This window comes from Suillus subalutaceus, assembly GCF_016647625.1.
Source record: "Suillus subalutaceus strain FC151 chromosome Unknown DFJ58scaffold_113, whole genome shotgun sequence".
Classification (NCBI taxonomy): domain Eukaryota; kingdom Fungi; phylum Basidiomycota; class Agaricomycetes; order Boletales; family Suillaceae; genus Suillus; species Suillus subalutaceus.
In genome coordinates, this window is record NW_024540362.1 from 1 (window position 1) to 130702 (window position 130702).

General features: G+C 47.7%; 33 protein-coding genes and 1 non-coding gene across 34 annotated transcripts; 16 read left to right on the forward strand and 18 right to left on the reverse strand.

Moving 5' to 3' along the window:
* Nucleotides 1-742: 742 nt before the first annotated feature.
* On the forward strand, nt 743-2569 carry DFJ58DRAFT_731839 (kinase-like domain-containing protein; the record flags this gene model as incomplete). Its single annotated transcript, XM_041386096.1, has 10 exons — nt 743-813; nt 888-1140; nt 1206-1290; nt 1358-1401; nt 1457-1487; nt 1536-1573; nt 1622-1781; nt 2106-2119; nt 2175-2444; nt 2498-2569. 10 exons carry the CDS (start codon nt 743-745, stop codon nt 2567-2569), a joined length of 1038 nt encoding a protein of 345 aa, XP_041240059.1.
* Nucleotides 2570-3104: 535 nt separating this feature from the next.
* Nucleotides 3105-3781, reverse strand: DFJ58DRAFT_844514 (uncharacterized protein; the record flags this gene model as incomplete). The annotated part of the gene is made up of 3 exons (XM_041393088.1): nt 3105-3328; nt 3358-3383; nt 3495-3781. 3 exons carry the CDS (start codon nt 3779-3781, stop codon nt 3105-3107), a joined length of 537 nt encoding a protein of 178 aa, XP_041240060.1.
* Nucleotides 3782-5213: 1432 nt separating this feature from the next.
* On the forward strand, nt 5214-6063 carry DFJ58DRAFT_665630 (kinase-like domain-containing protein; the record flags this gene model as incomplete). The annotated part of the gene is made up of 5 exons (XM_041382514.1): nt 5214-5321; nt 5378-5408; nt 5466-5503; nt 5552-5773; nt 5824-6063. 5 exons carry the CDS (start codon nt 5214-5216, stop codon nt 6061-6063), a joined length of 639 nt encoding a protein of 212 aa, XP_041240061.1.
* A 1721-nt stretch (nt 6064-7784) lies between these two features.
* DFJ58DRAFT_665658 (uncharacterized protein) lies at nt 7785-8288 on the forward strand (the record flags this gene model as incomplete). The annotated part of the gene is made up of 2 exons (XM_041382516.1): nt 7785-8051; nt 8100-8288. Coding segments are annotated over 2 exons (456 nt in total), but the record flags the coding sequence as incomplete, so codon positions are not given.
* A 3879-nt stretch (nt 8289-12167) lies between these two features.
* On the reverse strand, nt 12168-14298 carry DFJ58DRAFT_805386 (uncharacterized protein). Its single transcript, XM_041391103.1, is given in 5 exon segments — nt 12168-12572; nt 12592-12800; nt 12851-13600; nt 13661-14118; nt 14174-14298. 4 exon segments carry the CDS (start codon nt 13863-13865, stop codon nt 12324-12326), a joined length of 1413 nt encoding a protein of 470 aa, XP_041240063.1. The 5' UTR covers nt 13866-14118; nt 14174-14298; the 3' UTR covers nt 12168-12323.
* Nucleotides 14299-14814: 516 nt separating this feature from the next.
* On the reverse strand, nt 14815-15895 carry DFJ58DRAFT_854838 (UbiA prenyltransferase family). Its single transcript, XM_041393877.1, has 4 exons — nt 15821-15895; nt 15390-15774; nt 15006-15334; nt 14815-14954 (listed from the first exon to the last, which is right to left on the reverse strand). Exons 1-4 carry the CDS (start codon nt 15884-15886, stop codon nt 14880-14882), a joined length of 855 nt encoding a protein of 284 aa, XP_041240064.1. The 5' UTR covers nt 15887-15895; the 3' UTR covers nt 14815-14879.
* A 2652-nt stretch (nt 15896-18547) lies between these two features.
* On the reverse strand, nt 18548-20995 carry DFJ58DRAFT_665657 (putative copper radical oxidase; the record flags this gene model as incomplete). The annotated part of the gene is made up of 4 exons (XM_041382515.1): nt 18548-20070; nt 20121-20677; nt 20733-20827; nt 20879-20995. The coding sequence occupies 4 exons, from the start codon at nt 20993-20995 to the stop codon at nt 18548-18550; spliced, it is 2292 nt and encodes a 763-aa protein (XP_041240065.1).
* Nucleotides 20996-22587: 1592 nt separating this feature from the next.
* On the reverse strand, nt 22588-24486 carry DFJ58DRAFT_805403 (uncharacterized protein). The gene is made up of 5 exons (XM_041391104.1): nt 23353-24486; nt 23196-23294; nt 23069-23140; nt 22932-23016; nt 22588-22870 (listed from the first exon to the last, which is right to left on the reverse strand). Exons 1-5 carry the CDS (start codon nt 24013-24015, stop codon nt 22692-22694), a joined length of 1098 nt encoding a protein of 365 aa, XP_041240066.1. The 5' UTR covers nt 24016-24486; the 3' UTR covers nt 22588-22691.
* An 8491-nt stretch (nt 24487-32977) lies between these two features.
* On the reverse strand, nt 32978-35035 carry DFJ58DRAFT_717887 (BING4CT-domain-containing protein; the record flags this gene model as incomplete). The annotated part of the gene is given in 9 exon segments (XM_041384415.1): nt 32978-33070; nt 33165-33207; nt 33263-33395; nt 33466-33541; nt 33601-33864; nt 33915-34313; nt 34364-34514; nt 34577-34743; nt 34763-35035. The coding sequence occupies 9 exon segments, from the start codon at nt 35033-35035 to the stop codon at nt 32978-32980; spliced, it is 1599 nt and encodes a 532-aa protein (XP_041240067.1).
* Nucleotides 35036-35973: 938 nt separating this feature from the next.
* DFJ58DRAFT_805439 (uncharacterized protein) lies at nt 35974-38350 on the forward strand. The gene is made up of 19 exons (XM_041391105.1): nt 35974-36034; nt 36103-36556; nt 36606-36619; nt 36679-36777; nt 36824-36833; nt 36889-36906; nt 36958-36983; nt 37028-37053; nt 37104-37135; nt 37190-37214; nt 37263-37290; nt 37342-37384; nt 37437-37537; nt 37590-37649; nt 37706-37733; nt 37784-37841; nt 37891-37915; nt 37966-38068; nt 38122-38350. The coding sequence occupies exons 2-19, from the start codon at nt 36410-36412 to the stop codon at nt 38218-38220; spliced, it is 942 nt and encodes a 313-aa protein (XP_041240068.1). The 5' UTR covers nt 35974-36034; nt 36103-36409; the 3' UTR covers nt 38221-38350.
* A 1346-nt stretch (nt 38351-39696) lies between these two features.
* DFJ58DRAFT_805453 (uncharacterized protein) lies at nt 39697-40727 on the reverse strand. The gene is made up of 6 exons (XM_041391106.1): nt 40645-40727; nt 40466-40594; nt 40269-40405; nt 40134-40218; nt 39800-40075; nt 39697-39728 (listed from the first exon to the last, which is right to left on the reverse strand). Exons 1-5 carry the CDS (start codon nt 40712-40714, stop codon nt 39846-39848), a joined length of 651 nt encoding a protein of 216 aa, XP_041240069.1. The 5' UTR covers nt 40715-40727; the 3' UTR covers nt 39697-39728; nt 39800-39845.
* An 882-nt stretch (nt 40728-41609) lies between these two features.
* Nucleotides 41610-42744, forward strand: DFJ58DRAFT_50390 (uncharacterized protein). The gene is made up of 4 exons (XM_041380722.1): nt 41610-41961; nt 42025-42161; nt 42222-42312; nt 42364-42744. The coding sequence occupies exons 1-4, from the start codon at nt 41862-41864 to the stop codon at nt 42615-42617; spliced, it is 582 nt and encodes a 193-aa protein (XP_041240070.1). The 5' UTR covers nt 41610-41861; the 3' UTR covers nt 42618-42744.
* A 1630-nt stretch (nt 42745-44374) lies between these two features.
* On the forward strand, nt 44375-44762 carry DFJ58DRAFT_805467 (uncharacterized protein). Its single transcript, XM_041391107.1, has 2 exons — nt 44375-44478; nt 44535-44762. The coding sequence occupies exons 1-2, from the start codon at nt 44382-44384 to the stop codon at nt 44696-44698; spliced, it is 261 nt and encodes an 86-aa protein (XP_041240071.1). The 5' UTR covers nt 44375-44381; the 3' UTR covers nt 44699-44762.
* Nucleotides 44763-46115: 1353 nt separating this feature from the next.
* On the reverse strand, nt 46116-47137 carry DFJ58DRAFT_748035 (uncharacterized protein; the record flags this gene model as incomplete). The annotated part of the gene is made up of 4 exons (XM_041387570.1): nt 46116-46631; nt 46692-46786; nt 46846-46999; nt 47055-47137. 4 exons carry the CDS (start codon nt 47135-47137, stop codon nt 46454-46456), a joined length of 510 nt encoding a protein of 169 aa, XP_041240072.1. The 3' UTR covers nt 46116-46453.
* Nucleotides 47138-60014: 12877 nt separating this feature from the next.
* On the reverse strand, nt 60015-62933 carry DFJ58DRAFT_717888 (uncharacterized protein; the record flags this gene model as incomplete). The annotated part of the gene is made up of 9 exons (XM_041384416.1): nt 60015-60364; nt 60405-60545; nt 60597-60931; nt 60952-61259; nt 61340-61608; nt 61659-62166; nt 62250-62480; nt 62594-62684; nt 62725-62933. The coding sequence occupies 9 exons, from the start codon at nt 62931-62933 to the stop codon at nt 60015-60017; spliced, it is 2442 nt and encodes an 813-aa protein (XP_041240073.1).
* Nucleotides 62934-64374: 1441 nt separating this feature from the next.
* DFJ58DRAFT_844525 (uncharacterized protein) lies at nt 64375-64930 on the reverse strand (the record flags this gene model as incomplete). The annotated part of the gene is made up of 3 exons (XM_041393089.1): nt 64375-64765; nt 64813-64869; nt 64920-64930. 3 exons carry the CDS (start codon nt 64928-64930, stop codon nt 64375-64377), a joined length of 459 nt encoding a protein of 152 aa, XP_041240074.1.
* Nucleotides 64931-66372: 1442 nt separating this feature from the next.
* On the forward strand, nt 66373-67174 carry DFJ58DRAFT_805499 (uncharacterized protein). The gene is made up of 4 exons (XM_041391108.1): nt 66373-66449; nt 66500-66652; nt 66703-66878; nt 66931-67174. The coding sequence occupies exons 1-4, from the start codon at nt 66381-66383 to the stop codon at nt 67094-67096; spliced, it is 564 nt and encodes a 187-aa protein (XP_041240075.1). The 5' UTR covers nt 66373-66380; the 3' UTR covers nt 67097-67174.
* A 3132-nt stretch (nt 67175-70306) lies between these two features.
* DFJ58DRAFT_805506 (YL1 nuclear protein C-terminal domain-containing protein) lies at nt 70307-71333 on the forward strand. The gene is made up of 6 exons (XM_041391109.1): nt 70307-70385; nt 70434-70494; nt 70544-70772; nt 70820-70887; nt 70945-71016; nt 71066-71333. Coding segments are annotated over exons 1-6 (492 nt in total). The 5' UTR covers nt 70307-70383; the 3' UTR covers nt 71126-71333.
* Nucleotides 71334-71471: 138 nt separating this feature from the next.
* On the forward strand, nt 71472-71551 carry DFJ58DRAFT_t126. The gene has a single exon. It is a non-coding gene; the product is annotated as a tRNA-Leu (tRNA).
* A 1515-nt stretch (nt 71552-73066) lies between these two features.
* DFJ58DRAFT_50583 (uncharacterized protein) lies at nt 73067-74374 on the reverse strand. The gene is made up of 5 exons (XM_041380730.1): nt 74075-74374; nt 73820-73942; nt 73631-73767; nt 73494-73584; nt 73067-73438 (listed from the first exon to the last, which is right to left on the reverse strand). The coding sequence occupies exons 1-5, from the start codon at nt 74211-74213 to the stop codon at nt 73209-73211; spliced, it is 720 nt and encodes a 239-aa protein (XP_041240077.1). The 5' UTR covers nt 74214-74374; the 3' UTR covers nt 73067-73208.
* A 1744-nt stretch (nt 74375-76118) lies between these two features.
* Nucleotides 76119-76360, forward strand: DFJ58DRAFT_731864 (uncharacterized protein; the record flags this gene model as incomplete). Its single annotated transcript, XM_041386097.1, has 2 exons — nt 76119-76173; nt 76236-76360. The coding sequence occupies 2 exons, from the start codon at nt 76119-76121 to the stop codon at nt 76358-76360; spliced, it is 180 nt and encodes a 59-aa protein (XP_041240078.1).
* A 1359-nt stretch (nt 76361-77719) lies between these two features.
* DFJ58DRAFT_805520 (urea transporter) lies at nt 77720-80838 on the forward strand. The gene is made up of 15 exons (XM_041391110.1): nt 77720-77964; nt 78021-78026; nt 78075-78244; nt 78309-78670; nt 78723-79031; nt 79092-79153; nt 79182-79390; nt 79440-79496; nt 79551-79628; nt 79677-79854; nt 79970-80046; nt 80097-80153; nt 80188-80322; nt 80381-80569; nt 80615-80838. The coding sequence occupies exons 1-15, from the start codon at nt 77874-77876 to the stop codon at nt 80678-80680; spliced, it is 2046 nt and encodes a 681-aa protein (XP_041240079.1). The 5' UTR covers nt 77720-77873; the 3' UTR covers nt 80681-80838.
* A 686-nt stretch (nt 80839-81524) lies between these two features.
* Nucleotides 81525-85136, forward strand: DFJ58DRAFT_907475 (Spc98 family-domain-containing protein; the record flags this gene model as incomplete). The annotated part of the gene is made up of 16 exons (XM_041395063.1): nt 81525-81624; nt 81710-81811; nt 81859-81890; nt 83116-83216; nt 83239-83243; nt 83391-83576; nt 83597-83727; nt 83804-83876; nt 83918-83982; nt 84180-84261; nt 84308-84362; nt 84390-84426; nt 84450-84497; nt 84538-84964; nt 85011-85069; nt 85101-85136. 16 exons carry the CDS (start codon nt 81525-81527, stop codon nt 85134-85136), a joined length of 1539 nt encoding a protein of 512 aa, XP_041240080.1.
* A 1511-nt stretch (nt 85137-86647) lies between these two features.
* Nucleotides 86648-87734, reverse strand: DFJ58DRAFT_805530 (uncharacterized protein). The gene is made up of 7 exons (XM_041391111.1): nt 87652-87734; nt 87478-87600; nt 87281-87417; nt 87140-87230; nt 87008-87096; nt 86898-86967; nt 86648-86875 (listed from the first exon to the last, which is right to left on the reverse strand). Exons 1-7 carry the CDS (start codon nt 87707-87709, stop codon nt 86856-86858), a joined length of 588 nt encoding a protein of 195 aa, XP_041240081.1. The 5' UTR covers nt 87710-87734; the 3' UTR covers nt 86648-86855.
* A 1042-nt stretch (nt 87735-88776) lies between these two features.
* DFJ58DRAFT_805536 (uncharacterized protein) lies at nt 88777-89780 on the reverse strand (the record flags this gene model as incomplete). Its single annotated transcript, XM_041391112.1, has 5 exons — nt 88777-89105; nt 89157-89247; nt 89299-89435; nt 89499-89624; nt 89681-89780. 5 exons carry the CDS (start codon nt 89778-89780, stop codon nt 88855-88857), a joined length of 705 nt encoding a protein of 234 aa, XP_041240082.1. The 3' UTR covers nt 88777-88854.
* Nucleotides 89781-90897: 1117 nt separating this feature from the next.
* DFJ58DRAFT_916105 (uncharacterized protein) lies at nt 90898-92445 on the forward strand (the record flags this gene model as incomplete). Its single annotated transcript, XM_041395466.1, has 7 exons — nt 90898-90981; nt 91186-91239; nt 91293-91419; nt 91487-91577; nt 91690-91739; nt 91844-91945; nt 92139-92445. The coding sequence occupies 7 exons, from the start codon at nt 90898-90900 to the stop codon at nt 92267-92269; spliced, it is 639 nt and encodes a 212-aa protein (XP_041240083.1). The 3' UTR covers nt 92270-92445.
* A 1340-nt stretch (nt 92446-93785) lies between these two features.
* DFJ58DRAFT_50779 (uncharacterized protein) lies at nt 93786-95899 on the forward strand. The gene is made up of 16 exons (XM_041380741.1): nt 93786-93964; nt 94022-94031; nt 94080-94099; nt 94150-94182; nt 94251-94347; nt 94405-94433; nt 94485-94515; nt 94577-94609; nt 94662-94738; nt 94791-94845; nt 94899-94997; nt 95061-95171; nt 95231-95274; nt 95328-95353; nt 95409-95742; nt 95795-95899. The coding sequence occupies exons 1-15, from the start codon at nt 93911-93913 to the stop codon at nt 95584-95586; spliced, it is 897 nt and encodes a 298-aa protein (XP_041240084.1). The 5' UTR covers nt 93786-93910; the 3' UTR covers nt 95587-95742; nt 95795-95899.
* An 801-nt stretch (nt 95900-96700) lies between these two features.
* DFJ58DRAFT_50807 (uncharacterized protein) lies at nt 96701-97639 on the reverse strand. The gene is made up of 2 exons (XM_041380744.1): nt 97429-97639; nt 96701-97377 (listed from the first exon to the last, which is right to left on the reverse strand). The coding sequence occupies exons 1-2, from the start codon at nt 97449-97451 to the stop codon at nt 96843-96845; spliced, it is 558 nt and encodes a 185-aa protein (XP_041240085.1). The 5' UTR covers nt 97452-97639; the 3' UTR covers nt 96701-96842.
* DFJ58DRAFT_50809 (uncharacterized protein) lies at nt 97640-100049 on the reverse strand. Its single transcript, XM_041380745.1, has 3 exons — nt 99711-100049; nt 98576-99626; nt 97640-98525 (listed from the first exon to the last, which is right to left on the reverse strand). Exons 1-3 carry the CDS (start codon nt 99808-99810, stop codon nt 97829-97831), a joined length of 1848 nt encoding a protein of 615 aa, XP_041240086.1. The 5' UTR covers nt 99811-100049; the 3' UTR covers nt 97640-97828.
* Nucleotides 100050-100124: 75 nt separating this feature from the next.
* DFJ58DRAFT_805545 (uncharacterized protein) lies at nt 100125-101702 on the reverse strand. The gene is made up of 4 exons (XM_041391113.1): nt 101374-101702; nt 101221-101315; nt 100894-101161; nt 100125-100838 (listed from the first exon to the last, which is right to left on the reverse strand). The coding sequence occupies exons 1-4, from the start codon at nt 101395-101397 to the stop codon at nt 100500-100502; spliced, it is 726 nt and encodes a 241-aa protein (XP_041240087.1). The 5' UTR covers nt 101398-101702; the 3' UTR covers nt 100125-100499.
* Nucleotides 101703-102069: 367 nt separating this feature from the next.
* On the reverse strand, nt 102070-104457 carry DFJ58DRAFT_707152 (uncharacterized protein). The gene is made up of 3 exons (XM_041383752.1): nt 103902-104457; nt 103559-103845; nt 102070-103500 (listed from the first exon to the last, which is right to left on the reverse strand). Exons 1-3 carry the CDS (start codon nt 104366-104368, stop codon nt 102305-102307), a joined length of 1950 nt encoding a protein of 649 aa, XP_041240088.1. The 5' UTR covers nt 104369-104457; the 3' UTR covers nt 102070-102304.
* A 1611-nt stretch (nt 104458-106068) lies between these two features.
* Nucleotides 106069-107352, forward strand: DFJ58DRAFT_748048 (uncharacterized protein; the record flags this gene model as incomplete). Its single annotated transcript, XM_041387571.1, has 2 exons — nt 106069-106255; nt 107151-107352. 2 exons carry the CDS (start codon nt 106069-106071, stop codon nt 107318-107320), a joined length of 357 nt encoding a protein of 118 aa, XP_041240089.1. The 3' UTR covers nt 107321-107352.
* A 190-nt stretch (nt 107353-107542) lies between these two features.
* DFJ58DRAFT_844539 (uncharacterized protein) lies at nt 107543-112227 on the reverse strand (the record flags this gene model as incomplete). Its single annotated transcript, XM_041393090.1, has 13 exons — nt 107543-107629; nt 107682-107855; nt 107891-108301; nt 108354-108400; nt 109041-109528; nt 109780-110003; nt 110061-110135; nt 110207-110275; nt 110428-110843; nt 110929-111263; nt 111312-111545; nt 111584-111853; nt 112169-112227. The coding sequence occupies 13 exons, from the start codon at nt 112225-112227 to the stop codon at nt 107543-107545; spliced, it is 2889 nt and encodes a 962-aa protein (XP_041240090.1).
* A 9254-nt stretch (nt 112228-121481) lies between these two features.
* On the forward strand, nt 121482-122401 carry DFJ58DRAFT_844540 (uncharacterized protein; the record flags this gene model as incomplete). Its single annotated transcript, XM_041393091.1, has 3 exons — nt 121482-121615; nt 121802-122189; nt 122210-122401. 3 exons carry the CDS (start codon nt 121482-121484, stop codon nt 122399-122401), a joined length of 714 nt encoding a protein of 237 aa, XP_041240091.1.
* Between the last annotated feature and the right edge of the window lie 8301 nt (nt 122402-130702).

Below are 130702 nucleotides of genomic sequence, written 5' to 3' on the forward strand. Positions count from 1 at the left end.
CTGATATCATCCTGCTGTATTGCAGGTGGAAGGACGTGATCATTTGATAGACCTATATAATGTTATGATGATGACAAGTTTATTTACAATAAATAATGGACATACCTCCAAGTTCGTCGAGATGTACATACTCCGAGTCGTCAAACGTAGGTTCACAAGCAGCAGGAGCGGCATGAAAGCCTACAAATTGTTAAATAAACACGAATCTATGGAAAAAATGAATCAAACCTTGGGACACGCCTGGTTGTTGTGATCGATGCAGGATTGGATGAGATTGAGGGTTCAACAGCTCAGTGTGTGCTCGAGAAGCTGTCAAGAGGAATTATACTCATTGTTTTTGGAACAAAGTATAGAAGACTCACCTGCTCGAGCATTCTGTCTCTCAAGATCTTCCTGCATCCGTATAGCATCCCTCCTGCAGGCCTTTTGATGGGCAGCAAGACCACGACTTTTGAATTTCTGGCTGCATGTTTCACAGATCGAGGTCCGTTCGGGTGGCATGAAGGTGTACAAAACTCAAAAGTAAGTGTGAATACAAGAATGAAGGGAATATGGACATCAATGTTATCGATGGAGATGTTACAGTGGCGCTCGAGTCGCAATTCCAATGCATTCAAACGGCGCGCACGATCGTGGGAATGATATGTCAACATCAACAAGATAATTGTCACGATTATCAGTTATTCTTATCGATTAGAAATACCACGTGATATCGTGGAGTGACATCTCAATGACAATTGCAATGTCACTCATTGCAATGCTTCTAGGAAATTTCCGACATCATCGAGAAAGCATGAAGAATGACAATGTGAGGTATGATCATATTCAAGTTGTGCCCGGCGTCGTCATATGTGCTTTACTGAACTTCTTGTGCAACCATGCTGCAGGACAAAAGACTTGCCAGACGATTTGACGCCCTTTATCACTCAAACAACTCTTTACCCCGAAGGCAGAGGTGGATTTGGCGATGTCTGGAAATGCGATTATAATCATGATGCAAATGGTATCTCTGCCCTCGTCAGTCCATGTGTTGGATTCCATTTACAATGCAACTGGCTGACCATCGGACCATTGATCGATAAGGTTGCGGTCAAGGTCTTCACACTTCCAGAGCGTTATGATCTAGAGAAGATCAACAGGGTAAGCTCCGTATGAGAACCGCATATTGGCCCATGCTAACTTGTGCTTACTTTGGTCGCACCCAGAAAATCAGCCGAGAAATTGGCATATTGAAGTTTCTACGCCATGAAAACATTGTACCCTTGTGGGGTATAGCGACAGGATTTGGACGTATGCAAGAGTTGCGCTGCTTGGTCATCTCCGTGGATGCCAAACGGCACATTGAATGAATACCTAGCATCTAACCACAACGATCTAACAGCCCCGGACCGTTCACGTATGGTGAGTAATTCTCATCACGTCCCTTCACTTTTCAAGACTCAATTAAATTTGGAAGCTGGAGGATGTCAGCGCTGGACTTCATTACCGTAAGGTTCCATCTATCTTCTCAAGTTGTAACTTACCTTTGATGCAAGTGCACTCGGTTCGTGTCATGCATGGAGATATAACGGGGGTAAATCCGGAGCTGCTGGGACATTCTTGAAAACTAATGAATATGCAGGCAAATATCCTGATCGACAAGGGGGGGCATGCGAGGCTAATTGATTTTGGTCTTTCCACCATTACCCAGCCCCTTCTCGGCCAGTCACATTTGGCCGCGACATCTATACGTCCAGGTGCAGTTCGCTATGCCGCACCAGAACTCGTTTTATTGGACGATTGTACGTGAACTGGACTCGGTGGAAAAAGCGGATATCTACTCTTTTGGTTGTGTAATGCTTCAAGTGAGTTGATGATTGGTCACAAAATGTTCCCCTGAGGACTGTTTGAACAGATTCTATCGGGTCGGCTTCCTTGGTCTGAGGTCAAATCTGAAAGGCTGGAATTTCGCATTGTTGTCATGATATCCGAAGGTCATAGACCGCAGTGTCCAGATGGTCATCCTGAAATGATGGACTCTGATTGGAACTTCATCCAAAAATGTCTGCAATCCGACCCGAACTTCGACCTTCAGCAGATAAAGTACTTGACTTTGTCATGCATAGGTTTCATTCTCCAGGTAATCCTGCATAATTCATGGTACTTGCCAACCATCCACTTATACGAGCTCCAAGACTCCTGTAGTAGACCGCCTGACGATCCTTCTGATGATGCACCGGATGATTTCCCCAGAGCTTCCCCGCACAGTGGTTCCAATGACTCAGATACGGCCTGAACAACCACCCGACAGTCCGCCACTCCACCCTGATCATGAACTGAAGGCTTTGACCACAGTCGCGGACAATTTGTCTGCCTCTACCTCGAGTACTCCTGCATTTTCCTTACCTGACTTTGCTGTTTTCCCAAGTATTGGATTTGCTGGGTCCTCCACTGCAGCAGCGCATGTGAGCTATCATTCTTCTGACCGCGCATCACTACGATTAATGGGCCCTCGCAGGGGCGCATTCTCTCGATGAAATGTTTCAGTGCTGTTGGGATGCTGGTCACGGGCTACATTGCGACGCCTTGATTCGTGGCTACGATCTCTCCTCTCACCTGCGTGAAGTTCATGGACTTCATGGCCTACGACAAGTCTCGCTTCCACTGCCTCTGGGCTAGTTGTAACAGGGAGTTCAACAAAGAATCCCTCTCGAGGCATGTGGAAGAGGTTCATTTGGGAGTTGTGCACTCTTGCGAATGCGGGAAGACGTTCGCGCGTAGAGATACCCTCTCCCGACACGAGAAGACGTGCCCCTCAGCAGTAGTTTATGATATGGGGAGACGCCGACGCTAGTTTGAAGGTTCTTACCTGACTCATTACTGAGTCTCATTTGTAAGGATATGATATCACAAGGGTTCCGTGTGTCTCGTCGGTGCGAGGAGATCCCATTCTTCACATGCACATCCGAGATATGTGGATACACCTCCCATGTCTGACGTCACGCTTTCAAGTTGACATTGCTTTTTCTATGACGTTTCACATTTTTGTACATTCACATTTTACACATTCACATATGTTACGCCTCGTTGCACGCGTCATCTTGACGTCAACGATATTCAAATATTCATGCACATGCCTGGCCCGGATCCGAGATGTGAGCGCATTGATTGTGCTCGCCCGCCTCGGCGTCGCAGTATCTAGTATCTGCTTTACCGAACGTGCATGTAGGGTAGAGGACAAGCTGGTGTCGGACCAATTTAGTATTAGTATCAGTGAACCACATTAGCGGGCTGACTATTTTGACGCGTCGACGATTTGTGCCAGTGGCACTAAAGCTTAGTGTACATTCTGGAAATGCATCCTCAGACGTGACTGACGTAGTATAATAGTCAAGATTCCAGATCTGCAGTTCAACATCATAAAGTGAGTATTATGCGTGTACATGCAACGAAGTAGATGGATTATCAAAGACGGATCGGAAGCACAGTATTCACCTAGCATAGCATACACCCACCTCGTATCTTCTCCGGCGTAACAAAACAGATACGGCCACCATATCAATTCATACTGCCGCATGGCTGTCCCCAGGGCATCTGCATCCACATCAAAAGACACATCAAACGACAAAGCCGCCCTCGCCACACTGAGTTTATCCTCCTCACCACTATCATCGTTGCTATCGTCCTTGTCCAGCTCGGGCATTGAAGTTGACGGGCTTTTAGGAGTCTGGATTTGCTTTGCTGCGGGAACGAGTTTCGGGTTGGGTTTCTTGAGCAGCGGAGGCTCGAAGGGCGGAAGCATCGCTGGCTTTTGTCCCCTCGCTTGTGATCCTTCAAAATACGTATATCAGTCTGAGTCTAACATCATCTGGATGTCCGTGTATGAGCTACCTTCTCTAAAAAGCTTTAACGGCTCAACGGTTTACTGATTGCACTTCAGATTCCATAGCGGAGGTGCAGAAGAAGAGGCAGACGAGATACTAAGCACCTTCGTCAGAGGTCTTGCAGTCGACGCGGCGGGTGCGAGCCTTGACCCAGAACGCATAGAAGGCATCCCGCTGGTGGCAATATGCTTTGGCATGGCATTCTTTTGTGTCTTCAACCTATTTGCTTTAACCTGAAGTTTTTGTCCACATTGTAAGACATCGCATAGTATATGAAGTGATTGTGCAAATATTCTGGATTGGGAGGGACATCATCCTTCACAGGTGCGCTGGCTGAATACGCACAGGACGGGGCCACCTTAGTGGACGGGTTTTATCCTCAGAGGTGACTTCCTTGATGAAGCAGAAAAAATGCATATGAAAGCTTGGGAGCGGTGCGGAAAAAGCAAGAGAGACGCGCCGTGTGGGCTGTGAATACTCGAGTCGTGACGGACGTGCATGTGCTCGATGCCATGCAGGCTCGGAATTGCATGGGCTGCAAGTAGAACGAAAACAAGTCAAAAACACCTCGAACGCCTCATGTGAGAGCACGCACGTTTCTGTTCTGGTATTTGCAATCTGCTATGAATTCTTGGGGGCAGGATTGGATGTTGCGTCTAATGCTAAGGAAAATGTATACCAACTCGGAGGACAAGAATGGCTAACACTACTATAAACACGAGGCATATAGACGCCTATATATCCAGTGTGGGTTCGCAAACTACAGCTTCAATGAGCCTTGGCTTACGACCTTTAATTGGACCTGATCTACATTCTCATTGACCTCTCATCACTTACAAAGCTGATTGAGAAAGCATGGAGAAGGACTTGGATGACGTGAGGTATGATCACATTATCATGGCGCTCGGTGTCGCCATATCTTCTTTACTGAACTTCTGGTGTGACCCTGCTGCAGGACAGAAGACTTGCCAGACGATCTGACGCCCTTTATCACTCGAACAACTCTGGACCCTGTTAACGGAGGTGCATTTGGCGATGTCTGGAAATGCAATTACAACCATGATGCAAATGGTATCTCTGCCCCCGTCAGTCCATGTATTGGATTCAATTTACCATGCAACTGGCTGATAATCGGACCATTGATTGATAAGGTTGCGGTCAAGGCATTCAAACTTCCAGAGCGTTATGGTTTAGAGACAATCAACAGGGTAAGCTCCGTACGAGAACCGCATGTTAGCCCATGCTTACTTTGGACGCACCCAGAAAATCAGCCGAGAAATTGGCATATTGAGGATTCTACGCCACAACAACATTGTACCCTTGTGGGGTATAGCGACAGGATTTGGACGGATGCCAGAGTTGCGCTGCTTAGTATCTCCGTGGATGCCAAATGGCACATTGAGTGTATACCTAGCATCTAACCACAGCATTCTGACAGTCCTGGATCGTTCACGTGTGGTGAGTAATTATTATCACATCCCTTTCACTTTTCAAGACTCATTCGAAGTTGGAAGCTGGAGGATGTCAGCGCTGGACTTCGTTACCGTGAGTTTCCATCTATTTTCTTAAGATGTTCAAGTTGTGACTCACCTTTGATGCAAGTGCACTCGGTCCCTGTCATGCACGGAGATATAACAGGGGTAAATCCAGAGCTGCTGGGGCATTCCTGAAAACTAATGAATTTGCAGGCAAATATACTGATCGGCAAGAGAGGTCATGCGAGGCTAATTGATTTTGGTCTTTCCACCATTACCAAGCCCCTTCGCGACCACTCGCACTTGGCTGTGACATCTATATGTCCGGGTGCAATGCGCTATGCTGCACCAGAACTCGTTTTGTCGGACGATACGGATAACCTGGACTCGGTGGAAAGAGCTGATATCTACTCTTTTGGTTGTGTAATGCTTCAAGTGAGCTGATGTTTGGTCACACAACGTTTACCTCAGGACTGATTGAACAGATTCTCTCGGGTCGGCCCCCTTGGTCTGAGATCAAATCCGAGATGCTGGAAGCTCGCATTAGTATCATGCTTCACGAAGGTCGTGGACCGCGACGTCCAGATGGTTATCCTGCAATAACAGACTCTGATTGGAACTTCATCCAAAAATGTTTGCAATTCGAACCCGAACTTCGACCTTCAGCAGATAAAGTACTTGACTTTGTCATGCATAGGTTTCACTCTCCAGGTAATCCTGCATAGTTCGTAGTGCTTGCCAGCCATCCACTTATACGAGTTTCAAGACTCCTGTAGTAGACCGCCCGACGATCCTTCCGATGATGCACCGGATGATTTCCCCGGAGCTTTCCCGCACGGTGGTTCCAATGACTCAGATACGGCTGAACAACCACCCGACAGTCCACCACTCCACCCTGATCATGAACTGAAGGCTTTGACCACGGCCATGGAGAAGTTGTCTGCCTCCACCCCGAGTACTCCTGCATTTTCCTTACCGGTTTTTGCTGCTTACCCAAGTATTGGATTTGCTGGGTCCTCGTATGTCCACTCGCAGCATTCACATGCATGTGTTTACATTTATAATTTTCGCCAGCCATGATCCACCTAACACACACCCCCAAGTGGCGCTCAACAATCAGCTTCGAATGAGGTATGGAGAGAGCGCATCGGATCATGTAATGTGGGAACTTTACTCCACAGGACCTCCACACGCTCTTACTTGGCACGCTACAGTATACAGTAAGTTGTCAGCATAGTGATTCTTGGTGCTTCTCATTAAAATCATATAGTCGATGACTTGAATTACGGCCATGGCAAAGCACGCACTCGGGACGAAGCCCGAGACATGGCAGCGATGCAGGCTGTGGAATGCTTGAAAGAGGAAGATCGTGCAGTTAGGTGGACGGCGCAGATAGAGCGGACAGATGTATCCGGGTCACGGTGATCTGATGAAGATCAAGAAGGTGCGGACTCCCCAAACTAATCTCATATAGAGATATGCATAAAGCTAGTTTGCGAGTTCTCAGTTGTAATATGATGTAGCATATGAAGGTGAACGTAGGTATGCGCTAACGCGTGTGAATGAAGAAGTTGTCTGCCCCCACCATAATTGCAATTTGCTCCTGCATCGTCTTTCTCTTTCAACTTCTCAAGTGGTGGACTTTCTGGGTCCTCCACTGCACCAGCGCCTGTAAGTTATCACTCCTCATTCGCATTACTACGACTAATTGGCCCTCGCAGGTGAACCGTTCTCTCGAAGGGATGTTTCAGTGCAGGTGGGGTGGGCTATATTGCAACGCCTTGATTCGTGGCCACGATTTCTCTTCTCACCTACGTGAAGCTCACGGGGTCGTGACGAAAACGAATCGTGCATCGAGTGCAAATGGGATCGTTGCGATAATGAGTTTAAACTGCACAACCTCTGGAGGCATGTGACAAAAGTTCATTTGGGAATTGTGTACGGAGTCCTGCGAATGTGGGTTCTTGCGTCAATATTCAAATATTCACTCCGCCAACACCGGAGGAAGACGCCGACGTGCGCACAGGCTCCTGGCTAGTTTGAAGGTTTTCACCTGACTCATTGCTGAGTCCCGCTTGTAAGGATAAAATATCCTCTGCACGCCGAGCACGACTTACGATCAAAGGTGCAAGCCGTTCCGTGTGTCTCTTCGGTGCGAGGAAATCTCATTATTCGTATCTGAGATATGTGCCCATATTTTTAGACTTTGATAGTGCACTTGATGAGAAGGACGTGAGCACATTGATTGTGCTCGGCGTCGCAGTATCTAGTATCTGCTTTGCCATACTGAAACGTGCTGCAGGGTAGAAGACAACTTTAGAGCCTGGACAGCTGCGTTTATTTCTCAGTTTATTTCTCAGTTTATTTCTATTGTGGCGTGGCAACGAGTGACAAGCTGTGACTCGCGTGTGACTCTATCAGCGTCCAGACTCCATACTGCCAAGTCATGGCGAAACGGAAGAGTACATCTGCGAACACTGGTACTACTAGTGCAGGCCCAGCTACCACTCACTGGACTGATGAAGAGACCTCCCGCCTCATTCAGTATCTCACACTTCATTGCGCTGAAGGTGGAGATGGTACTAACTTCAAACAGTCAACCTTTACCGCTGCAGCGGCTTATTTATTGAAGCCCCTGGACGGCATTCCAAAGGAGGACCATGTAGCTGGAATCAAAAGGGATGGGCTGTCATGCAAGAACAAATGGATCACGGTACGTTTATTATTATTTTTCAAATCGATTCAATTCTGACTACCGCAGTGCAAGAAAAAGCATACCGCTATCATCGATATCAAATCGCAATCAGGCTTTTCGTGGGACGACGAACTCGGTGCAAATATCGGCCCAGCCGACGCTGCGCGTTGGACTGCATTTGCAAATGCGCGTCCCAATACAAGGCCATTCCGCAACAAAGGTTGGAAACACTTCGACGAGATGGACAACCTTTTGTGCACGCAGATCCCACATGTCACCAATGCTTTTCACGCAGGCCAGGAAATGTTCCAATCACAATACGACGTCAGCAACGAAGGCCCGGGTGTTGATGCTGTGGAGAATGAGCCTGTAGCACCTGACTTGGGAGACTTGGGAGACTTTGGAGACTTTGGAGACTTTGGAGACTTGGGAGACTTGGGAGGCTTGGGAGGCTCGGGAGGCTTAGCGGTTGAGGGAGACATTGAGAGGATTGTGGAGAGAGACTCAACTGGGCTGGATGACGATGAAGACGATATCATTCCTTGGGAAGCGACTCCTCCTCCTCCTCCTCTCTCAAAACGAAAATTCGCTGCCATGTCTTCAACTCCATCGCTTACCCCTTCAACTAGATCTTGTTCTTCTGGTCCGCAATCGAAACGTCAGCGTGCCAGCGGATCAGCCACTGCACTCTATGCAATTAATGATCGATTTTCAGAGTTCACTGATGTCTTTCGTGTAGCTACACAATCGGAAAAATCGGCTATCGCCTTATCGCCTCAGCGCAAGCAGGCAGCAATGTGGCGTGCTCAACTACTAGAAACACATCTCGACAACGACAACATGGCTGCACTTATCGAAGCTTTTCAGGTGGACATCAGCGCCGCTGATGCATATATGGTCATGTCCGACTGAAGGGCCAAGGAGGTCTTTTGTTGACCGCAAGATCAAATCTATCAACAAGTAGATCTACTAGGTAGTATAGGTGTTATGTACTCATCCTGTCACGTCCTGACGAGCGTGACACACTCTATGATAGTCCCTCCACATAGCATCTGCAATACCATCTCTCTCCTCTGTCGCCTTTTGCCTTTCAGTACGGCCCGCCGGTCCTTCAGCAAGAACGCCCCTTGACTCGCCTGGATCAGGGTCAATGAGATCCTCGACGGCGAATTCTTCTATTTCCTTCGGATCGAAAATTCGGATGAAGTTGTGAATGGCACAAAGTGCTGGGGGAATTCGGGCTTGAGTCGACATGCTATATTCCGGTGGATGTACGAGTATCGTGAACCGCCTCTTGAGAACGCCGAATATTCGCTCGATCACGTTTCGAGCCTGAGCATGCCAAAGGTTGTATATTTCTTTTGAATTTTTTGGCCTGCCGTCGATGAGAAAATCAATAGTTCAAGTGAGATATCACTCACCGAACTGCAGCTCGACCCCACTCAGCCAAGTGGTACCGAACACTTCGGTACGGAACGAGAAGCAAGTAGCATATTCCGAACCCAGCATCCGCTGTCTTAATAACCGAGGGTCTTATATAAATACGTGTAAGAATGTAATGACACCACAATTACACTGGATAAGACTTCTTGCCAGTCCTCAATTAACACGGTCTACGACTTTTCTTCTTTCAGTGGTAGATAACAGTGTGAGTTCTTGGGAGGCTCGCTAAACCAATCAGTCAGATTAACTTAGCCGGAGCTTTATTATCTCTGATTGAAACTATGGGATTGTCTAGGATATACCGTCTAGACACTTGAACTGGTTTCCTGAATATACGGTTAACTGTTGAGAAGCTGGTCTCAAATGTGACTACGTGGACCAAAGCTCGTGTTGGTCAATATACAAATACCTGGTGAGAACAGCTGGTCTCACAAATAACAACAAATGACAAATATAAAAACAATGACAAATAACAACAATGACCAAAGCTCGTGTTGGTCAGTATACAAATACCTGGTGAGAATGCTGGTCTCACAAATAACAACGGTGACCAAAGCTCGTGTTGGTCAGTAAACACTACGTGGTGAGAACACTGGTCTCACAAAACTGGGTTTCTATCGCGAGAAACTTACGTAATCTCAAGGGAAACACTTTCCCTGCACTTGCCTGGACAGTTCTTACAAAGGAAATGGGCTTTGTAAGCAGCAATTTGTTCAGACTGAAGCTTCTTAGGTGAGAGTTCAATTTGCTCAAGTGGGAGTTCTTGAATGCAACAAGTGGGAGATCTATTTTTTTGGGGGAGAATGGGCTCTCCTTATATACATTTTGTGTGGGAATATTATGTAAGTAAAAAGGTGATGTAATGACTTCAGAATGTGAGAAGAATATTCCAAAAACTGGAGCAGAATGTTCTAGCAGGTGCAAAAGAACATTCCAGAATATTCATGGTGGGATAATGACATCATTCTGAGTCACTATGAGTCACTATGAGTCATTATGAGTCATTGGAATGTTCTAGCAAATTCCATGGAACATGACATCATTATGACATCACTATGATATCATATCTTTCAACCAAAATACCTGCAGGAGTGTAGGTGAAGTCCTATGACATCATTATGACATCATACCCTGTAGGTACAATTTTATGAAGCATCTGATTAGTCAGAGCATCCTAATAGAAAAGTAAAGTAAAGAAACACTAGAGAAAACAACTCAGAAATAATGGAACAAATAATAGTACACAATATGCGGGCTTTTTAGATAGGTTTTTGTTAGGCTTTGAACTTTTCTCTATGGGTTTCTCTAGCCAAAGTGAATAAGCCAAATGAAAGGCAATACATTAACCTTCATTTTGCTTCTCATATCAACTAGGTCATTATGTGATTCCCATCTCACATATGACTTTTCTTCAAAACATGGTGGATTCATGAATCACTGAGGGAAAACTGAAACTATTGGACCAAGGTTTGATACCAAGGTATGGGTTGACTAGTCTGAGGACTAAGCTAACAGACTTTGTCTTTTAGGGGGATACCTAGTAGTCATGTCCATGCATGATTCCCAAATCATGCAGGACACCGCAAGGAAGTACCTTCCTTGTGGAATGTATAGGTCGGTGAGATGGGCGTTATTGTATAGAGTTGAGTCCGAGGTCGATCCATCCCAACCGCTGAGCACATACTGGAACCGAAGATCAAATGAGCAGCATGCAAGACAGTTTTGGCTGACGAAACCTTTTCGGTTTCGAGACAGCTGCCTTTCTGCCGCGGACGGACAACACGCGATGTGTGTACCATCCATGGCTCCAAGTGCCCCTTGAAAGTGCGGAAAGAATTTCAGGGTTCCCAGATATTTCTGGTGGAATAGGTGCATCCTCTTGTGGTAGATAGACGAATTTGTTGTAGAAGGGAGCCGAAGACAGAGCGAGCAGGACTTTCTTGAAATATCTGATGTGGCATGTGAGGCAATGAATATATTGCAATAGTATGGACGTACTTCTGTGTGGTTGTGTGCGAGTGCTGAAAACGTTCTGCGACATGACGGCTTGAAAGCCCTGTCACACATGTATAGAGAAAGATAGCGACTTGCTCATCAAGCAGAATATATTTTGAGTGACATAGCCCAGAGGTCTGAAGCTCATGTACGAGCGCATGGAAGACGTGTTTCCTCATTCCGAGCTCAGTTTTGATCCGGTCAGGGTGTCCGTTGATGAGTTCTTGCACCCATGCATGTCCAGTGAGCACTGATGTATGGTAGGGCTGTCTTTCAAGAAAAGGAGTCATATATGCGATTATAAGGCCCATAATAAGTTGAGCGATCATTGCGGCTGCCATCCGCAACATATGGAACCGTTGGATTTCATTAGCTGGAGGCATTTCAGCCTTGGTGTGATGTCATACAGTGCGTGATATGCCGACCTTGTCACGGTTGTTTGTACATATTGTTACGAACAAAATAAACTGAGAAATAAACTGAGAAATAAACGCAGCTGTCCAGGCCCTTAGTAAATTATCAGTGAACAACATTAGCGGACTCTAGGTACTATTTTGACGCTACACTGGACGCAAGCGCCGCTACCAGCTGGCTCACATTTGGCGATATTTGGAAATGCATCCTAATACCTAGCAACTGGTATACCGGTATGTAGTAGTATACGTACTAGTAGCAGTCAAAATTCCAGATCTGCAGTTCAAAGTCATAAAGTGAGTATTATATGTGAACGTGTGTACATGCAACTAAGTAGATGGATTATCAAAGACGGATCGGAAGCATAGTATTCACCTAGCATAGCATACACCCACCTCGTATCTTCTCCGGCGTAAAAAAACGCACATGTCTACCACATTAATCATACTGCCGCATGGTCGCCTCCAGGGCATCCACATCCACATCAAAAGATACATCAAACGACGAATCCGCACCCGCCGCACCGAGTGTATCTTCCTCACCACCATCATCATTGCTATCGTCCTTGTCCAGCTCGGGCGTTGAAGTCGGCGGGCTTTCAGGAGTCTGGATGACCTGCTTTGGTGTGGGAACTGTTTTTGGGTTGGGTTTCTTGAGCAGCGGGGGCTTGAAGGGCGGAAGCGTCACCTGGCTTTTGTCCCTTCACTTGTGAAGCCGCATAGGGCGATTGTGTGGTGGCATAACGTGTTTGTGACGAAGGGAACCCCGAATTTGGGAGGTTGTGTTGCCGGCGCATCCCCAGTGGTGGGGGACCTCGTTGAGTTGTCGAGGGTGCTATAACAGGGTGCATATGTCTCGACTGGGGTATCTTCTCTGGAGCTGCTGTAGATGTGGAGGTGGATGCAGTTGTGAGAGCTTTAGGAAGAATGTATAAACTCAGAGTTTGAGGAAGAAGCCGCAGGGACGACTAGTAGAGGGGACCATAACGATACTGGGGGTCCTTCCCACCGCGCGCTTGGGGGGTAGTAGGATGTCATCCATATGCATCGAAAAAGACTTGTCTGGAGCCAAGTCATCTGCGGAATCGGTGAAAGTTCCCTCGCGATCCGTATCTCGGTCTGAGTCCAACGTCATCTGGATGTCCCCGTAGGTGACACTGTCTCTAGAAAGTTTAACTGTAGGCTTGATAGTCGCAGAACTCGATGATCTACTGATTGTACTTCCTCGCGGAGGTGCAGATGAAGAAGCAGACGAAATACTAGCCGTCTTCTTTAAAGGCCTCGCAGTCAACGCGGTAGATGTGGATCTCGACCCAGACGAAGACGTATGGGTATTCCTCCGGGTCGCGATATCCCCCGGCGTGCCACTCGCCGCCTCTTTTTTTGCCTTCGCCCTCGCAGCTTGCTTTCGCCTGGAATTCTTGTCTATCTCTGCAGTGCCATTACGTATTATATGCAGGTACCCCGCGGCCAACTCTGGATCGGGAGGGACATCATCCTTCACAGGTGGGGTCGCTGAATACGCACGCGACGGGGGTACTTTCTTTGAGATGAGTTTCATTGGATGTAGTTTTCTCGATGAATTAGACGCAAATGTAGGTGGGAGTGTGCTTGTAGACGGTGCGGTAAAACCGGGGAAGGATGCCGTGCGTTGAGGGACAGACGTGCTGGTGCTTGATGCCCATGTGGACGTGTGTGCAGACGCATCCAAACGGGCTGCAAGCAGAACAAAAACAAGTCAAAAACACCTCGAATGTCTCAGATGGGAGCACGCACGTTTCGGTTCCCGCTTTCCCTCCTTTTTGCTCTCTGCATTGTGCATGAGCTCCCGGATGACAGGGTCGGGTTGGGATTGCTTCCATGTAACGTAGCCGACATCCTCGTCGATGCTCATGTCAGCGGATACAGGCCGAGTAATGGCGCGCGCCCATTGGGATGAAGAAGAGAATTGGGAAGGGGATGGCCCTAAGTCCCAGTCCATTGCAGAGTGTTAGTTTGGTGTAAACGAATGTGGTGAGAGAAAAGACCGTCAGAAACTCGTTTTATACGTTGGATCAGGATGCTAGTTGAAAAGGATGCGATGACGAATGAATTGTTACTGAGATAAAAGAGATAAACAATGAAAATTCAGTGGCCCACTGCGCAGTCGACGTTGCACAATTACTTCAGAGCGATGTTGTGTCTTTTTTCAGTTCCTGAGTGTTTCCACCAGACCTAGAGCAGATCTCAAGCTGCTGAAAGCTCAGAGTAAGTACTAGCTAATCGCTGTCTGTTACCGTTCGGACTCACCGTACGGTCTGCTGCTAGTATTCAGGCTGCAGAAAAGCGCCCACAAGCGCCTGCTCCAAATCAGGAAGGAGATCCCCAAAGCGCCACTGATCCAAGAAAGTTGATGTCGACCCTTGTCATTTGTTCCTTTGTCTCATTCATTCATTTCGCCTTTGATTGCCTTCACAAACAAGCACGATGCACTGTAGCTCCAGATGCGGTGGCCAATCTGCACGTGTCGCATTAGCTTTCAGAATGTAGCTGCTTCACAAAGGCTATTAATGACTATACTTAGTCACCTGGCACTGGCGGCTAAAAATCCTAAGATTATCTCCCGTGTGCTGCCCTGCCCATTTAAGTCAGTTCCCCTGAGAGAATAAAACTGACAAGTTACAGTTAAGATTCACAGCTTTCTGAAGTGCCTGAGCCGCGGGTGAGGATATTGAAGTGTTGGGATACTCCCGTTATCCTGTCATGTCAATATGAATGCGGATATCATAGTGTCAGGCGACCTCAGGGGACTCGGTGGTTTCGCACCGACGCTGTGTCCAGGTTGATACCGGCCGACTTAGCGAGTCCCACACGTCATTGCCATTGATGAGAGAAATACACCCGTTCGGTGATACAAATTACAACTACAACCTCCAGAAACTACAACAATACTATTTACAGGACCAGAATATTGGCCGTACAACAGTTGCAGTGCATTGTTCGTGAGTCATGACGATCAAAAGGAATAAGCCTGTGCTTCGTGGAAGTACCGCCAATAGGCGGGGAGAAGGTTTGCGACAGAAAACCATAGCTACAACTTCACATCAGGAAAGACACGCGCCAGTCAGAGAACCCCGCTTACACTATACATTTTGCAAGACATTCGCGCTGCCTGCGATGTCTTGCAGGTCATGAACCTGAACCCCACCATCGCTGCATATCCTGTGAATGCAAGCGTGCAGAGTGTGTTCATTCCCCAAACACGGGACAGAAAGATGGACCACAGAGGAAGGGCCACCAACATAGATGTCCGCGCTAGATTGGGGAATGCTATGGGAAACGTCTGTCTGCCAATAAGGCGGTCCCCCTCCACGTCTTTGAAATCCTGAGCGTGCAATGTACTCGTGAACACTGCAAGGCTCAGGAAAATCGCCGAAATTGCGGTGGGTTCTAACCGCGACATATCTTTGCCTGTTCAAGCACTAGATCAGCAAAAAGTTCAGAGATAGGATGCTCGGAAACAAACCTGCGATAAGAGTGGAACCTATTTCGAAGCAAGCGTAACCCACTGCTGTTATAAAGTTCTTCGAGACCCAGTGCTCGTGAGCTTTGAGCTCATTATAGAATATTATGAACAGCGTCAACACGAAGCTCAAGCCAAAGACCTGGGAACTGTAGCATGCAGATATGACAAGACAGATGGGAATGAGAGCCCATCGTAGTACAACGGCGTCTTCCAGGCTGATTAGCCCTGCAGGTATAGGTCGGGAAGACTTGTTCTTCCCATCCTCCTGAGGGTCGATTATCTGATTGGCGACATTAAAATGAAGTAGATGGAGCCATATCCAGAAAACAATATGAGAGCAACGTTGGAGATTGCAGAGTGGCCCAGCCACCACTGCGAATAGTGTCTGGTATGGTCAGTACACCATAACAGAACGACAAAAGAGTACATACAATCGGAATAATGGTGGTCGTGATGTCGTCGCTCGTGAAAGAATACAGAATTTGGAGGTAGAGCATGACGAATCGTGAGGGGATGGACAAGGCCCTGGCCTTTCAGTGACGCACCGCTGGTCTCTATAAAAACTGTTCAGTGGGTGAACGGCCCGGTATAAATATCATACCGCCTTGTATTAAGTTGTCATCATCATCTTGTAATCTGAATGATGAAAACTTGATTGATCGACAGCAGTTTCAACCCCGATTCCACACATCTACCAATCGGTCGATTATTTGGTAAAACCACAGATTCCGTGGGCACGAGGCACGAGAGCGGTTGTAGGTGTAGGCGGTTGTTGTGAGATGAAGGTCCTTGTGGGAGTGACATATCCACATACTCACCCACTTCAAGTTCAGCGCCTACATAGCCATGTCTCAAAAACAGAAATCATCAGACATTTTCCTACGTTTCTTGACAGCATCAAAGTGAAGCACAGATCAGAGTGAACAGCTTCATCTTTCGCGGGAGTGTTGACGGGCCTTAAAGTTGAACCGATCAAAGCTTCTTCATCAATTTCCGAGAAATCTGATAGAATGCGATGAGTAGCGAAATGACATGAGATAGGCACCTACGATATGTGATCCGACGACCATAGGTCAGCGCTAGTTTGGAACTGCACTCGCCTAACCGGCGTGTAATTATAAATAACCCCCCGTTGCTCAAGTCGGTCAGAAGCTACTTATTGCCAAACAAGTCTGCACCCCATAAACGAATGTCATCTCCGCGTCTATCCTTCTTTGGTTCGAAGGTTTTGCAATTTTCTAGCCGGCTTGGTGCGATGATAGGCCTTTAAGCAGTCCTAATCGTTTCCCCAACGAAGCGTTTTGAGAGTTGCGCTGCCGCAAGCTGTGGGAGCGATCACATCAAAGTTTGTCATCGGTTTGTGGGGCGCAGGAAAGATTCATTGTCACTGACATGAAAGTATTTTATCTACTGATACGCGTAAAGCAGGCTGTGCGAAGGATACTCAAAACCTGTACTTGGGACAATAGTCGTCCAGTTGTTATCATTGGTGACGGAACAACGGGAGTGAACGGAGCATAAGCGGACTGGTGTATAGAATATGAGGGAATATCCTCACATATCTGGCGTATGTATAATATCCCCACGACCCCACGCGAGCCTTGGCAAACGTTACTCTGAGTTGACAGGGGTTATGATGGCCAGCGTGTATGACCCTCATCTTCCTCGTGTATGTAACCTTTGCCTCGTGTCGAGGATCGATCAGGGCGAATCAGGGTCGATGTCCAGTGCCTATCAGTATCATAAAAAGCAGGAGCGGAAGGAACAACTTATCTGGATCTTGGTTTGTCCTCCTTCTCCATATATTGGTAGACAAGATGAGATCAATGATTGTATATGTGCGATGTCGCATCGATAAGATGCAGAGGTGGCGTACAATCAAGGCGATAAGACATACCTCAAGAGTATCATGAAAAGTCAAGATCGTACGATCTCTTAATTCCGACAGGCCTATTCGGAGAGCCGAGAAGGGGATTGAACGTTCCACGTCGTATGCAGCTACGGCAGAGTGGGGATGCCAACCACCGGTGCGGCGTTAGCCATCGTGTGCAGCTTCCTCGCAGTTGTAAAATTGATCAGGCAGCCGGGTATTTCAGTCTAGCCACAATAATAACGCAAGTTTTGAACAACCGTTATCCTTCCATTCGTCAGTTTGCTTAGGAACGCAACTCATCACCTAATCCGAGTTTGGTCATGAGCTTCTCATTCTCCGACTGGGGCCAAATTTCGAGGTGGTTGATACATACTTATGCCATCATTGCCATACACACCATGCTTCGACCTCGAGGCCTCTATTTTTGTCTGTTTTCAACGTTAGCAGCGCTGTTCATGTGGACATATGTGTGTCATCGGAATAAACTTGAGTTGCAGAAGCACTTACCGGAGGTTCGTCGATACCGTGGGTTTGCGACTCGGTAGTATGTAGGCGAAAGCCAGCCTGCTTATAACGTTAGACTTGTGTGAGCCTGTACTACTTAACCGGTACTAGCTTTTCGCCCATCACGATGTTGTGTCAGTAAGTGTCTCAGCAAGTTCGTGTCAGCAGGTGAGCGCGTAACAGACCGTTTCAAACGAAACCCTACGAGCACTTCCGCCGATACCACAGGTTTGGTCGTGCCACAGGCTCGATCGGAAGCAAGTTTGGGCTTTCCCGGTTCTCACCCTGGACCAAACCTGAACTTGTCTCCGCAAGTTCTTCTCAACGAACCAGGATGAATCATTTTCAACCCAAGGTCGCTGCACACTGCTGGTTGGGCATGCTCATATGCATATGTACGTCCCTTATAGAATGTCTGTAACGTCTGCAACACTCCAGTTTTCAGCGACGTTCGTCATCAGAATCAGATACTTTTATTTGACGTTGAAATGCACACCGAACGTTCAATGGGACGTTCCACCATAAATTTATCTGTGAGTTGTAGTATCAATGTATGACAACAGAGCGCAGACACATACATGGCTGTAATATGACAAAAGTCCAAAACACCCAAAAACGACAGACAGACAGTAAGTTGAAGCACACGAAATAATAGTCCAACCTGAACGCTTGCGATAGTTGTAGCTATTAATGAATGAACAACAAAAAAGGACAATAACATAAAAGTGAGATATTCCACACAACAAGCACTGTCCGAACGTTTCTATTATCCTGTCCATGATCATGTCCGCTGTCCATTAATATCTTGCACCCCTCCATCCTGACTATAAGGATCGTAATCTGCCCCCTCTCTCCCATACGTGTCCCGATACGGCGAATGTAGACTGGTGCTACTCGCGTTCCACGCGGTGCTTGAATTATCCTGTTGCAACGGGACAAACGCACTCGAGTCAGAATGGCGTGCTCGATCATTGGTGGCTCCTCCGCGGGACGCGCCGCCACCATACCCATTACCCGTGGTTTTCATGGCGTACGCAGCCGCAGGATGCTGGCGGCTGGCGGCGCGCCGACGGCGAGCCACACAAATACCAAATAGCGCACCGAGTATACCAATAACAGCAACGGCTCCGATCACAGCACCGACAATGGCGCCGGTGTGAGTGCTTCCCGATGCACTGTTTGACGAACTGCTACTACCTGAGCCTGAGCCTGAGGCAGAGGGATTCTGAGCGGAAGCAGGGAGAACAGTAGCGGCTTGTGTGGGTTGTGTCCCGACTTGACCGTTGCCAACAATAACCATCGTCCCGTTGCTCGGAATGCCGTTGATCACGACGAACATAAGAGCAGGTCCGGGAGTTAAGAGATTAGGGTTCGGGGGAACTTGAGCCACGTGAAGGGTGATTGAATTGTTGCTGTTGACAGTGTAAGTGTTGTTGAGCTGCAGGTACCTTTGACCCATGTTCATGGCGTGCGTAGTGAAACCGCCACGCAACAGAACAACAGTTGTATTTTCAGCAGCGCTGTTGCCCGAGCCACTGTACGCGGTGGAAGGGACGGTGAGGTCGAAGGAGCTACCACCGTAAGAGAGGGTTTGCGGTGCACCAGAGAAAGTTGGGCGTGTGCTGGCGCTAAAGTAGGGCGGATAGAAGATCTCCGCAGTGTAGGTTGTGGGGAAAATGGTGGTGAGGTTGACATCAATATTAGGGTTGGATCCGGCGATCATGACGGAAGCGTCAGGCATGAGTAAGGCACTGGAGTGGTATAGACGTGCAATGTTCGTGTTGCTCAGGCCGGCGTTCGACCAGCGACTGCCTGCGGGCATATTCGGGTTGTAGATGGCAGGAGTTCCAACAGGGCCAGAGGCCAACGACTCGCCGTAGGGCATGTCGCCGTAGAGAGCGGTCTGGCCAGTAGCCTGAGCATAGCCTGCAGTACCGTTCATGCCACCATTGACAACCAAGAGGGTACCGTCTGGAAGGATGATGAACTGACCCATGGTACGACCCACGAGCATCTCATCGTCTGAGACATAGACAGGAGAAGAACCATCTGTGGGTTCTGGGGTGAGACGCTGACAGTCCGTGGAAGCAGGGTAGGTCCAGGTGTTGTAGTTGGGGAATGAATAATTACCCCAATACGCGTCAGGCATGTCACTGCCGCCACAAAAGATGACGGTGGGAGTGTAGTTGTTGGCGGGAGTGAGGGGTAGCATGGCAACGGCGCCAGAAGCAGGGTAAACGCGAGCAACACCGCCTGGCATGTTGGGAAGAGGTGTCTCGACATTGGTATCAGGATTCCAGAGAACTGATTGGAAGCGTAAGAAAAATCGACAAGAGCATAAAAATAAGACATACTAGTAGAGATATTGGCCTGGATGAGCATGTTACCGGAAGGCATGAGGTAGGTATGCGCATAGGAGTTGAGACCCGAAGTGGTGATCATGAAGTTCATGACAGTTGCGGCTCCCTTCGAAGGGAAGAACTCATACGTCGGTTCAGCAGCACCGCCTTCATATTCTGGGTCCGTATTAGGCGTGTTCCGGTTGATGTACCCACCACTGACAAAACCGCCGATCAAGGCAATAGAACCATCACCAAGAGCCTCAGCGGCAGAGTACCACCGCATCTTCTGCATAGACAGAACGGTAGCATTGTCGTACCATTGACATTGAGCACTCGACATGTCCTGAGCACTCGTGCAAGGATTGAGGATACGGATAGACTTTCTTCCGTCGTAATCTTCATAGGTTGTATCATACGAGCCTGAACCGACATCACCAGTGGAACCAAGGGGACCGATGGCACTGTTGCCACCAAACGTTGCGTACGAGCCATTTGGTAGGTGCATACCAGAAGCGCAGAAGGTATTGGTCAAAATCTCCATCGTCTGGGCTGTGTGAGCATTGACATCCCTGGATGCAAATTTAAGCGAGCTTATTGGTATAAAACGAAAGTGAGAGCGCGTACCATGCAGCACCCCAAGCAGGGTGACCATCTATTTGAGCAGCATTGCCCTCCGTTTTGTCAAGAATGTAGACCATCTCCTCGTTGCCAAGGAACATCTTCGGAGCGAGGACTCAGCACAGGAGAGAAAAAGGAAAACAATTTCATACCATCATGGCGCTGACTTGTGTATTGCCGACCTGAACGATGGAACCTGCCTGTTGGGCGGCTGCCAGCTTGGAAGATGCTGCTAGCCCGAAGGCCAGCCAAGCAACGGGTGCGAACATCATTGAGTGATCGTACTATAGGTATAACGAAAGATTTAAAAGACAGGATATGGAATGTCGATACGACCGGACCAAGCTTCGGAAGACTGAAAGCGAAAAAGAGTGTGAGGTGTGGCCTAGATGTGAGGGACCCTTAGAAGGTAGGTTACGTTGTTTCTATTTCGTTTTTTTTTTCATGGTCACCTGCTCCGGTCCCCGGACACCCGACACCTTCGGCCATGGCCTCAATTTCCGCATGTTCTAGATCATTTTCAGTCCATTTATGAATCCTTACGCCCTATGGCATACATAGTCCTTAGGCATTCATAGTACTAGTAGACGTTCTATGTCAAATTTAGGCCACTTAAAGGCCGCAAAGTGGCCCCCGTTATTTAGAAGTTTGACCAAATTTTGCATCATACCGTGACAGTGTTGGACCCCGTTTGCGTGCCTTTTAGTTAAAATTGCATGATGCTGCTATGTTCCTATGTAGGTGTGCCTGCTTGTTTCCGATCCAGTTTGACTCCAAGACAGGTCTACAATGGTATGTGTAAGCAATGATCTGAGGTTGTGTAGGTAGGCTGAATTTTAATGTCCTATATTTGACAGAACCCGGACGCCGCTTGGCTTGCATGGCACGTAACAGCGCATAACGGTGGAGCAGACAACGTGTACCGCTCGACTGTGCAAGTGATAGTAAGGGCGGGAGATAGTGAGACGTTGAGAGTGTTCGGTAAACTTTCAATTCCATGACTTTGATCCTGAATAATACATGTCACAGACTTCAGATGGACTTTTGACGTTGAAAACTGATCAAGCCGAACGGATTCAGTGACTGGTAACCTCTGGCAAATATTTACGAGAAATACGTGCAGGTTTTATATCCGAGGAGAGAACTAGGCAATGTACAATTCGAAGGGCGTACGTAGTCAAGAGATGAACAAAGTGTGAGAGCGTGAAACGTTGGAAACGGAGACGGAAACGGAGCGTACGGAGTCGGAATCATTGGAGTGTTTAATGCAACGTCATGCCACTGGCATTAAGCCAGAGGTGTAAAACCTTCATTACAGGTCCAGTTGAGGAGTCCTAGTCAGGCACACCCCGGCCGCTTGACTTGCCTAGAGCTACACAAGAAACAGTTTAAGTGTACCCTAAACATAGCTCGCGCTTCCAGTGACTCCAAGCCTCACGGAAACCACACGTGCACCGAGTGCATTATATTTATCTTAGACTGCGCGCCACATTTTCTTAGTGGCCACCATCTCAGAGACTCAGTGCCGAAACACATACACACGTATATATAACTCTTCGCGATGACTACGCTGTCCTGAATCCTGATCTTCTTAGGGTGCTAATCAGACTGAGGTGAGGGAAGCGTCTTTTGTACCACTGCCCTTGTGAAGTGGTTCCACCGCTTCGGATCCGAATTTGAAGGAATATGAATCGAGAGTGGGTCGGAGATCAACCAGCCCTGAATAACTTGTCACCGGGCCTCATAAGCTGTGCAGAAACGGACGGCTCCGTCGTACAAAGATGAGTCTCCTTTGCAATTGCAGCCAGTGCCAGACGAATCAAACGTCTCACATCATTTTGCCACGTAGCGATGATAATCACAGTCTTCACGAGTGTCAAATTCATTGCCAGCAATGTTCAACAAGAGCGCGGAAAGATGAATTCATGGATCATGATGCTACAGGATGCTACAGGATGAATGACGTCAAGAAGTGATCTTGTCACACGGTGTCCACAAGATGTTACCCGCACCTACACAAGCCGCCATCCAAAATAACAAGGTCTCGGATATCGCCGGACTAAGAAGCATATCCTGCTGAACCTGTGCGTCATACGGATGAACCGGAGCCCGGAACAAGTCAGAGATGTACGCAGTCTGCATATCTAAAAAAATATCATCAAACGGTCAACTGATGAAATGGCACCGAAAGACAGAGAGACGGACTAGAACTGAAATTTCCAAATGCCCAGAATTCATACGTCGTGACGGCAAAGTATTGGCATTTCTGCTTGGAGCACGTGTCCCATAACTTCGTATCGTGTGAGACGGTGCTGCGCATAGGGGTGTTGTCAAAGACTTACCAAAGACCACATAACAGCTGACGCGCTAGCAGGTTTGGCGGTGGGAATACCATCAAGGCTTCCAGGGGTTACCTAAAACATGTAACAGGGGTAAGAGTAATGTTTCAAATAGGGACAATGCTCGCACCGCTCCTGTGTCGACGAAACTGACGAAGTCCGTATTATTAAGGGCCCAGGGAGGAATGACGAGGATGATCATGCTCGTGTGGTCGGGATGGGGGCTGGGCTGTAATGAACGAAGCACTGGTTAGAGCAAATCAGGCTCGAAAAATAAGGATGCGTACAAGGAAGACTACGTCAAAAATATTATTCTTCACGGGGCACATTTTGGACGAGCGTCTGAACTGGAGGAATTTTCGAAACGTATCCCCATCTTCTCCTTCAGGTATATCATGCAAGATGTGCAAAGAAGTTGCGATCGTCCGCAACGCAAATGTTGTGAGGAGTTTCGTGATGTCGGTGACAGAATTGACATCTTGCGTATACCTTTTCAAATCCTTGTCACACTTTACAAAATCGATAGAAGGTAATGTAAGGTCACCCGAATACTTCGTTTCTTCGAGTTGCTGATCCTTCTGCTGCTGAAGGTCTGCCAATAATGTTAGGTGAAACTTAGCAAACACATCAAAATTCACATTCGCATGCAGCGTCGTGGATACGGTACGGCATAACCCGCGAAATGGTGTGTAGCTTCCGCGTCCCAGGCGTAACTTGTAGCTCCTGATAATGGGGCTAGACAAAATTCTGCTTGGCTTGAGGCCCGACTTTGAACGCCGGAAACCACGAGTCTTGAAGATATCGCTTGAGAGACATCTTCCAGCCTTCGTCCATCCTGGATTCGTCGTTTGGCTCGGATGGTTCATCAACAGGCGCCAAATTACGGGCATACTTGACAATAATGCCGTCTGCACGGTCATTGTCCACGAGAGGACGGGGACGGGAGCCATTGGCAGTATCAGAACGTTCGATTAGTTGCCTTCTGAACTTCCAGTCGAGAATGCTGGCGTCCAGTGGTTCCGTAGACGCGCGAACAAGAGGGGGTGCCATGAGTCAGTATAGGGAGCTGGGGACTTGCAAGACTTGGAAAAGATGAGTAACGTTCTTTAGACTTCAAAACAGTACGAATGCCTTGTGGCTATTGACTTCTTTTATACTCATGAGCGTAGCTGGACTACCATGCCCATCTGAGATGAACAATATCTGAAATATATAATGCTTATGGGTGCATTGAAGGCCCTAGCATTATTGTAGGTCTCCCTCCCGGGAGACTTAATTGTTCCAGAGGCCCTGTTGGGATGTGATACTATGCTTGTGACACGGTAGACTGTCATCCCAAATGGCTTATGCACCCAGTTTGGTCCGTTACACGAGTAATCACGGCGAACTTTGTCCATTGCCAAGTCGATACCGAATCCGATGGCCGTAGCGGAAACCTGCAGAGAGGAAACTACATACAGACCTTAGTGTCTGTTGCCAAGAGGTACCCGCTCGGGAAATGCCGAACATGAGGGAGGTCATTACTGGCGTAACCTTGGGGGGTGTCAAAACGGCTCCTGTTGGGTTCAAACTTCAGACCAAGTTCAGACACCAGTTTGAGCATCAAACACAGGTTGTCTTGGATTGCAGAAGGTGATGACAGACGATAATCGAGCTTGGCTTGCGTCCCGCTAAATCTATAAAACAATATGATGTCGGCGACGCAGAGCAACGGATGCAAGATATCTGATGCGCAGGGCCGGTTGTCGAAAGATGATCAGCGGTGGGACAGAGGAGTTTCAGATTGCATCGGGCGCTGCCTTGTCCATGGCTATCGATTGTAGTCAGACGGCAGGGCTTTCAGTCGCCCTGCTTTTATACAGCACTGGAGACGTGGCGCTTTACAACGCTATGAAATATCGTACATTACAAGATGGGTAAATCATACTTAATCCAAACACCAGACGCAAAAATACGTAGTCTTGCCATCAAACTACGGTCATGAGCGATCTCCATGATAGTGCAACCAGGTTTTTGAACGCGCCACTGCTCAAGAGCTCCAGAGAACTCGAGGGTAGGGGTGACAGATTCGAGTGCTAGCGCCAGGCTGCGTGCCAGCGGCTCGAGAGTCTAGACAGAAGATAAGAGAGAATTCCGAGGTGTGTCATGGGCTAAACATCACGGAACATAAGGTGACATCAGTTGTGGCCACTTTGACGGGGAGAATCGTCGAAACACACACCTTCACAAATTTCTGCCCTTCAGATAAGACGACAAGGCAAGACCGCAGACCCTTCAAACACCACTCCATTTCCAGCCAGGGGATAATATGATCATTCCAAAAAGCCTGGAATATATGATTGAGCGTGTCATCCCATGGATTGGGGGCACGCGAAAGATGTACGGCCCAGTTATGACAGGCGTACTTGAGAGCATCGGAAGCTGATTGACTTCGTTCCTGTGCTTCAATTGCGAACCTCTGAAAGACATTCACAGCATGAAGTATCTCCCTGTCTGGTAGAAGAAGACTTTCTGGTAATGTAGAGGCGGAATGATGCTGGGGTCTTAATGCCAGGAACACCGGAAACATCAAGAAATCTGGCAAGGTCTCCAACTGCTGGATTACTTGGAAAGCTGGCAGTAAAGGTACATCGCTGATAACGATGTACTCGTTGATTGCTTCTAATGTCCTCACGAATTCTTCCATCGTCATCCAGACGGAGGCCGCAGGAGTGGACTGCCACACTTGACCGAGAGGAGTCTGCAGCCAGCGTCGTCCCCCCTCGGTCTGCAGCCACTCTCGTCCTGCTTCGGTCTGCAGCCAGTCTTGTCCTGCCTCAGTCTGCAGCCACTCTCGTCCTGCCTCGGTCTGCAGCCACCCTCGTCCAGCTTCGGTCTGTAGCCACTCTCGTCCTGCCTCGGTCTGCAGCCACTCTCGTCCTGCCTCGGTCTGCAGCCACTCTCGTCCTGTCTCGGTCTGCAGCCAGCCTCGTCCTGCCTCGGTCTGCAGCCTGCCTCGTACTACCTCGGCCTGCAGCCACTCTTGTCCTGCCTCGGTCTGCAGCCAGTCTCGCCCCGCTTCGGTCTGCAGCCAGTCTTGTCCTGCCTCAGTCTGCAGCCACTCTTGTCCCTCGGTCTGCAGCCATTCTCGTCCTGCCTCGGTCTGCAGCCAGCCTCGTACTGTCTCGTTCTGCAGACACTCTCGTACTGCCTCGGTCTGCAGCCACACTCGTTCCCCCTGGATCTGCAGCAGCCACTCTCGTTCTTCTTTGATATGCCGCAGCCACTCCCGTTCTCCTTCGATATGCCGCAGCGACTCTCGTCCTGCTACGGTCTGCAGCCAGCGTCGCCCTCCCTCGGTCTGCAGCCACTCTTTTCCTGCCTCGGTCTGCAGCCACTTTTGTCCTCCCTCGGTCTGCAGCCACTCTTGTCCTCCCCAGGTCAGCAGCCAGCGTCGTCTTCCCTGGGTCAGCAGCCAGCGTCGTCCTCCCTGGGTCAGTAACCAGCGTCGTCCTCCCTCCCGCCAGCGTGCCTCGCTGTGCAGCCAGCTTCCCTCGCTGTGCAGCCAGTCTCGTCCTCCTTGGGTCTCCAGCCAGGCATACCCGTCCACAGTCCCCAACCAATATCGTAAATCTGAAGTGCGATCTCCTCGAAGCCACAGCATACAGATGACAGCTGATAGTGGCTCAGGTGGCAGAACAAGGAACGCCAGTGAGTCTTTTAACCTATGGGCGTCCTCAGGTTGCATAGCTTTGTTCTGCTTCTTCAGTTCCAAGAGTGCATCCAAGAGACCCGTGCTTGCTGGAATCGCCATCATCAAGCGGAGAGAGGAACGTGCGAGTAGAATGTGGGGTGATGTGATATCGCGTACATGAGGGAGGCTGCAATTTGAGGGGTCGGAAACATAGTCGCGAATGGACGAGTGATAGATATTCACGGGGACAGTGCTGTCTGTAGGGATATCCATGACAGACCGTAGCTGAATCAGCGTTGTCTGCACATCCCTTCCCCAACTAGGGCCAAGAAGTATCGAGATTTGCGAGATGGGAAGAGGGTCTGCAAGGGCGGCGACAATGGACAAGTGCATGTAAGCCCGTTTGGGGTTGGCACACGTGGAGAGGATGCAATCATATAACTTGTACACCTCCGTTCCTGGTAGGAGCGAGCTCGTCAGCTTGAGCATCAGCTGTACGCGATCGCGTGGATCCTTGTCTTCATCGTCGATAATAAACTTCATCATCGTAGACGCTACGATGAAACGTCTGCCAGCGCGGCTCGCCAGCTGCGCGAGTTCATCCCTCGTTGGCTGAGGGAAATCGGGATGGCGACTTGCCAGCTCTTCGAAGGAATGCCGCAGGAAAGTACAGATGTCGTTGTCAACGTCTGCGCCGTCTAGCGAGATGATAGTAGCAACGCCCTCCCCAGAAGTTTTCACTGGTATCTCGCACACCAGTGGGCGCACCTCTTCGTTCTGAAAGACTTTACAGATATGCGACTCCGAGCGACTCGTGAGCAGAATGTGGGTCACGGGCAGGTCAGGCTCACGAAGAGCTCGTGCAAGGGAAAGGATGAGATCGGTAAGCTCGGGTTCCGATGTGCATTCATCAAGGGCATCGACGACAAACGACAAAGGCGGACATCCGCGCAATCTGAGCCGAAGTTTCCGGAGGGGTTGAAGAAAGAGAGCCTCCATCTGGTCGCAGAGAGGTGTGCCTGGGTCTAGTAGAGCAGGATTGTCGCGGATAGCTCTGTTCACATCCTTCCGGATACTGGGGAAATTTGTGGCAAGCTGGTAGACAAGTGTCGCAAAAAAATAACCAGCCGTGCAACGTTTCGTGTGCTTGCGCGAGAAAAAGAACGTCCCGGCTAGCCGCTTTTCGACGTTCGTCTCTTCTACCACCTTTAGACCTCTCATCCTCTCCGCTACTGTGAACGCAACAGCGGACTTTCCGACGCCAGCCGTGCCATGCAGCCAAACAAGTTTATTCTTCTCTGGGTCATCCAGGAATCCGTGGATGTGTTTGAGGAGATCCACCCGGGTCCCTTCCAAACATTTGGGGTGGGGATGACGTTCAGTGGAATTATATTGAGCACCCTTGACAGCGACCTCGGACAGCTTCGCCCAAATTTCTTGAAGATCTGTCAAAGAGGTCAAAGAGCATGCGAGAGATAAGAGATGGAAATACTGACATTGATCGTCACTCATTGACGAAGGTTGTGATATGCGAGATGCAACGAACCAATTGAAAGTACGAGTTACTAGTTGGGTCGAGGGTGCGGCTAGAAATAATCTCGGCGAGAGGTACGAAGATTTGAAACAACTTAAAGCTTGTAAGTTGTGGCAAGACTTGGGTCGCGGAACGATCGAGCTGTCGATTGATGGAGTGCAAAGCGTGATGAAGATGGGATGGACGAATGGATGTTTCAATCTATTCTGCTCGTCGGATGGTTATGAGATGCAGCTTGTCGGACTTTGTCCAGTGCTTGCAGGAGGACACGACGCTGCTGTGCGGCCTTGGTGTGGCCAAACTACTGCACAGCCAGACAGAACCACGTCAATAGCACCTGTACAACTGCGCACATCTCTAGATTTTCTGAGCAGCGAGCCTAGATTTCTGTAGATAACTGATCAATTGTATTAAGGTGCTGTGGCATTTATTGAACAGATGGGAAACCGAAATTTGGTGTGAAAGCTTTGTATGATTTTGCTAAGCCTAACTATATGATTTCCGAGTTGGGTGCCAAGATTATCTAAAATATAGTAAACGATAAACGATTTTCATTAGTACCGGTACCGGGTGTCAGATTACATCAGGCGTTGCTGTGGATTCACTTGTCCATGGCTATCGATTGTAGTCAAACGGCAGGGCTTTCGGTTGCTCTGCTGTTATACAACACCGTGACTGGCGACATGGTGCTTTCCTGGGCTATGAAATACCATACATTAAAAGATGGGGAAATCATACTTGATTTAAACAGTAGATGCAAAAATACATAGTCTCGCCATCAAACTACGGTCATGAGCGTCGAGCGGCCTCTATGATAGTGCATCCAGGCTTTTGAACGCGCCACTGATCAAGAGCTCCAGACAACTCGAGGGGTAGGGGTGACAGATTCAAATGCTAGCGCCGGGTCGTGAGTTAACGGCTCAAGAGTCCGGACTGATGATAAAAGAGAATTCCAAGGCGTCATCTCATGGACTAAATATCATAGAACGTAAGGTAACATCAGTTGTGGCTACCTTGAATTGTTGAAATACACACCTTCACAAACATCTGCCCTTCAGTTAAGACAACAAGGCAAGACCGCAGGCCCTGCAAACACCACTCCATTTCCAGCCAGGTGATAATATGATCGTTCCAAAAAGCCTGGAATATATGATCGAGCGTGTTATCCCATGGATTGGGGGCACGCGAAAGATGTAAGGCCCAGTTATGACAGGCGTACTTGAGAGCGTCGGAAGCTGATCGACTTCGTTCCCGTGCTTCGTTTGCGAACCTCTCAAAGGCATTCATAGCACGAATTATCTCCCTGTCTGGTAGAAGAAGACTTTCTGGTAATGCAAAGGTGGAATGATGGTGGCGTCTTAATGCCAGGAAGACCGGAAACATCAAGAAATCTGGCAAGGTCTTGAGCTGCTGGATTACTTGGAAAGCTGGCAGCAAGAGTACATTGCTGATAACGATGTACTCGTTGATTGCTTCCGATGTGCTCACGAATTCTTCCATCGTCATCCAGACGGAGGCTGCAGGAGTGGACTGCCACACCTGACCGGGGGGAGTCTGCAGCCAGCGTCGTCCTGCCTCAGTCTGCAGCCACTCCCGTCCTGTCTCGGTCTGCAGCCACTCTCGCCCTGCCTCGGTCTGCAGCCACTCTCGTCCTCCCAAGGTACGCAGCCAGCGTCGTCCTGCCTCGATCTGCAGCCACTCTCGTGCTGCCTCGGTCTGCAGCCACCCCCGTCCTGCCTCGATCTGCAGCCACTCCCGTCCTGCCTCGATCTGCAGCCACTCCCGTCCTGCCTCGATCTGCAGCCACTCTCGTCCTATCCCGGTCTGCAGCCAGCGTCGTCCTGGCTCGGTCAGTAGCCACTCTCGTCCTGGCTCGGTCTGCAGCCACTCTTGTCCTGTCTCGGTCAGCAGCCACTTTTGTTCTGTCTCGGTCTGCAGCCACTCTCGTCCTCTCTCGGTTTGCAGCCAGTGTCGTCCTCTCACGGTACGCAGCCAGTGTCGTCCTGGCTCGGTCTGCAGCCACTCTCGTCTTGCCTCAGTCTGCAGCCACTCCCGTCCTGGCTCGGTCTGCAGCCACTCCCGTCCTGCCTGGATCTGCAGCCAGTGTCGTCCTGGCTCGGTCTGCAGCCACTCTCGTCCTAGCTCGGTCTGCAGCGACTCTCGTCCTCCCCAGGTCTGCGGCCACGTTTGTTTTACCGAGGTCCGCAGCGACTCTTGTTCTCCCAAGGTCAGTGGCCACACTTCTTCTCTCCGGCTCTGCGGCCAGCGTCGTCCTCTCCGGGTCTGCAGCCAGTCCCGTCCTCCCTCGCTCTGCAACCACGCTCGTCCTCCCTCGCCCCACAGCCACTGTCGTCCTCTCTTGCTCTGTAGCCACTGTCGTCCTCCCTGGGTGTGCAGCCAGGCATTCCCGTCCACAGTCCCCAGCCAGGCATGCCCGTCCACAGTCCCCAGCCAATATTGTAAATCTGAAGTACGATCTCCTCGAAGCCACAGCGTACAGATGACAGCTGACAGTGGCTCAGGTGGCAGAGCAAGGAACGCTAATGAGTCTTTCAACCTATGGGGGTCCTCAGGTTGCATAGCTTTGCTCTGCTTCTTCAGTTCTGAGAGTGCGTCCAAGAGACCCGTGCTTGCTGGAATAGCCGTAATCAAGCGGAGAGAGGAATGTGCGAGTAGGGAGTGAGGTGATGCGAGATCGCGTACTTGAGGGAGGCTGCAATTTGAGGGGTCGGAAACATAGTCGCGAATGGACGAGTGATAGATATTCACGGGGAGAGTGCTGTCTGTAGGGATATCCATGACAGACCGTAGCTGAATCAGCGTTGTCTGCACATCCCTTCCCAAACCAGGGCCAAGAAGTGTCGAGATTTGTGAGATGGGAAGAGGGTCTGCAAGGGCGGCGACAATGGACAAGTGCATGTAAGCCCGCTTGGGGTCGGCACACGTGGAGAGGATGCAATCATATAACTTGTACACCTCTGTTCCTGGCAGCAGCGAGCTCGTCAACTTGAGCATCAGCTGTACCCGATCGCGTGGATCCTTGTCTTCATCGTCGATAATAAACTTCATCATCGTAGACGCTACGATGAAACGTCTGCCAGCGCGGCTCGCCAGCTGCGCGAGTTCATCCCTCGTTGGCTGAGGGAAATCGGGATGGCGACTTGCCAGCTCTTCGAAGGAATGCTGTAGGAAAGTACAGATGTCGTTGTCAACGTCTGCGCCGTCTAGCGAGATGATAGTAGCAACGCCCTCCCCAGAAGTTTTCACTGGTATCTCGCACACCAGTGGGCGCACCTCTTCGTTCTGAAAGACTTTACAGATATGCGACTCCGAGCGACTCGTGAGCAGAATGTGGGTCACGGGCAGGTCAGGCTCACGAAGAGCTCGTGCAAGGGAAAGGATGAGATCAGTAAGCTCGGGTTCCGATGTGCATTCATCAAGGGCATCGACGACAAACGACAAAGGCGGACATCCACGCAATCTGAGTTGAAGTTTCCGGAGAGGTTGGAGAAAGAGAGCCTCCATCTGGTCGCAGAGAGGTGTGCCTGGGTCTAGTAGAGCAGGATTGTCGCGGATAGCTCTGTTCACACCATTCCGGATGCTGGGGAAATTGGTGGCAAGTTGATAGACAAGTGTTGCAAAAAAATAACCAGCCGTGCAACGTTTCGTGTGCTTGCGCGAGAAAAAGAACGTCCCGGCTAGCCGCTTTTCGACGTTCGTCTCTTCTACCACCTTTAGACCTCTCATCCTCTCAGCTACTGTGAACGCAACAGCGGACTTTCCGACGCCAGCCGTGCCATGCAGCCAAACGAGTTTATTCTTCTTTGGGTCATCCAGGAATCCGTGGATGTGTTTGAGGAGATCCACCCGGGTCCCTTCCAAACATTTTGGGTGGGGATGGCGTTCAGAGGAGTTATATTGAGCACCCTTGACGGCGACCTCGGACAGCTTCGCCCAAATTTCTTGAAGATCTGTCAAAGAGGTCAGAGAGCATGCGAGAGATAAGAGACGGAAATACTGACATTGATCGTCACTCATTGACGATGGTTGTGATATGCGAGATGCAACGAACCAATTGAAAGTACTAGCTGGATTCGAAGTTGTGGTTAGAAATAATCTTGGCGATAGTTATCTGGAGGGACGACGTACGAACATTTGAAATAAAGTACTGCGGCCACTATACCAGGCCCAGCTTGGGCACTACTGCGGCCACACTAATACCAGTGCACAGCCAGAGCGCAGTTGTACAACTGTACATGATGTGCATATGCATGACGATTGATCTCCTTGATTTCTGTACGTAGATAACTGTGATCAATTGGATTAATATTATTAGTACATCCACAAAAGTAGTGTCTCAGGCGTACGTGTATGTCAGTTACTAATACTATGGTAGTAATTACAAACTGAGCACGTGAGCGACGCGGCATCGGAGTTGCACTGAAGTTCTATGAACCAAATCATCATGATATACCCGCCCTCAGGCTGTAGCGTACGCCTCTTCCCTCAGTCTGTCACACGAACTGAGGAGACTGATTGTAACATTGTCTAGTCTTCACAACAACCTGAGGCCTCACTGAGAGCTCGAGTACGTACAACAGAAAGTTAAGGAAAGTGTAGCCGAGTCGATGATATACGAGTGTACGAAATTGAACTAGTATTGTACGACCATCGACGTCATATGATCGAGCACCCCCAAATGCCATCACGGTCGTCTAAATCGATCAAGCGCGGATGGTTTGCGCGCCTCTATCTGACCATTCTCGATAGCCTTTGCCACGCGCTTTTCCTCCCGCTGCTTTCTCCAGTTTTGCACGAATGGCGACCTATATTTGCAGAGCGCACGAACATGAGCACACGATTAATGAATGGAGCGATCGACTGAGGCTTACCGCAGTGGGATCGATGACATTTTTACGTTGCTTCCGGAGGTATCTGGATTTTCAATATAATAAGCGATAGGCTGCAGTGTTTTATACGAAATATATACCTTTTGAGACTCTTGCCTTTGCCGCGCATTTTCCGCTTCTCTTTCTCCGCTCGTGACTGTGGTTTATCATTCTTGTCGCCGTCACCTTCAGCACCATCCTCGTCGTCGGCATCAACGAGCTCCGTTTCATCCGCTTTACCCTGGACACGTAGTCGCTCGAGGCGAGGGAGACGAGCGAAGGGAATATCGTGCGTGTCGTTGACAGCAGGTCGTTAATTTTGTTGGTGGTGCAAGGGCTCCGACGAAATCTGGGTCGAGTGTGATCATGTCCGATTGAATCTAGGTTGATGGATAGTCCATATCAGCGTCATTAGAAATGATCTAGACGTTGAGCGTACCTTGTCCAATAGACCCTTGACTTCCCTTTCCCTTCTTGCCTTTTTGTTCTCGAATGGATCGGCTTCCGTACTGTCGAAGTTTGGTTCGCCAACCCCAGGCACAAGAATGCTCGACAGACCAGCATTGTGTCCGATCGTAAGGATATCTTGGAAGGGGCAAAACCGCACCGAAGTGAGCGGTCGATGTGGTATTGGGTGTGTAAGGTAAAGAGGCGGCGGGGCTTTGGCTGCGTGCGGGGTCTGTATTGACGGTTTTGTGTATACCTGGCACGCAATAGATGAGAACCGCCACAAGTAAGAGTGCAGTGACTCACATTCACACTTCCACCTACTGCCACACCTAACGCACCCCTCGCACTCCATTCCAACTCAGCGCTACCACCTCTTGTCGTCCATTCCCGCACAGTACCCTTCCAATTTCGGCAGTCCCAAACCTTTACGACGCCATCCTGACCTGACGTCGCCATATAGCGCCCACCAGAACTCGGATCGACACTCAGCCCCACAACCGGACCGAGATGTGCTAGGATTTGTACAGCAGGATGAGGAATGTTTGGCGTCCACAGGGTGACAACACCATTGGAGTGACCAAGGTGTAGCACCGCGTTGTGTTTATTTTGTGCGAGTGTATGACATGCCCCGAGCTTTGTTCGATGCTCAGCGACGATGTGACCTGTAGAGGTATCTTGATATTTTAGAAATCCGTTGTTTCCCTAATGTTAACTGAGCTGGCACAAGTTGACATTGAACTGGAATAACTCACCACACTAGCAAGCAACCAGTGATATGGAAGAAATTCGAGTCGCGTGGGTTCAATGTGAGCCTTCAATCGGTGCAGCTCGACACCATCACGGTCGTATATGAATACATATTTTTTTTGTGCGACTGCGAAGAACGACTGATCCTGCAAAAATCTTTATTGAACGATTGAGAGTTGTTACACGCAAGTAACAAGCGACGTACGTGATATCGCGACAATGTTTCCTGCAGCTGAAGCTCCGCATGCATGGTTCCTGTTTGCCAGTCAAAAGTCGCGACATGACCCATATTGCCAACAATAGCAAGATGTCTGCCATTCCTCGAGTATCTCGAGCGATATGGACCACCATCCAACTTCAGCTCCCGTCGTCCCTTGGCAGCCTCCTGACCAGGCACTTTGCACAATATCATCCTGGCCTATTCTCCAAGTTCGTTCCAGCTCGGTCTCCACCTGCATTTTCCCTGCCTCGCTTGTGAGCAATAGTTCAGCATCTTCGACAAGTGCTTTTGAACGCGCAGCATGTGCCGCCTGCCGGTTTAGTTTCGTTCTGAGCTTGAGATCCTTGACGTGCTTGTGCTTTGGCACATTGTCTGGTGGTGGAGAGGTAGGACGAAGGGATTTCGGCAGGGTAGTATTTTGTGACTTGACAAACAAGGCATCTACAGGAGGCGCCATTCGTACGCAGATCTCGCCCGGATGCTAGAAAGTGATTCGTACGAGGCCGAAGCATGCGCAAAACTCAGCTGACTAAGCTAAACGATGGAAAACCAGACGCACACGTCCGGCTTTCCACTGTACTTAGTACTAAACACAATCCCAGGACCCAGTCACCGGTGTCATGATTTTGAACAACTCTTAATCGATCTGATCCGACAGCGCGCTCGACATGTAGCGCAGATTCACGCCGCTCATGATTAATCTGATTTCCGGGCGGCATGCGCTACCAACATAGAATGCGCTTAGCATTCATCACTCACGGACACATCTCGGGAACAGCGGGACGGGCTGTCCGTGTCAACCGTTATTCAATGGTGTGTATTTCTCGACTGTCATTCAAAAGTGTCTCACATGAAATATGTGTGTATACCACCGAGGCAGAGTAAGGCTGTTCAAATCTCTTTATTTCCTCTTGACAAAGGTTCGGCAATTTCAATCCACCCGCAGCTTGTACCATCCAAATGAGCCTTTAACTGACCTTCCTCCCATTCACCCAACGTTCACCCGCACTAAAATGGTCGATTGCTTATCCCGCTCAGGTGACAGGGAGTATGATCACTGCGAATTGGATGCCCGCAGATCTTATAAAGCACCATAAGCCCTGTGTTAAAAACTGCGGAGAAAGTCGCTGAGCGGCCATTATATAAATACGTATGTGAAAACGAGCTTGACGAGGATTATAATTCTGGCACTTTTCTACCAGGTCAAGGTTGCTGACGCAGTAGCAACGTTCCCTAGCTGTGTTATTTATGACCATACCACAGGCTCGGTTCACCAGCACGGGTACTCCGGTAACTCATTACTGTCTATGTAAATGACGCACATGTTTCTTTACTTTCGATTTGTATATCAGTGTATGATTACAGCTATGCTGCGTCAAGGTTACTCCGTATCTCCGGGACCCCTCGCATTGCGTTTAGATATACGATACGTCATTATACTGATGAGTCACGCCAAGTAAGTAGCGTAGCGTCCGAGTCACCATCTCAGTATCACTGACTACAATTTGTATTTCTTCAAACCAGGATACGAGGTGACCCCCACGCGCAGTAGATATTTGATTAGTACTGCATATTCAACAGCTGTTTGGCAATTCCCTGAAAACCCTGAGTACGCGCTCTTCCTCGCATAGCTATTGGCGTCAATCACATCGCCACTGTTTCTCACTGTCATTGTGATTATAACACTTATGATGACTTCCCCAAAGCCAAACGCGTTTGTGAGCCTTTCCCACAATTGCAGTCATGGAGGCATGTGTAGTTGTCGCAGAAATAAATACACGGTGGTCGTTGCTTTGTTTCTTCAGGCTCTTGCCATCTCCTCTCTGCCAACATGTCTGAAACGTTGATCGTGGAAGAAGTCATGCAGGCAGCGCTTTCCGGTACGCTAGCCACCATGTTACTGTATGGCGTCACTTGCATGCAGACCTTCCACTACTGGCAAACATACACGCGTGATAAGAAGTATCTGAAGTCTATGGTAATTCTATCAAACGTATGCATACGAGATTTATCTGACACTGTCATAGGTGGCATTCATCTGGTATGCTAAACTTCGTTCCTGTGTTTCGTGCGATCACGGGACACATTCCGACTATTCAGGCTTCTCGAGACTGCCCATACAGCATTGTCGATACACTTTGTAGAATATTATCTCATCATCCATTTCGGAGAGTTTACGCACTTGGGATATGCAGTCTGGTGCGTCAATTTTCGTAAGATATCTATTATGGCTCATTCATCACAGGAGCATGGGGGTAAGCAGCCAGTATAAACAGTAAATGCCCTGTTGATCTCGCCCGCTTCCACCAGGCTACATGCTTCATTGGTGTATGTCACTTTTGTGTTTGCCTGAAGATCGCTGTAGTGACACGATAACAGTTTTTTATAGGTTATGTTGTGAACCTGTAAGTCACTCGAAGTACCGTACAGCTCGTGCTGATGTTACTAGTTGCTTCATCTGGCGGATATTGCAACGTGAGTACCTCAATACACGCATTAACCTCCTCCCTCAATTGCGTGCGCAGTGGGCCAGAATCGTTGGATTGCTGTTTGCTTTGTATGTTGCAATCATTTTTGATGTCGAGAATTTCTGCCCAAGCTCTTGTTATAGGTCGCCGTCGCAACCGTTCGCTGTGGTAGAATCTTCAATTTGAACATCGGGCTTGCACACTAATTTGTTGTAGGATTTGGACTTGCAAACTGCGTTTTGAGGCATGTCCTACTTATATTTGATGATCCAATTACTGACTATAGTTTGCACAGTTTCATCTATCCTATGTGGACGGACTTCAGAGGACGGGTCTTTGTGTGTACTTCAATAAATACCCACAGGTCTATTGGTCTCAAAGTATCACCAGGCAACCATGGTGACTGGTCAAGTGCTTTCAGCAGTCGTCGACGGCGTGATTGCATTTACATTATGCTTTTATCTTCGAAAACGTCGCACTGGCATGAAAAGGCAAGATATCAGTTGGCTCAACTCTACGTCAAGGTCACCTTGTTGCCCTTAGGACTAACAGTATCATAAAACGCCTCCAATTATATAGCATCAACACTGGTGCCATCACGTCGTAAGCCTACTTCCAATGATATACCTTCTAAAATACAGGCGCTTCATTTCCCATAGGCTTTTCGCCGTGCTAGCGGTCATCTCGGTAAGTGAATGTCCAAGTGGATAGTGCTCACCCCAACTAACTCTAATCAGTTTATTTATCTACCAACTACTACAGCATTCGTTGCTTTTGTTCAAGTCCAGGGCAAACGTCTGTCTGATTAAGTTGCCATCTTTGACTCAGCTGACACTTTATGTAGTCTATGCAACATCATTTTTAGCATCGTGCGTGTTTTGGTTTTGGCTTCTATTTGTCAACTGAAAATATTCACAAGGTTAAACGCCCGCAAAAGGACGCTCGAAAAGATCGAACAGCCTGTTCCCACCGCGGACGCGCTTTCCTTGTTCAGAGCAGCACGACCGGATCTGTCATTTCTGGTTTGTACCTTGATACCATTTTTTGCTTGTCGGAGACTCAAGTCATGTGTTAGCAAGCGATTGAAGCCGAGAAGAGTATTACAATAAACATCTGCGGCGACAGTCTAAATACTGGAATGGACAGCCACGCAACTGGGCCAGTAGTTTCCTAGGGCTGATACATGATGAACATACTGTTTATCCACTTGGTTCATTCTTTACCGCCAGCGTTCTCTTTAAATTATAGACTATCATTAGTGTAGCGCGAAGGAGGCTTAATCTAAATTATTTCATTGAACTAAACAACAAGACTTCCAGGCTGACCAGTTGACCTCAAGTTCAAACATGAATCGTGGTAAAACTCCCCTGAGTAGCATTACGTTCTCCCCCTTTCTCCCCTAGACAGACCCGGGTATGGATAATGTTTGGATGATGTCGTTGCTTCTCTACTATGCCTCGGTTAGTGTAGGGGGCAGAAAGGAATTGGCAAAATGGCAGAACGGCAATTGGCAGAATGGCAGAAGTCGGCAAAAAGTATTATGAACGTTTTTGGCTCTTTTCCACTATGTTTCTACTACGGCAAAAATAGCCTTGACCACTACATCGAGGCTACACCTTCTGACATCAAAAGTGCATTAATATTCCACCCTGATGCACTCTCTGAGCCTTGATTGAGTACATCAATCTCTTCAATGCATGATACCTCTGTCAACCCTCTAGCTCGCTCAGGCTCAAGTCAATGACTGCCGCTATCCAGAATGTCTGGTACATCACCTGCAATCAAACCATGTGCCTGCCCTGTCGTTTTCTCACAGTTGGTCAGCTTCTCATGTCTTGCGCTCGAATCTTTTGCTCACATCAACTCCTTGTCAGTCATTGATTCCGAACCTGCAAGATAGTCTTGGTCATCAGAGTTTGCTGCGAGGGGAGGAATCCAAGCAACCGATTTTTGCGACTTGTCGGCAAAAGCAACATCGAGTTCATGTTTAGGACAGGTATATGTGTGTGTTTGACAAACAGGCTTCCCAGCTTTGGAGTCCATCTTGTACAGGAAGTACGCATAGCTTGCATGAAGTGATTCAAACGGACTGAGATGAAAAGTAGTGCTTGATATCAGCCGTGTGAGGTACAATTGAATGGATGTGAGCAGTAGTTACATTTTAAAAGTAGTGTTTCGAGTTGTTTTTGACTTTCTCCCTGGGAAAAAGTGGTCAGACACGATGTTTTGGACATGATGGCCCTTGGATTTTGGGGCCATGGTAATTGCCAACTTGCACACCAAGATACATCAACCATATATCAAATTTCTATTGTTTGTTAGTAGGAACAAGTACTAGGTTATCATAGTTCTGCCGACTTCTGCCAACCACCACCTACTGCCGGCAATTGCCGCCTGGCAATTGCCACTGGCATAAATATTTCATTCTGCCAACAACACTAGCCTCGGTGATAAGTTGCTTTCGCATAGCAGTTCCTAATTCAAAATACTAAAGGGGATACTCCGATGAGTCCATTTCAGATCTTGTTAGTGCGCATTACTGTAGCTACATGGATTTAGTATGGAACATCCCTTCGGTTGGCCCATCTATTGGGGAAAACTATATCAAAATGCAACTTGACGGTGCGTTGTCATGTGTTTTGCAAATGATATTATTAATTTATTGAGCAGAGATAGGATTTCCAAAATTTCCATTCGAATTTGCAACGTGTTCAAGGACATTCGTACGTGGCTCTGCTATTTTCGTCATTGTAATCTACGCGATAGCCATCATTTGAAGAGAATATTTCGAGACTGCAATCAAGGAGGGGAAGACAGGTCTACGTTATCCTCCAAGCGGACCATCTCGGATTTAGGGACAAAAACACGATGCTCATCAACCCAATCCAAGATCTTCTCAAAGTTTCTGCATCGGTGAGGAATGTTGAAGTTAGGAAAAGGATCTTTGACTCCCTCTACCCAGTCGTAAGTGAGCATTGTCACGTCGCCACGACACATAATGTTCTGCCTGAGCATTTCGATGCAGTGGTCTGAGGTACAATATACTAGTAAGCAGGATGTAAGTTGGGCAGGAAACAGTATACCAACCGAGATGAATACGATAGTTTTCAGGGGATTCGTTATGACCCAAGGAATTATCATGGTTACCCCAGCTGGCTCTGCGAAGCATGTCCTGCAGAGGAGTGAGTAAATATCGACCAGCCTCCCTGTATTATAACTGACTATGCAATGGAGTTGGTGAATGACTTCTACAGTTGACATGTAACCTCCACCGTATTCGTCCGGATACCTAGTCATGGCGGGAGAAGGTTTCTCCCCTGTTCTTAGCAGTTGCTCAAGCGTCATACCAACTGGACGCGCTGGGAAATATAGTGCGAGTCAGTAAATGCCTATGATGTAAGTGAAGCATAGGGTGTAACCATTAAGAGATATCCTATCCCAAGCGGCGTCAACTTCTGGAGACGGGCTGCCACGATATATAGAAGAGGCGCCCAGAGTTCCATTTAATCTTATAATGCCGATAGATTCGAACGCCTCATTTGCTGGAGCTGCGACGAGTAAGCAAGGGCCTGTGCGTTAACGCTATCTATCCACCTACAATACAGAATAACGTCATCAATCGACGGCGCCCGTACCCATAGCACGAAGAACACCACCGTTATGGACATCAGCACACCATGGCTTAGCCACGGCGACCAGCGAAGGAGACGGGATTTTGGAGGAGGTCTTGTTTCTGTATTGCTATCAAGAAGGTTCGTATCGTCACGATCGTCGACTCCGTTGACAAGGGAATACGATGCAGAATATTCCTGAGTACGCATACTAGCAGTAGCTGGCGCAAGAAAAGGACTTGAGTTTCAACTTCAAGACACTCGGGGTGCACTTGGAACACAAGTCATACAGTAATACTCGTGGGCAAGTTGGAAACCATGGCCTAAATACATAGAGGGGCTTGAGTTTGCTTTACCAGCCACTCGAGCGCTTGAGCCGCAATGCCGCATCATGATTAATATTGATCTGGCAATTGGCTGGTGATGGGAGTAATGATGAGAACTATGTTATGTAAGCAACTCTTGAAAGAGTCGATCAAGGTCGATCAATCCTCAAAACAAACAAACCTGGCATCAGCCAACTATCTGCGCATGTTCTCAGGATTCCCAGATTTCTTTCAATCAAATCCATCTTAGGCTTCTCCGACTCGGAGTTCCTCGCACTTCTCCGATCATCCGGGCCTGCCCTTCCCCATCGAGGTCGCCCGAATACTACCTCCCTTCCAGCGCTCTGGGCATGTGACTTTCGCACCGGTGCCATGGACTAGTACTGCTGTACAATAACCTAACACACCTGAGACAAGCCGATTGCAGCCGATTGGGGGCCATATTCGAAATCAATACACTTGGTAAATATGATTTCTCGGGATAGTATGTATCGCATCTACCCTCGCGTATTCTCAACTATCCCTACAACCCCCGAGTTCAGCAAACGGAGTTTCGCCATGATCATGCTCAAAGATTCCTCGCAGTACTCTCCTGTCGATTCTGTTGACAATGATAACGAGGAGAAATCATTTGGTGATGCAGAAAGGTTCCGTGCAGAACCTCGTACCAAGTCGCATATCCTTCGCGTGTGGCCTATGTTGAGCCATGGCGCATTGATATGCACATCTGTGCTCTTTTTCGCGTTATGGATGGGCACGCCTTCTCCTCACCTGCATAATGACGTTCCTATATACTGTGAGTGAACAGGCATCCTCGGACAGTTAACGTATAGCGTTGATGATATGTCACAGCTCCAGCAATTGGTGCTGTTGAGTCCATGATCGTAAGATTCAATGGAACCCTCGACTTTCCTTCCATCTATCGTGGCCCTCCTTCCCCAGAAATTGATGCCGCTTGGGCCAGGATAGCTGAAGATGGTGCGTCATCTAATTTTTTCCCGTAATCCTAACTAGTAATTGTTCACGTCCATAAACCCTCAGTGCTACCAACTCGAATGTCGCTTGAGGAAATTCTCAAAGCCGGCGAAGTAGATTCACCTTCCAAGGTCAAATATCCAGCCAAATCTGGTGGAGGTTTCATGGTATCCATGGAAGCCCCTCACCAACTCCATTGTCTGGTAAGCTATACTACGCCTAAAGTCTAGACTGTCTAGTCATTATTGTCTCATATTTTGTAGAATTTACTTCGCAAAGCTTCGTGGCCTGAGCATTACGGACCCATAGATATTTCGTTCCAGGACGAGCCTGAAGTAGTCCGCATGCATCTTGGTACATATGTTTTTTTATTGATGTACCTCCTACTTATCGTATACATCACAGACCATTGCATTGAAATGATCAGGCAGAATATCATGTGCAATGCCGACGTGACGATGATAACATGGGACTGGGTTCAGGGACACGATATCCCATACCCTAACTTCAATACCCGCCACCAATGCAGGAACTACGAGAAAATCTTGGATTGGGCTGTCAAGCACGCTGTTCATATCGATGAATCCGAGGTTACTCGCTTCGAAGATACGGTTGACATCCCTTTACCCTTCCATCTGACGCACCATAATAATATATAAGGGACATCGTGCTGTTTACTCACCACTCACATTTACGAGTATCTTGCAAGAACGGCAATGATTAAGAGCTTAGTCGAATTAATGTACTGTTAGTACATCAATAATATATTTTGCCATCTATATCCTACGTATCACGATGGCTTAAGCTTCAAGCTTCAAGCACGAACAAATCCAAAACTTGGTAGGCATATGATGTTTGCTTACGAGTCGTATATTCTCCTTGTTCTCTGCTATGGCTGTCAATGTGGAGGATTGCCAGTGGTTCATTTTGGAGTCAAATAATGATTAAATTGGACTTGGGCTCGAGCGTGAGCATGCAATAATAAATCTTAAAAGTTGGTCGGAAGCCCGATGTAATCATTATTTGACTCCAACATAAACCAATCCAGAGTCTACTAATCGGCAGCCACGAGTTCAGCGTGCATTTGATCTACTTACATCTCCATCTCCATCTCCATCTCCATCCATGCTCATGATTGTTAGCATGCATTTTGTCTGCTCAATGATCTAACAAGATACTTACTATATGTACTAGTAGTGCCTGAGTTACATCAGTAGCGTAGTCAGCCAATGAAAATTGTTTATCGTCTGATAGCAAAGCCAATAATGGAAGTTGAATCATCTTGCACTTGGTATGGGCACTCGAATAATGAGTTTCGGGCAAGCGGGGTCCTCCAGCTCAATGCTCGGAGGACCCGCAATCAATTTTAGCACCGAGATATGACAACTCGAAGTAACACTAATATACAAGCCATCGGAATGACTGAGACCAGGAGTAATTAGTATCAAGATTGACACGGCTATACTATTTACTTCACTTCCATGGGACACCAGTAATCTAGTTTCGAGTCACTCTCAATTATGGAGCTGACCTAGACAGATTCCCCTTATGCCGAGGCGGTCAGAACGAAACTTCTTTTAGACTGCCCCGCCACATGCGTCGTGTCGAGTTCCCCATTCCAGTGGGAGTGGTGATTAAAGGCGCGGTACTGGCAGTTCTCTGCATTTACAGAAGGTTTACCTCTGCAATCAGAAACTGGATCCTGGAACCGAACCTCGCTGGAATCGTTTTTTATCAAGATCTGTGTTTAAGACCTTGATGTGATATGCCGCATCAAGAGTGAAATAGTAATTATTGAGGGTGCTGATAACGACTTGGAGGAGGGAGGTGCATGCTGACAGGGCCAACGCCGGCCCACGGCACCACCTGAAGTTAGTTGACATTAACTTTGTTCAGTCCTGAAACGCGTACCGATGGTGCAAAGGACCTGAAAGAACTCGTACGTGGTTGATGCTAGTGCATAGGGCGGCACAAATCCCAATCACTACCTCATGGGTACCGTACAGTCAAAAATCAAGCCACAGGCTTACAGCTAGTAGGTAACAGATTATTTTTTTTCGCGTTTAGCATCGAGTCGTCCCAATATGGCAGGATCAGCAACAAGTATGGAATGTTATGTAATAGAAGCCTGAGTGAAGTTTCCTGTTTGCTCCTTTTCATTTGACTTTGATGTATATTTTTGTGCTTGCGCCTTCCCCGAGTGCGGCGGTTCGGATTGTCGTGGTCTTCGATCTGCCAATTTGCGAATGCCTCTACTTATGCTTTGAAACAATCCCTTACAAACGTTCTGAGTGGACAAGGCTTCAGCCAATCCAGGTGACCTGAGTTATGAGCGGACCTCGTAGACGAAAGGGTATAAAGTTCTCTTGAAGATTCCAATGTAATGCATCGACAAAGTACCAGGCGCATCTCTTAACTCAAACATGAAGCTTTCTCTTGTCTTCAGCGTGCTTGCGTCTCTTGTGATTCTTGCTACAGCGTACCCCACGCAAGGAGCCACCGGCATCACGAAACGTTCCAGTGAGTATTCATAACTCATCACTATGCGGAGGTTGATACGCGTAACGTGCTGCTAGATGTGGAGAAGCGCAAGGAACTTGACGCCAATGACTCCCACTACGGGAAGAGAGGCGGGGAGAAGCGCAAGGAACTTGATGCCGACGACTTCAATTACACCAAGTACTCTAAGGAGAAGCGCGAGGAACTTAATGCTGATGACTTCAATTACCGCGCTTACTGAACTTGACGCCAGGTTCTACGCAGGTGAGTTATAGCCGTATGTCTTATTTTTTTGTGGGAGTCATCCATCGTACTAGGTCTGGCATCACCGCAGCCTCACCCACAAGTTGCTTTCCTGTACATCTACATATCTTGATTCCCTTATCTGATTGCTTGGTTTCCGACATGTTGCGTGCCCGTGTAATACAGTCCCAGTCGTCTCACTGTTTTTGACTCGACTACAGACCCGCTGAGCATCCTTGCCACCAAGCTATCATTTGGTGATATTGCGTATTGCATTTTTCAAGTCGTGTGTTCTCTCAATTCCCGTCTAAAATGAAAGACGGTATGTCAATTGTAGTCTGCTCAGTGCTAGCTGGCTCGTCCGGGGCATATCAAGGAACATCTTCTCTTGAATGGTCTTACTACGGGAGACTGCGCGTTCCTCACATCCTGAGTAATAGCATGTAGCGACATATCTATCGCGCATGGCTAGAAGAGAAAAATGCAACTACGACAGAACTGAGAAAAACCTAATTGAATTTTTAGGCATCGTTCTGTGTCACTCACCAGCACCCCTGCAACTTCTCTTTGATGCAGCTGATGCTATGACATCGCCTTGACGCTACTCAATCACACCACAAGAGGACGCAGCGATACATTCTCACTCGACGCGTAGTACTGCATGCAGTCCAGATGAGACCTTTACAAAAAATTGTCACTTTCCAAATACCGCACGCAGACGATAGGGCGCTCGCCAGTGGTTAAAATTAGACTCAAACTTCTTCAAGAATTCCGAACGTTTGTTCATCGCCTGGTCGCCGTCGTTGCTCTCTGCTGCTGCTGCGAGCGCTTGATTGGCGGATTTCGTGAAGGAGGTGTGCATTGCGAATATTGAGCACATCACTATCATGCCGGAGTACGCCTGGAGGTGCGACGATCAGTGAGTGTTCGGGTCAGAGGTCGTACTCATACCTTCGACAGTTTGGCACTAGTCAACATGCATTCATTCAGGCACGTGTCCAGAAAGTCTATGTGATCCTTCAGAAGCTGGTCTACGGTGGTTACTTTAGCCAATTTCGCCTCTAGCATCCGCTAGTTAGGTTCAAGAACCTCGAATGTCGTAAAAGCCAGTATTTGCTGAGCGAAAGTGAGCATGTAAGCTCAGGAATGCAACTCGCAGTCGCTGCTGCTCAAACTCGGGGTGGTTGGGCACGGAACACCAACAGCAACTTGTCTTCTTTCTATCCACATCAATGCGAGCAACTGTTCTACATGTTTGAGAGTAAGAGAAAATGGAACAGGAACAAGTAACGCAAAATCGTTTTGCGAGAGATGACGAGTGAAAGCGGGAATTTCACGGTGTAGTCGAGTGTGAGGGCGTCAATCGCCTGTTTGGGATGAGCAAGGACGGTAGTGCAAAAGCTTTACGCATATACCTAGCATGGGCTTCTTGTCATCCTTCTCCCAGTCGCGATCCTTATTTGCTTCTTCATCTGGTACGCCTCGCCTTCCTCACCGCCGACGATGCCGCTTACGCTGATGACCTTGAGTGTCATTCATACAATCCGCTGCTCGCGATGCTGACTCGCACATCTTCGCGGAACGCGGCATCTTCCCCTGTAAGTGCAAGGTCAAGCAGACTCTGTAGCACAACGATACTTATACCTTTCGCGGGCTTCCTCAGTTCTATGTGGGCAAGGTCTAAGAGGTGGGTGAGGAAGGATGAGGAGGCCAAAAAGAAATAACGCTTGAGAGAGCGGAGCCGAGGTATGAGCTATTGATCTTGCACAAGAGGGTTCGATTCGTGTGTGTATAGGCGTCTTCGATGAATTTGTAAAGCCTGAAAATGATCATGAAAAAGACACGGGGACTCGACCCAATGAAGAAACACGCTTTTCATCTTCCATGGCAGCTTTTTCGTTAAATCCTTGTGATCGGCTTGCACCTCGATCCTACAAAATCACACATCACGTTAAGATATTTCCCTGCAAGTAAAAACTTGTGTTTCCAACCATCCAGAAGGGGTGGGGAATCGACCTCCACCAGTACGTGACGGAGGAACACTTGTATGCTGGCGTTTCGAAGAAAGGGTCGAGCCATCGCGAAGCTACTCAGACATCAGCGTTCAGCACACATACACCCCATTTTCTCAGACACAAAGCTCACCGTATATTGTCTCTTCCAATACTTGTCTGCGTAATCCACTTCCAAAATGCCCGTACTGATGAACTTGCTCGCCTTGACACACAGCTCCTCGTATGGGTCTTCGAGAAATGACCCGTAGTTGCCCATACCCGGAGGGTCTCGACATAGGGCACCCCTGCTGTACTATTAGAAGAGTGCCGTATACCTTGACCGCGGTGGGGTCACCTGACATAGTCAGCACGCGCTCGTATATCACCGTTAACACTTCCCCACCCTTCATATTAGTAGGTGCGTCTGATGTGCTCTTCTTCATGTCAGACAAAACGGTCTTCAACTTTGCCCCACCAGGCCCAGGGGCTTCATCTCGTGCTGTCTGCTTTGGATCAAACTCAAAAGAAGATGGGAAGCTGAGGCGTCGTCGTAATCGGGGTACTTTCTGTTCCGTTAAGTCTCGAAGGGACGAATGTGTAAGAAAAAACACGAGCGAGGCCCATTCCAGTGATCCCACAAGAAAGCTGGACTGGTGGTGACAAGTTCAATGGTTGCCTCACCCGTTTCGTTCTCGGCGTTCTGCGGCTGCTGTCCTGCAGCTGCAAAAGCGCCTCCAAGAGGAACGTTTACCACAAACCAAGGTAGCTGCCTCCCCAAGACTTTCGAAACAGTCCTAGTTAATAATCACCTTAACGTAAGCCAGTTTTCAGTGACAGCGACAATGTCGAGCAAGACATATCAGGACCTCGGAAGCGAAGAATGGTAGCACTGACCACGTCTTGAGATGATGCCCACGACTGTGCAGTTACTCGCTCGGAAGAAAGAAAAATGACCTTGTATACGGAGGAATCGGACTACCACATAATATGAAAGATTGTTTAGTGACAAAGAAGACAACACATGAAAGACCTGACTGAGGAGTACTCGTGTGAATCTTGATGATACCGCCTGACAAGTTTGTGGCTCATGATAGTGGATATATATATGAGGATTCGACCTCCATCATAACTCGTCAGTTGGAGGCCAAGCACTGGCTAGTTCCAGTACTAAGTGTAGTTGATTAGTACTCACAACACGGTCACCGCAGCAGTGGTGCAGCTGGCAGCAGCCCGCCTGTGACTAACCCTGCTGTGTGAGGTGCGCATGGGGCACATCTCTCTCGATTTCTAAGCACTACTACTATACTAACGTGTGTCTGGCTGTGCAGTAGTGTGGCTGCACAGCAGCCTCGTGTTATCCTGCAAGCACTGGACGGCGAACACTTGCTTGCCCTTCAACTGTATTCCACAACCATCCAGCGAGCTTTCCATAGCAGAATAGATTGAAACATCCATCCGTCCATCTCATCTTCATCAGAGCCAAAATACCCTTCTTCGTGGACGCTTCGCACTCTCCATCAATCGACAATTGGATCGTTTCCGCAACCAAAGTCTTGTTACAACTTACAAACTTCAATTCAAATCTTCGTACGTCGTCCCTCCGGATAATTGTCGCCAAGATCATTTCTAACCATACCCTCGAACCCAGCTAGTACTTTCAATTGGTTCGTTGCATCTCACATATCACAACCTTCGTCGATGACTGACGATCAATGTCAGTACTTCCATTTCTTATCTCTCGCATGCTCTCTGACCTCTTTGACAGCTCTTCATGGAATTTGGGCGAAGCTGTCCGAGGTCGCTGTCAAGGGTGCTCAATATAACTCCCGTGAACGTCAGCCCCACCCGAAATGTCTGCAAGGGACCCGGGTGGATCTCCTCAAATACATACACGGATTCCTGGACGACACAGAGCAGAATCAGCTCGTTTGGCTGCATGGCACGGCAGGCGTCGGAAAGTCTGCCGTTGCGTTCACTGTAGCCGAGAGGATGAGAGGTCTGAAAGTGACAGAAGAGACGAACGTCGAAAAGCGGCTAGCCGGGACGTTCTTTTTCTCGCGCAAGCACACGAAACGCTGCACCGCTGGTTATTTTTTTACAACGCTTGTCTACCAGCTTGCCACCAATTTCCCCAGCATCCGGAAGGATGTGAACAGAACTATCCGCGATAATCCCGCTTTACTAGACCCAGACACACCTCTCTGCGACCAGATGGAGGCTCTCTTTCTCCAACCTCTCCGATGGCTTCGACTCAGATTGCAGGGGGGTCCGCCTTTGTCGTTTGTCGTCGATGCACTTGATGAATGTACGTCCGAACCGGAGCTTATCGATCTCATCCTTTCCCTTGCACAGGCTCTTCGTGAACCTGATCTGCCCGTGACCCACATTCTGCTCACGAGTCGCTCGGAATCGCATATCTGTAAAGCCTTTCAGAACGAAGAAGTGCGCTCGCTGGTGTGCGAGATACCAGTGAAAACTTCTGGGGAGGGTCCTGCTGCCATTATCTCGCTAGACGGTGCCGATGTCGACAGTGACATCTATATATTTTTGGAGCATTCATTCGGAGAGCTGCAATACCGCCATCCCGATTTCCCGCAGCCATCAGGGGGTGACCTTGCGAAGCTGGCGAGCCGAGCTGGCAGACGTTTCATCGTGGCGTCTACAATGATGAAGTTTATTGTCGACGATGGATACAAGGATCCCGGCGATCGGTTACAGCTGATGCTCGGAATTGACGAGCGAGCTGCTAGCGGGAACGGAGGTGTACAAGTTATACGACCGTATCCTCTCCACATGTGCCAATCCCAAGCGGGCATACCTGCACTTGTCCGTTGTCGCTGCACTTGCAGATCCTCTGCCGCTATCACAAATCTCGAAACTTCTTGGCCCTGGTCAGGGCTGTGATGCCGAGGCAACGCTAGTGCAGCTACGGTCTGTCATGGATATTCCTACCGACACCAGTCTCCCCGTGAATGTATATCACTCGTCCATTCGTGACTATGTCTCCGACCCCTCAAACTGCAGCCTCCCTGAAGTGCACGATATGCCATCACCCCATTCACTGCTCGCTGATTCCTCTCTTCGCTTGATGATGAAAGAGATTCCTGAAAGCACAGACCTCTTGGATGCGCTCTTAGAACTGAAGAAGGAGAGCCAAGCCATGCAACCTGAGGACCCCAAAAAATTAAAAGACTCATTGGCGTTCCTTGTTCAGACACTGGAGCCGCTATCAGTCCTTATCGGTATACTATGGCTTCGGGGAGATCGCGCTTCAGATTTACAATTTTGGCTGGGGACCGAGGATGGGAGTGCCTGGCTGGGGACCGAGGACGGGAGTATTTGGTTGGGGACCACAGGCGGGAGTGCCTGGCTGGGGACTAAGGGCGGGAGTGCTTGGTTGTGTACCCTGGGAGGAGAAAAGTGGCGAGAGGCCCAGGGAGGACGACACTGGTTGCGGACCGAGGCAGGATTAAACTGGGAGCTGCAGAGTGCGTCAGACTCGTCATGCCGGTCATACTGATCAAAGACTCAGGAAGTGCTAGATGACCAGCCGCAGACCGAGAGAGGACGAAACTGGGTGCAAACCCAACGAGCACGACACTGGCTGCGGACCCAGCGAGGACGAGACTGGCTGCAGACCCAGCGAGCACAAGACTGGCTGCAGACCCAGGGAGGACGAGACTGGCTGCAGTCCCAAGGAGGACGAGACTGGCTGCAGACCCAGGGAGGACGAGACTGGCTGCAGACCCAGGGAGGACGAGACTGGCTGCAGACCAGGGGAGGACGAGATTGGCTGCGGACTTACTTAGGACAAGACTGGCTGCAGACCCAGGGAGGACGAGACTGGCTGCAGACCCAGGGAGGACGAGACTGGCTGCAGACCCAGGGAGGGCGAGACTGGCTGCAGACCCAGGAAGGGCGAGGCTGTGTGCAGACCCAGCGAGCACGACACCGGCTGCAGACACAGGAAGGACGAGACTGGCTGCAGACCCAGGGAGGACGAGACTGTGTGCAGACCCAGCGAGCACGACACCGGCTGCAGACACAGGAAGGACGAGACTGGCTGCAGACCCAGGGAGGACGAGACTGGCTGCAGACCCAGCGAGCACAAGACTGGCTGCAGACCCAGGGAGGACGAGACTGGCTGCAGACCCAGCGAGCACATAACTGGCTGCAGACCCAGCGAGCACGAGACTGGCTGCAGGCCCAGGGAGGACGAGACTGGCTGCAAACACAGGGGGCACACAGCTGGCTGCAGACCCAGGGAGGACGAGACTGGCTGCAGGCCCAGGGAGGACGAGACTGGCTGCAGACCCGGGGAGGACGAGACTGGCTGCAGACCCGGGGAGGACGAGACTGGCTGCGGACTTACTTAGGACGAGACTGGCTGCAGACCCAGGGAGGACGAGAATGGCTGCAGACCCGGGGAGGACGAGACTGGCTGCAGACCCTGGGAGGACGAGACTGGCTGCAGACCCAGGGAGGACGAGACTGGCTGCAAATCCAGAGAGGACGAGACTGGTTGCAGACCCAGGGAGGGCGAGACTGGCTGCAGACGTGGGGAGGACAAAATTGGCTGCAGACCCAGGGAGGACGAGACTGGCTGCAGACCCAGGGAGGACGAGGCTGGCTGCAGACGCCCCATGGCCAAGCGTGGCAATCCACTCCCCGCGGCGTCTTTCTGGGTAACTATGGAAGAATTCTCGAGCACGTTGGAAGCAATCAGCGAGTATACCATCGTTCCAGAATTGTCTTTACCGCTAGCCTTCCAAGTTATTCAGCAGTTCAAAACCTTGCCGGATTTCTTAATGCTGCCGGCGTTGATGGCGTTAAACCACCAGCATCGTTCTGTCTCTGCATTATCAACATATAGTCAGCTAAACAGGGAGATCATCCATTCTATGAATGCCTTCACGACTTTCACACACAAAGCGCAGCAAAAAAGTCGATTTTCTTCCGACGCTCTCAAATACGCCTGTCAAAACTGGACTATCCATCTCTCATGTACTCCAAATCCACGGGATGGCACGCTTAACCGTAGATTCCATACTTTCTGGAATCGTCACCTCCTTTCCTGGCTCGAATGGCAGTGGTGTTTGAAGGGTCTGCGGTCTTGTCTTGATATCTTATCCGAAGGGCAGAAACTTGCAAAGGTGTGCATTTTTCTAATATTTTTCAATTCACCACCCAAATATCTGACCGCATGCTGCAGGTATTGCCTTGTTCTAGGTTCGGTTTTTATTTTCCACTTTATGAAGCCCCTTGTAATTCTCTCTCATCCTCAGTGTAACCCGTCAACATGCAGCCTAATGAAGGGCGGCAAACGAAAGCTTTGGCACCCGTGTTCGTCTACCAAGAGTTCTCCCCAGCTTCTTGAGTGTTGATACATTCTAAATACCTGTTCACTTGTTCCACGATAGCATAACTATACTTAGTCTGACGACTGTCACGTAGAGAAGTGTCTTCGCATTTACTTTTGTTACATTCTGTATCATTCTACAGTAGTCTTATAGTTTTACACCAGCCTTCGCATTTTTCCAGCTCTCCTTGACACGCGCCACCAACAGGTACTACTGCTTACAACTTGCTCATCTTGTAATGTATGGTATTTCATAGCCTAGTAACTTGAAAGCACCATGTCGCCAGTACTGTATGAAGCAGTGAAACTGAAAGCCTTGCCATCTGACTACAATCGATAGCTATGGACAAGTGAATCCAAGGCAGCGCCTGATGCAATCTGAAACTCCTGAGCGACTGACATCACGAAACGTTCCAGTGAGTATTCATAACTCATCACTATGCGGAGGTTGATAAACGTAACTCGCTGCTAGATGTTGCGAGGAACTTAATGCCGATGTGACTCCCACTACGGGAAGAGGGGCGAGGAGAAGCGCAACGAACTTGGAATCAAATTCGACTATCACGCCGGGAACACGGCCTACGAGAAGCGCGAGGAACTTGACGCCGATGACTTCAATTATTAGTAGCAACTTTACTCCGAGGGAGCCGCGAGGAACTAGCTAGGATGAACTTCACCCTGGTGACTTCAATTACCGCGCTTACTGAACTTGACGCCAGTGGTTCTACGCAGGTGAGTCACATATAGCTGAGCCGCTAGTGAGCATTTACGTACAAAGGCACTGAATCTGATTTTCGGAAGTAGCGAAATGAGATCCACATCTGTCTTTAGCTACCACGAGCCCGCCCATGGTGGTGATTTATCTCAGTCTTCGTCCCTCGCTGAGATAGTTTTATCAATCTGGTAGACGAAGTTCTGGAGCAACCGTCGTGATCGTTCATTGGTTGCCGATTCCAGAGTCCAATGGTCTTAAACGATCATGCCCCTTTCCCTTCTGCCCCGCCTATTGAGTGTGCTAAATTATTAACATGAACTGGATCAGACGCCTGTCTTGCACTATGTGGAAAACATGATGTCGACTTGGGAGTGATCAGGCTGTGCAAATGACTGCAGGGGGAGCATGTCGGCTGGCCGAGGCACGAGGCCGAGCGGATATTCTCGAGCCTCCTCTGCTCCATCTGAGCAAGGTATCAAATAGAGACTATGAACAGCAACATTATTATCATGTTACATAGATCAAGTGCTACCATGGAGGACTGGTATGTACCTGGCAGGAGTTCAACTAGGCATCTATAAGGGCAAGAGAGGGATAAAAAGAGGAGGAGACGGTGAACAGTGCGGCAAAATAAGAGACATTTAGGAATATTAATGAAGGCGACAAGGACGGGATTAAAGTTGCTTGTATCTGAAACAAAGGATAAGCAAAATCCAAATGCCGAAGAGGGTAGCGGGTGTTGCCACTTTAGCTGGCCCTATAAGCTTATTTGCAATTGGGTGGTGGGGTTATGGGCAGACGTCCAGTTTTATTCACGACTTCTCACTACACATGAGATCGACGACTTAACCACAGAGTACGCTCCTTGTCAACTTCAAACGCTACTGGCCGTCCATTTTCCTATCTAGCAACATGTCAGGATTGCTCTATGTAGCAAAAAAAGCATATCTTACTGTGAGAAGGCGCACGACGCCGAAGAGGACCCAATCGACGCAGACAACCCAGTCGGCGCAGACAGCCCAGTCGGCGCAAACAACTCGATCGGCGCAAACAGCCCAGTCGGCGCAGACAACCCAGTCGGTGGAAACACAGACGATGCGAGTACACACGAAGAAAGTGTCAGCAGTCGCGTTATTCAAAGACGGTCGACGAATCGTCACTGCTTCAGAGGACAAAACCCTGCGAATCTCCGACGTGGAGAAAAGAGCATGGGTGGGAGGGCCATTCGAGGGACATAGTGACTGTGTGATTTCAGTCGCTGTTTCTCCAGACGATATGCAAATTGCGAGTGGTGGAGGAGATGGAGCCGTGATCATTTGGGACGCCGATAGCAAGCAGATGGCATTCAAGCCGCTGGTGAAACATAAAGGAAGGGTTGAGTCGGTGTGTTTCTCCCCCGATGGAAAGAGACTCGCACGCGGGTCATTGGATTCCAAAGTTATTATTTGGGATGTGGAGACTGGCGCTGTCCTCTCAACACTCCGGGCTTGGAGTGCAGTGTTTTGTGTCGCCTTCAGCCCAGATGGACTAAAATTAGCATCCGGGTCATTGCATTCCATTAAGGTTTGACGCGCGGATAACGCCGAGCCTCTGTTCAGCTCTTGGGGTCACGAAGGTTCCATTCGATGTATTGTGTGGTTGCCTGGCGGCCAGCAACTTGTCTCTGCATCAGACGACAAAACAATAGGCCTGAAACTCCGCTACGGCAGATTCGGCTTGGTGACAAACAGACGTGATGTTTGGGCTCTGTCACACCTAGGCCTGATCAAACAAGGATCTCAATCATTTCTCGACCAATTTCAATTATTCAACTTCGCAGTAGTGTATTATAAGTGTACAATGAGACTGAGATAGAATATGATTTGAAGCAGAGTTGAGTGAGATATTGCAAAGTGTCCGAATCAGCGGTCGTCAGAAGTTGTAATAACCGATAGTAGCTATAGCTAGTACTGACGTATATCTGGTTGTGCAGTGGTGTGGTCACGTGCCGCACAGCAGCCTTATGTCCTCCTGCAGCAAGCACTGTACAACGAGCGCTTATTCAAGCTTCAACTGTATTCCACAATCATCCATTGAGCTTTTCATAGCAGAATAGATTGAAACATCCATCCCTCCATCCCATCTCCATCACGCTTCGCACTCTCCATTATTCGACAGTTGGATCCTTCCGCGACCCAAGTCTTGTCACAACTTACAAGCTTCGATTCAAATCTTCGTATGTCGTCCCTTCCAGATAAATATTGCCAATATTATTTCTAACCACACTCTCGAACCCAGCTAATACTTTCAATTGGTTCATTGCATCTCGCATCATAACCTTCGTCAATGAGTGATGATCAATGTTAGTACTTCCATTTCATATCTCTCGCATGCTCTCTGACCTCTTTGACAGCTCTTCATGGAATTTGGGCGAAGCTGTCCGAGGTCGCTGTCAAGGGTGCTCAATATAACTCCCGCGAACGTCAGCCCCATCCAAAATGTCTGCAAGGGACCCGGGTGGATCTCCTCAAATACATCCACGGATTCCTGGACGACACAGAGCAGAATCAGCTCGTTTGGCTGCATGGCACGGCAGGCGTCGGAAAGTCTGCCGTTGCGTTCACTGTTGCTGAAAGGATGAGAGGTATAAAAGTGACAGAAGAGACGAACGTCGAAAAGGCGGTTAGCGGGGACGTTCTTTTTCTCGCGCAAGCACACGAAACGCTGCACCGCTGGTTATTTTTTTACTACGATTGTTTACCAGCTTGCCACCAATTTCCCCAGCATCCGGAAGGATGTGAACAGAACTATCCGCGATAATCCCGCTCTACTAGACCCAGACACACCTCTCTGCGACCAGATGGAGGCTCTCTTTCTCCAACCTCTCCGATGGCTTCGACTCAGATTGCGCGGGGGTCCGCCTTTGTCGTTTGTCGTCGATGCACTTGATGAATGCACGTCCGAACCGGAGCTTATCGATCTCATCCTTTCCCTTGCACAGGCTCTTCGTGAACCTGATCTGCCCGTGACCCACATTCTGCTCACGAGTCGCTCGGAACCGCATATCTGTAAAGTCTTTCAGAACGAAGAGGTGCGCTCGCTGGTGTGCGAGATACCAGTGAAAACTTCTGGGGAGGGTCCTGCTGCCATTATCTCGCTAGACGGTGCCGATGTCGACAGTGACATCTATATATTTTTGGAGCATTCATTCGGAGAGCTGCAATACCGCCATCCCGATTTCCCGCAGCCATCAGGGGGTGACCTTGCGAAGCTGGCGAGCCGAGCTGGCAGACGTTTCATCGTGGCGTCTACAATGATGAAGTTTATTGTCGACGATGGATACAATGATCCCAGCGATCGGTTACAGCTGATGCTCGAACTGACGAGCGAGCTGCTAGCGGGAACGGAGGTGTACAGGTTATACGACCGTATCCTCTCCACATGTGCCGATCCCAAGCGGGCATACCTGCACTTGTCCATTGTCGCTGCACTTGCAGATCCTCTACCGCTATCACAAATCTCGAAACTTCTTGGCCCTGGTCAGGGCTGTGATGCCGAGGCAACGCTAGTGCAGCTCCGGTCTGTCATGGATATTCCTACCGACGCCAGCCTCCCCGTGAATGTATATCACTCGTCCATTCGTGACTATGTCTCCGACCCCTCAAACTGCAGCCTCCCTGAAGTGCATGATATGCCATCACCCCATTCACTACTCGCTGATTCCTCTCTTCGCTTGATGATGAAAGAGATTCCTGAAAGCACAGAACTACTGGACGCGCTCTTAGAACTGAAGAAGCAGAACCAAGCCATGCAACCTGGGGACCCCCAAAAATTAACAGAGTCATTAGCGTTCCTCGTTCAGCCACCGGAGCCAATGTCGGTCCTTAGCGGTATACTATGGCTTCGGGGAGATCGCACTTCAGATTTACAATTTTGGCTGGGGAGTGAGGATGGGTGTGCTTGGCTGGGGAGTGAGGATGGGAGTGCCTGGCTGGGGACCAAGAGGGGGAGTGCCTGGCTTGGGACCGAGGGCGGGAGTGCCTGGCTGGGCATCAAGGGTGGGAGTGCCTGGCTGGAGACCAACGACGGGAGTGCCTGGTTGCATACGAAGGGAGGAAAAGAATGGTGCGAGACCCAGAGAGGACTACTCTGGCTGAGGACAGAGGCAGGATTACACTGGAAGGGATGCTGGATGCCAGAATTGCGGAGCGTGTCAAACTCGGCATGCTACTCATGCTACTCATGCCGCCAGGCGATCGAGGAAGTGCTAAATAGCGAGCTGTGCACCCATGAGAGACAAAGCTGGGTTAAGATCGAGAGTGAACGAGGTTGGCTGCAAACTCGTCTAGGACGATACTTACTGCAGAGTCGTCTACGACGATACTGGCTGCAGACTCGTCTAGGACGAGACTGGCTGCAGACTGATAGGGGACGAGACTGGCTGCAGACAGAGGGACAAGACTGGCTGCAGACTGAGGGTGGACGACACTGGTGGCAGACCCAGGGGGGACGAGACTGGCTGCAGACTCAGCGAGCACAATACTTGCAGCAGACCCAGGAAGGACGAAACTTGCTGCAGACCCAGGAAGGACGAAAGTGGCCGCGGACTCAGCGAGCACGACACTGGCTGCAGACCCAGCTAGGACAAGAATGGCTACAGACCCAGCGAGGACGAGACTGGCTGCAGACCCAGGGAGGACGAGACTGGCTGCAGACCCAGGGAGGACGGGACTGGCTGCAGACCCAGGAAGCACACAACTGGCTGCAAACCCGGGGAGGACGAGACTGTTTGCAGACCCAGGGAGCACACAACTGGCTGCAGACCCAGGGAGGACGAGATTGGCTGCAGATCCAGGGAGGACGAGACTGGCTGCAGACCCAGGGAGCACACGACTGGCTGCAGACCCAGGGAGGACGAGACTGGCTGCAGACCCCAGGAGGACGAGACTGGCTGCAGACGTCTCATGGCCAAGCGTGGCAATTCACTCCCGCGGCGTCTTTCTGGGTGACTATGGAAGAATTCTCGAGCACGTTGGAAGCAATCGGCGAGTATACCATCGTTCCAGAATTGTCTTTACCGCTAGCCTTCCAAGTTATTCAGCAGTTCAAAACCTTGCCGGATTTCTTAATGCTGCCGGCGTTGATGGCGTTAAACCACCAGCATTATTCCGTCTCTGCATTATCAACATCTCGTCTGCCAAACAGGGAGATCATCCATGCTATGAATGCCTTCATGACTTTCACACGCAAAGCACATCAAAAAAGTCAATCATCTTCCGATGCTCTCAAGTACGCCTGTCAAAACTGGACTATTCATCTCTCATGTGTTCCAAATCTACGGGATGACACGCTCAAACGTAAATTCCACGCTTTCTGGAATCGTCACCTCCTTTCCTGGCTCGAACGGCAGTGGTGTTTGAAGGGTCTGCGGTCTTGTCTTGATATCTTATCCGAAGGGCAGAAACTTACAAAGGTATGCATTTTTCCAATATTTCTCGATTCACCCACTTAAATGTCCGACCGCATGCTGCAGGTATTGCTTTGTTCTAGGTTCGGTTTTTTCTTTTCCATTTTATGAAGCCCCTTGTAATTGTCTCTCATCCTCAGTGTAACCCGTCAACATGCAGCCTAATGAAGGGCGGCAACGAAAGCTTTGGTACCTGTGTTCATCTACCAAGAGTTATCCCCAGCTTCTTGAGTAGTGATACGTTCTAAATGCCTGTTCACTTGTACCACGATAGCATAATTATACTTAGTCTGACGACTGTCACGTAGAGAAGCGTCTTCGCATTTACTTTTGTTACATTCTGTATCATTCTACAGTAGTCTTATAGTTTCCACACCAGCCTTCGCATATTTCCAGTTCTCCTCAACACGCGGCACCAACAGGTACCAGTGCTTACAACTTGCTCATCTTGTAATGTATGGTATTTCATAGCCTAGTAAAACACCATGTCGCCAGTACTGTATGAAGCAGTATAGCTATGGACAAGTGAATCCAAGGCAGCGCCTGATGCAATCTGAAACTCCTGAGCGACTGATATCACGAAACGTTCCAGTGAGTATTCATAACTCATCACTATGCGGAGGTTGATAAACGTAACTTGCTGCTAGATGTTGCGAGGAACTTAACGCTGATGTGACTCCCACTACGGGAAGAGGGGCGAGGAGAAGCGCAAGGAACTTGAAGTCAGATTCGACTATCACGCCAGCCGGAACACGGCCTACGAGAAGCGCGAGGAACTTGACGCCGATGACTTCAATTATTAGTAGCAACTTTGCTCCGAGGGGAGGCGCGAGGAACTAGGATGAACTTGACCCTAGGCCTGATGCATGATGACTTCAATTACCGCGCTTACTGAACTTGACGCTACTGGTTCTATGCAGGTGAGTTATATATAGCTGAGCCGCTAGTGACGGGCATTTACATACAAAGGCACTGAATCTGATTCGGAAGTAGCGAAATGAGATCCACATCTGTCTTTAGCTACCTCGAGCCCGCCTATGGTGGTGATTTATCTCAGTCTTCGTCCCTCGCTGAGGTAGGTAGTTTTATGCATCTGGTAGACGAAGTTCTGGGGCAACCGTCATGATCGTTCATTGGCTGCCGATTCCAGAGTCCAATGGTCTTGGACGATCGTGCATTTAAAAGGGCAAGGGAGGAATAAAAAGAGGGGGAGACGGTGAACAGTGCGACAAAATAAGAGGCATTTAGGAATATTAATGAACGCGACAAGGACGGGATTAAAGTTGCTTGTATCTGAAACAAAGGATAAGCAAAATCCAAATGCCGAAGAGGTAGCGGGTGTTGCCATTTTAGCTGGCCCTATAAGCTTATTTGCAATTGGGTGGTGGGGTTATAGGCAGACGTCCAGTTTTACTCCCGACTTCTCACTACACATGAGATCGACAACTTAACCACAGAGTACGCTCCTTGTCAACTTCAAACGCTACTGGCCGTCCATTTTCCTATCTAGCAACATGTCAGGATTGCTCTATGTAGCAAAAAAAGCATATCTTACTGTGAGAACATCAGTAAAAAGCCTAGATCGTCGTAGCCCCGGTGACAGCTATATAGAGCTATATAGCCACCATAGCGCCATGTAGCCTCAAGCTCTGCTACATACTACTACAGTAGTCACAAAGCCAAACAGTGTGCTACAGGTGGCTACAGTAGCTACTACGGCCGCTACAGGTAGCTACAGGAGCTACCATGTCCGCTACGGGTGGCTACAGGTGGCTTCATAGCGCAGTAGCGTTCTGCAATTTAATTAGTGGCCGCTGATGCGCAAAACATCTCGCCGTCGATGAACTCGTTAAAATAAAAATCATTTGCGGCCTCGTATGCATTACCACTTCTCAACCTTGGCTCAACTGACAGACCCATCTTCGGTATAAGATGACAAGGCCTAATGATTTCGTCGACATGAATAACCGCAGCATTGCAGCGACAATGGCGGGTCGAGCGCGACACTTGTCGCATTCCAGAAGAAGGGTCTGGTGCCCTGAAAGGTGTGAACCACTCGATGTATGCGAGGGCTCTGGTGTATGTGCCGAACTGACGAGGGAGGGAGAATATAGCACGCACTTGAGCCACTCTCAGACCTGCAACAGTTACTATCAAACATCGCCCTTCAGATAACTCCCAACAACTTACCATCCAGAGTCCACAAACACGCAGGATGAGGTCTGTCAGATATCAACCCCATATCAAACCGAGCCGGACAACCAGGCTTACGGCCTGATGACAATATCTCAGGTGTTGCTCTAACGCGCCTCCGCGTTGGTATGTCACTAACTCAGAGGTCAGGTGGTGTCACAATGACCACTTGTCGGTAAATGTCAAAACGGTCCTGCACCCCTGGTACGACAGTACAGCCAGGGAGATTCTTGCGTATGAAAGACTGGAGAGCTGTGAGAAAATCAGTAGCCCCATGTGATGTTACAATGTCTTGAACCGCTCGATGTGGATGCGCTGGAGCCTTTGCAAGGACATGCGTCGATTGCGATCGTTCGGCATAAGTGGTATGGGGAGTAGCTGCATCTGATACATCACACCCTGTGACTGAGTCCGAGTCTGAGTCCAGGTCTGAGTCGTACGTGTTTGAAACATGCTTGGTCCGGCCTGCAGCTGAGAGAGGCACATGTTCCAGCCAATCCAGATATGTACCTGCAAGAAGACGGCTTCCTGGCGTTGAAGCCACAAGACCATTTGTTCCTCATAATCACGTTTATTGCTGGCACGGTAAGTGTCCTTTGCAAAGTCTATATGCAAGCGCTCAGGAAGTTCTGTGTTGAAACCATCAGCTGCACCAAACAATGTGATTGACTGGACGTAATGAGAGAGTTGGTGCAGTTTGGGGATGTTGAAATGTTCACGAATAGACAGTTCCTTGAGGACCTCCTTGTTAGCGTGAAATACTGATAGTGCTGTTTGTAGGGCTTCGAGCGAATCCGCTGTGTGAATTCGCAGTTGCGCATAATATGCGAAAGTCCAGAATCGAACGAGCAACTACCAAGACCTGACTACCCGGCATACGATATCAGCCACATATACCATGTTCGAGACTCGAAATACACACACCTAGGCACTGCTCCGGTGAGTAAGCCTACAAAGACTCGCTGCATTTCTTTATGTTCACTTCCGGTCCATTGCTTCACAGTCGATATTCCTTTCTTGAAGTGCCGGAGCCCTGGGTAATTTGGCATTGCCTTGAAACGTGCGTCCATCTCTTCCTCCCCGATTATTTGCTGACACCACCTCACAAGGTGGTCCTTGAACACACCTTTATGAACTTGGTGCAAAAGATCCGGAGTGAACGCTAGGAAGATGTCGGCATGAGGAATTTTGGCCCAGAAAGCTTGTAAACGCTATGTAGTCCCATTTCCTCGAATTCAGGCGGATGCTGACCGATCTTACGCCTTTGCAAGACATCCATCGTGGTCTCAGTATCACGCATAACTGAGTCCAGCACATCCCCTCGCTCCTCTGCTGCCACAAGACACTTCGGACATCGATTTTCCTTGCAACAGGCCACCAAACACTGTTCAGGGAAATCGGCCACGTATGCGGCCAGAATCGGGTACACACGACGTATCCATGAGTCAGCACACACCATCTCGACGCCATCATTGCCGGCGGCAATCAGAGGATGGAGCAGGAGAGCCATGCAGTGATGGAAGAGACGGTATCCAGCCAGGGACCGTTCTTCATGAGTGAAGCAGTCCAGCTTGACTGCAGGTATGTATCCGATCAGTACAGTCGCACGTGAAGACGCCTGATGCCTTTTTGCTTTTGTGACGTTGCCGATAGACATATACACGGGCCACGCAGACTTATCGCCTCGGAACTGTGACAACATCGTTTTGTCTGAAGACAAAATAATCGGAGCTATAGTCGCTCCTTCAGGCAATGCTTTCTACATGTGAGGTGAGTCAATTCCTTCAATGCTTCTCTAGATTAATCTTACCTGTTTCTCGCCCCACCAGTCTGCTGTCCCACATCTCGTCCAATAACTCTATGTTGGCCTGCACGGTCAGAATATGCTTTGGCAGGTGAGTAGGCCATATCCGCCTTGAAAGCAGGGTTTCCAATGAGCTCCTTCACACATTCAACAGGATCTCGACTCCACAGCTCAACCTCTTCTTCCAAAAATGCTCTGTCCTCGTCCTCACAATTACCACGGACAGTAACCTTTTTACAGCTCCACCCCCGGACCATGTTGAAGTTCGTCTATTCTTTGCAAGAATGAACGATTGTTGTGAAACGATGGCTTCATGCGGTGTTGTGTCTGTCGACAGCATCAATACGGTGAGTTCCATTCTTGTTCAAGGCTCTCGACGTACTATGGGTAGTTTTAGAAATTCGTCGGTCCATGTTTGTCCCAGATTTTTGACAATCCACTGCGCTAAACCCCACTCTTCCCTGGTGAGTCTTCTACTCAGTACATATCTGGCCAGCATGTCCAAGGACTTACGCATCCTCAAAGGGAGACCACAGATCTTTGCCACCTTGCTGTTGTTCCCTTCTACGTCTTTCAAATCTGGTCTCCCCTTCGCCAAATCCCCAGCCTGCATTTGGCTGGGGTTCAATATAGCGGCCAATGTTGAGTGATGTACCATCCTCGTCATCAACTTCTTCGACTGAAACGCGACAAATTTTGGTGAGTGTAGGGTTGGTGTCCATTTCAGGACCTGAGCGCGCATGAACATGGCAGTGGGACTATGTCTTCATGGCCAAAGTCTACATCAGGTGTGTGCAAATCCTCCGCCTCTATATCTTCAATCATTGATGTCCACTCCCTTCAGCATTCAGGCCGTCCTACAATGTGTCTTTTGAGACCCTCATGCGTAGATGTGACCTTGCCGCAAAACATACAATTAGGCATGGCAGGTTAGTTGTTGCCAACAGTGACTGGTTTCACATCCTAATATGCTGGTTTCCAGGCACTAGAACCACCAACACGGACGCAGTTCATAATGGGGCGCCACCTTTCATTTCACTTGGTTGGTTACTCGCCTCCTGTGGAATGCGTGTATCCAGGAATGCGTGAGTCCAGAGGCGAATGATGATATTGTATTTGGTTGGGATTACCCTGAGGCAAGCTGGAATGCTATCAGGTTCGTCCATTTTTGCTGCTGAAGGTCTTCGTCGCTAACCTTCGCATCCTCACCCACAGTTCATAATGGTGCGCCACCTTTCATTTCACTTGGTTGGTCACTCTCGCCTCCTGTGGAATGCGTGTATCCAGGAATGCGTGAGTCCACCATTTTTGCTGCTGAAGGTCTTCGTCACTAACCTTCTGGTTACTCACCTCCTGTGAAATGCGTGAGGCGAATGATGATATTGTATTTGGTTGGGATTACCCATCCATTTTTGCTGCTGAAGGTCTTTGTCGCTAACTTCGCGTCCTCACCCTTGGAGAACAACACAACCTTCATCTTTTGTTTCTGATCTTTTGTTTCTAGGGTGGATATGTTGCTGGTTCGGCAGCCTATCCTCCCTCTTACCAGCGGTGCACCACATTTCATTTCACTGGTATCTGGTTACTATCATATTTGGCCTGGTCCTTTTCTTCCTCTCATCTCATATCTTTCTCCCTTGGAAAATGCTGAATTCATGCATCGCATCGCATGGCTTTGCTTTTACTCCTCTTCTCGATTCTTTCATGCATTGCATGGCTTTACTTTTGATTTTGCCCATTAGGTTTCTATTTTATTTTGCCCATTTCTGTTCAACCCCATATACCCATGGCCTGGAGTCCATTTTTCATTTAAAAAGGCGAGTTCACACATCACGTAGCTTTCTTTCTATTGATTTCGCCCATGGCCTGGAGCCTGCAGTCCATCTTTCATTTTAAAAAGGCGAGTTCATGCTTCACCTAGCTTTTCTTTGGCTCATCTTCTCTACTCTGCAGAGTTCAAACATCGCATGGCTTTGCTTTTACTCCTCCTCTCGATTCTGTTGCTTACTCCTCTTCTCGATTCTTTTACTTACTCCTCTTCTCGATTCTTTCACTGCACACCTTGCCTTTTCGTTTTATCTATTTCATGCCCTGACTGATGACTCACTTCAATTTAATACCCATATGCGCCATCATTCATACCCAACTGATACTACTAACAGACTAAACAAGTGTGGTTATACCATGAGACGCGAGCAGGATTTCCAAAAGTTGGACTTTGCGTGCTTCTTCACACTTCTTCTTCTCCGCATTCCAGTGACCAATTATTAACTCCCTTACATATGCTTGGTGAGTTAGTGGACCTTGCATGTGTTCTGATATTTGCGCTTTGCAAGCCTCGTCACAACGTCTGAGCTCAGCATCCCAACGTTCCAACACCAGGGTTCGCAGGTAAGTCTGCAAGGTGGGGATGGGTCCTGGGGTCTGATGATGTGGGTTCAAGGGATAATGAAGATCAGGAGGATATGGTCCCTGCTTGGCGCGTTTGAGGCCTTCCTTAGCCTGTCCTGGTGCAACGACGACGTGGAATGGGCGACTTGGAGGTGGAACGGGCCTGCTGGATGGTCAGTGTCCATCAAGGCAGCTCTCAGAGGAACGTACCATTGCCTGAGTTCAAGTCCATTTTCCTCCATTTCGCTAAACTGCGGGAAGGGGTATCTATGAGACTGGTTAGTGTGTGGTGAGTCTCAGACTACTCGGTCACTGACTGTTTGTTCATTTGGGGATTGTAGGGTTAATGGTAATGTAATTCAGTCGCACTTTATAGTGTTGCACTGCAAATGAAAACACTAACTTGAATCAACAGAACAGTTATTTGTTGATCAGACCTTTGTTGATCAGACTCCACGGCACCGTATTTAAAGGCATGTCATCTATTTTTCTGCGCTGCAGACTACCCTGAACCTGATAGATGGCAGTGAAAATGTCCTCTAAAAGGTCGTCCTCTAAAAAGTCGCCCTCAAATGCCATATCGAAGGCCCAGGACGACTTATGTGCCTAGATGGTATCAACCGCTGGTCACACCGCGAGTGGTCGTCACCACCGGCCCACTGAAAAAGAGACTTATCGACATATGTAATCCTCAGGTGTTGCTTGTCATGTTTTTTTACTGACTTCTACCTAACAGTTTCGAAATCTCGGCAAGGTGATGAGCGCCATAAAGCTATGCAAGCAAAGATTGGAAAACGTAATTTAAAGGCACTGCGCACTACATACAGGACAAATCCAGAGGTATTTGATAACGGGCCCACTGAGCTGCTAAGTGATGTTGACAGCGATGAAGATAACATGGTCAGCATCATATTCTTCCTGGTGCTCCATTGCTCACTACGACGTATCAGTTCACCGATTGGTGTGTACCTGCCAAGCCATACGGGCCACAGGTACTCGCTTTCAGTTCAAGCAAAACACTTCCTCCGGTATTTGCTCGAAAGACAAAAGGTAAGCAAGTTTGGCTGGTTGTGTCTTGTACTAACTGTACTAACTATGTTTCATCAGATTCTCCCATATTGGCTCAAAAGACGAAAGGTAAGCCATCTGCGCTGGTCGTGGCTTATACTGACAGACTTTCATCAGATTCTGTCCCTGTGCTGGCTGCTGGTGATGCCAGCAGTGAAGACAGTAGCGACAGTGGTGACAGGACCTATGACCGTAATGACGAATGACCTGACGGGAAATTATTTCTCAGTGATGACGACTCCATTGATGATGAAGAGGTCGAAGACTCTTCACAACACATTGACAGGGTCAAGGACCAGCTGGAGATCTCCGATGAAGACATCAAGGCGAAGATGAAAGGTTTCAATGGAAGACGTCACTGATTAAAGGTGGGAGATTTTGATCATGTCACCAAGGATGTGCTCACCACCGCCACATCTGTTTACCGCTGTCTTGTCGTCACTCGGGCACCTTTTCCTGAAATGTTCTTGGTCAAAACCAAGCTAGCGAAACGTGCTTGGCATGAGGCATCTGATATCACTGGACTTACCATTCAACTCACGCCTTCATTGGTGAAAATGGTAAGCACTCTGTTAGGTTCTCATGCTGACCTTGTTTGATGTTTTGTGACAGCGTAGATGACGAGGCGCACATCCCATGTGCGCGGGGAGCTCAAAACGAAGATGTGTGGTCTCACAGCATCATTTTTTGGCTTCCGGTCCAGCCGTTCAATGGCGGCTATTAAGGCAAACCGTGACTTGGCCGAGTCATTGAAGGAAGGGAATTCATTTGTTTTTAAGGTATGTCATCTTGACCATCGTTAGGCAATGTCTGACTGTGCGAGTGAAAGGATTGGGAGTTAAAATCCGGCATATACAAAACGGAATTGATCCAGAAAGCAATTAATGATATGTGGTTTGCAAATCGCTGTGACGAAGGTATACTCTATGCTAAATACTTCGATCCTTTACCTGTGAAATTGATGGCGCTGGTACTCACGGTGGTGAGTACTTTGGAGATGTCTGATGGTTGGCGGCAGCTAACATCTGACAGATGGAATGTTGTGTCGACGAGTGGACCACTGGAGTCAGGGAAGACGTTAAATTCTCCTCGGTGTCTTATGGTCCGGTCTACCTTGCACATCTCGACTCCTTGCAGCGGTTCGAGGAGCGCACTGCTCCCTACAAATTACTGGATAGAATTCTTGATAATCTGCTTGACGTGGCTCGGTGCATATCCTACTTGCATTGATCATTAGCCTGACCTAACATTGACAATAAGGTTACATGCTGGTGGTATAAACCCATTCAAGACAGCAGAATCTGTCGACGCCTTCGCCAATGATATATTTGATGAGGCGATCCGAGAGTATGAAGTCGAAATGCAAGCGGCGCAGGATGGGCGTCCTGAAGGGGTAGAGGCTGGTGATGCTGCTGGTGATGCTTGATGCTTCAGGAGGCCACTGGTTATTACGAGTGTCAGAGGTACGGTTGTATTTTTGCCACCCTGAATACATTCAATTTCCCTGCTACTACTACGTTGGATCCTGTGGTACTATGATAAGCTACTGTAGATATATGTAGCGCGCATAGTGGCCTGTAGCTCTGTAGCCGTTTGCTACAAGATGCTACTGTAGTACTATGTAGCATGCGTAGTGGCCTGTAGCTCTGTGACCGTTTGCTACAAGATGCTACTGTAGTTACCTGTAGTACTATGTAGCACGTGTAGTGGCCTGTAGCTCTGTAGCCGATTGCTACAGGAGGCTACTGTAGTCCTATAGACCTAACCGTGTGGCTATATAGCAAGGTATAGTAGGGACTTGACACATTGGGCTACAGGTACTACACTGACTATATAGCTCCTTGTAGTCAAGGGTATTTTTCCTGATGAAGGCGCACGACGCCGAAGAGGACCCAATCGACGCAGACAACCCAGCCGGCGCAGACAACCCAGTCGGCGCAAACAACCCAGTCGGCGCAAACAACCCAGTCGGCGCAAACAGCCCAGTCGGCACAGACAACCCAGTCGGTGGAAACACAGACGATGCGAGTACACACGAAGAAAGTGTCAGCAGTCGCGTTCTTCAAAGACGGTCGACGGATCGTCACTGCTTCAGAGGACAAAACCCTGCGAATCTCCGACATGGAGAAAAGAGCATGGGTAGGAGGACCATTCGAGGGACACAGTGACTGGGTGATTTCAGTCGCTGTATCTCCAGACGATAGACAAATTGCGAGTGGTGGAGGAGATGGAGCCGTGATCATCTGGGACGTCGATAGCAAGCAGATGGTATTCAAACCGCTGATGAAACATAAAGGAAGGGTTGAGTCGGTGTGTTTCTCCCCCGATGGGAAGAGACTCGCAAGCGGGTCATTGGATTCCAAGGTTATTATTTGGGATGTGGAGACTGGCGCTGTCCTCTCAACACTCCGGGCTTGGAGTGCAGTGTTTTGTGCCTTCAGCCCAGATGGACTAAAATTAGCATCCGGATCATTGCATTCAATTAAGGTTTGGCGCGTGGATAACGCCGAGCCTCTGTTCAGCCCTCGGGGTCACGAAGGTTCCATTCGATGCATTGTGTGGTTGCCTGGCGGCCAGCAACTTGTCTCTGCATCAGACGACAAAACAATCAGGTTTTGGGACTCGCCGAATGAGACCCAGATCGGTCAACCTTGCACTGGTCACACTGACGAAATCTACTCCCTTGCCATCTCTTCTGATGGCTCCTTCATTGCCACTGCCTCGCATGATAAGACTGTGCGCCTGTGGAGCACGAAATTACACAGGCAGATAGGACAGCCATTCGAACACACCACACGTGTTTGCTGCGTCGCCATCTCTCCCAACGGAGAACTACTCGCGAGTGGTGACATTGACGGGAATCTTCAGCTCTGGTCCATCAAGAACACACTTTCTACAACACTCGGGACAGATTCCTCATACTTTGCGCACCGCAGTAAGGTGAAGTTGGGCCAAAACCTCTATGTGGAGGCCCTTTCGGACGCGGACAAGGTGCGGACGATACCCTTCGTTGTTTTAACATTTGTGATGATGTGCGCAGGTCGTTGAGCTCAACCCTTCGTCTTATCTTGGGTATGAACTGAAGCATGCAGCTCTTCATGGAGCACAGCGCTATGATGATGCATTCGAGGCCTTTACAATTATGCTCACCCTGTTGGACGATGCATCCGACCCACGGACACGACGTAAGCCCCAAACAACTCAAGCACCGACTTGAAGATGACATATATTTTGCAGAGCTACACCAGCAATACGTCAGTCGATCTGAAGTAGAATATGCTATTCAACAAGCCATTCATGCCCAACTGAAAAACGCTCCACTTCGCCTAATCGACACTATCACTGGGAACATATGTGATCGAAATGCACAGATCAATGGCTTCACGAAGAGCACAGAGTATAAAGAGCTTTTCCCTTCATTGGTGATGCATGCGCCCGTTCAAACGGAGCTCATCGAAGAAGTGGTCGCGAAGTACTTCAGTTGGGTCATGTTATCCCATAGTGGGGTGAGGAGTATAAGAGAATCGCTTCGGATAACAATATCATCGCACAAGCCAGGTGCATGGCTTCTGTTGATGGCATGATGGACGTCAGGATGCTGGAGATATTGTAACTACGAAGAACGGGATGTTTTCATTTCACGCCTTGACAACACCCGCGTGAGATCCCTAGAAATTTGCATTGCATTGGTCTCGATATCGCATCATATATTGTCTCGTAAACAAACAAGCTAATCCTCAAATATACGTCCTAGAGAAGCTTAGGAGAAAGCTCTGGTGCAAACGCTTTCTAGAACTGCGCTGTTTCAAGTTGCACATCTAGATGCTCATTCTCCTTCTCAATTTGTTGAGGAGCAAGAACTAAGGAAAGAGGGAAACGGTCCTATCGATCTTGGGTGCAGTATATGGTGCAACGGATGAAGAAAACCATATCAAACGCATGGGTCGACGCAGGCGAGCGCCGAGAACCCGTGTAATCCGCTTCCAAAATGCCCGTACTGATGAACTTGCTCACCTTGACACACAGCTCCTCGTATGGGTCTTCGAGACGACTCCTAGTTGTCGATACTCGGAGCATCTCAACATAGGACACCCCTGCTGCAGTTAGAAGAGTGTTATATACCTTGATCGCAGTGGGGTGACCTGACATAGTCTGCATGCGCTCGTATATCACCACCAGTACTTCCCCACCCTTCATTCATAGGTGCGTCTGATGTGCTCTTCTTCATGTCAGACAAAACGGCCTTCAGCTTTGCCCCGCCACCCCAAGGGCTTCATCTCGTGCTGCCTGCTCTAGATCAGACTCAGAAGAAGATGAGGAAGATAAATCATTATCGTAATCGGGGCACTTTCTGTTCCGTTAGGTCTCGAAGGGACAGATCTGTAAAGAAAAAACATGAACGAGGCCCATCCAACAAGAAAGCTGACCTGTCAGTAGTGGTGACAACTTCAGTGGTTGCCTCACCTGTTTCGTTCTCGGCGTTATCGGTGACTAGTAGTGTACGATATGTTCTGCGAGTTTTCCTTGCATGTATGAGCTGTCAACTTTCTCGCTGCCAAAGTATGTGCGGGTCCTCTGAGTGTGCATTTAACATTATGTGCTGACTAAGCTTCTCGCTCATTGACTACCGTAAGTTCCCAAGTTCATCTCAAAACCTTTGCAAACACCACCGCTTCAAAGCGACGTACTACCTGCATTGTTGAAGCATATTCGATGTAGGGCATTATGATGAATTTATCGGTGGTTTAATGTTGAACCTACAGGCCACCCAAAGGTACAACTAGGAAGAAGGCCGCGAATGACGGTTCCACCACTCATACGCCTGTTCGTGCCATTTTGTCACTCAATATGGTCGCTCAATACAGAGTATTAGACTCTCGCCGAGCAACTGTCATACCTGCATAGCCCTCGTCCGTTCAAGAATCCTAATTACACCAAAAATGCGAATCGTCGAACCAAGAACTTGAAAACCGTTCTAGGTCAGGAACGGGAGAAAGAACGCGTTGAAAGGGAGAGGCGGAGACAAGAGAGAGATAGTCAGGCGATGGATGTTTGTGAAGTGAAGAAAGAGCTTGTTGAGGCGGATGAGGAGATCTCAACTTGTGAGTTGAACATGGGTTTTCCATGCAGTCGGAACTGATTCTTTTAGACCTATCGATAGAAGCACCACCATCTGTTCTGCCACAAAGACACTACTGCGATATTACAGGGCTGGAGGTCAGTGTTCACCCGTTTTCTGCGAGGAAGGATATTTTGTCGATGTTAAATCACTAGGCACCATATACCGATCCTCGGACTGGACTGAGGTATCATGACAAGAGCGTTTATGAACTTATTAAGAACCTTGTAAGGAGTTGCTATCTCCCGTTTAAATTTAATTCAAATCGTCTCGCAGAGCCCAAGCGCGGCGAAGGACTATTTGGCTGCAAGGGGCGTAAATCCCGTCGTCCGATAGATAGCCTATTGATATCCCTTAAAATGGATTCATCATCATTCCCACTGCGGCACCGACTGCTATGCAATAGTGGCTCTAGTAAATCCCATGCCCGGGTGTACATGGCTATCTTGGATGCACAATTGTTCGCTTGAGCTCGCATTGCACCTGTTTGGGATATAGAGATTAAATGTGCGACTTTTCTTCAAATAAATGACTTGTTTCCTTGGTAAGTGATTCTCTGTGAATTCTAATCATGCACGTCGGTGAGAGATTGTTTATCATCGTTTAGTAAAGAAAGGCGCCTCGCCATAAATGACAACCAACAGATTGAATACATGATATTCGCAAAGGCGGACTGATATAGGGCTGGATGGCCGAGTGGTCTAAGGCGCTAGAATCAGGATCTAGTCCGAAAGGGCGCGTGTTCGAATCACGCTCCAGTCAATAAGTTTTGTCCTACCTTTTTTTGGGCTCAACTTGGCATCAGATCGGCTCCTAATTCCAACAAGAGCCGAGCTCAGCGTGTGAGCTCATGGGAGGCAGAAATATGCTTACTCCTTGTCGCGCGCCTTTCCCGTACTGAGGATGTTGTAAGTAGAGAGTAGTAACACTGATTATGAGACAGCATGCGGCCATGCTAGTAGGTGTTTAAAGGCAGATATAACATTATTTGACTACTCGCCATATTTTATGTGATTGCAGGTATTACGACCATTATAAGGTAGATATAAAGGTTGGTAACGCATCTTAGTTTTCAGTGATGAAGATCCGATATCCAACACCCAACGCTCATTAGGGCTTCTACGAGGGTGTTCGTGTAACGCAACCTTTGTGTCAAGGTTCTTTTCGTCACACCGGCAAACACACCTCACCATCTAAAAGCCTCCAGCAATTTCCCTACGCCAAACAGTCAAAACCACGGCCAACCTACGACACATCGGCGAGCGCTAATGTATGTGCGCTATCGTCTGGCAAACGATTATGCCAATGGCACGTTCGCACCCTTTGCGCTTCTCTAGGCAAGTCTTTTCTTTCTATATTTAGTGTGGATACACTACTAACAATGTAAATATATTATGATATATACGAGACTGCATCCTGATCACCTGGCGCGATAAGTCGTCGGCCTGCACGCCCTTGGTATTGTTTCCTGCTTCATCGTATGTACTGGAACAGTATGTCGATAGGTGCCCTCTATCCGAAGGGCTCTCTTTCATATCATTACTTATCAGGAATATTTGTAGGTCCAAAGTTGGTGGCTTTCAAAAATTTTACCTGACCACTGGGAAGCTCGATCGAGGGCTTAAATACCAGTAATTCGACTTACTAGCCGATGTACGTTTTTTTGTTGATTCAATTTTTCTGTCCTATGGAGAGCTACACTCTATGGAGGACAATACTATCTAGTCTAGGGGACCCCCGGTGTCCCCGACGCATCTCTGGGTCCGCGAATACCCTGGTGTAAGGCGTGCCCCCACCAGTCCGCCGTTCCCGCCGGCTGTTTTAGACGCGCGACCCTGTGAGGATGAGATGACTATGGTATACAGAAGCGTTTTGTGTGTCCGATGTACGTTGCTATCATCAAGCACGCCCTTTCATACTTGCACTGCCTTTCCTCTAGTACCAGTCCGCCAGGACTCAATCTACTTGTCCAAAATTTCAATCGGCACTCCACTCCAGCCCGCCACGAGTGCGGGAATTCGAACTTCTGTACATCCGGACATTTGCTTGCATACCGAAGGAGCGGGCCCGGGCTACCATGACGGACGTTTTTTTATGTCTTTGTTAATTTATGGTCAGTTGGGGTCATGCCCCGTGGTACACAATGTATACCTTTTTAAATCCGATTTGTGTCCATCTGGAGAGAGATATTAACTACGACCGCTGTCAAAAGTTCTTCCGATGGTCGTAGAACTACCTTGTTCAGTAGAAGTCCTGACTGCCTTCGACTTTTCAAGATATCAAATTAGATGGGATTTTATTGTGCGACAGCCTATAAGCACTATGGAACTCGGCTTATAGAAAAGTTATACGTGTTTGTAGTTACATTCGTGATGTGCTGTCATTCCCCCTGTGGATCCTCTATGGGTCGAGAACACAATCAAGGGGGGGAAGGAAGGTCAACATTACCCTCTTGGCGGATCAACTTTGACTGAGGGATGTAAACACGATGATCATCTACCCAATCCAAGATCTTTTCGAGGTCCCTACATTGATGAGGAACGTTGAAGTTTGGGTATGGGTCGTCAAGTCCCTCAACCCAATCATAAGTAACCATTGTTACATCAGAACGGCACATAATGACCTGTCTGACAAATTCGAGACAGTGATCTGATGTACAGCATTAGCAGGCAGGATGTAGGCTGGGAGGTAACAGTATGCTAACCCAGATGGATGCGCCATCCGTCAGGGGATAGGATGAAGTCAGGATCGTCTGCCAAGTAATGGTCACCCCAGCTGGATTGGCGAACCATGTTCTATAAGGGGTGAGTAAAGATCGAGTGGCCTCTTGTTACGACTGACTATGCAATGGAGCTGGTGAATGACCTCTACACTCGCCAAATAATTTCCGCTGTACTCTTCCGGATACCTAGCCATGAATGGGGCAGGTTCTTCCCCTGTTTTGAGTAGTTGTTCGAGCGTCATAGACATAAACCGCCCTGAAAAGTTTGTTAATCAGTAATTACCTCGATAGGCACAAAGATATGCAACCATCGGCAGTTACTCTATTCCAAGCTACATCGAGATCTGGAGACGGATTGCCGCGATATACCGAACGATGATCCCAACTTCCGTTGAATCTTACAATGCCTTTGGATTCAATAGCCTTATTTCCTGGAGCTGTGATGGGTCAGGAAGGCATTTCTGTCATCCCGTCTGTCCACGTACAGTACAAGAGTATGTCATCCTTCGAAGGTGCCCGTACCCATAGCGTGAAGAAGAGTAACGTTACGGATATCAACACACCATGTATGAGCCATAGCGACACGTGAAGGAAGCGAGCCTTCGAATGAGGTCTGGTTTCTGTACCCCTATAGAGAAGCTTCCCGTCCTCGTCGTCCGCTCCATTGACAGGATAATACTGAGCAGAATATTTCTTGCCCATAACGTACGGAGGGAGAAGAGGTATCAGTTGGATATGAATCGGACAGGCAGGACGAAACTTTGAAGCACTTGCAACATACGGCCTGTGGACCTCGGAGACCTAAAAGTGACAACAATTCAAGTTGGATCTGAACTAAGATCCTGCTTGAAATTTCCGCTATCCTGTGTTATCAGATCTTAATGAGCTGGCATAACATACTTGCAACCGACACATTGTGACAAGAAGTCAATTTCGGTACCGGATTCTAGGCACCAGTGTTGACTGATAATCAGTTTTCGGGTGGCCCATATACGTTGAAATTCATCGTGCTCGAGGAACATGATTCATCTTTGGTGGAGACGCCAGCTCATTGCTATTTCACTCGCCTGGGTGGCCTTGAGTGGAGTCACGTGGTCCGGAGCAAGCTCGGGTGGGGCTTCAGATCTTCAGAATCAGATGTCCATCTTCGTTCCAGTAGTTATACATACTCCGATTTGGTGCTTGTAATCTTTGCACTTCATGTGAAAACACTGACGGTCGAATGGGTGAGGATTGCAGTCCGAGACTGTAGTCCCAAGAGGTGGTTAAAAGATGAAGCCTAACTACTACTAGTATAAGTACAGGAGGATGTGTCGATAGCAATCAGAATGAGGCACGATAAGCAACCACGTCGCTAGAGCAGTTGCCGTCAAACGGCACGAATCCCCCGCATGGCATCATGGCCAGTTCGGACCGGAAAATTGACAGTCCTACATAAGGTGAGATTCTTGCAGCCCTTTCGGATCCCGTTCGGCACTCCGGCCGCACGGAGGCTGATTCTGGTGCTTGTACTCGTAACTCGTTGCACGGACAATGTATATTCTCATTGTGCCACTGACAGTGACACCTGCTCCTAATACCCAAGCTACAAGGTACAAGTATTGTTCGTAAGTGATTGTTTGAATTCGGATTCAGTTGCCAAACTCAACCACGCTGGCGCTTTGCAGCTCCAGACACAATCCTAAGAGGCTAAGACCGTTTGTAGAGCGCTGTCGCCAGTGGTCGCAGAAATCCGCAGATCATCAGTCGTCTTCGAGCACATCAGGAGGCCAGCAAGTTCGATGTGTCGTGAGTCATAGCTACTTAAAAGCCTTCAATTGCCTCTTGAAAACTGTCGTTCTGAGTCACAATGGGGACTCGTTGCCCAGTTGTCAGTTGCTGGTGTCATCAACTCCGCTAGCTTGAACCAGTGTCGAGGTTGAATGAAGCTGGAAAGGATGTATTAGCGCCACCAAATCCCCTTCCCACAGAAGATGATCGAAACGACATTGAAACAACATATTTCAATGCGTTTGGTGAGTAGCGACCTTGAGAAGTGTGTCATCTTTCTTCATTACACGTTTCAAGTTGTTGCATTGTCGGTACCAGCTCTCAAAACAGGCTGCAACGCGTTTACAACATGATATCTTGATATTCATCCTCCACATCAACAACACAGTGAAACATTTGCACGTAGTATCTCGCCGGCTTTCGTACGAATCAGCTCTGAGCAGTAGACGTAGCTGCTAACCGCAGGAGCCAGCATGGCTCAGGATTCTCCACACTCTCCTACTGATGTTGTCGATGTTGATGAGGGGACAATCTTTGGTGACGTAGACAGGTCCGGTGCAAAACCTCACCTCAAACCTCGCATTCAGAATTTCATAGCCTGTGGCTTTGGTTAAGCATTGGTTCGCTTATAGTCACCCGTGTTCTCCTTCACGCTATGGATAAGCACGCCTTCTGTATACTGTGAGTAGTCAGATGGCGCTAGATGGTCAAAATGTTGACCAATTGCAGCTCCAGCAAGTGTTGCTGGCGAGCCTGTTATTATAAGGTTCAATGGAACCGCCGATTTTCCTTCTATCTATCGTATTAATGGTGGACCTCCCGAAGCTCCCGACTATCATGGCCCTCCTCCCCCCAGAACTCGACGCTGCTTTGGCAAGGATTTCTGATGATGGTATGGCATTCAATTTTATTCCATTGTACTGTCGGTCGTTATTCACTTCCATGAAATCACAGTGCCACCAATCCGTGTCATGATTGATGACCTACGTAAAGCTGGAGAAGTGGATCTACCAGAGAAGGTCAAGTATCCACAAAGCAACGGTGGAGGTTTCATGGCATCACTGAAAGTCAATCCCTAACTGCGTCGTCTGGTACACGTAGAGCCCGGTCACGTTTGAGTAGAACTTCCTTCGCAAATACTCTTGGCGCGATCATTACAGGTTGGATCCCTGATTCCAGCGGGACCTCTCGGTAGTTCGAATGCATCTCGGTAAATTTCCCTCCTTACGTCCTGCTCATGGTATATTATGACTGCGTCGAACTGATCAGGCAGTTCTATCATGTGTGATGCCGATATCGCGATGATTGGGTAAAGAACCACCCGAAACCCTAACTTCAAATTTCAAACCCCATCATGCACGCAGGAAATTTGAAAACGTCATGAACTGGGCTGTCCAGCATGCTGATCGATCCGAAGTCACTGGGGGATACGATCGACCTTCTTTTCCCTCATCAGTACATGATGTATCTTGCGGCATGAGATCGCACCATGATAAGTTACTGTGATAAGTTACTCAATGATCGTGCATACAAACGGTGACCTTTGGTCGACTACATTTGTACACTATATTTGCGCCATCTTTCTCCTTGATTGCTCCTGAAGATAAGCACAGCATATCTCGATAGCTTTTGATGCGGGACAATGCAATATATAGCTGATCATGAGCAAAAGGATCAATTCCGAGATCCAAAACTGTGCAAGAGAGCGTGAGACCTTGGCAGCCATTGAAAGTATAGTCGCGTAAGCTAGCCTCAAAGGAAACTGTTTGCGATTCACCGTCCATTGCAGATAATAGCTGCTGCTTCTCGAATGAGATCGGCGTGTAGTGAAAATGGTTGTATTTTGGAGTGAAGATTAACGGCGTCACATCAGTGACAGGTATTCCGAACATGTGGTGAGGCTCCTGTGCGTCCACGGTCATACGCGATTGCACACTGCTGCCGACGATCAACACGTTGTCTCCGTGTGCTCGCAATGCGGAGGATAATGCTTCCACCAAAAGTCTTTCCTCGTCCTGGTCGACCCTCCACAAAGAAAGACTGCTCTCGTGACTCTGAATTGCATGGTAAATCTGTTCGAAAACACGCCGTTGTTGAACGTTCAACGTTCAGCATTGAACCGATTATACATGTTCTACACTCTGCGTGAAATGCAGCCTTATTCCTCCGCAAATATAGTTCTTCATTATATACTTCCAACTGTAATCTCTGAGATGTTTGCCACAGTGCGATAGATGGTTGTCGATGATTTACAACGCGTAGTCGTTCGTATCCACTGACATTATTTCCCACTCTGAGGATGTGATGAAAAGCAAAAAAGAGAAGGCGGCAAAGAATCACTGGGGAATATTTGCCTTTATCAAAGTTACGTAAGAAATGCCGCGGCCCTGAGTTCATTGCACAATTTGTAGACATTTGTGTGAATTAGCTCCCTATGTTGACCCGCGCGGCGTCCTCTCACACCTGACACACGATATCCCGATGCATATTATCAATGTGCTCCCCGATTTGAGTGGCAATCTGTCGCGGACTCTTATTTGGCTGTGTTTCGGGTGTCAGTGATAAGAGGTGCAATATATAAATGAACTGTAAATGAATCAGGTAAGGTCTAGCTTCATTCTGAACACATTTGCTCCCATGTCGACCAGTGAAGTTCTCCCCCAAGGCGCAGGCTATGGCGTCGGTGAGTTGGTTTCTGATTCACATATTTCAAACACTGACCTCCAATATCATTGTCAGTCATCGGTAAGACACATTGCAATCTATCCTCTGTCATTTGCTGAAGATATCCAGGGATCGGATTGTTCTTCAGTGCTTTCATGGTGTGTTTAACTGCTATGCAGGCACGCTACACAGGTGTCTCCCCCAAAGATTCTGAGGAGTTTTCGTCTGCTTCGCGCTCAGTGAAGCCTGGGCTTATTGCCTCTGGCATTGTCTCTGCTTGGACGTGGGCAGCAACACTAGTATGTCCATATTCAACATCCATATCCGCATGTGGCTTAGCGGGGTCCGGGTGATGTCGCTTAGCTCCAATCTAGTGCGATCGCTTATAGATATGGCATTGCGGGGCCATGGTGGTATGCCGCAGGTGCGACAGTACAGGTCCTCTTGTTTGCGCAGCTTGCTGCGAAGCTAAAGCTCAATGCTCCCTATGCACACACCTGGCTTGAGATTGTTGCAACACGGTGGGGAACTACAGCGCATCTTATTTTCATGGTTTTCGGTATTGCGACAAACTTGATCGTGTCCTCAATGCTTGTTTTGGGTGGTTCGGCCACTGTGACGAGTTTGACTGGGATGAGCACGATTGCTGCGTGTTTCCTCATCCCGCTGGGTGTTGCCATTTATGTTGTCGTTGGTGGAATGCGTTCCACACTGCTTTGCGATTAGTATGTGGATGTCGTACATGCCATGCTCCCTGACTCATGCTTTCATTTTCAGTACACATACAACCGTCCTCTTTGCTATCATCTTGACGTTTGTATTCACCGTATATGCAACCTCGGATTACATTGGTTCCATCAGTCGCATGCACTATCTATTGAGTGAGGTATCCCAGATCTCACCCGTAGTCGGTAATGCTGGCGGCTCGTACCTCACCCTCCGCTCCGAAAACGGCCTGATCTTCGGTGTTATCAACCTCATTGGCAATTTTGCAACTGTCTTCCAGGACCAGGCATATTGGCAACGTGCTATTGCCAGTCGACCTTCTACGACTGTCAAGGCGTACCTTATTGGTGGCTTGGCATGGTGAGTTGCTTGGCGTATCTTTGCCGGCATGTGCCGTTGTTTCTGATTCTAGCATACTAGGTTTGCTATTCCATTTGTATTCTCAACCACGCTTGGGCTTGCTGCGGTCGCTTTTTTCTGCGGTGCCTGCTGCCAACTCTTCGTCACAAGATCCACTATCAAGCAGCTTTATTCCCTTGCTTGCGCCACTCTCGCAAAATGACATCTCAGAGGGTCTTCCAGCTTCGCTAGCCGCTGCGACGTTGCTCGGGAAATCGGGCGCAGCTGCGCTTCTTATCGTCCTCTTCTTGGCTGTGACCAGTGCCACGAGTGCGGAGCTGATCGCAGTCTCTTCTATTTTGACTTACGATGTCTATGTGGTATGTTCTTGTCCGGCATTCAGCGTCAAAATCGTTCACTGTTGATTAGAGATATATTAATCCGAAGGCTACAGAGCAACAAATTCTGCGTATGAGCCATGCAGGGGTAAACATTTTTCCTGCAGGCATATCTAATCTACTTATCATCTGTCGTGATTAGGTTGTCATCTTTGCCCTTGTGATGGGCATCGCCGGTGTTATTTTCTACTATATTGGAGTATCCATGGGTTGGCTTTACGTCAGTGCCTATATCCGTACTACGTATTGTGCCTGACATGGTTTGCAGACATTCATGGGGGTTATCCTCGGCTCTGCTGTCTGCCCAATTGCCCTTTGCATTACCTGGAAAAAAGCTAGTAAAGTGGGCTGCATCAGTGGTTCGCTCATTGGTTTTTCCGCAGGTATCATTGCCTGGCTGGTCACCACCTCTACGCTTAATCAAAAAGTTATCAATGTCACTGTATGTCTCTTTTTTTCCTATTGTTTCGCTTTTGACCTTACTATGTTCAGACGAGCGGAGGTTAGATGACCGCCAACTTCAATACTTATGTGAAGCTGAATTTACCCAATGATTAATAGGCAACTACGAAATGCTCGCAGGAAACCTTGCGTCGATCGGTGTTGGTGCTATTATCTCAACTGCCGCTTCACTTATTGTGCGCAAATTGTTTCATCCCTCGATATAATGAGCTGATCAATCCTGCAGTGGCCAGATGACTACGATTTTACTTTGACTCGCGCAATTAATAACCGTGGTGCCGCCGTTTCCTAGTAGAAATATCAACGACGAACTAGAGGAACCAGAGTATGAGAAGAAAGTCCAAGATGTGTCAGTGTTATCCGTGACAAATGAAGCGCAAATCGATCCCGAGCTGGACCCAGTTAGCCTAAATAAGGCATTCAAGTTCGCTGCCAGGGCATCAATAGTACTTGTGCGTGCTTCAATGTTTCCTTGTAACTGCTCAGATACTGAAGCCACTTGCTCCACAGACCTTGGTACTGATGATACTTATCCCTCTCCCCCTCTTTTTTGCCCAGACGGTCTATAGCGTTACCGGCCTTTCTGTATGGGTGATAGTCGGTATCATTTGGGCATTCCTGTCGGCGTTCACAGTCGTGATATACCCCTTGTGGGAGAGCAGAGCTGCGCTTCTGCTCATTTCGAGAGGGGTGATCATGGTAAGTGCGGCATTTTTATCTTAGAGCTCATCTGATGGTGTGCAGGATATTTTCTCTCCTGGGAGTGGTAAATTTGTTGCGCCATCTTCAATGAGGAAGCCTGGCGAATAAAGTTCCGTGACAGAAGAGATTTTGGAAACTTTACCGACGACGATAATTGTAGGCAGGACTCTTCCGTTATTGGTGGCCTGCATCTCCTAGTATGAAAACATTTGTAGATAACAAATGCATCAGTATACACGACACAATAAAGTTCTAAACTGGTTTCTTCGTCTGCAGTGGTAGTAACTACGAGAGTATCGATGAAATGGATACCATCTTCATGCGGTGCGTTTCTGCGCGACCGCGCGAAAATGAAGATGGCGATCACTTCGCCGTCTTCTGGATCAAGGGACACCCGCACAAACCTATCCATCTTTTTCGCGGCTCCGAGGAGTAGCATTTGAGTGATCGCATGTGACGCTCAGAAGATACGCATTGGAAAAGGTGGAGTACAATTGCAAAAGGAGGAGTAGACACGGAAATAAGCGAATAACGGACACATAGGAGACGGCGAATTGCTTCCGCGGGATCAAACGTTCCGTCCTTACATATGTCAGATATCCGAAAACAGGGTTGATATCGACGAACAGCACAGCACAGAGGAAAGGAGGAACTGCATGTGTCTAGCTTATGTAGTATGCATAGACCGCTGGGAGAAAAGTTAGAGGGGCACGGGCCCGGGGGTGGTCCGAGCGATCCTTTTGCGTAACTAGTGACTAGGCGCGCTACCGTGACGCATGCACTGCATTAGCCCAGAAAGTCGTCGGGTATAATTCCTCTCAAAAGCCTTCATAGGATGAGAAGACTTCTCCCCACAGGTGACTGGGCTGGAGTCTGATATTCGATCCCTGTCTTAAGGGCCTTACCTTTTTAACTTTGCCCGCAGTATTAACTGTTAGTATGTATACTGATTATGACATGCAGACGATCGACCATTCAGATCATAGACACTATCCACTATCACTTCTGTTCGCAGAAACAGACAACTGAGCGATGGATCTACGAAGATGCAGGTGTTCGCGTGCACTCATCATGACTCGAAGAAAGCCGTGGTAGTTCCCGATCGGACCCGCATGCTGCAGTACTGATGGCACGCAGGCCACGAGGCGTTATTTATCACTGAGACTTTGTTGCGCGCACCATTGAACTCGCGAGTTGGCGCATCTGCTTCGATACCTAAGACAAAGGGTAAGACAAACCGTGGATATAAGATTGGTGTTAGACGATCTTCCCGTGGATACAGGAAGCTTTGATTTTGGAGGACCTCTATGTTTTGATGGTATGTCGAGTGGTCGTTATGTTCGAGGTGTATAGCCATTTTTTGGTATCAGTTGGAACAAGCTATCAGATAATGGAGTCATGATATGTAGTAATACAGGGAAGTGACCTGTAGGCGAGGCTGTAGCGATGCCAGACCTGATACGATGGATGACTCCCACATAAAAAAGACATACGGCTATAACTAACATGCATAGAACCTGGCGTCAAGTTTAGTACCGTTCGTTATAATTGAAGAGATCGGCGCCAAATTCCTCGCGCTTCTCCACGTCTGGAAGCAAGTTACGCTTATCAACCTCAGCATGGTGATGGAGTCATGAATACTCACAGGAACGTTTCGCGATGGTTCCTTGCATGGGGTACGCCGTAGCAAGAACCACGATGGATGCAAGCGCGCTGAAGACAAGAGAAAGCTTCATGTTCAAGTTTGACTCGGAGTTCAGAGGTGCGACTAATACTTCGTCAATGCACAATATTGGAATATTCAAGAGGGATTTATACCTTTTCGTAGGTCCACTCACAAGCCCGAGTTCTCATCGATGCCGTCTTCGAATTGGTCCAGTCCATAGGGCAGGTTCAGATCTCACCCAAGAAAGTGATAAGAGGGACAACACGAGGACCCCTCTTGTAATTCGCATTCCCAAAGCAATTCGAAGACTACAGCAATGGGCGTCCTCCGAGTCGTAAATTGATTAGGCGGACCCTAAACCTTTCAGGCTGATTTAGCCACCACCGCGTCGGTTAAATATTCGCATGAGAGAAATTCTACATCATGAATGTGCGGTGCCCTGTTAGTAACGTTACCACTCCGCTACATCAGGGACTGCCAGTGCCGAGGCGAAAATTAGGTACCTGCAGTGTAGAACGTAAGTAATGAAAATGCCTCAGAAACCTTGATACTCTAAACCATAGATGTTCAATTGGCAGCTAAGACCATGCAAGTTGCAGGTAAACTGCACGACTCTTCATGTCAAACAAGAACAAACATCATATTCTTCAACATCGTTGACTCGGATGCCGACCCAACAAAGCACTGAAATTTGTCGAGTTTTAATTGGTTTAAACAAGTTGAATAAACGGCCACGTATCGGCTCAGGCCAAGTTCTGGTCTCATTACCTGCGACCAGTGAGCTCCAGTGAGGCTCGTGTTTAGCTCTCACCCTTTTAATAGTTCTCGCTCATACTTTTTACAGATTCGTCCCTTCGAGATCCAACGGAACGGATAGCACTTGAGCCTTTACTATACCCCTTTTGTAGAGAGCTGCAGCCACCTCGATTTTCGGCTTGTCAATCATGCGCTCTGCGCTGCCATCCGGACATGCTCAAAGTCAATTTCTCCCATCGCTCAGGCATCGTTTTAATTATCCCTTGAAAGGACTATAAAACTCTCCTCTTTCAACTCGAACATGCATTTAACACCTCGCCGTCCACCCAATAGTTCATACCCTATCCCTTATTTATCAGCTCATCCTCTAACTGGTTACCACCGATGACGACGAAGCCTCTTCTCTATCTTCTTCTGAGTCTCATCCAAAGCAGGCAGCACGAGATGAAGCCTTTTGGCGTGGCGTGGCAAAGCTGAAGGCCGTTTTGTCTGACATGAAGAAGAGCACATCAGATGTACCTATTAATGTGAAGAGTGGGGAAGTGTTAACGGTGATATGCGAGCGCATGCAGACTATGTCAGGTGACCCCAGCGCGGTCAAGGTAACGGCACTCTTCTAATTGCAGCAGGGATGCCCTATGTTGAGATGTTCCGAGTACGAACAACTACGGGTCGTTTCGAAGACCCATACAAGAAGCTGTGTATCAAGGAGAGCAGTATGGGCATTTCGGAAGTATGGACGAATATTGGGTGATATACAGTGAGCTTTGTGTCTGAGAAAATGGGGTGTATGTGTACTGATGTCTGAGTGGCTTCGGGATGGCTCGACCCATTCTTCGAAACGCCAGCATACAAGTGTTCCTCCGCCACGTACTGTTGGAGGTTGATTACCCGGCGGCGCTTGTATACCGCCCCTTCTGGAGTTTGGAAACACAAGTTTTTACTTGCAGGGAAATATTTTAACGTGGTACGTGAATGTGGAATTGAGGTGTAAGTCGATCAGAAGGATTTAACGAAAATGTCGCTGTCCATGGAAGATTAAAAGCGTGTTTCTCCATTGGGTTGGGTCCTCGTGTCTTTTTTCATGGGTATTTTCAGGCTTTACAAATTCATCGAAGACGCGTATACACACACGAATCGTACCCCTGCAAGATCAACAGCTCGTGCTTCTGCTCCGCTCTCAAGCGTTATTTTTTCCTGGCCTCCTCATCCTTCCTCACCCACCTCTTAGACCTTGCCCACATAGAACTGAGGAAGCCCGCGAAAGGTAAGTATCGTTATGCTACAGATTCTGCTCGACCTTGCACTTACAGGGAAAGATGCCGCGTTCCGCGAAGATGTGCGAGTCAGCATCGCGAGCAGCGGATTGTATGAATGATTACTCAAGGTCATCAGCGTAAGCGGCGTCATCGGCGGTGAAGAAGGCGAGGGCGTGCCAGATGAAAAGCAAATAAGAATCACGGCCGGGAGAAGGATGACAAGAAGGCCATGTTAGGTATATGCGTAAAGCCTTTGTGCTACCGTCCTTGCTCATCCCAAGCAGGCGATTGATGCTCTTACACTCCACTACACCGTGAAATTCCCGCGTTCACTCTTTTACTTGACATCTGTCACAAGGGTTTTGCGTCATCAGGTCCTTGATCGTTTTCTTATTCTCAAGCATGTGGAACAGTTGCTCTCATCGATGTGGATAGAACGGAAGACAAGTTCCTGGCGGCGTTCCGTGTCCAACCACCTCGAGTTCGAGCAGTGGCGACTGCGAGTTGCACTCTTGAGAGCTCGCATGATCGCTCTCGTTCAGCAAATACTGGCTTTTGCGACATTCGAGGTTTTTGAACCTAACTGGTGCGCGCCAGAGACGAAATCGGCTAAGGCAACCACCGTAGACCAGCTTCTGAGGGGTCACATAGACTTTCTGGACATTTGCCTGAAAGAATGCATGTTAACAAGTGCCGAATTACTGAGGGTATGTGCGCGACCTCCGACCCAAACATTCACTAATCGTCGCCCCTCCAGGCGCACTCTGCATGACAGTGACGTGCTCTATATTCGCGCTGTACACCTCCTTCACCCAAGTGCGCTAATCGAGCGCTCGCAGCAGCAGAGAGCGGCGACGCCGACCAGGCGATGAACAAACGATAGGAATAAGAAGTTTGAGTCTAACTTTATTCACTGGTGAGCGCCCCATCGTCTGCGTGTGGTATTTGGAAAGTAAGATTATGACACTGCTTGTCTCTAGGTTTAAGGTGGTGTTGTTTTATTCACGCGGTCACGGCATTCCCGGCTGACAATATTTTGTACAAGTTTCATCTGGACTACGTGCAGTACTACGCGTTGGCAGGTGAGAATGTATCGTTGCTTCTTCTTGTGCTGTGGTTGAGCAGCATACGATGCCCAAAATTCGGTTAGGTTTATTGCTTTCTCAGTCCTGTCGTCGTTGCATTTTGTTCTTCTAGCCGTGCGTGATATGCATGCTATTCCTTAGGATATGAAGAACGCGTAGTCTCCCGTAGTAAGACCATTCAAGAGAAGATAGTTGTTCGGAACGTTCCTCGATAAGGTGATTATGATGACACACGAGTTAGCGGTCAAGATTCAAAGAGCTATGGGTCAATTTAAGTGAATTTGATATCATTTATACCTGTCAATTAGGCCCTGTAGAGGGCCGTGCTAATTTGCCGGTGAACCAGAGTAGGATTTCTAATTTCCCGAAGCCTGACATGGACATTTCACCAGATCGCAGCTTATTGGCAAGAGCCCTGGGTCAGTAGCTTGGGCAAAGATAATGAGACAACTGAATTGTATTATATGGGCAACGTGTCAGAAATCAAGCAATCAGATAAGGGGGTCATGATATGTAGTAGTACAGGAAAGTGACTTGTAGGTGAGGTTGCAACTATGCCAGACCTAGTAGATGGGTGATTCCCACATAAAATAAGATATAAGGCTATAACTCACCTGCGTAGAACCCGGCGTCAAGTTCAGTAAGAGTCCTCGTAAGCGGCGGCGTAGAGATTGACGTCGAGTTCCTCGCGCTTCTCCACATCTAGTAGTACTGAGTTACGCTTATCAACCTCAGCGTGGTGATGAAGTCACGAATACTCACAGGAACGTTTCTCGATGGTTCCTTGCGTGGGGTATGCCGTAGCAAAAGCCACGATGGATGCGAACACGCTGAGGAAAAGAGAAAGCTTCATGTTGAGTTAGGAGGTACGATTGGCACTTCGTCGATGCACTACTTTGGAATCTTCAAGAGGGCTTTATACCTTTTCGTAGGTCCGCTCACAAGCCCGAATTCTCGTCAATGCCGTTTTCGAATCAGCTCAGTGCATAGTAGGGCAGGTCCTCTCACGCAAGAAAGTGATAGGAGGGACAACTGAGTCACTTGATTTCGGGACTAGTGCTACCGCCGTTCGGTCCTGAACCGAAGTTCGGACGCGAACATTTGTAAACGGGACGCTGTTTGGTCAGAGGTTTCAGATATGAGTGACGCATCGATGTCGATGAGTACTCTGCCCCTGTTCAAGTTAGCATAAGGCGTTACACTGTACAGCCATTTGTAGAACGCTAGATGCACGGCGGTTGTTTAAATTTAAATGTCCGATCAGTATTATGTACAAGTGTCAGATCCCTGATGCATCGCACGATGAGCGCTGAGCGCTTGCGCAAGCTTATCGACAGCTTATCGATGCATCACAAGACTAGGTTACTTAGCCTGTTTTAATGCATCAAACTGACAATCATTAATCTATTCAGCAGAGATACTAGGATTTCTATTCGACTTTGCGACATATTCAAGGACATTCGTCATATCATGATCTACGCGAGAGTCGTCATTTGGAGAATATTTCGAGACTGCCATCAAGGAGGAGAAGACAAGTCTACGTTATCCTCCAAGTGGACCCATCTTGGATTTAGGGATAACAACGCGACGCTCATCAAGCCAATTCAAGACTTTATCAAAGTTTCTGCACTCGGTGAGGAATGTTGAAGTTAGGAAAAGGATCTTTGACTCCCTCCACCCAGTCGTAAGTGAGCATCGTCACGTCACCACGACACATAATGTTCTGCCTGAGCATTCTCGATGCAATGGTCTGAGGTACTAGTAAGCAGGACGTGGGCCGGACAGGAAACAGTATACCAACCGAGATGAATGCGCCAGAAGCTTTCACGGGATTGCGAGTCATGACCCGAGGAATTATCATGGTCACCCCAGCTGGCTCTGCGAAGCATGTTCTACAGAGGAGTGAGTAAAGATCGACCAGCCTCCCTGTATTACAACTGACTATGCAATGGAGCTGGTGAATGACTTCTACATTTGCCATATAACCTCCACCGTATTCGTCCGGATACCTAGCCATGGCGGGAGAAGGTTTCTCCCCTGTTCTGAGCAGTTGCTCAAGCGTCATACGAACTAGACGCGCTGGGAAATATAATCAGTAAATGTCTATGATGTAAGTGAAGCATAAGGTGCAACCATCACGAGATATCCTATCCCAAGCGGCGTCAATTTCTGGAGACGGGCTGCCACGATATATAGAAGGGGCGTCCAGAGTTCCATTGAATCTTATAATGCCGATGGATTCAATCACCTCGTTTACTGGAGCTGCGACGAAGTAAGCAAGATTCTGTGTGTTAACGCTATCCGTCCACCTACAGTACAGAACTACGTCATCGATCGACGGCGCCCGGACCCATAGCACGAAGAACACCATGGTTATGGATATCAGCACACCATGGCTTAGCCATGGTGACCAGCGAAGAAGACGGGATTCTGGAGGATGCCTTGTTTCTGTATTGCTATCAAGAAGATTCGTATCGTCACGATCGTCGACTCCGTCGACAAGAGAATATGATGCAGAATATTTCTTACGCATAGCTGGTGCAAGAAATGGAATTGAAGTTGGTAGAGTTTCAAGACACTCAAGATGCACTTGGGACAAGTCGTACAAGTTGGAAGCCCTGCAGGACTAGCTAACTTCGCTTCGCTTTGGGAGTTCGGTTGAGTGCCACTCAATTCTAAAATGTTGTCTTGACCTTACGCCGTACTGTCGTCCTCTCGTAAATCATTTGGGCAGACCCTTTAGGAATCCTTTGTTGATTTGTTAGGAATACTACTATGCCTGACAAGGTTTAGCCATACTACCAATATAGGGCTCAATTCATTCGAAGGCAAGTCACTTGATGCGAACATGACATCTTCCTTTTTCTGAGCTGGCCCCCAGTGGCCATCAATTCTTTTAGTAGCCGGTTATATATCAGTACTCACTAAATGGCCAAGTCTTTCAGCATCTAGATCTTTGTTGTTGTTTGAGTCGCGCCCGAGGTCGATTTTGAGACTCAGGTCTGACAGCAAAGCCATTAAGGACAATAATGAAACAGTCTTCATTAGTATCTTTTCAACGGAATTGACACGGCTATGATTTACTTCCATGGGACACCGGTAATACTAATGATTTCGAGTCACCATCAATTATGAAGTTGACCTATTAGAGCCTAGCTAGAGGTTTCCCCATCAAGTTCTCCGCATCACAAAAGGTTTACCCCTGCAATCAGAAGCAGATCTTGGAGCCGAATTCATTGCAAATTGTGCAATTGTTGTTATCAAGATCTATATATGTTCACGACTCGGAAAGAGTTAGCTGTGTGCTGACAGGGCCCCCGCTACCTGACGTACTAGATAAGTCCCCTTTTCAGCCTAGCGACTCCAGACGAGAACAAACATCATATCCCGTGGCCGAAACCGATATGTTCCTATGTCATTGATGGCACTAACAATACAGACTAAGCTCTTAATTATTGTCGTTCTTGCAAGATACTCGTAAATGTAGTATGTAGTGAGTGAGCAGCACGATATTCCTTATACGTTATGGTGCATCAGATCGGAGGGTAGGGGAAGGTCAACCGTATCTTCGAAGCGAGTGACCTCGGATTTATCGATATGAACAGCGTGCTTGACAGCCCAATCCAAGATTTTCTCGTAGTTCCTGCATTGGTGGCGGGTGTTGAAATTAGGGAATGGGACTTTGTGTCCCTGAACCCAGTCCCATGTTATCATCATCACGTCGACATTACACATGATATTCTGCCTGATCATTTCAATGCAATGATCTGTGATGTATATGATAAGCAGGAGGTACATCAATAAAAAAACAAATGTACCAAGATACATGCGGAATACTTTGGGCGTGTCCTGGAATGAAGTTTCTGTGGATCCGTAATACTCGGGCCACGAGGCTTTGCGAAGTAAATTCTACGAAACGTGAGGCAAGAACGACTAGACTTTCGGTGTAGTATAACTTACTAGACAATGGAGTTGGTGAGGGGCTTCCATGGATACCATGAAACCCCCACCAAATTTGGGTGGATATTTGACCTTGGAAGGTGAATCTACTTCGCCGGCTTTGAGAATTTCCTCAAGCGACATTCGAGTTGGTAGCACTGAGGTTTCATGGACGTGAACAATTACTAATTAAGATGACAAAAAAAAATTGGACGACGCACCATCGTGAGCGATCCTGGCCCAAGCGGCATCAATTTCTGGGGAAGGAGGGCCACGATAGATGGAAGGAAAGTCGAGTGTTCCATTGAATCTTACGATCACGGACTCAACAGCACCAATTGCTGGAGCTGTGACACATCATCAACGCTATACGTTAACTGTCCGAGGATGTCTGTTCACTCACAGTATACAGGAATATCGTCATGCAGGTGTGGAGAAGGTGTGTCCATCCATAACGCGAAAAAGAGCATTGATGTGCATATCAACGCGCCATGGCTCAGCATAGGCCACACGCGAAGGATATGCAACTTGGGACGAGGCTCAGTACGGAACCTTTCTGCATCACCAAGTGAATTCTCCTCGTCATGGTTGTCAACTGCATCGACAGGAGAGTACTGTAAGGAATCTTTAGCCATGACCCTAGGGGAACTCCGTTTGCTGAACTCGGTGGATGTATAGATAGGAACACGCGAGTCCAATTGTTAAATGGTTGCTTAAAATAGTTCCCATCATTACTCTTACTATGCAGTTGTTGCCGCGAAGCGAATCGAAGCAAAATTAGATACACTTCAGTAGACTTCGTTGTAAACAAAGTTAGTCGAAGTGCGCTTCATTTCATTTCACGAAGTCAGCGCTACCAAGACGGTTGGTTGCAGCAAGGGTTAGCCTAGAATAGCTGTAAAGAGGATGAAAGTTCCAGACTTGATTGGGTGCAAAAACGAACCGCTGGCCTCCGTATTATTGAATCTGAAATTTGAAGTGCGACGTTGAGTGGTTGAGTGTGATACTCAAATTCACTTTACTGGCACTTTTCCCACGGCCAGCCGCCAGTGTAGTTTGAACCCGGTCTCGAGGACATCTTCAACTTTAGCCGCCAGTTAATAATTTTTATTATTGCTTCATATGCACTAACGTAACTGAAATGCGGTCGAGGCGGGGCCCATCTTGATTTGGCCACCACTGCTCGCCTGCTACCCAAACTAGTACGAACTACGCCCTAGTACTTCCATGCTCGCTTGCCACTTGCAAGTTGCAACGTTCTTCGATGGTATTATGCACAACGACGTTTCCTATGTCCCCTTTCAACCTAGCCTACCACTCCCATGGCGGTGAATTGCAAATTACTTTACAAACGTTCCTCGATTCAAAGTTTCGCTTGCGGTGAAAGTTTGTCGATTGCGGGGCAGGATCATCGACTTCTTGGTATTAACCGTATATATAGCGCTTCCATTGCGAAAGAAGTTCACAAAACAGTCGTCTAAATCTCGTTTGCGGGGAATATTTGCCTATCGCGGCACATGGTCTGGACTTTTCGAGAGATCAGTTGATTTCTCTTATCAACGGGAAGCTTACACATAGTGTCAGCTTTCGGTTTGAGGCCTGAGGGGTGACTTTGATTGCATGGTTTGGTTCTCTAGCGTTGTCTCTGCGCGGAGCCGCCAAAATCCCTGTTCGGTTCGGAAACGACCGAAAAAGGGTCCCTTGGTGAGTGGGTTTAGGGTCTCGATGGGTGAGACTTGAGGTCTGAAGCTTCCTACCCCCCACTAACCCTTCCCCAACCATAAACTACCCTGCCGGTGGGTCATGGTTACTGGCCGGTCGTCGTTTCGCGGTTGTAGCTGTGCGACTGAGCCTATACTCCCACTAGGTATAGTATAGGCTCAGTAGTATTCAAGTTATCTTAAACAGAACGAGAAGGTCGGCGCGGTTGGGGGTAGCGGTAGCCGCCTGACGAGAACTTTCGTAGGTTCGAAACTGTTGCTATTCCCGCCATCCTAGCATCCCTCTTGCCCTAGCTAACAGACTATTATCCTAGGAGACGTGTGACTGCGGCCCGAGCGGGTGCTGAGAACGTGGTCTGCCTCACGACGCTCTGCTGGACGCTCTGGCTTGTTCGCTTATCCAAGGCCAGTCGCTATCCTTGTATGTCCCAAATTGCAACCTGTCTTGAACCCAGCGCGGCCTGCGCACCCATTCGTCTGATCATTAGGCTCAAATGCGCTCCAAGTTCTGCCGCTTGTTGACTCTGGCAATATACTCGAGCGTAAGGCAAGGAGCAAAATTTTCAACAATGGGAGCAGGTATTGTCATGGATGTGGTGGGGTTGTGGCTGCAACACGCAAATCAAGCTAAAACTTGAAGTTGGTGCTCCACTCTGGTACTACTAATCATTCCTTGTCAGTTTTTCGGCAGTGACTACTACGCCCGGTACTTCCATTTTCCATCAAGTGACTTGCTTTCAAGTGAGCGCAAACTGAATGGATTGAGCATCCCTACAATAGTATTGGTGTCGACACTATCTCTCCTTGTTATTGATCTGATGCGTTTGGTCTCGTGTTCTTTGCAGGTCTTACCTTTTATTTGGCTGGCTATTTGACATGCGGGACCATGTTGCGAGTTCCCCATGTTCCGCGGATAGTTGAGATGTGCTTGATCACGCGTATTCAAGGTAAAACATGTATATCTTTGACTCCTCTTACTGGTGCTCCGCTCATGGCGACTTCGCGCAATATGAGCCCTTGTTTATGAAATCATGTTTCATTTTGCCATTCAGATTGGTGCTGGCAGAACATTCAGGTGATGGGATATGCGCTTGGCTTTCTCCTTGCATGTCTCGTACTGACAATACTACCCTCACTTAGCATTAGCAGGTGTACATGAACCATACGTTACCTGGTTCGAAGACACCAAGAGCGTGGAACTGGACTGCGTCGATATAGCTGCGGTTTCGCTGAGTCGTTACGAGGATAACAAAGTGACCAACACGAGATGAGATCCAAAGACTGGAATTCGACGATAACAGTGCGAAAAAAATGAAAAATGCGGACTTAAAGCTGCTAGAGCTCATGAAGACGGTGCAAGAGGCGAGCATAGATGTTTGTGTCTGTTCGTTCGTCTCCAACTTGGACTTAAAAGAGCATGGGGCAGGTCAGGCGAATCGAGGCGAGCAGACGGGACAATGAGCTAGTAAGAATACGTTATCTCAGCCGTCGATAGGAACTCTCGCGTATGTGGCAAGTACCTAGTAAGAATATATTCTGCTCGAGATGTTAGCACACATTTTATTGAAGGGAAACAAAATGAGCCTCTAGTAGGAACTGAGATGCGGATGGGACTCGTAACTCATTGTTTATGGTAAGTAGTATGCTAAGCATAGAGATGGAAATTTGTTCATAGCGTAGGAACGACATACCGTTCAAGTTGTAATACGTCGAACGTCGGTCGATGACAAATATTATACCGTTTTGTTGCGGTCGTCCATATTCCGTCGAGATCGTTCCCGAGTCGGAATCCACCAGCAGGAGGTTGGTTCCAGATAATGCAAGGGCAAGCAACAAACTTCAATAAGCTGGGGCGGAACTTTGGCAGGAAGCGGCAGTGTGTGAGGCAGTAGAGAGCACATGGATGCGGGGTTCAGATGTGGGTGTTGTAGGATAGCCTGCTATACAGAGGTAGGCCGAGAATGCAATGTGGAGAGGTGGTTGCGGTAGGTGTCCTTGTTGAATTACCATTTCAGGCTTTCGTGAGTTTCCCAAATCGAGATGGTGGCCCGTGCGCTAGTGCAGAAGATATAAAAGGGGAATGTTGACATGGTGAATCTTTACCACTCTGGCCTTTTGGCTTAGATCAAGTGTAGTATCTGTTCTTAATAGTTTAACCACTATTATGAGGGCACCGCCCTCATTCTTTGGTTATCAAATTTTTGCCGCCCTTGTTCCTCTGAGCTCTGCTTGCAACTCGGAGGACATGATGACCTTGCTGCTGCACTACTGGCTTGTGTCGTCGGGGGATTTCTTTTTTTGATCTCATCTTCTCTTTGCTGAGTCACTACTCCACTGCCTCTTGGCTTTGTATGGTGCTTGGCAAACAGAAATGGTTGTAACTTGCCGAAATATCTGGGTAGCGCTTGTTTGTTTCTTTGACTTGCCGTCTACAACGAGTTTGGTGCATTAATGTTACTCCTTGTTCCTTGATCTAACCCGGTGACCACTCCCTTTAATACATGTCGCATTATATTCTTATTAGTGCAGTGTGAATAGAGAGTATATTTGCTATGCAAGGGCCAGCGCATGGTCGAACTCGTAAGCAAGTTTCCCGCCTTCCCAGCGCTTCCACCTGCTTGCGTCCACCCCGAGCTAACACTCGGTCTCAACTTTATTAGATCGTGTCTAGAGACAGACGGAGCTAGATTTATTTGAATTTGTTGGTGGCAACTAGCAACATCAAAATCATACTTGATCATATATGCTATTCGTTTTTGGTTTGTCACTACACACCCACGTCCAATCGGAGGCTGTAAGCAGGGATAAGTATATATGCATAAGCTCCCATGTGTGAACATCCCTAATAATGAATGAATTCCTAGCAGAGGTTTTTCCTGCTGTCATGTGAACCGTTTTTACCTCTTCAACAGATGCAGTATTCCGCTGACGATGTCGCAGCCGCCAGTAGTCTGCAGTTCTTAGCGGTGCGTCGCTTCTTCTTAATACGAGGTCAGATAATAACAGATCTACTACTTCCTCAGTACCTATGCGGTGTGTCCTATCTGAACTACTTCTTCCTTTTCTAACCTGGTAGCCTAGTGTCGATGGCCACATTCTGGGTAGGCGCGACCCCATATTTTCCTGTCTGCTGTTAAATTCGCATATCCAGATCTATGATTATGCTTGTTCACTTCAAGAAGAGGTGATGCTACTTGTTCCCTGATCTCCCTCGCTTTTCATATTGATGACAAGTATCCTGGGTCTTGAAAGTGGTCATTCCTACTTCGGTCGCGCTGGAACAAGGTAAAATGCCTTTATATCATCGCACGAAATGTCCCATTTGTCATCATCGCTACGGATTTATATCGTGCGTTCAGCTCCAGCACACATTCTCTCCACAATAAATTGACATGTTATGCCTCAGTATATTTCACCCCGAACAACGATTCCGAGGTATGTCAACGCGCAGTCTGGTGGATGACCCTTACTTCATGACTTCACTAGAGATGCCTCATGTTGATCGATATTTACTCAAGTACGTGCACGGTATATACTGAATGCACGTCCTTACCGAGCGCTGCCCTTTCCTCTCACAGGTTTCGGCCTCATATCCGTCGTTTGCTCTGAATGTATTTCTCATTGCTCCATGACATACACGTGCTTCTGATTCGATATGTCCAGCCATTTTTGTGCTCAGAACATATGCGCTCTGGAACAACAATAAATTCATTCTCATAGGCGCGGTATGCGCCGCTATTGTGAGTCCCATGCCCTCAACACCCTCAAGCTCACGGTTGATGAACGAACTAGACCCTTTTAATAGCGGCCATCGGTGTTGCTTTCACCACTATTGCCGCCTCACATGGTTCTTCTCGTCTTCCCCACTACTATTCGTACGTATTCACTCCACTTTTACAGTCACGATCAGTGCAATCCCAGGCGTCAGAGGCTGCTACCGGACCTCGCGTGGCATCCAACTCTCCATGCCGTTTCTTTTCTTGTTTATATTTGAACTAGGTATGTCGCTGGGAACTGATATTATACAAACACTACAGGCCCGCGTTGACCACACTTCCCTAGGACTACTCTCCCTCACATCCATATGTGCAATACAGAACTGGCGGACAGCCAACGGCCCTCTGTACACCGTCCTGGTGAAGCATAACATATTCTACTATGCATGCGGTCTGTGTGAGTCAAGGACATACATATATCTCTATGCTCATCATTGATGACTCTTGTTATGAAAGTACTTGCGGCCGTGAACGTCCTCATGCCATTGCTGTATTCCCAAGTGCGTAAATCCCGATACCCTTCACCATCAAGTCACTGATACTCCACACCCAGTACGCAATTCACTCCGTCTTCGAAAAGTATGCATCTCTAAACTCTGCTGCGAATACCTACTAACGACTTTTTAAAACATAGCCTCCAGTTCTATGTCCTTGCGATCCTCGCTACGCGCATGCACCTCCATCTCTGGAATGTCGGTCAGAACCTTCATACACGTGGTTGTGATGCTCTCATGCTTGCTCTTTCCGACATGCCACCACATTGCTCTGATACCCTTGCGCTTGCGCCTATACCTGATACGTCGACGGCATGACCTATGATGCTGTGGCTTATTCGGCGTCGTTCGTGGAGTGGGTGCGAGGTGTCTTTTGTTGGAGCTTAAATGCCGACGCGAAAAATACGGACAACTATATATGACCGGACTCTCTTTGATACCCTCTTTTCCCAGTCCGTTACCTGGGGACAGAGAGTACGTCTCTTATGTTATTTCCCACCCACGCATACGCTGATTTGTACTCAAGTCTGATCATAGCGTTTAGGTGACTAAAGGTTCCTTATAACTATAGTTTGTAATATATCAGAGTCCCTGATACTGCCATGTTAATTCACTGTTGACGACGTATGGGCTATAAGCTGATCTCATCCTATCGGGGGAACGGAGATAGTTAAATTTATTAGTTTGACGGGCAGAAACACTCATATCACCACCATCTCCTCGTCCAGCATGACATCAAAGGTATCAACAGTGCGGTCACTGACCACCGGAGGTAGGTTGTCACTGGCAGGTACTCCCCGAACTTTTTTTTGAGCCAGGAGAAAGTCGTACGTTCCCGAACTGCCTTGCCCATACCACGCGATTGAAATCTGGCATACGCACCATCCTTGCAAACAACCCATATAGCACAAGATCCTCCCACTTCAAATAGTATGCTCAGGTCTGGGAGCCGGAAGCAGCAACTATTACGTGGGCCCCATGATGATGATAACCATGGAACTGTCAGTCCATCCTCTGCATCAAACCATCCCGGAGGAATATCAGGCGAGCGGGTATGACGAACATCCAATCAGAGTACCCCGTCACACACACATATAATGCGATCTGGAGGGTTTGTTGTCCAGATCCAACGTCCATCTGGTGCCATGAGATGTGCACACTATGGAGAACTGAAGGATATCGAAATCCGAAATCGGTTGAATGGATGGGCAGCATAAATCTTGCTTGAAGTTGTGGTGCTTTTGACAGGTCCTCGATGTTTTAAGACCTGTGTTCGGTGAGAGCTAAGAGCTTCTCCTTGAAGAAAGCGGATTTCGATAAAGCCATTGGCATGGCCTTCGCCGATCGCATGCAAGTGTATGTCCTTTTGAAAGGTCAAGTGAGAATTTTGTGAATAATGCACGAAAGGAGATGCCTACATCAGCTCAACGACCTTGATGCCAATCCCATACATGAAGCGACCAGTATTTGGTAACCATCTTTAACGACAGCTACGCCATAGAGAGTAACACGGTCTCCGAGGACATCGGCTCAACGCATCATGACGCACATTTACCCGTGATGAGAGTTGCTCACTACGAGGTCGGTCTAATGACAGTGACTAGCTGGGATTCATGGTCAAAAGGGTGTTCCTCGCCCGTAGATAACTGGCGGAAATTGATTTTGAATTTGGAGTTTCGTTGGTGAGTCTCCAATATGTCAATGGTCACGTAAAGGTCGCGTGTCTCATCTATGTAGTCATTACCAGGAGTTTTGATTCTAGGAACTAGATCATATTTGTTCCATGTACACAAAGACCTGTTCGACGGCTCAGATGGACAGGTCTCGGTATCGACAACTTCAGATAAGACTGCCTTGTATGAGGAAGTGCCGGGGAAATACCAAGTAAGGCCGAGTTGTCGATAGGCGATGGACGACGAATGGGGGCCAGACAGAACGAAGTCATCACATTGGGCTTGAAGGAACTCCATGTGTTTGCCTTCTCTTTCAGTATACGCAAGCACTCTGCTATAAAAAACATTAGGTGGCCGTGGATGAACCTGCACCAAGTTCAAGGGCATACTGCAGCTCCATAGAGTTTTCGACTGTCGTGCGCATCGTTTGGCAAGTCTTTAACATTGTAAATAAGTATGTGGGTTGATAAAAAGAGGGAAGACTCACTGATGTACAGTGTAAAATTTCATTAAATGGAAGAAAACTAAGAATATAGCAGCGCAACCTCTGTGATATTAGATAGCGTGGCCCTTCCAACATGAGAGAGCATTGATCCACGACGCAGTGAAAGTTCTTGGTTCATCTTGAGGAATGAGGGCTATATAGGAAAAGACAAGAGTCACATTATCGTGACGGAGATCGCCGGACCAGTGTGGCACATAACCTATGATAACAGTAGCTCGTAGCTGCTTGAGATATAAATTGTGAATGCTGGCTACAGACCGAGATAAAAAACTTATCACTGGTCAGCTGGCCCCCCGTAAAATAGCACCCTCAACATGCACAACAATAAAAGAATATACATCTCAACAAAACAATTAAACATAGACAGCACCGCTCACCGCCCCTATTCGACCTCCAATAAGTCCTCCCCGAAATCCTCCATCTTGATAATGCGGAACCTATCCTTCCACGGCGTACCCTCCCCAAACTCCTTCTTCCACGCACGGCTCAGGCCCTCCTCCCATGCGTATAGCTCCACGCGCCACCCCTTCTTCAGTGCAATTCGCACAGGACCAAGGAAGCCCTGGTCGCTGAACTGCCCGACGTTCCCATCACCCGTTGCTAGCACTATCGTTGCACCCGGGCGGGGCACATCTACATCCGCGATCGCCTGATGCAGCTTCAGCTGCAACAGCTCATCGACGCCCTGCTCTCGGTAGCGGACGCGTCCATTACGGCCGCCGCTCCCAGACGCAGTCAAGCCTGTGCCTCCGCTTCCACCTACGCCTTTGTCAGAGTCCGATGACGCTCGCCCGTGTCCCTTGCGCCATGATTCTGCATTGGTGTTGGCACTTGGTGGACGACGGTACTGCCCATTCCCACCGTCTGGCACGCGCACAAAAATGCAGACTTCGTACCCGAGTTGTTCGGCTGTGTCTGTTGGTTGATACAGCGGGGAGGAAGTGGCTAGGCAACGCCGCGTAATGGGGCGTCCGCGTTCAAGGAGGAGCGCGAGGGCTGCGTGGGAGAGGCGTCGCTTTCTACCCGAGTGAGAGGCGTGACGGCGGGCATAGGTTAAGAAACCGATGAGGATGTTTGAGCTGAAATGATACATTAACAACCATTGGATTCAAATGACAAAAATTCTCACTGGTCAATAAAAACATGAATCAAAGAGTCTCTAGGTCGTGGTGCTGGACCCCTAGGGTCCGAGAAGTCGGAATCGGCACCGCTAAAGTCCTGCGTGAGTAACGCCGTAATGCGGTCGTAGTCCTCCGGGAATTTGAGTCGTAGCTTATGGGCAAGGCAACGTAACTTAAGAATTTGAGGATTGGTGGGTATCTGCGATAGATGCAATGATGGGGTAGAATGACTGTGGCGCAGCCTATCTAACGAAGACCTGTGTGCAGGCGTCGAAGGAATAGTGACAGCAGCATTATCGCCAGAAGACAACGACTCCTCTGTCTCAGGTTCGGGCTCTGGGTTCGAGGAGACAGCAATAACGTCGGTTGTCCCAAATACGCCCAGTACTGTGCTGGTTCCCGTGGTGTGACTCGTGCTCTCCTGTTCCACATCTCGCTGCAGGAGTTGGATTACCCTCGCCTTTTTTCTTCTACGCTTTCGTGTGCGGCGAGGTTCTGCCTCGTTTCTCCAAGCGCCATCGCTCGTGGAGCTATCTTTGCCTGTGCCACGATCACGGGCAGCAATTCTAGCACGCTCTGCAGCAAGAAAGGAAAACGCGCCACCGAGGTTACCAAGACTGGGTTGGTCCCCTAAGTCAATATCGCCATCAGAAAGTGAATGACCGTGACTCAGATCCGCATCCGAATTATGAGACTCTGATCGACTAGGTGTCGTGAACGTGAACGTGAGCGGTTCAAGCTCGCCTTCCGTCTCCTCTCCAGAGTCGTCAAAGTTGTTGTCGGGATTCGGAAGGTGCGGGCTTGCGGTCATGCTGGTCAACGTCGAGCGTGTGTGTGAGGAGCTCGAGGATGCGAGATAAGACGCTAGCATGCTCTGGTTCCATACTGTAGAGCCTTCTATGAACTCCGAGTCCGTCGGAAGTGAAGAGGGCGGGCCGGGGTCAGTAGAGGGTGTATCAAGCTCTGTGTAGAGGTGGGCACCCCCTCGAGGAGGCACGAGTGGCTGAAGGTGATTGAGGGCCCTAAAGACAGTGGTGAAAGCCCCGAGGTCGGGTGACTCTAACACCCAAAAATCAAAGTTCATCATATCAGATCGCACTTCACCAAAATAGAATAGAGAAGATCGCAATAGCGGTGACTCACCATCTGAAGTTGCGTCACTAGCAGCTGAATAATTGGAGAAAGGACTGATCGGAGTCGGCGAATTGTTTGTCGTTTCCGAGCTGGAGAGGATCGTGGACATGAAATACAGTTATTAAACGGAAATTGATACAGATTGTGATGTAGTAGATAACCAATGCTGTTTGTCGTTGACTCAAAAGTATATCGTCAAACGGTGAGAGACAGACAGAGAAAAAGAGAGAGAAATGAAAAATAAGGGTGATTTATATAGAAAACCAGCGTGGACAGAGCTATAGTGTGGCTCAAGGAAACGTGCTGGCAGCGTGCATCTCAGGCTCAAGTGGCGGTAGTGGTTTGTCAAGAGGCCACTTTATGACTTAGCGCTGACTGATTGAGTGTGATTTTAGATCCACGTGATCAGTCACGTTCAAGTTCAAAAGATATCAATTCATATTTCATGGTCATGACATTCGTGTACTGCTGTCAATTGTACATCCTGTAATTTGAAGGTCGCAATAAGTGCGGTTGAAGATATGTACAAAAGGTGCAAGTGGCGTGATATAAATGACCAATAATGATAACTCCGAGTTCGACATGTAATTGTGATGCTGATGTACAGGTAATTTGACAACGAGATGAAAGGTGAAAGGTGAAAGATGAAAAAGAAGATTCAATAGACGTTGTATTCGTTTGTAAACGAGGGCTCTGCCATCGAATACGGTGCATTTTCAGGGTACTCGCAGCGGCCTTCAAAGGACCCCGAGCCATATTTTTGTAAAAACTCCTCCAGATCAACTGGTAATTTATTGTTCACATTGGTTCCGGAGATGGGCTGATACTGAAAGTCCTCATTGGCGATGGACTGGGACTGATACTGAAATCCGACATCGTGAATGGGCTGCGGATGCGCGGCTTCGGAGAGTAACTGCGGGTCGATGTGGAGAGTGGAGAGATCGACGGGGACGGTCGAAGGCCGGAAGTAGTTCGGGATGGGGACCCGCGGGAGCTGAGAGGGCTGACCACGTATGGGGATGAAGCTCTCGGCAGAGAGATCGGGGAAGAGTCGGTCCAAGGAGAGTTCCGTGAACTCGCCCGAGAGTTGGGAGTCGATGGACTCGCAAGGCGAGAGCGCACCGCAGGGCATGAGACCTGGGAACTCACGAAATGTTAGGTCATTGAGATCCAGCGAGGCAGGAATCTCTACCTCTGGTTTCACAAATCGAGTAGAGGGGTAGGGCGCGGTGGCGGACCGTCGAGCAGCTTTGCCGTCTGGAATGCAACGCGCCTTTGGCTTGTAGCCGTGTTCTGACTTGCGGTGACGCGTCAGGCTGCCTGGATCGGTGGTGGAAAATTGACACTCAGGGTGAGGGCACGCCTTCGAGCGTTCCCCGGTGTGGGTCCTGATGTGCGTCTGGACGTTAGACTTTTGAAGGGTCTTGTAATCGCAGCCATCGTATGGGCATGCGTGCTTACTGATGAAGATAGTCAACAGGTCAAGAATCATCTGGTTTAATAGAGGACGAGCACGTACAGGGCATCCCTGTTTTCAGCGTGCGTAAGCATATGCCTAGGAAGATCGGCCTTGCGGCTAATAACTTTGTAGCAGACAGTGCATTCAACAGATTTCTGTAGAGAAAGTGTCATGAGTACAAGACGCGTGAAGTGAGGTAGGCTGGAAGCGTACCACGTTACGTCCTGTAGCAGGCATTTTGTGATAGTGCTTGAGAGAAGAGAGACGGTTGTAAATTATCTGCGAGGTGGGTTTAAATCCCTGGAAAGAATCAATAGCGCGTGTGTTGTGGCAAGCCCACACATTTTCCCCGCTTCTTTTAAACCACAAGGTGTACTGTGGACATCGAGTACGATTGTTTTTCTGCAGCACGCGTTTCTGCCTTTAAAGGCAAAAAGCGCGAAGCAATCGTGTGCGATGGTCTGAGCATAAGGGACGAGCCACTCGGCTAGCGGGGAAGGCAAAAGAGTGGGAGGAGGGCTCGATTGCGTCTCAACACTTTTATTATTTTTTCCTTGTAAGGTAATTTCTTGTTACCTGCTCGATGTGGGGATGAGTGGCTCAGTACTCAGGCCTTCAGACCTCACGAATAGGAAATTAGGGGGCCGGGGCCCATGGGCCTGCCGCAGACTCGGAGCGCTCCACCTCGAGGCACGTCCAAAAAAATTGGTGCCCCGCCGAATTTAATCCCAGTACTATTTTCTAGGATAGCGTTCGCAATCACCGGCTGCAAATCGAGCTTTTGAAGACTCGGAGGACGATGAAAAAAACACCAGTTTAGCGGAACACTGTGATTGACATCGCTTACGTTATCCAGGCAAAAGGTATCATCAGATTCAAATCACCAACTCCTTACGTACTTTCAGTCACCTTGTTTTCACCATCTTTGCCCACCTAACCAGCGGGTCAGACGTAGCACAGGCGCTATCACTTGAACACGATCGTATACCCAAACCTGGATTAGCCTCTGACGTGTGGCCGAGGAGCAAGTAATGTGGATGTGCAGACTAAACATGTATACGGCCGCGCGGTTACTAAGACCTCGGAGAACTTCCCTATATTCTGAAAGAAAGTCAACAGACAACACGCCTAACCTCGGCATACGTCAGTATGCAAACCCCTCCTTTCTCACCTTCCCAACCACGCCCTGGATAACCTCTCGCTCGAACATTTCTGAGCCGCAAACATACACACATTCAACTTTGAAGTCGGAGACAAATGAGGAAGTGATCCGTCCAGAATGTCGATGAAGCGATACGGAAGTAGGTAAGGAGCTCTTGAATTGTTCAGTGTGCGAGAAGACATGAACGACTAGTTTGACTTTGTGGGCAGCGGCTTCGATTGCATTGGAAAGAAGAGAGAGCATCACATCTGGCTCGCGAGTAGACAACAAAAGGGTGATTTCGTACTCGGCGAAGTGTGAGGGAATGTCACAGAGCATAGCGAGGAAAGGTGTTATTCCAATCCCGCCCGCTATCCAAAGGAGCTTCCTTGGAGCATTTTTTCGGACAGAAATCTGTTCTTCCTCGCGTGTGATCGCGATTTCAGGGCCCTCGTGAGGGTCTGTGGGCTCGAGGACGAAGTCCCCTCCTATTCCGACCAGCGTAACGCCCAGTCCAAGCGGACGTGAGTCCTCAAGCAACTCTGGGCGGACCGCTGAGAGTTTGTTGGCAATGTCAAATAGTGCCCCAGTAACGGCACCACCAGGCTTCAGGCGCATTGTCAAGGAAAATGTCGTGCCTACCCCATCTGCAACCGATTTCCACGAGCTGCACCATGAAATAGTCCACGTCCTTATACGATCGTCGTTCACCGAATTTGGGTTTTCGGCTGCCATGTGCCTGTATGGCGATGCACCGAGGAAAGAGGTGAAATCAAGGATGGCGGCTTGGCCTGGGATAATATTAAGCTTGTGAGGAGATTCAAATGCGAATGTGGCGATATCGGAGGAATGAAGCTGGATGCGGGAAAGCGTCGCATGTATCGCGTCTTCGCTGCTGAAGTACCTTGAAGAAGCTTGTTCTTCTTTGAGCAGCTTCACAGGGGGTGCGTACGGACTCCTCTGTGGCTCTGTCCCTTCACGTTGACGGACAGGTAATGCGTCCTCGATAAAAATATAACCTGTTATTTCAATCGTGCTGAGAGCATTCTGCGAAGGCATAATTGCTTGAGCAGGAGCGCCAAAAAGGTTATGGGCAATCCCGGTAACATATAAGAGCGATCCGTCGGTAAACGATGGGAATGTCAAAGAAGCAAGAGCTGTGGCTTCTATATTTCCGAGAGATGTCATCAATCGGTTGCCTAAGTATTGGTAGGAGGTTCGTAATCAATTTAAGTATGCGGATATAACAGTGCTTACCTGAGTAATCAGGCAAGACGAGAGTACGCCCATCGTTGCGTACACGAACAAACCCAGGCCTCCCCCCGCGATGATTCATGCCGAGGTGAGATGGAAACCTCGGTGCATCTTCCTCAGAGGCCGAGTATGATGAACCTACAAATACGGTGTCGGATGAAAGGATGAATGTGATGAGATCTGAAGGAAGACGGTCAGTCGGGGGGATGTTGATCTCTTGATGAATGACTCGAGGTTTCGTGTGTGGAAATGAAACAAGATTGCGGATCGTGATGTATTTCGGGCAATTTCTGCGGACAGCCAGCTTATCACTAGATAAAGCAAGTTTAAAAGAATGTGGACATACCCAATGGCTTGGTTAACAGTCGCGCAGATATCTAATAATTCCCCTTGCTTTCCAATAGCCTTAACCGACCCTGCAAACTTATTCCTGCGCCTAGTTGAGAACTCTACACCAATACCAGCAATGAGCATCTTCCTCTGAGATTCATCCGTAGTACCAGCGTGATAGTCCGCATTCGCCTTGAGCGGATCGCCGTCCCAGACCTCCGCCCGCATAGACAATTGGTCGTACGTCTCGCTGGAAACCCACCCAATCTCTCCATGTGGACCTGCGAGTATTGAAGACCAAGGACGACCCATAGAGTCAAGAGTGGTGACAGGAATAAATGGGAGACGTGTGGAGTAGAAATCTCGGTGCTGTTCTCGCATTTCTCCTTCGATCTTAGTCCAAGACTGAGATACAGCTCCATGAAATCCGAATTTCTCCTGAATGGCACGTTCACCTCTGTGCCAACCATTGAGGGAACTCATTATTAGATATAAGAGGTGTGGTTATGAGCAGCGTAGGGATGAGAGGTAAAGTAGAATCTTCTTTCTATTATTTCGACTGGCTCTAAAGTAAAATATGAACACAGTATATATACTACTAAGGCTCGGTAATGTAAAGCACTAACATTTGTCCTTGATCTGCGGAGTCGCTGACAAACATCTGACACAAGAACGCGCGGACGCGGACAGCAATATCTCGTTCGCTGGCGCGGTTACGGTCGTGAAGCGGACGTGTGGGTACCAGGCAAGGAACTTGAAGAAACTTGAAGAAACTCACGTACTACAAGAGTACAATGCAAGGCATTCGAGGTCTGAAGAAGACAATCGTTTCAAGAACGCGCTACGGAGAAAGAAGCTGACGCCGGTGTTTATTCTTCAGACTAGACCCGCTCAAATAATCCACAGTTTCGTCCTGTTACTTTCGCCTGATTCGTTTAGCGTTCCTTGCCGTTTCGCAGTATATACTACTAAGTCTCGGTAATGTAAAATACTAACCTTTGTCCTTGATCTGCGGAGTCGCTGACAAACATCCGGCATTTCGGCTATTCCCGTTAGTCAGCGTTAGTAAAGGACCCCGGCTGCTCCCTATACCGCATGTCCGCAATTTTTTCTAAATTTTCCTCTTGGGGCGCAACGTTTTTGAGGCTTGTGGGGCGCACTTCGGACATGCTTGCTCCCCGAAACATACCAAAAAAGGAAATTTTCCGTAAAAATTTCGTGCTACTGGATTCTAGCTAGGTACACCCATGATTCTGCTTCTTGCGAGACCGTACAGTGAACTGTGATGCAATAATCTCGCGCACTGTCACAATACCCGCTGTTTCCCACCTATAGAGAAAGATAAATATATGTTTTACAGTGTTTTGTAGAATAAACACTTGCTGTTCAAAAGCCCACAGTTTGAGGGCGTGATACCGGCCATCTGAAACACTGAGCTGCGGATGTTCCAAGATTGTAGACAAGTTCCTTGATACTGGCAAGTGTCCATAAATGTCCCGTGGACTTGCTGTAGTGCCAGAACAAGTTTTCACTTTCTCCAGGGTGCATCTTAGAAGTTTGTGAATTAAAATCAGTACAAGCAAGCAGGAAAAAAGGCACCACTTGCCTGAATAAAAACCCGTAATCCTAAGTTTGTCAATGAAGGAACATCTTTTGTGCCAGCAAGGAGAATACTCTCGTGTCAAGTACCTTTACCACCACCATTCTTCTTGTACATACAAACCACTTGGCCAATATAGTAGCCCTGCGAGCGTTGCATGATAACATATGACCCAATGGCTAGTGGTGATATGTCATTGACATTTTGTGTTGCGATTCCAGGAACTGATGAGTGAAAAGTCATGTTTAGTGATCGTGACTCAGACCAATTGAGTGGAACACATACGACAATCTTCAAGGTGTGGTACAGCTGCAATCAGCTGCTTTGCAATTGCCCAGTTGCCAATACTACTGTAGAGATACGCACTTAGGTTCGGCCCTATTGAGGTGTGACCAAATGAACGTTAGGTTCGAAGGTTCGCAGGGGGGGTGTGATGTGTGACAGGCTGCGCTTAGGTTTGATGACCGTTGTAGAGACTCGTGTTTCTGCAGGCACATATAGGCACATTTCGCACCTTTTCACAACTCATGACAATTGGCCTTCAATGCACGACTCACACCATCAGCTATATTCGACTTCTATCATGTCCCTAGTCGTTTTACACATAACGCGCAGCTTTCCCTGCGAAACGCGCCATAGGCGCGGTACTTTCCCAGCACAACGCGCAGCATTCCCACACGCGCACCTTGCGCGCTTTATTGCGCTTAAGCGCCCTGCATTGCCTGCATTGCCTATCCAGGAACGTCCCTCTATGTCCATCCACCTCATTGGTACGTCATATGCCTTGCCTCGTGGTTTGTAACAAGCATTGCAGCGTTATTACATGTCATTACGTATTCATAGCGCTTATTGCTCCTATCCCTTCTGCTTCCGATGCGATTTCCATAGTATAAAGTTGCTGACTTACTACACCATCATTATTACTCCCCTTTGCTGTACTTCCCTCGCTATTGGGTTTTACTTTAAAGTAGTAGTCACCACTTGGGCGCACTTTGTGTTTCCAATGGTTATCGTTATCCGCCTATACTAGACCTTTATCCGCGCTCATTATAACACTCGCTCTGCGTTTGCACTCGCTTTGCACATCCGCTTCCTTGTCCGTTTCCTTATCCGGTATTCTCCGCACAACGCGCGCCTTAGCGCTCACGTTCCCACGCTCGCGCTTACCTTAGTGCGCTCTCTCGCGCTTCGCGCTCACTTCGCTTTTCTTCTTGCGCTTTCGCGCATCCATCGCACTTCAAGGGTCTTTCTTTCATCTGGTTCTGTGTTCAGTAGCAGTCCCCTTTAGGGTCGAACGTTCTTGCATTCTGCGAGTATAGCAGCTAGGCAGAGCCAAGACTCACTTATACTGGTTGAGCATTTTTAGATATTTCATATCAGCCCAGCCAGGTTGAGATCGCCTCACTGTTAGGCAAACATTCCTTTGTAAGTATAAGCATGCTGATCCTTACGCTCGACCAGGAAATGCTCACTTTACAAGCTTCATTTCTAACTTTATGTCTGTCTGTCTGTCTGGCAACACAACAGCTTCCCTGTATGTTGTTGTAAAGTCTTGTCAGTGTGGATCCTCGGCATGCCTGAGCAATGTTTCCATGGATGTTGTTCTGCAGCATATTGCATTGGGTGAATCAACTGTCCCTCATGGCTATAGCGCTGATGAATCAGGTAATCTGCTGGTAGACAACAAGTCGGAGAGCTATGAGCAAGTGGTACTGCTAGTGGATGACACGGAGCTTGAATCTACAGTGAATGGGTCTAAGGAGGTTGAGGCTGGGGGCCGTGGAAAGCGCAGACGCGTTGCAAACACTCAGTACAAGGATTTTTGGCTGCACTAGACCTTTTTTTCATGTTTTTACCATATGTCACAGTTTAGGTTCGATGGCCTCAAAATTGGTGTGACGGTCACACAAAATAGGTTCGATTCGCTAGGCGTGTGACGGTGTGACTGAACTTAGGTGCGTATCTCTACAGTAGCAGATGAACTTCCAGTACCGTCATCACTGGGTGGGATTTGCCTTGGTAGCCGTCCACTGTTCAACACGTGAGTGGCCGCCCTGTCACTTGTGCATGAGGAGCTGCAGGTCGTCGTTTGTAGTGAATTGAATGCTGAAGGACATGTTGGATTTCATTTGGACGTGCGACACCTGCAAACTTGTAGGTCAAATATGTCTCCAAGTTTATCACTACAAAACACACACCATTACCATCCGACACACCAAGGCCAGCAGCTGAGTCAAGTTGTGTCGTAGTTCTGGCCAGGTTTCTCAGGCTCATAGTGGGAGTATTTGGCCTTCTGCTCGAAAGATCTTTCAGACAGAACACCTGAGTTTCGGTCATGAGATTTGCGCAAGCGGACCACAGCAGCAACATCTAGGTGTGTGATTAAGAGTTGTGATTGGAGTGACATTGGCATGCTCGCTCAGTTGGTTTGAAGGAGGTGCTGGGTTAAGAAGGTCGACAATGCTCAGAACAATGGCACGTGGCTTCTGGGATGACTGCTCTTTGACTTCTTCAGCATCCTCAAGGTCAGCCATGAGTGCAGACATGCGAGACATGTGGTGCAGGGCTTTCGCATGCTGGACACTATCTGGGATTGATGGGTCACATAAGTCATGGGCATCGCTCTCAGCTTGAGCAGCAGCCAGACGGAGTGGTGCGGTATTCTCCAAATCGCCATCATCATTCTCACCATCCTCACTGCCACTATCATCTTCACATCTGGCTTTCTGTTTCCCAGCCCGTTTGAGTCGTGCAGTCTCAGTTTGACTGGCTGTAAACACCAGCGGTAGCGGAGATATATTTAAGACACCAAGTGCCTGCCAGATGGGTTAGTATCGGCTGCAACACACGCTTTGGCACCTTACTCACATCGTTGAAAATAGCCATTACATCCTCCCAAGCAATGTTCACGATGTCTTCCATTTGCAATCAAGATAGAATATCAGTTAACTTCTTGAGGTCTTGATCACTTAGTCTCTCCAGTGTAGTGTCGTAGACATAACCAAATGATTTTTCCTTGCGTTCATGGACTCCTGATTGTGCCAACTGAAGGAGAACTTCTTGTCATTGCTCGATATGACACAGGATGCCAAGGAATTCGATGTAGCTGAAGTTGGTGAGAAATTCATGTGCAATACCAAAGATCTTCTCTAAAGGCAACGAACCATGCTGCCAGGGAAGGAAGGGGACAGTGGGATAGTACTTGCAGTAAACAAGTGCAAGTTTTATGAGAGCATCGCAACATGAGTCGAGCGACTTGAAATTTTGGGAGGAGATAAAGCTACGACGGAGAGGAAAGAAATGACCGTAGACTGGGTGTTTGCTTTTGTTGACAATATGATTGTGCCAGAGTTGAAGGAAGAATTTTGCTCACATTGCAGCACGTACTCATTCAGCATGTGAAAGGTCACACTTGAAGTATGCATCGAAAAGTTCACCTAGTAGTATCCACATGTCAACTTTAGAGGTACATTGTAGCATGTAAAAAAAACGGAATCTTACCACAGATAAAATGCACCACAAAAGCAAGATGATAGGGCTTCTGTATTGACTGACCATCACCCATCAAACATGCTCGTAATGCATTAGAATGGAACAGTCTAATTGCTGCCCCGTCATCCTGCTTGTCCGTGTTCTCGACATCCTTCTTTACCATGCCACTGTTGGGCTCCTTGCATAGTGCAACAAGTGTTTGATGTGTCAAACAGTAATTGCCAGCGCTGAGAAGGTGTGTTCCGCTTTGCTTGTTGTTCCGCAACACCTTTTGAACGTGACTCAGGTCAGGAACAGTCACCAAGGGACCAGTTGGAAAAATAGGAATATTGAATATAAACCCGAACTTTTCAATTGAAAATGTCAACCATTCCGACACTGAGTTATGAATGATGTCATGGGCACCAACTTCACTCGAAGCACCATCTGATCCACAAGAGATAACAGCCAAACCTGCCCTCCAACATAGAGAGAGGCAGTCGAGCAGTGTGCAAGCATTGTCTTCGGCAGTTTCCTTGCCTTGACTGGGAGCAACTAGCAGTGGAATGGGACTGCGAACTGGGCAATGGTGTCTGATGACACAAGCAAGTAAGTTTCTTCATACTGCGACTGTTGATTTGTCTTGTGAAAAAACACACCTTCCCTATCAGGACATGAACTTGAGATGCTAACGAGCTTTCATCAATGACCTCCTTGATTATCTGTTCAATATCTTCACGCATGTTTACCTCAAGCTGAAATAGCACTTCCAATCCATTATGTATAAGTCATGGTGAACTCGTGCTTGTGGAAAGATACTCACCATAATCTGCACTGGCAGACTCCCCCAATAACCTGGCTGAGAAGGCCATATTGTACTGCACTTTGGCTCCCATATCCACGCATAGCAATGAAAAACTTCATCACTTCCGAGTCATAGCGTGCACCATACTTCACGTTAGGATTGTCACTATGGGCTCGTCCTACTTTGTTGGCTAACACTTCTGCAATTTTGACAAATAAACCATGCTCCTGCAGATGCCCGCTCTGTTTGTATTGAATTCAACATGAGGACGAGTCTAACATTTGAATTGAAAGGCTTACATTTGCGTGTTTGAATAGCTCAAGGAACACTTGACCATAATCATCGTTCTCGAGTAACTGATATGCTCGATGTACCTGTGGGTCCTTCAAGTATTCCTTTAGCTGGGCAGAGCAAGTTTGAACAAGTATCATGATGTGTTTGTGACTTGCCGCTTTTCGACCTTGTTCCGATCTGTCTCTGAAAGCTGTGCATCAGCTTTGTCTCGTTTTGAAGCCTATTGTTTTTGTTCATCAATTGAAACATGCTGCTGTCATGATGACCACTTACATGTCAAAGCTGCCACTGTAGGCTCTTGTCTTGATCCAGTGCACAGCATTGCTCACACATCATTTTCCCATCAGGAACAAAGCGGTGTGTACAAGTCACAGAACGTATGATATGTGAACCAGCATCACAGCCATTCTCTACAAACCAATGTCGACGGCTCAACAGTTCCTGCCCAAGGATTGCAAGCTCCTCCTGACTAAATTTTGTGATGCTGGTATGCATGTTTCTTTGAGAGGGTGTGGCAGATATGTCATCAGTCGTTTCTTCCTGTGCTGACCATCCTCTGTACTTGTATGGAAAGAGAACCTTTGCTATCTCAATGTGACTGGCAATGCTGCCAACCCCTCCCACATCTCCAGCAACTGCGTTCTTTGCAAGGAGTGCATATGCACCATCAGCTCGTCCTAAACATGCCACACCAGTGTCGATGTTGGCCCCATCAACCTGCATTACAGTGGGCAGAGGAACTTTGCTTTGCGGAGACTTCCGCTCAATTGTCTCCAATGATTTTTTGCCTGATGATGCAAAGAACAAAGTGATTGATTTCATCTGTATTGGACTGTGGTGAGTGAAAAGAATGTGGTCATTTTCGTCATGAACTTATGGGAATGTACTCTTTTTTAGTTTTTGACTTTGATCTAGATCCAGTTACCCAAGGACATCGCTGGAGGTGGTGGTCATATTTGCTAAGATCGTATTGGCGTTTTTTCGGAAGTTTGTCGCAACTTTTTCTGCTGTCGAGTTTCTGAAGAGTCTGGCATTCTCCAGAATCTAGCTTTATAGTAACTCCACATCGACACTTGATGAAAGTTGGCCCAAAATCATTTATAAGTCCTTGATTCTTTGCCTCGTTTAGCCTCTGGACCCATTGCTCTGTGGTTGTCTGCTTAGTGACCCTTGAGCCTACAGCTGCCTGAACTCGATTCTGGTGTGTCCTTTTTGACTTCAGTTTATTCTATTTGAGTTACTGATTCAACACCTACCGTTCGTTGTCGGTGTCATGGCCCTCTGACCCATCACTGCTTCCTTCGTCCACTTCATTTGAGCCCTCTGAAATCTCAATATACTCCTTTGGCCGGGTGTCAGACCTCACAGGTAATGGTGTACTGGTAGTACGAGATGGGTTTGCATGCTGGTACAGCGGTACTGACTGGTTTCCGCAGCTTTTGTGTGACAGTGGGTCAGAGTCTTGCACAGGTGACTGTGGAGCCTTTTGACTGCAATTGCCCAGTCAGAACTCAACAAAATAACTCACCAGAGCTCAAGTGCTGTTCGCATTCGAGGAACCACCGCAGACAAACATGATCCTTCTCCAACTTCTTGCTCAACATGGGCAAAGGTATTTAGAAAGTCATGTATAACCAGGAAGTCCGCCTGACTCGATTTTGAAGATAGTAGACCTCCTTCTTGTCCCCAACCAAAGATGGTGTGAATGGGAGCGTGAAGTTCCTCCCAATGGTCTGCAGAATGCTGGAGTGTCAAGTGCTTAACTCTGAGGATGCTCTCAGATGCCGGTCTTTGATTGCTGATTGTCAGTATAGCTTTTTTTCAGCTCGTCTAGGATGTTTCGCCAGGTCATGGAGCAGGCTTCATGAGGGTGCAGAGATTGAATGATGAAAAGAATGGATTGATCCTCATTTGACTACTGCAACTACTGCTACCACTACGGACTCTACATAGACAATGTTCTGTCCAAGTATACCATACATCAGACATAATCCAAATTGGTCTACATGGTGAATCACTTTGTTGGTCTGTAATCAATCAGTGCTTGTTTAGGGAAACCGAACATCAGTTTGAGTTTTGTCGTCGGTCTGGGCTGTCTCACACCCTCTAATACCCCCTCCGATCCGGGATTGAGGAGGATCCAGGGCCTCTTGGGGTGCTACCGATGGACATAAGGTGGGTGCTACAGGCTCATGAGGCGCACATTTTAGGACCATAGGATGGGTGATTTGGAGGGCATGTGAGGCGCTGTAGAGACTCGATCCTGAGTAGCCTCACAATGGCATATATTGCACTGTAGGTCGAGTCTACAATACTATGCATGCAACGCGACACTAGCGCGATAAACGCGACGTTCGCGCGACGCATGCGACATAGGCGACACTTCCGCGACATAGGCGACACTTCCGCGACTTGCGCGTGCTTTAGGCGAACTTTCCCGCGCCTAAGCGCTATAGGGCGCCTGACTTCCCACTGTGTTTTCCCATGTCCAACCAAGTTCCCAGGTATGCATTTCTCCATTTATCATTTATTTCAACATCGTACCATGTTTATTTTCACTTGGTACACATTTTTCATTACACATTTTTTACTTTACACAACACACATTACCAGGGACCACCATCATCATAGACAGTAACCATCTCCGAGTTTTTATTATGTTTTGAATAAATCATCGCAAGCCCTAGTAGCAGTTAGCTCTAGTGGCCATATCCGCATCAGTTGTCTTATCAGCATCTCAGTGCACATCTTAACATCTCACTATCGCTCGCATACCGCTTTCACCCAGTTCCGCTTTTCGACGCGCGACTTTCCCGCGCTTCGCGCGCCTATAGCGCCTTTGTTCCCGCGCTTTCGCCTTATCACGCGCTTTGCGCATTCCCCCTAGAGTGACCAGTGGATATTTGCTTTTCCGCTTCCCCTAAGGGACGAACATATCGCACTCATATTTTCCTCCCTTCAACAATATATCAGCTGCACCCTCAGCTGAGTTGAAGATCCTTCAGCGCTACGGTGGACATGCAGTATAGGGAGCAGCCGGGGTCCTGTTAGTAAGGTATGGTCCATGCACTTTCCGGAATGAAATGTGACAAAGTGTTACTTTGTTTGAAATGTTAATGGCAATTGTAAAACACCTATTTTGCAAAAGAAATTGAGCAGGGTTCTTTGTATTACACTGCGCACAACGCTGTGGGCTGGATTTTTGAAAAAATTGAAATTGAAAGTGCCATTAAGAAAATGAATGTTATGAGCCCTTTTGAGCCTTGTTGTTGCATGACAAACTAAGGGAGAACACAAAATTGGTACGACATTCTCAAACTACCACGGCACAATGCCCAAACAGAAGCCCCCCTCCACCAGTGAGCAAGATTTGCAGAAGAATGTCGTTGATGTGCTTGCGTCAGTCAGCATTGAGCAAATGCGCAAGTGAGTTTAACTTTTCATTTTTGTTTGCTTTATCTCACTCGAAATCATTCAAATATGCACGCCGATCTCGTAGATTCATGGATGGCTATCACAAAGGTCTAACAGGAAAGCAAGCTGTCTGAGGCACTAAGATATATAAAGGACATTGCTTGAGTCCTCCCTAGTTCCATTCTGGTGGAACTCGAGAATGCTGGTGTGGGAAACACAACAAGAAGAGAACTCTGTAAAGTACTCTTCAAATGTTGGGTCAAAATTGCTATGCCTAGCTGCTATTCGACCCTAAAGGATTTCTGTACTAGACTCAGAGCTCAGAGAGTAGAATATATCATCAAGCAAAAGACTGTGATTCAGACTGGTACTGACACTGGTGAAAGGGAGACATAATTATGTAAGCAGTAAAAATGCGAACATAAACTAAGGAAAGTGGGTAAGTGAAGGTAAGTAAAAAGGGGTAATATCAGCCCAGGGAAAACTATATTGTCACACCGGGCTCTGACTATTCCACTTATTTCTAATATAATTCACCATTTAATAGTCTACACAACTCATACGCTACACAATTGTACTAGTACTGATGTGTCCTGTGTTCTTATTTTGCTTCTACATCATTCGAGTGTGTTCTTGTCCACGATGATCATCTACTAGTGTTTCGGGTCACAGCTAGTCACATCGTGTCACATGCCATCACACGTTAGTGGGAAAATGCGTGAGCCATACCTTACTTGCGCTTGGATCATTACTACTATCATATGTGTCGAACACTCCCCCTCGAGTGCAACTGACTCTCATCTTCTCTCTCAACTACGAATTGCAGGAAGTGCATGGACGAATTTGAATGTGACTCACGTGTGTGCGCTTCTTCAAAACCTTGGTTACACGAATTCGAGCTACATTTCAACTACTTCGCTGCCCACCTGTTTCCACAAGTCCAGATCCTACTGTTGTCGTGAGAGAAAGCAATGAGGACGTCAAGGAGATGGGTATTACAGATGAAAACTACCTCATTTACCAATTTCTCATGACCCTTAAGAATCAGTTCAAGTCTATGAGGCATTTTCCTTTTGAGTTGGCGCTTGGGATGCTACTTTGTAAGTGCCAGTGATGGCCACCATGGAATCTTTTTTGATGTCTCAGTCAGCAGGAGCGTCGACGAGGGAGTGGTTACTTGTGCACTGTGAAAAACACAACCTGACTAGGCACTTGTTAAGGTACTCAGCCAGTATATGTCTAAGCTCTGCCTATGCTGCTATACTTGCAAACAATAAAGCAAGAATGTTCAACCCGAGGGAAAAGCTACTAAGGACAACTCAAGATCAAAAGACCCGAAAGAGCGCTATAGCGTGGGAATAGCGCGTCGCAAGATAGAGCGCTATGCGCGGGAAAGAGCGGAAGTCAAGAAAGCGGACACTGAGTCAAAGGAAGGTAATGGATAACGAGAGAGATCAAGGGTATTGATTGCAAGGGTAAGGAAAGTCAAACAGGGGCCATAGAGTGCAACTAAAGGGTGACTACTTCTAAGTAAAACCTAAGGGAAAGGAAATACAGTCGAAGGGAAGTAATGTTAAAGTAATCACCATAGGCTTCTTATACTAGTAAACTATACCATCTCGGACTCAGAAGGGATAGGATATGCATGTAATAAGACTGAAGCACTTTTTACAAACTCGAGGCAAGGCAAATTACATACAAATGAGGTAGGATGGACCATGGATGGATTCCGACATTTCGGGTGATTCCTAGAGCGCGAGAACAGTGCGCTGGACTAGCGCTAGGCGCAGGAACAAGCGCTAGATAGAGCAGACAAGTGCTAGGTAGAGCGGACATGCACTAATGCTCCTATAGACACATTGCTGGTAGTTCTGATAGTGCTATAAGCGTGGGAATAGCGTCGGATAAGTCGCAGGAGCATGAATAGCGCTGCGGGAATGTGCGCGCATAGTGCGGGAATGTGCAGAATAGCGTCGGACAAGGGTTATGGCTGAGACAAGTGAAGACTGCTGATAGGGGAGTGGTGAATAATATGAGGGATAACTTTGGTCCACCTATTGGAGGTTTATGCAGGTATACATGACTAGTGCCAATATGATTGTCACAGTGCACTAAGGTGAGTAGGCACTAAGTTGCATCTCCCACAGAATACTAATACTATCACTGAATCCACATGTTGGGCTTGCTGTAGATACGTGGTATCTCACTGCAAGTCGGTGTTTCAGGAGTAGCGCGGTAGTCACTTGCAATGTGCTTCGCCAACATTGGCTTGATGGCTGCGGTAATATCATACATTCATCCTGAGGGAGAAGCAGTTTTTCATTCTTGCCAGCATCATTGACTGGCAAATACCCTCTTGGTGTTGATTCCATCTACAGGTTGTCACGTGCAACCATGGCCACCATATGGACGCGCAGTCCTACATCTGTGCTGGCCCATATACACATGAGATTGTGCATACAAGCTGTCATTGATACAGGCCATATGGCCTATCATCAAGCGATGACAGGACACTACTGTTACACGTAGTCTCATCGAAGACCACCACTAACATCAGATTCTTCCTGTGTTTGCCCGAGCTAGTCATCATGAGACTGATTCGTGGTTCAATGTGCTACCATTGTTCTCGCCTGCACAGTCAGTCACATCATCAGACAGATTTTACCCATTTGGCATGTTTAGCTTGAATTCATCAATTTATATTAGCTATTCTTAGCCAAGTGGTTAACAGGTTCGAGATCTATTTGTGCAGGTTTGAAACTCACCAACAATGTTTTTTCTCCATTATTGCACCTTGTATATGAGCTCATGGAGATACCATCGAACGTCAAACATAAGAATCATGGCCAAGTTATTAACAGATTTGAAATCTGTTCCCTCCTGATGGTGCAGGCTCGAAACCTGCTGGCAATAGTTTTCTCTATGATCGCACCTTGGGCATGAGTTCATGGAGAGGTCTTCACATGTCGACCATAAGACTTCATGGCCAAATTATTAACAGATTCCAAGTCTGTGCTTTCTGGATGGTGCAGGTTCGAAACCTACTGAGCATATTTTTCTCTATAACCTGAATGCTGTGTACCATACTGCGATGGCAGTCATCTATTGGGAGTAAACATCAAATTGCATGTGTCATCCAAATACTCAGTACATGTGGTGATATCTACTATAACATAAAGGTTGGAAAGGACAGAAAGCCTAGCGGGAGCTAGAAGCATACAAATTTGTTTGTCCGCTGTGTGAAAGACATGGGATCTGCAAGGTATCTGATGACTGGAACATGTTCAACGTCTAATGGGGAAGGGGTCTGTTACTAGTAGCTGCACTGGTACTTCCGGTCAGCAATGTTACTGGGGTGGCTCTGCCGATTACACTGGATGTCCCTGCTGGTAGTGTGCTGCTGCTTGAGGCACCAGTGTGGGATTACTGGTGAAGACGTGGTGGCTGTGCCAGCCTATGGCTTTCTCCACTGTGGGCATTAGCGGTGCACTACGAGACAATATCAGCATCATGAGAGGGATATCCAAAAATTGAGAAAACTTGCATATTTGTGTCACATCGCAAAGATGTCCACAAGGGGAGTTTTGTGTTGGTGAGGAGGAAAAGAGATGATTCACTATTGGTGAACAAGGTAGTTTTCATCCATGGTACCTGTTGTTGGAATCTGAGAGATCCAAGTTGATGAAGACTGATGGATCTGAGATAGGAGCAGGGGGAGAATAAGAGGTATAAGCACATGCCAAAAGAGGACAGAACGAGCGACATAGTGACATTGGCTTGTGTCCTGCAATTTCTTATGTTTCTCTTTTATACATGTCAGTTACCAAATCACTCACTATAAAAGTGCCAGCTGCAGCGCATGAGCATCTCAGTTCCTTCCAAGTGACTGAGATGTGAGTTAGAACCATCACCTGTATTTACCAAAGCTAACACTACATAGTGTACTTGTCCTTATAGGTAGATGCGTTGTTAACAGAGTTCCTTCCAAGTGACTGAAATTGTACTTGTCTTATAGCGTTTAGTGCATCCCTACTTCGTCTACTCACCAGACCCATCTCCTCATTACTTGCTCCCACAGCAAGAGTGGGATCTGGACTTGTGAAAACAAGTGGGCAGCAGAGCAGTTGAAATGTAGCTCGAACCTGTGTAACCGGCAAGCCTAGGTTTTGAAGAAGCACATGCCGTGAGTCACATCCAAATTCATCTATGCACTTCCCACCATTCATACTCAACTCTTGAAAATGTGGCATGAGTAAAGCTTTTGTAAATGTGTTGGTAATATTTTCATCCATTGGCTTGTATTGGAGGGAAAGGGTTTCGTTTTTGACTAATACTCAAATGAAGCAATAGCATATATCAATATGCTTGGTACGTGTGTGGAATTTGTTATTTGATGCTAATGCTATCACTCCTTGGTTATCACAGAATATCTTTACTGGTGTCTTCATCATCTTGTATAGTTCATCTATCACAGCCTGAAGGTAAAGTACTTTGTATGCTACTGATGTTAACACTATATATTCAGCTTCGGCTGTTGAAAGGGTGACTATGGATTGTTTCTTCATGCTCCACACTATAAGTGATCTGTGCAACAGAACGGCACATCCTGATATTGAGTGTTGGTGCAGCTGTGATGCCCAGTCTGCGTCTGCAAAAGCTTCTAGTTCATTGTCAGATTTTCCCAAGGTGAAGACTAAAATGTGATTATGAGCTACAAGTGCTTGCTGCGGTACAGCTCGTCCTGTCAATGGAAATTCTGTGTAAGTCTGTATCTAGTACTATAATAGATTTTTTTGTGCATCAATATATTATTTGATATATTGTCATTTATTCTTTGCTGTGAAAATAGCATCCAAGTCATTGTGCATGGTACATTGTAGGGCTGACCTGTGGGTGCCAAAATTTTCAGAGACCTACCCATAAGCAATGAATCAAAGTACATATAAGCTTAGTTGCATGGAGATGGTACAATCACATCAGGGAGTAAAAGTTTGATTTCCTTGATACACAAATGATTAGTGCTTAGCCACAGATCTAAATGGACATTTATTAACAGTGCAACACATTTCATCATTTTTGGGGGGGGACTCAAACATGGGAGTTAGTGATACCACTGTGTACTTATGGCTGTGTGTGTTCTTGGCCGGCAATACATCAAGTTCAAACAGGCTATCCTGTCATTATAATGCATTAATTGATGATAGTTACAAGACTGATGTATTGCATTAACTATTGTAACTATCAGTACACCAAACTTGTAACCTAGGTTACCTTTCATCAAATTATCCAAGACAGAATATAATCCTAGCTACTCCTAACTAACTACTAATCACTAACCACTAATCCATACTGTGTAAGGATTACCAATTGTTTGATGCTGGAAATAGCCGTTTCAATGCTTACCTTAATCACCATCAGCACACTGCCAGCCTCAGTCAGCATGGACCTCACCTCTATTTTGTCTCTAATCCTTCGTCGCTACCGACTCATTCAACCCTTATATTATTCTTCGTCACCGTCGCCGTCTCCGAATCTGTCAACTCCACTATGCAATTCTCGTCACTCTGTCAATACTATACCCTTTTATATCACCACTCACTCAATTGTTTCGTATCCCCTTCCCTTTCAGTCTACTCTACCCTGTCAGGTGCAGACACCACTCCCTTCAGTGCCTGTCGTCACATAATTGATTCGGCATAGTTATACCCAACCCTTAAATGTCTCGCAGTATAAAGTAGCCCATGTACACTCACTACTGCAGGCAATCATACCAGTCTCCCAGTCTCAGTCTCGCACTTGTTATCTAAATTGTATCGCTATATCCATTGTTTATCATCTTGCACTCATCTCGATCATTATTGCATAACATTCATTAACACTAATTTAGTTCTATAGCGTCTCAGCATCACACTAGCGGTCTCCACACCACTTTGAACTCGCAGCGAGAGCCACTTAGGTTCGTACATATTGGAGCCCACCACAAGGGGTGTGTTTCAGATCTCTTGACTTATCTTAGCACATCCCACTGTCCTTACTATCCACACTGGCTCACATCAGAGACAACCGCGCTCTCATCGGCCCTTCCATCCCTCAACCAGCCCATCACACCATCAAATCCCATTTCCTGCCCCATTCATCCCAGAATCAACTCAGACAACAACGCCGACGAGAATCTGTTTGCACCGGACGACCCTAGACCTTCATATCCTACTGCCACCGCACCCTTACAACAACCCTCATTTAAATTTCAGCAACTGCAACCCTTCATCTTAAGACCCGCCATCTTCACTAATACTCAAGTGCAACCTACAACCCAGCCAATGACGACGACCATGTCTCACATGCATTGAGGCACAGGTGCCATTGCCCGGCCCTAATTCTAGCAAAGCGCCACTCTTCAATGGTGAGATGTTGGAGTTGTTGGAGTGTTTGAAGATCTCGCCTCTACTTACAGTCTAACAAGTGCTGACAAGTGCAAAAGTCTAGTGCGATGCGTGGATTGTCAAACCAAGCATTTTTGGATAATGCTTATGGGCTTCAAGAGTCGTGAATATGGGACCTTCAAGAAGAGCATCTTAAGCCAATATCCAGGTGCCAGCAAGGGACAGCGCGACACTGTTCGCAAGCTCGAACACATAATCATTAATCAAGCAGACAGTGACATCAACATGGAGAAGGAGCTTATGCATTATTACAGTCAGTTTCAAGTCGTAGCCATCTGGCTCATCTCCAATAGCAAAATCTCTGGATGTGACCACGACAAGTACTTTTGGCAGGGATTACCGGTGTGAAAGAGTAATAGCGACTAGGCTGGTTAGAAACTAGCGCTACTTATCCAAATAGGCGCGAGTGTAATATTCAACCCAAGAGGACTGCTATTGAAGCAACTCCCTTCAAATACGCAAGGGTAGCGATGATGTGAAGGGCTGATAACCTATAGCGACCTGATGACCAAAAACCAATGAGTAGCGCTGTAGCGATCAGCGACTAGCGACAAGTGAGTTCCGACAGGGAAACGTGCGTATAAGTAAGTAGCGCTATGCAAGTTGTCCTATGCGATAGCGCTATGCGACGTCCGACTAGCGACAGCGAGAAGAAATCAAAAGAAGGGAAAGCGAGGGATAAGGTATGATAGCGCAAGTGGAATGCCTGATAGCGACTAGATTATAGCTCGACTACCGACAGCGATCCCGACGTTGCGAAGATCAAACTTATGAAGGAACTTTAGCGACGCGCACTCGAAGCAAGTCAAGTGACACGCGATCAGAGAGATTGGCAAGAGCGGAATCGATTGCACCAAAAACTAGGATATAGCGACTAAAGTGACTTCGATACCAGCAAAGGTCCGGGAAGGGAAGTACTGTACTGTATGTGCGACGGGTCATTTTATCATACTGCGTAAAAGTTTGGGAATGTGTAGGCGAGAATAGTAGCGACACTGATGGAGGCAACGATGTAGCAACAGGTAATAAGACATGCAGCGCAGCGGGACATGAGGACGCATGTAATAAGACCTGCAACTGATGAGTAGCGACGTTTAATGAAAAATAACGCACCAGCGGAGGTAGGTGGCAAATTGTGCCTATGACACTCATATGCGCCTAGCGCTGGTATGATTGTCACACCGGTCCGTGCTCATCATCAAATCCTTCAATGGCTCGAGCTTAAGGACCTGGATTTCAACCGCAACAAACCAGCCAATGATCCCATCACCCTTCGCATCCAATCCATTAGAGATTGTTGTGCCCCTCCAGCTGCTATCAGCCACCGTCAAATGCAGGAGCATCCAGCATATGACTCAGATGATTCGGATGAGCCTCGTGATGCTCCCTGAGAAGTTCAAATGAAGACCATGCATTTCACACAGCCTCAAGCACCTGTCCAAGCAGCGCAAAAGTCCACTATGGACGAGGTCGACACACTTGCTCGACGGATGCACAATCTCAATATTGGGGACATCAACTACTCCTCATGCTATATGCAACTCATCTGCCTATTTCCCGCTGCCGCTAATGCCTGGGCTGCCCCCCATACTCGACAACTCTGCAGTAATGTGTGCACAGCTCCTCCTGTGCCCTCCAGCGCCCCACTTCTCCCAAAACAGTGCTCATTCTGCGGACAGTCTCACTACCTTCAATATTGCCAGGTAGCTGCTGAATACCTTCACACAGGACGCATCATTTGTGAAAACCTCTTCCTTCTCAATCCCGATGGCTCATGAATTCAACGACAAGGCATTGAGAACCTGCAGCAAGCCGTAGATAGGCATGCCCAGTCTGTCACAATCATCCACTCCATCCTCAAACTCTCCTCCCACGACCATTCCCTCCAGTGCCTTCATATCCGAAAGTTACTTCCTTCAGTGCACTCAAATTGCGGAGAATCACGCTATGGTCACAACAATCAAGGATGACGACTTGGGTGCAGACACTCTCGCCATCACTCATTCAAAGGCCAAAAATGTGGTGCTTGATAGTGAAGACACAGCACCTTCACAAGAGAAGTCGAAGGAGGCCACCAGTTCATCGTCCAGTTCCCACGCTCACAAACAGACTTGCTCCATCGAAATCCTGCCTCTGGATGTCCCCCTCGCACCCCCAAAGAAAACTCCAGCCTATGTCTACAAGTCAAAAGCAGCCGTTCCAGATGCTGCTTCCTGCATCTACCAGAGCATGCTCAACACTGCCATTCCGAATGTCACGATTGCTGATCTTCTGGCAGTTAGCTCTGATCTTCGCAGGGAAGCTGTAGAACATTGCAAACACACCGAGTATCCCCTCCTTTGTCTGCCACTACTCTCACTGCTGCTATTCCTGTCCCACCTCCTCAAATCGAGCATGCTACGCCACTTCGAGAACTCAAGATCACACTCAATGGTGTTCACACGGAGACAGCATTACTCGACGAAGGCTCAGAGATCGTCATTATTTGAGAAGATGTTTGGAAGAAGACTCAAGCCCCAATCAATAAGGATATTCATATGTGCATGCAGACTGCGAATGGAGGCTCTCAGGACATGTCTGGGTGTCTTGAGATGCTCGAAATTGACGTCAACAGCATAAAAACATGGGCACATGCTTATGTTATAGCTGATGTACCATACCGCTTGCTTTTAGGGCACCCATGGCAAAAGCTTGTTCGATTGTCAAAGTCAGAAATGTCAGAAATGGTATATGTCATGGTCTATGATCCCACAGATATCACACGAGTTTGAACCTGTGCTACCTCCCCTCGTCCTCCGCCCCATTTAAACACACTTATGCTCACAGCAGCAGCTCTTAGTAGCCCGTCGTCAGCCTTGATTCCCCCTCTCGCAGAATGTCTACTACAGGAAGCCTTCAATTATGATCCCATTCGATGAGTCTTTGCTTACAAAAAGGTCGCCAATCAAATCAAGCCTGTTGCAACTACCATGCCAGCCCATGCTCGTATCATTCATCGTTTCCCTGAAGACCCCCCTCTATCCCTTCCCATAGTCTCTCCAAACCCTCCAGACTTTGTTTCAAGCACCTGGCTTACCACAGAATGCATCAATGAACTTGGTATATTTCAAAACTCCTTCCTATGGCCCAAAGAGTGAAAATTAGCGGCCCATGTCCTATCTCTCAATGAGTCAGCGCTAGTGTGGGACAAGACTGAAAAAGGGCGCTTCCACGATGACTATTTCCTGCCTGTTATCATTCTGACTATAGAGCATACTCCCTGGGTCCATCGTCAACCACCTATCCCACCAGGAATCCGCGACAAAGTCATTGCCCTCATTAAGTCAAAAATCACATTGGGGATCTACGAGCTATCAAACAGCTTGTACCAATCGAGTTGGTTTTGCGTTTTGAAGAAAAACAGCTCAATTTGAATTGTTCATAACCTCCAGCCCCTTAATTCAGTCACAGTCAAGGATGCAGCCACTCTCCCATTGTCTTGTTACTTAAGGGTCTTATATACGACACGTATATAGTGACAACACAACTATACAGGATAAGACTTCTTGCCAGTCCTTAAGTACATGGTCTACGACTTTTCTAGTTTTTGTGGTAGATAATGTGCTGAGTTCTTGGGAGGAATGTCTTTCAATATTCTCCTTCTTGTTCCTTGGTTAGTTTAAACCTCGTGGTCTCAAAATACTGAGTGTGAAGTTTGTACGTGTTTTGGCAAGTGTGTGCCCATGGATTCGTGAAGTGTGTCTTGTGATTTGTGTCTCCCTTCCTGAAAAAGAGAGAGGAAAGTAGTGCTGATGAACTTTAGCTAGGTAGCTGTACTTTGTTATATAGTCAACCCCTGTAAGGTAGTATATAACTTGAATATATGTTTCTTATTCTTAACTTCAAGGCTGCTGAATAGCCTGCACTTAGATCTTACTGGTTCTCACACGGTTTGAGAAAAGAGTTAAAGTGGGAAGCTTAAATTGCATGGGTGAAAATGGGCTCCTTATATACCTTTTGGGAGGCCATCTTACTAAGCATGATTCATCACATAGATTGGTAAGAATGTGCTTACAAACTTGTGTTGAGTCAGCTTGTTTACTAATGTACATACAAAATGAAGTGTAGTATTACAAAGAATGAAAAATGAAAAGCATGAGTCATCACATGGATTGGTAAGAATGTGCTTACAAACCAAGTCCTTAGGTGTGCTGAATCAGCCTTATGACAAAGTGGATTACAGATACAGTTGTAAGTTTTACAAAGCATGACAAATCATGACCAAACATGATGAGCCAAGTTGAATCCTTATAAATCGGAGTATTTCCCAGTCACATGACATGATTACTAACATGTTTGGTGGCTTGAGGAAAAGTCTGGTGGTTAAATGTGCCTAGAAAAATAGAAAGAGATAGAATCTCATGGAACAAAATAGAAATACATAGAAAAATAGGAGTGAAGTTTGAAAGTGAAAATACTAGCTAAGAAATGAATGAAAAATGATAAGGTAACTTGGTGATAGGAATCAGTCAGGTGTCTTCTACCTTCCCTGTCACTGCTGTTGTGTATATGTCATGGTATGGATCACATACCATGCATGACACCATACGCCAAGCTATTCACAGAGCAGTCAGCCGGACGCTCGATCTATTACCATGATGGACCTATTTGTCAGCTTTGATCACTGAGCCTTAGTTGAAGAATCTCAGGACCTTACCACCTTCCAGACACCTCTCAGCACCTTTTGACTCACTATGCTACCTATGGGATGGACAGATTCTCCCACGGTCTTTCAAAATGATGTTGCATTCATCCTTCAACACAAAATCGATATCACACCAAATTTTCAAGACAATGTTAACATTCTCAGCTCTCACACATGATACAAGCTCTTGGACGGCACATTTGAGACCATTCCTAAGAATTCCGGCATTCGACGATTCATTTGGGAGCACTGCTTAGATGTGAATAGAGTTTTACACCATCTTAAGCACGCAGGCGCCACAGTCTCGGCGAAGAAGCTTTTCATTTGTGTACCCAAGGTTATCGTTGTCGACCAGCGCTGTACTTACGAGGGACGCATTCCCAACGACTTGAAAGTTGTCAAGATCAAGAACTGGCCTCCCTGTGCAATGTGATCCGAAGTCCGTGGATTTTAGGCACTACAGGCACGGTCCGCAACTGGATTAAGAATTATGCCCTTATTGCACATCCGCTTACTAATCTCACTCACAACACTGTACCTTTTGTTTGGGACGAAAATGTGCAGACTGCTATGAATACCCTCAAGCAAGCCGTGATCAATTCCCCTGCTATTCGACCAATGGACTACCATAGCCCTAATCCCATCATTCTTGCCGTCGACTCTTCCCATATTGCCTGCGGTTGGATTCTGCTTCAGCTCGACAACAAAAATCACCGTTGACCCTCTCATTTCAGCTCGATTACCTGGAATGACCGAGAATCTTGTTATTCACAAGCAAAGATCAAACTTTATGGTTTATTTCACGCACTCAAAGCTACTAAAGTTTGGACTATTGGAATCAAAAATTTCATTATCGAAGTCAACGCAAAATATATTAAGGGTATGCTCAATAACCCTGACATTCAGCCAAATGCAGCCATTAATCATTGGATCGCGGGAATCTTATTATTTGACTTCAAGCTCAAACACATCTCAGGATCAAAGCACATTGGCCCCGACGGACTCTCACCCCATCATCGTGCACTGGAAGATGAAGATTTCAACGAAGAAGATTCAGAAGAGGTCAATGAGTGGATAGATGAAGTTCTTAGCTATGGGATATGGACAGTGATGGACTTGTGCAACGGAAGCCTCGGGATGATGATGGTTTTCATTTCTACAGAAGCTGACATCAGTACTGACCTTGAATTCCCAGGCGACGAAGGTTCCAGATGGTGCGATGATGACCTTTGGGCCATTCAGCACTATTTCGAGATGCTTGTATTACCTTCGTGCATGCAGCTCTCAGCTCGCTCTTGTTTTCTAAAATGAGCAGCACAATTTTTTGTTCATAATAAACAAATTTGGCATTGTGATCCCACAGGTCATCATCAACTCATCATTTTTCAAAACAACCACTCTCAAATTCTTCAGCAGACTCACGATAATCTCAGACACAAAGGATTCTATTCAACTCGACGAACCATCACTGACCACTTCTGGTGGCCTACTCTCACTCACGACCTCTCATGGTACCTTAAAACATGCCATCAGTGTCAGCTTTGATCCGTCAAGAAAGTCATTCTCCCGCCAACAGTCACCATTCCTGCGCCCTTATTTCGCAAAGCCTATGCTGACTCAATGCACATGCCAATATCTCACGGGTACTCATACATCGTTCAAGCTCATTGTTCACTCACAGCATGGCCTGAATGGAACATGTTACGAAGAGAAACTGGTCGTACACTTGGACTTTTCATTTCGAAGACCTGTTGTGCCGTTGGGGAGGACTTGAAGAGATTGTTACCAATAATGGAACCCCATTCATGGCTGCGCTCAACTGGCTCGCGTCGAAATACCATATCCACCATATCCGTATTTTGGCCTACAACTCAAAGGCCAATGGTATTGTCGAACGTTCACATCAAACGATTCGCAACTCCCTCGTCAAAGCCTGTCAAGGTGACATTACACAATGGCCAACTGTCGCACCACATATCTTCTGGGCTGATTGTGTCACCACTCGCAAATCAACAGGACATACACCATTTTACATGGCGCACGGTGTCAAACCATTACTTCCATTCAATATCACTGAAGCAACCTTCCTCATGCCTGACATCCCTAAAATTCTCTCGACTCATGAATTCCTCACAGCCTGCGCACTACAACTTGCCAAATGAGACGATGATCTCGCACGTATTCACAAACACGTTCTCATGAGTTGTTATGTGTCTGTCAAAGACTTTGAGCACCATTTTTCGAACACTATCAAGGACTGAAGCTTCAAGCCAGGCAAGCTCATTTTAGTTCTTAACAAGAAAATCGAGCCGTCATCGAATGCAAAGTGCAAGCCGCGATACTTTGGTCCCATGGTTGTTGTTTCACAAAACATAAATGGCACTTATTGTTACAAGAACATCAGGTTGTGTTAGGCCCCTATTCATTTTCCTTTTCTCTTTGTCTTACTTTGTACTTACTACATCATTTCACTTCGAACACACAGCTCTTCTAGATCACTGTGCACATTTTACTGTTACCATTGCTCCATTCCTCTGACTCACAACCCTGTGCCCTTACCGCCTGACCAGTACTTATCTCTGACTCACTTTCCCCTCTGCCCTTACCGCTGAGGGCGAGGAATGATAAATGGATACTAAGGGGGAATGTGTAGTGTGGCTCTCAAGTGCTCCTCTGGAAGCGAGCAACAGTCGTCCCAAGGGGATTGCTACTGAGAATAGATTCCTCTAATATAAGTGAGGGAGATCCAAGACTAGAACTTCGGTCTATGAAACCTAAGTAGAGCGCTAAAGCCTAAGTGCACTCAGAATAAGTATGAACTGTGCGAGGCGCTTCGAGTGCGCTGATAGTGTGGCGGCCAAATATAGGACGCGCGCTGAAAATGACTGATGCGGCTCAGAAAGCTCGAGTGGATTCTGGGTGTTACTGGGGCTCTGGACTGCGATGCTCCTGGAACGGAAGTAAGTATCCAAAAAAACTAATTCTAACGCAGAAGTACCGCTAAGCGCTTTCCCATGGAGTGGAGCCGAGCAAGTGAGTACGTATGGTGTGTAACGGCACGTAAGTAAGGGTCCGTAATGCGAAGAATGTCGTACGGCGCGGGGAATCTCATCAGCGTGATTCAGGCAAGGAAAAATATGCACCAATGGACCGGGGAGGACATGGGTAGGACGTGCGGAGGACAAGCGATGGGATCTGGCACACAAGCGCAAGCAGCCACATATGCGCATGCAAAAGTGCCTGCGGTGCGGCTGTGAGGGAGGCTATAGGGAGTGAGGGAAAATGCTAGTAGTGCGCCTGTAGGGGCGCGAGCCTCTACACCGCTCAACCGGTGTTATCTTACATATGACTCACTCTGGCTCATTCCCCTTTGCCCTTACCACTAATTCGGCAGTCCTGCCCTCAACCACTTCCTACCTATATATACCAGTAGGGTATCGCTTGTATTCTCTAACTTGAATCTACTTGGTTCTACCTGCCTATCTGCTATAAGCCTTAAGCAAGCTTCACTTTCTCATCTTAATCTCTATTGAGCTCGTCGCTCAATAGTCTTGCTAGCCGAGGAACACAATTAGAAACACACTGTCCTAATCATTGATAAATACATTTGTCTAATCAATGAAGCTATTTGCTGTGAAACTCTTGCTATCAAACGCTCGCTGGTCTCAGCAGGCTTAGCAAGAGCCCCTATCCAAGTTCCAGTTGCAAACTCGCATCGTTCATAACAAGATGTGTGATACAGCTCCGGATCCTTTGAGTAGACAGAATCTAGGACATTGGCTGTAGCGCTGATTAGTATACTGATCAAAATGATTGCATATTGGATGAGGCGGGTGATGAGCTTCTGGGCATTTGGTCACAAAATTCAGGACTTCTGATTGACAATCCATTGCAGTAGGGACCCATAGAGGATCAATCCAAGGACGCAGACTGAACAAGCCCGCGCAATTTCTATGTATTGTTCCCGAGTGAAAGTTGAGGAATGATCAATGATATGTCCAAGACTAAAATGTGATGTCTTAATAACCGAGGGTCTTATATAAATACGTGTAAGAATGTAATGACACCACAATTACACTGGATAAGACTTCTTGCCAGTCCTCGATTAACATGGTCTACGACTTTTCTTCTTTCGTGGTAGATAACGTGTGAGTTCTTGGGAGGCTCGCTAAACCAATCAGTCAGATTAACTTAGCCGGAGCTTTATTATCTCTGATTGAAACTATGGGATTGTCTAGGATATACCGTCTAGACACTTGAACTGGTTTCCTGAATATACGGTTAACTGTTGAGAAGCTGGTCTCAAATGTGACTACGTGGACCAAAGCTCGTGTTGGTCAATATACAAATACCTGGTGAGAACGCTGGTCTCACAAATAACAACAATGACAAATAAAAAAAAACAATGACAAATACAACAATGACCAAAGCTCGTGTTGGTCAGTATACAAATACCTGGTGAGAACGCTGGTCTCACAAATAACAACGGTGACCAAAGCTCGTGTTGGTCAGTAAACACTACGTGGTGAGAACACTGGTCTCACAAAACTGGGTTTCTATCGCGAGAAACTTACGTAATCTCAAGGGAAACACTTTCCCTGCACTTGTCTGGACAGTTCTTACAAGGAAATGGGCTTTGTAAGCAGCAATTTGTTCAGACTGAAGCTTCTTAGGTGAGAGTTCAATTTGCTCAAGAGGGAGATTCTTGAATGCAACAAGTGGGAGATCTATTTTTTGGGGGAGAATGGGCTCTCCTTATATACATTTTGTGTGGGGAATATTATGTAAGTAAAAAGGTGATGTAATGACTTCAGATGTGGGAAGAATATTCCAAAAACTGGAGCAGAATGTTCTAGCAGGTGCAAAAGAACATTCCAGAATATTCATGGTGGGATAATGACATCATTCTGAGTCACTATGAGTCACTATGAGTCATTATGAGTCATTGGAATGTTCTAGCAAATTCCATGGAACATGACATCATTATGACATCACTATGATATCATATCTTTCAACCAAACAAATACCTGCAGGAGTGTAGGTGAAGTCCTATGACACCATTATGACATCATACCCTGTAGGTACAATTTTATGAAGCATCTGATTAGTCAGAGCATCCTAATAGAAAAGCAAAGTAAAGAAACACTAGAGAAAACAACTCAGAAATAATGGAACAAATAATAGTACACAATACGCGGGCTTTTTAGATAGGTTTTTGTTAGGCTTTGAACTTTTCTCTATGGGTTTCTCTAGCCAAAGTGAATAAGCCAAATGAAAGGCAATACATTAACCTTCATTTTGCTTCTCATATCAACTAGGTCATTATGTGATTCCCATCTCACATATGACTTTTCTTCAAAACATGGTGGATTCATGAATTGCTGAGGGAAAACTGAAACTATTGGACCAAGGTTTGATACCAAGGTATGGGTTGACTAGTCTGAGGACTAAGCTAACAGACTTTTGTCTTTTAGGGGGATACCTAGTAGTCATGTCCATGCATGATTCCCAAATCATGCAGGACAACGTAACTGGCAATTAATTGCCTGACAGAAACTGATTCGCAAACCAACTTGAGTGACCCTGAAATACCTGCATAAAATGCATGTTGAGATGACCAAGAATCTGTTGTTCAAAAATTCTTGATCGGAGACCACCGCAGCGACAGGATGAGCCAAGGCATCATAAAAAGAATGAGAAAGAAGAGGAAAGTACTGGTAGCCATGACAAGCATCGAGGGCAACCAAGCGAGAAAGAAAAGGGGAGGGAAAAAAGACAGTGTACCGAATGGATCCCAAAGTACCCAAAATACTTGCATAAAAATGCACGTTGACACAACAGAACTTCCATCATCTGGAAGTTCTTGGTCCGACACAACAAGGACTGCAGGAGGAACTAAGGAAGCGACAGCAGAATATAAGTTGAAGATGAACTGGTAGCCATGAAAGGTTGTGAAGTCTGTGACCGGGACGAGTAAAGCCACAAAACACACAAAGAACAACAAACAAAAGATAAAGGGTCCGGTATGATCGGTGTTCCACAATTGTGCACCCAGACCAGTACCCTTATAGGGTCCTGGAACTTCATATCGCAAGGATTATGTATG

What these genes read in the sequence shown, in the direction of transcription:
- DFJ58DRAFT_805386 (XM_041391103.1), bottom strand. Translation starts at nt 13,865, where the DNA reads ATGGACTGGGACTTAGGGCCATCCCCTTCCCAATTCTCTTCTTCATCC. An exon ending in GGGAAAGCGGGAACCGAAAC is followed by an intron (nt 13,601 to 13,660) that starts GTGCGTGCTCCC and finishes TTCTGCTTGCAG; the next exon opens with CCCGTTTGGATGCGTCTGCA. An exon ending in TATGGTCCCCTCTACTAGTC is followed by an intron (nt 12,801 to 12,850) that starts GTCCCTGCGGCT and finishes TTCTTCCTAAAG; the next exon opens with CTCTCACAACTGCATCCACC.
- DFJ58DRAFT_854838 (XM_041393877.1), bottom strand. Translation starts at nt 15,886, where the DNA reads ATGCTCTACCTCCAAATTCTGTATTCTTTCACGAGCGACGACATCACG. An exon ending in CGACCACCATTATTCCGATT is followed by an intron (nt 15,775 to 15,820) that starts GTATGTACTCTT and finishes TGACCATACCAG; the next exon opens with ACACTATTCGCAGTGGTGGC. An exon ending in TGTCTTGCAAAATGTATAGT is followed by an intron (nt 14,955 to 15,005) that starts GTAAGCGGGGTT and finishes GTGAAGTTGTAG; the next exon opens with CTATGGTTTTCTGTCGCAAA.
- DFJ58DRAFT_805403 (XM_041391104.1), bottom strand. Translation starts at nt 24,015, where the DNA reads ATGGCTCCCGTCCCCGTCCTCTCGTGGACAATGACCGTGCAGACGGCA. An exon ending in TTTTTGACGTAGTCTTCCTT is followed by an intron (nt 23,295 to 23,352) that starts GTACGCATCCTT and finishes CGTTCATTACAG; the next exon opens with CCCAGCCCCCATCCCGACCA. An exon ending in ATTTGGAAATTTCAGTTCTA is followed by an intron (nt 22,871 to 22,931) that starts GTCCGTCTCTCT and finishes ATATTTTTTTAG; the next exon opens with ATATGCAGACTGCGTACATC.
- DFJ58DRAFT_805439 (XM_041391105.1), top strand. Translation starts at nt 36,410, where the DNA reads ATGTCTGAAACGTTGATCGTGGAAGAAGTCATGCAGGCAGCGCTTTCC. An exon ending in ATAGGTTATGTTGTGAACCT is followed by an intron (nt 36,984 to 37,027) that starts GTAAGTCACTCG and finishes TGATGTTACTAG; the next exon opens with TTGCTTCATCTGGCGGATAT. An exon ending in CCGTGCTAGCGGTCATCTCG is followed by an intron (nt 37,734 to 37,783) that starts GTAAGTGAATGT and finishes AACTCTAATCAG; the next exon opens with TTTATTTATCTACCAACTAC.
- DFJ58DRAFT_805453 (XM_041391106.1), bottom strand. Translation starts at nt 40,714, where the DNA reads ATGTCCATAACGGTGGTGTTCTTCGTGCTATGGGTACGGGCGCCGTCG. An exon ending in TGATGACGTTATTCTGTATT is followed by an intron (nt 40,595 to 40,644) that starts GTAGGTGGATAG and finishes TACTCGTCGCAG; the next exon opens with CTCCAGCAAATGAGGCGTTC. An exon ending in TTCACCAACTCCATTGCATA is followed by an intron (nt 40,219 to 40,268) that starts GTCAGTTATAAT and finishes ACTCCTCTGCAG; the next exon opens with GACATGCTTCGCAGAGCCAG.
- DFJ58DRAFT_50390 (XM_041380722.1), top strand. Translation starts at nt 41,862, where the DNA reads ATGATCGTAAGATTCAATGGAACCCTCGACTTTCCTTCCATCTATCGT. An exon ending in CTCACCAACTCCATTGTCTG is followed by an intron (nt 42,162 to 42,221) that starts GTAAGCTATACT and finishes CATATTTTGTAG; the next exon opens with AATTTACTTCGCAAAGCTTC. An exon ending in AGTAGTCCGCATGCATCTTG is followed by an intron (nt 42,313 to 42,363) that starts GTACATATGTTT and finishes TATACATCACAG; the next exon opens with ACCATTGCATTGAAATGATC.
- DFJ58DRAFT_805467 (XM_041391107.1), top strand. Translation starts at nt 44,382, where the DNA reads ATGAAGCTTTCTCTTGTCTTCAGCGTGCTTGCGTCTCTTGTGATTCTT. An exon ending in CGGCATCACGAAACGTTCCA is followed by an intron (nt 44,479 to 44,534) that starts GTGAGTATTCAT and finishes ACGTGCTGCTAG; the next exon opens with ATGTGGAGAAGCGCAAGGAA.
- DFJ58DRAFT_805499 (XM_041391108.1), top strand. Translation starts at nt 66,381, where the DNA reads ATGGCGGCTATTAAGGCAAACCGTGACTTGGCCGAGTCATTGAAGGAA. An exon ending in GGAATTCATTTGTTTTTAAG is followed by an intron (nt 66,450 to 66,499) that starts GTATGTCATCTT and finishes TGCGAGTGAAAG; the next exon opens with GATTGGGAGTTAAAATCCGG. An exon ending in AATCTGCTTGACGTGGCTCG is followed by an intron (nt 66,879 to 66,930) that starts GTGCATATCCTA and finishes ATTGACAATAAG; the next exon opens with GTTACATGCTGGTGGTATAA.
- DFJ58DRAFT_805506 (XM_041391109.1), top strand. An exon ending in GTTCCACCACTCATACGCCT is followed by an intron (nt 70,495 to 70,543) that starts GTTCGTGCCATT and finishes ACAGAGTATTAG; the next exon opens with ACTCTCGCCGAGCAACTGTC. An exon ending in GCGATATTACAGGGCTGGAG is followed by an intron (nt 70,888 to 70,944) that starts GTCAGTGTTCAC and finishes TTAAATCACTAG; the next exon opens with GCACCATATACCGATCCTCG.
- DFJ58DRAFT_50583 (XM_041380730.1), bottom strand. Translation starts at nt 74,213, where the DNA reads ATGGGCAAGAAATATTCTGCTCAGTATTATCCTGTCAATGGAGCGGAC. An exon ending in TTCACCAGCTCCATTGCATA is followed by an intron (nt 73,585 to 73,630) that starts GTCAGTCGTAAC and finishes CACCCCTTATAG; the next exon opens with AACATGGTTCGCCAATCCAG. An exon ending in CGGATGGCGCATCCATCTGG is followed by an intron (nt 73,439 to 73,493) that starts GTTAGCATACTG and finishes GCTGTACATCAG; the next exon opens with ATCACTGTCTCGAATTTGTC.
- DFJ58DRAFT_805520 (XM_041391110.1), top strand. Translation starts at nt 77,874, where the DNA reads ATGAATCAGGTAAGGTCTAGCTTCATTCTGAACACATTTGCTCCCATG. An exon ending in TCCACACTGCTTTGCGATTA is followed by an intron (nt 78,671 to 78,722) that starts GTATGTGGATGT and finishes TTTCATTTTCAG; the next exon opens with TACACATACAACCGTCCTCT. An exon ending in TTAATAACCGTGGTGCCGCC is followed by an intron (nt 80,154 to 80,187) that starts GTTTCCTAGTAG and finishes GACGAACTAGAG; the next exon opens with GAACCAGAGTATGAGAAGAA.
- DFJ58DRAFT_805530 (XM_041391111.1), bottom strand. Translation starts at nt 87,709, where the DNA reads ATGGTGTTCTTCGTGCTATGGGTCCGGGCGCCGTCGATCGATGACGTA. An exon ending in CGATGACGTAGTTCTGTACT is followed by an intron (nt 87,601 to 87,651) that starts GTAGGTGGACGG and finishes ACTTCGTCGCAG; the next exon opens with CTCCAGTAAACGAGGTGATT. An exon ending in CTTCTGGCGCATTCATCTCG is followed by an intron (nt 87,097 to 87,139) that starts GTTGGTATACTG and finishes CCTGCTTACTAG; the next exon opens with TACCTCAGACCATTGCATCG.
- DFJ58DRAFT_50779 (XM_041380741.1), top strand. Translation starts at nt 93,911, where the DNA reads ATGCAGTATTCCGCTGACGATGTCGCAGCCGCCAGTAGTCTGCAGTTC. An exon ending in CTTGTTTATATTTGAACTAG is followed by an intron (nt 94,998 to 95,060) that starts GTATGTCGCTGG and finishes ACACTTCCCTAG; the next exon opens with GACTACTCTCCCTCACATCC. An exon ending in ATTCACTCCGTCTTCGAAAA is followed by an intron (nt 95,354 to 95,408) that starts GTATGCATCTCT and finishes TTTAAAACATAG; the next exon opens with CCTCCAGTTCTATGTCCTTG.
- DFJ58DRAFT_50807 (XM_041380744.1), bottom strand. Translation starts at nt 97,451, where the DNA reads ATGAAATTTTACACTGTACATCA. An exon ending in AAATTTTACACTGTACATCA is followed by an intron (nt 97,378 to 97,428) that starts GTGAGTCTTCCC and finishes ACAATGTTAAAG; the next exon opens with ACTTGCCAAACGATGCGCAC.
- DFJ58DRAFT_50809 (XM_041380745.1), bottom strand. Translation starts at nt 99,810, where the DNA reads ATGTCCACGATCCTCTCCAGCTCGGAAACGACAAACAATTCGCCGACT. An exon ending in TAGTGACGCAACTTCAGATG is followed by an intron (nt 99,627 to 99,710) that starts GTGAGTCACCGC and finishes TTTGGGTGTTAG; the next exon opens with AGTCACCCGACCTCGGGGCT. An exon ending in ATTCATGTTTTTATTGACCA is followed by an intron (nt 98,526 to 98,575) that starts GTGAGAATTTTT and finishes GTATCATTTCAG; the next exon opens with CTCAAACATCCTCATCGGTT.
- DFJ58DRAFT_805545 (XM_041391113.1), bottom strand. Translation starts at nt 101,397, where the DNA reads ATGCCTGCTACAGGACGTAACGTG. An exon ending in CTGCTACAGGACGTAACGTG is followed by an intron (nt 101,316 to 101,373) that starts GTACGCTTCCAG and finishes CTTTCTCTACAG; the next exon opens with AAATCTGTTGAATGCACTGT. An exon ending in GCTGAAAACAGGGATGCCCT is followed by an intron (nt 101,162 to 101,220) that starts GTACGTGCTCGT and finishes TATCTTCATCAG; the next exon opens with TAAGCACGCATGCCCATACG.
- DFJ58DRAFT_707152 (XM_041383752.1), bottom strand. Translation starts at nt 104,368, where the DNA reads ATGAGTTCCCTCAATGGTTGGCACAGAGGTGAACGTGCCATTCAGGAG. An exon ending in ACTGTTAACCAAGCCATTGG is followed by an intron (nt 103,846 to 103,901) that starts GTATGTCCACAT and finishes GGCTGTCCGCAG; the next exon opens with AAATTGCCCGAAATACATCA. An exon ending in CGTCTTGCCTGATTACTCAG is followed by an intron (nt 103,501 to 103,558) that starts GTAAGCACTGTT and finishes ACCAATACTTAG; the next exon opens with GCAACCGATTGATGACATCT.